This window comes from Pinus tabuliformis, chromosome 2_2 (assembly GCF_031772625.1).
Source record: "Pinus tabuliformis cultivar Carrire ecotype Pingquan chromosome 2_2, CPIR1, whole genome shotgun sequence".
NCBI classification, from domain to species: domain Eukaryota; kingdom Viridiplantae; phylum Streptophyta; class Pinopsida; order Pinales; family Pinaceae; genus Pinus; species Pinus tabuliformis.
In genome coordinates, this window is record NC_142300.1 from 1,074,371,003 (window position 1) to 1,074,515,181 (window position 144,179).

The 144,179-nt window shown below is 39.2% G+C and overlaps 2 pseudogenes; both read right to left on the reverse strand.

The window, feature by feature from the left end:
• Nucleotides 1–26,469: 26,469 nt before the first annotated feature.
• LOC149197115 (ubiquitin carboxyl-terminal hydrolase 6 pseudogene) lies at nucleotides 26,470–47,780 on the reverse strand (annotated as a pseudogene).
• A 1,632-nt stretch (nucleotides 47,781–49,412) lies between these two features.
• LOC149197116 (ubiquitin carboxyl-terminal hydrolase 6 pseudogene) lies at nucleotides 49,413–105,628 on the reverse strand (annotated as a pseudogene).
• Nucleotides 105,629–144,179: the final 38,551 nt, after the last annotated feature.

Below are 144,179 nucleotides of genomic sequence, written 5' to 3' on the forward strand. Positions count from 1 at the left end.
GTTGAATCATTTTGTTATCCTATAAGGTGTCGCCATTTAATGAAGAAATTAATCTTGTGTAGTCATTTTTGGGGCCACAGAGCTATCCAAGAACTAGACAACCAGTCAATCTAACAATTGAGGCTTGACTGAAGATATTTTTTTGTAATTACTATTCAATGCTCCCCTCTCTGGATAAATAGTGGGAAGCAACACTTCACAAAGATTCATAATCCTAAAGAAATAACTACATGTTATTTTCAAGACTATATGAATTTATGATATGCGTCTTTCAGAATATTAAGGAAATGGTGGTGATTCCTCCTTTGAGTACTACAATATGTTACACCCCTATTTAAATTCCATTATGTTCATTTCCCCTCTCTAATTTCAGGTAATCATAGCTGCTAGAAATGTTTCATACTTATAAAAAATTCATTTTTATTGACTTCTTAATTCATGTGCCTGTATGGATCTTTGAGATTATATATTTAAAATTGCGCTCCATGAATCATCACAACCGATCCTCTTTCATCCATTATGTCTACCCGTAACTTAGATAAGTGTAGAATTCTTGATGCTTCAAGCTCTATGTGATGAGTGTAGAAATCTTGACGCTTCAAGCTCTATGTGATGAATTATTCTATCTCCTTATATTCTTTCATTGCTCTATGAAAGCTTATTAAATTGTAGGTCCTTGAACTACTTGGCCTCCACTAGTTTATACATATATTTATGTGAGTTGTATATGTGAAGAAGTACCCAAAATACATGGATTATGTCTTTAGATGAATGAACCAACCCATGTTGTTTAATATATATATATATATATATATATATATATAAAGACATATGTACAAAAATATATGTGATGTCTCCAGCTTCCTGAGAATCATATGAGACACACAAAATCTAGATGTTCCATGAATTGGTCTTGTAAGCAATTCGAGGTTGTCTCTCGAAGCGACAACAATCTCTAATCAAGAAATGATGGAAAGAAAGATTGAAATCTAGAACCCATAAAGGATGCTAAAAACAAGAGTGAAGACATCAAGATGAAGGAGGACATAGAAGATGAAGATAATGATTAAGAATTCAAAGGTCTCAAGGAAAAACTTGTAGCTTTCTTATAAGAAATAAGCAGTTTAAAAAAGGAAAATGAGGAGCTCAAGAAGAAAGCACAAGATGATGACTATGACTTTGACAAGACAAGGAATGAAGTTGATCTTTTCAACCTTCATGTACAAGGAAATTATGAGGAGTTCACCAAGCTTAAGGAGGAATTTCATCAAAACAAAAAAATGCATCACGAAGAAGTCATATCCATGAAAAATCAATTGGATAAAGAAAAGAAGAGGGAAGGCACTTTGTCAAGCCATAATGAACAAGGACATGGGGACTTGGACAAAATTGAAGTGAAAATTGGTCAATGAAAGGAAGATGTCTCCTCCCTTAAATCTCAATTAGAAGAAGCAAAGAAACAAGTACAAGGCACTGAAAAGGTGATGGAAATCTTGATCCTCCTAGAAGGACAAGTCAATGAAGCAGAAAAAGAAAGAAATCCCATGACAGGCCAACCAGAAGAAAAGGATAAAGACATCACCAAATGAAAATCATAAATCACCTCACTTAAGGCCGAATCATGTGAAGCAACCAAGATGAAGGAAGAAATGGAGAACCATGTAGCAAAGAAGGATGAAGAATGCAAGATGATGAAAGAAGAAATTGATCATCTAAAGAAAGAAGTTGATCACGTGAACAATAGTCTAAAGAGCTCGCAAGCCCTAGATGATATCGTAAGTCATAAAATGTCTCCTCTTGATAAATCAGGTCTTGGTTATGTAGGTGAAATCTCAAACATAAATGATGCAAACCCTGATGCTTCAAACAAAAAGGATTTGGAGAAGCGTGGAAGAAATATTGATGCACTTAGTTTGAGTAAAAGAAAGGATAAGTGTCAATATGACATTGGAAGAAACCCTACTCCAAGAATATATGTAGATGGTGTCAAGAATGCAAGAGGTAATATATTTGATCAAAGGATCCCAAGAATGAATGACTTTAGAAGTACACCAAGGTAATCTCCATCCTCCAGGTACCAAAGTATATTTTTTAGTTATTTCAGTTCTTGTTAAATTTTGGGCACATGGCAAAGGATTGTAGGGCATACCACAAGGACAAATATAATGATCCAGATCAACTCCCTAGAAGCAACTTTTCAAGAAGAAGTAATGATTTCTCATTCATGAACAAGATGTAATGCTTCAAATGTTACAACATTGGACATATGGCTCATAATTGTAACTTGATTTGGGTCCCTAAACAAACTAAAAACATGACTACCAAGCAAGGAAAGAAAGTTACACAAGTATGGAGAAGGAAGCAAATTGGATCAGAAAACCTCTTGAACACTCAAGACGTCAATTCATGTTGTTGATCTAATGGGTACATCCTTGGAAGATATCGAATTACAAGTTTTGATGATGAAATTCCGCCAAAAAGGAGACCATACACATTGTTAGGGGCAGCTTGTGATTCTTGACTATTCTTGTAGAAGTTATCCAAGAAGAACTAGATGAAATTATGTAGGTAGGGGGAGTTGGTTGATCATCCACCTCATCCATTTCCATGAAGGCATGCATAGTCTTAGCAGGGGAAAGTCCACAATGACAGAAGGAGTTGCAAAGAGCAATATAACAAGAAGGAGCACCATGAAAAGGGGAGCAATATATCTATCATGGAGAACTATCATTAATGAAGAAAGGAAGAAAATACGATGAAGCAACTTGATTGGGGGAATACTTGGGCACCCCATTTTCCATTGATGTCAAAGGAGGAGAGAATGTTGAAAGGGCGAGAATATTTCCATCAATGAAAAAGGGGGACATTGTTGGTCAAAGTTGTCATTGATGTCAATATGGAATTGATGGAGATGGAAAATATTCTTGTGATGCATGAATTACCCTTTTATGGTGTTGTCCTATCCTCATGCAAACCCTAGAAGAAAACCCTAAGCATCAAGATGATGCATAAATCAAATTCCCTAGCTATATGATAAAACCCTAAAGCCCTAGCTTCATGATGCCCATGAAACCCTAGCTCTAGAGAGCTCTTGATTATTGATCATAAAGCCCTAGTCCTAAATTCATGATGCAAGCCCTAGAACTAATGCTTGTTATATAATATTCTAGCCTAGGCGAAAATACCATAGCATTAACCATATACATTAATGAAACCATAGCATTTGACCTTATGAAATAATGATGGGTGGATGATTGTTGGATGAAAAATAAGATGAATCCTTAGCCTTCTTTATTAACGTTCATGCTGCTCTAGTATTGAAGGCCTAAGTCTATGAAGAAGGAGCCCTAGGCATAAAATACCAAAGGCTGCCCTGAATAAAATAATAATGACAGTTCACAAATTTAATTTTCTTGATGGTGAAATGACCTCATTTAAGGATGGAATTAGCCCGTGATAGTACAGGACATTTTCCTCTTTCCAACAAGCTATTACACACCCTATAACTCTTCTTAGAGTGAGAGAAAATGAATTTTTAAGATAAATAAATATTTTCTATCCTAGCCTACTTGAGCCTACTTGTGCAAGTCTGCCTTACCTCCAAGAGTTGTGTCCTTTCATCAAAGGTTAAAAACTATATAAATATAGGTTCGAACTCTTCATTTGATTATTCAATTTCGGTGAAGAACATAAGAGGAGTTCAGAGAAGAGGCATAAAACCAACAAGGAAGGTGAGGAGAATAACGTTTGGGCTAATTCTGTTGTTGATATTTCAGTGATTTGGTATAGCTTGAAGAGGCTCAGATCTGTGAACAGTCGGACTACAAGATAGTGATCTCCAATGGCTTGGACTCACCTTGGAAGTCTAGAAAATGTTAATAGTCACCTCGGTCACCATTTGAAGAGGCTCGGACTGTGTGAAGGCACAAACTTGTGTACATTAGCTTGGACCTGAGAAGAGGAGTCCTGGACTTGTGAAGCGGAGGCCCAGATTAAGAAACTTGGATTGCTGAACATACATATACCTCGGACCTTTGACCACGCAGCTCAGTGATAGATTAAAATACAGTCACTTGATATCTCGGACAGTAGACAGAAGCTCAGACTTTGAGACAGAGAATAGTCCTTCTTGGAGGCTCAGTTAATAACTTACCTGTGGTCATCTCTTGGAAGCTTGGAATAATAGCCCAGAGCAATGGACAGAACTGTCATTTGGAAACTCAGATATTTTGTGGAGACCTGTGGTAGCTCATTTTAGAGAATTGGACTTGTTACCTGAACTTGGAGAGGGCTCAATTTCACCTGTCGAGAAGAAAACATCAGGGATAGTCAGCTAGGTACTTCACCTCATTTCAGTCTTAAACTCGTACTACATTAGACTTGTGCAAAGGAGCTCGGACCAGTGATAATTATCACCACAACTAGGATACCACAGTGACCTGTGGAATTAGAGACTTTGGAGCAGTATTTGTTAGGCATGTGTAAGGATTTAGTAAGGAGGCTCGAAACTACAGTGACATAAATACTCAAACCCGTGGTTATTCAACTATGAAGACTCAGTTTTGAAGTCTTGGACCAGTGTAGCTTGACATGTTTGAAGAGTAACTTTTAATGTTATTTGTGGAATCTAGCGCATCCATTGAAGACTTTTGGAAGCTGCCTTGGGAAGATTTTTGAACTGTACTTGGAGCAACCTTTGAGGACAGTTTGGACTATATATATCTTGAAGAGGAGCATTACCAAGGCATTATTGAAGATCCCTCGAAGTTTGGAAGGCAGATCCATTGAGTACAGTGGCTGGAAATTCTTTGAAGCAGGGTAGACAACTGGAGCATTGAAAACCATTGTGAAGCACTTGGAGGATTGTTTGGTGTAGACCTTATTGAAGACACCATGATGCAATATTGAAGGCCCTCATGATGTAACCTTGGGGAATTTTTTTGGGTGGCATGGAAAGTAGTGGTGACACCTTATTGAAGGCCCTCATGATGTAACCTTGGGGAAATTTTTTGGGTGGCATGAAAAGTAGTGGTGACACCTTCTTAGAAGACAGTTTTCATTAAAGAGCTGAGTGACTTGATGATCTTTTGAAGGCAATGTGGAAGGTGAAGATATTGTAAGGGTTTGTTATAGAAGATATTGGGAGAAGTGAAGAATGATTAAACATATATTGATGAATTGAAGTTGTGGGTTGGAGCCCTAGAGGATAGGAGTCCTCAAGAAGACCAGGTTGGAACCTGTACCAAAGATAGGGTTGGAACCATAGAGGTTGGTGCCTCAAAGTGACAAGGTTGGAGCTTTGGGAAGATAGGGTTGGAGCCCTAGAGGTTGGAACCTCGTAAAGTTCAATTCAATGCTTGGAAAGGTACAAATTTAAACTTGGTGGATTGAAGATTGGTATTTTCATCTAAAATGAAAGTGTTGTATTTGTTATTGTTTTCAATGCAAAGGGAGTAATGCTGAGGTTCTAAATGATTTGTCATATGTAATTCCTAATCTTATTATTAAAATATGAAGATTCAAAACAGTAACTATTTATTTTTCAAATAATTGTACTGAAGATTTTCTGTGAAAAAAATTCGGTCTGCTATATCAGTCCAGAAGTTGTCATACGTTATGATAATAAATGTAATGCTCTTTTAAAAATTAAACTAATTTGGAAAACCATTAATGGTCACAACTAAGTGGCATGCACTACGCAATTACGGTGAAGCAACCTCTCATTTGATCGATGCAATGGTAAGTTACAAAGTCTTTTCATTCAAAAAAGGTTAAGTCACATTGGTGGATATTAAATAATTTATAAATTTTGTTTTTAAATACCTTATTCGTATAATTACATGTGTACCCGTAAGTGGAGCGAGCACAAATCCAGGCACTGAAAAAAAAGAAGTCAAATCCTACTATAACTAACTCGAATCAGATTCAAGTAAAACTAATCTTATTTAAATGGATATTTAATTTTTGTTTAAGTATATAGTTAAAATTAGTTAATTATTTATTTATATAGATATTTCATTTTTGTTTAAATATATAATTATTTATATAATTTATATTTATTATTTATTTTTAGCGCAAACATATTTATATATCGCACTTACATCACTTTCATATTAAAGCGTAGAATAAGCTGCCTTTGTCGTTCTCATTTGGAAACGAACATCCACGTGTTCTTCCAATGTTCTGTCTCCACTGCCATTTGGAGTGATCTATCATCGACCTATGGTTTTCCTGTCCTTTCTTTCCCCTCGGTCAAGGAGGCGTTCTCTTGGTGGTCTACACAGCGGCCCTTCTGGCACGCCATCTTCCTCCTCACGCTCTGGCATGTTTGGAAATGGCGATGTTGCTGTGTTTTTCAGGATCATCTTTCTCCTCCTGAGATAATCATATCCTCTATTACCGGCTCACTGCCTCCGGATTAGTTTTCATCTCTCTTCGGCCCCTCTCTACTGACGGCCTTCCTCTGCCGGATCGTCTTCCTCTTGCTTCCTTTATCAACGACTTCCGGCTCATGCTTTCATCTCAGTGAATATTGGTTTCTATGAATGTTAATCACAGTTCTCCATTTTGGTCGGCCGATGATCAAGGACATGTATGTGTATATCTGTATCTATGGTTTCTGAACACTTATTTCCCCATTTTGCTATTTTTCTCATTAGATCGACCATGAAGGAATTGATATGTGATCGATGGAACATTCCGATCCATACTACCATGTAATCATCAAAACAGCTTATATGACCTTAATATAACATATATAGATTTTTCTTCTGAAAAAAAAAAGCCGGTAAATGTAATAGATGATTGAAATTAACAATTCAGATTCAAATTTTGGGAACGATGAAATGTAATACTATTTTGGGATTACGATGGTACGTAATACCATGTCATTTATGCGTTGTGTATGCTGCTCCTTTCCGATTTGGGGAACACAGTATCGGACCTGGAACCCTCACATTTTTAATACTCTAGTACGAGCTAGTAGGCGTAGTATCGGTTTAAAAACTTTTCAATTACCCCTGTATCTGTGTAATACAGATTACTGCTATTTAGAATTTAGGTGCACCATTCATGAGGACATATATCTATATGGTATTTTAAGGTTTTTGTTTTTGTCTTTTGTTTTGTTTTTGTTTTTTTTTTTTTTTTTTTGAAAAAGCCTATTTTAACTGAAATTTGACATAGGTTTTTAAATTTTTTTTTTTTTAAAGTTTATTTTAATTAAAATTTGACAGAGATTTAAAAAAAAATTAATTTAGGTTGTTTATTCTATGAAATTAGAGTGCCTTACAAATTTTTCAAAATGTTGAACTTATTTATATATTTAAAAATGTATTTTAAACAACAAAAAAGATCACAATCTTATTTGAACATATTCTTCTGAAAAAGATTATTTCTTCTATCATTTATATTAAAAAATTTTAATATATATATGTTTGTTTTAAATAAAATAACTATTTCACTACAAATATCTTAACAAAATATTTTATCATTATATCTATAAACAATTTTATTATAAATATCAAATAATTATTAAAAACAATTTTTTAATATTAATATTAATACTAATAATATTCCTATAATTTCAATAAATTTTATAAAAAATCATTAATACTATAATTAAAAATAAAAATTATTTTATTATTAATTATAATTTTTAAAATAATTTATTTAACAAAATATACAAATATACTATTTAAAATTATTTTAAACCATTTCAATTATATTTCCAATAATGAAAAACAAATTATAAATTAATTATAATTATAATAAAATTTATATTTATATAATAAAAACTAAAAAGAAAATATCAATAAAAGTATCACATGTAGCGCTACTAAATTGGTAGTGAACCTCTCAAAAAAATAATAATAAGAAGTTAGAGGTGAGGATTCATGAAATCAACTATTCTAAGAGTCAATTACTATCATCGAAAACTATCTTGACAACTATTCGTATGGATGAAACTAATTGTTAGACTAGAGAAATCTTCGTCAACTACTCTTCTACAACCAGCCTAGATTCATCTAACTTTGGATCTATCATGCGCCGAGATGGATCAAATCCCTAGAGATGCAAACCTTCTTTTTGGAGTGTAGAATTTGGGGAAAGGTTTGAACATCAAGGAATTCGATTTTCTCGACGGAGTTAGATGGATCTAGGCTGGTTCTAGCTGAGAGTAACAATGTCATATTTTTAGATTATGATTATTATGTATATGTTTGAGATAAACTTCATACTTTGAAATTTACATTATCCTTTCTTTTGCCTTACATGATCATATAATATTGTTTTTTAATTTAGTCTATGTTGCTTGCCTTGAATGGCTTATACGTGTTGGTTCTATATATATAAAGCACCCTAAAACCTTAATTTAATTTCTATGGGAATATTTTTAGTAGTCGTGAGGATAGAGGGTTTAGATATATTTCAAATTGTGACATTTTCCCTTTTAGATTCAATTAAAAAAATGTTGTAATTAAAATAAAATATTTTACTATGAAATAAGTTATGGTTTTTTGACATGTGTTATTGATAAGCCATGGTATTTGCCCATGGTATTGTAACAAAGTCGATTTACAAGTTAACATCCATGATAAAGTGAGTATCCATGGTTAACAATCTTGTCATATTGTTGTAAAATATTTTGATTGTGAAATAATTTATGTTTTTTGGGCATATGGTATTGATAATCCATGGTATTGTAACAGAGACACTTTTTTACAATTTAATAACAGCTACCATAATGTGTGGGTGAATATCACCATTAAGAATCTTGTAATATTGTTATAAAATATTTTGGACTTGTAGTATTGGTAAGCCATGGTATTGAACGATGGTATTGTAACAATGTCTATTCACAAGTTAATAACAAAATCAAAATATAACAAATTGAATTTTATTATTTTTATTAATTTAACTTTTTATTATTAATTAAGACCATATTTAAATGTTTACACTCATCCCACTATCATTTTAAACTTTTTCTTTTTCTTTTTAATACAAATTCTTATTAAAAATAAATAATTTAACCCAATTGCAATTTATATAATTTATTTTATATTATAAATATTTCTTTTCTTTTTTCCATTATAAATATTTCTTTTCTTTTTGATTTCTAGTTTAGTGTTGGGTTCAAATAAACTATTCACAGATTACAACATCACATTGTAGCACTACATTTTTCCGAAGGAAGATCATCAACATGATCTATGGATTTCATGATCTATGGATTTCATGGGATTCGAACACCATATGGATTTTGCATGGGAAGCACCTTACGAGAGCATCAACCATTAGATGGAGGAAGGGCAAGGTCATTGGGCATGGAGAATTTGGCCATTTGTACATGGGTATGAATTTGGACTCTAGAGAGTTCTTCCTTTTTACTAAAGATGGTTTTTTTCTTATGGGTAAATTTTCTTGACGGTTTATATGATCAAAGCATAAATTTCATCTAGAGTTAAGGGTTTAATGATTATGATAATGCAGATCTTGGCCATTTGTACATGGGTATGAATTTGGACTCTGGAGAGTTCTTCCATTTTACTAAAGATGATTTTTGTTCTTATGGGTAAACAATTTTGAGGGTTTATATGATCAAAGAATAAATTACATCTAGAGTTGAGGCTCTAATGGTTATGATAATGCAGATCTTGATTGCGGCTAATAATTCATCAAAAGACAATGCACAAGTAAGCATTTTTCATGTCCTTATTGTTCAAAGGGTTTAATGATTATGATAAGTCAGATCTTTATTGAGGCCAACAATTCATCAAAAGACAATGTACAAGTAAGCATTTTGCATGTCCTTACTTGTAGAGATCATTTCGCTCCTCCCTAACTTTTCTAGGGTCAGAATGCATGAAATTTTAATTTTTCTTTTCACCTTTTTTGAGTGGTTGATTGTTTGTGTAATGGACTCTACCGTGCCCAAATTAAAAGGGCTCGAGTGATGCAAGATAATTTTGTGGTAGGATGCAAATACTAGACCTTCCTCAAACTTTGTTACATGAAATTAAAATTTCTTGCAATCATGAACATAAAATATTTTCTCTTTCATCCTTTGTTATATACCTAGGGGTGATAACCCTTAAGGTAGGGTAACACCATACATTCACTCCTTAAGGAAGGAGAACACTCCACAAGCCATATGCCTGTTCATACAATAATCCTTCACTATATTCCTTGACTTGGAGTCTCTAGCCTCTATATAGGCCTCATACATACAATACCATGGGTCATTACCATGGTTGCCTCGTACCATCAAACTAATACCATGGGCCCATTACATTATTACTAACTACTTGTGGTCCCTTACATGATATGGGTTAACCACTTTATTTATTACTATGGCCCATCCCATTATTACATTATTACCTTGGGTACCTCCCTTGGTACCCCATATTATCCCCCCTAGGTATATAACATCCTTAGATTTTGATCTCAATTCTTACCTTAAACCATGTTACTATATTTTAAGTAGAATATACTTAGATCCATTAAACCATACAACTCTCCAAATCTTAGGTTAATTTCAGGTAAAACGAAGGAACCTGAATGGATTTTGCAATTTAGATTCAATGTTTACAAACAATGTTTAAAAATGGAAGAACCCAAATGGTTCAATAACTTTTACCTACCCATCAATTTCCAAGACCTTCGCTATTATTCTGAACCTAAATGGAGAGTATAGAAGAAGAAGAGGAGCCTACCCTGACCTACTTGATACTTTTGAAAAGATGGGTATGCCCTTGACTAGAAGAAGAGATTGACCAACGTTGTTGTAGATGTTTTTTTTTGACAATGTTTTCATTGCTACCATGCATAGGTAGACTATATAGGCAGTTGGGGTTATCTTTTATTCATTATAAGAGGTAATTCATGAGTATCTTGATCTAGTTAGTAAGTAGCTTGGTAGTGTTGTTCCTCCTGCTGATAACTATTATGCTGTATTGTATTTTTTTTCGTGATAACTCCTTCTATTAAATCCCTAAGAACACTTTGTCACCCATGGAAATATATACTTATTTAAGGATGAATGAGATGGAGACCAGGTAGTTTGAGAGGACTCTTATTGTTGTAGATGAGAGGATTTTTCTGAGGTGAGAGGAGTTCTGTGACGTGTTTTTAAGGATTCACTAAACCATTTTATGACATCAACCATCTCCATGACATAGTAGTGGATCTCTATTGCACTGAGGCAGTAATGATAAAGTATTCCACTATAAAGAATTAGTATGTCAGGGACAAGGAATGAAAACATGGGATTTATAATTTTATTACGAAAAGGGGATTTTGCGAGGGAGACAAATCAAGGATTTTATGGACCTGAGTAGAGACTGGTTCGACAATCACCTGGAAATATTGAAACATTGTTTTGAAAGGTGATGATGCAATTGGTGAGTTCTATTCTGTTGCCTAGAAAAATATCTATCAATATGGGGGGACAAAAATGATCCATATAGGGAATAATTGCACGAGTAGGATTGTTTCTAAAATTATATCTATAGGCAAGTGAAGGAACTACTACAGAGGATTAGTGCATGTGCAACCAAATTCTCATAATGCAAGGAATCTTTCATAGTGTGATTTGATGCTCATCGGTGACCAGGCAGCTGCAAATACTTATCGTTACATTTAGGTACAATTTGAGTTTCATTTTAAAGTCTCTAATTTCATTTATTGATAGTCCTTCTTGTGTCCTTATCTCTCTTAATTTCATTGTGGTAGGATTGGAATGGGTTAAAAAATCAAGCATATCATTGAGTAAAATAGACACCCACATGTCACTACATGTCATTGTGCATACTCTCTGTTTTTGATACAATTAGAAGTGAGAAATGTGATGTGTGCACAACTCAAAATTCTAGTAGGCATGATGAATCGAGTCTTAGCATGGAAATCAAAACCAAGAATCATAAAAGATCAATAAATTTGTGACACGGATAAAAGATTCTATGCCAACATTGTCTATTTAGTGCAAGATACTACTAATATTTCATAATTTTCGGAGATGGTGGATGTCATGAAGATGCCCTCAAGAAACGTTACTGACTTGAAGATAAGATGGTCAGTGCAACTATTTACCTTGAATAGGCTAAATTTAGGTAGTTAAAAAAAGTTTGAAAATCACTAGAAACACCACCCCTGTTTAGTTTAAATAGTCTAAATTTAGGTAATTAAAAAAAGTTTGAAAATCACTAGAAACACCACCCCCACATCATTTTATTTCCAGTTGTACAAGATAATATTGAATATGCTATTTTTGGTGGACTATTAAGTTATTAATTGAAGATGAAAAAATCTCAGTCTCTTAAATGACTAAAAAAGGATAATTAGAATGTTATATAGAAGTTACATTTCACGTAGTTGTGTATCTACCCTGGTGTAACTATAATATTCCAACTCCATTTTTTTATATATAAGTTACATTTCATGTAGCTAGAGAAGTTACATTTACATGTTTTAGAAAGAAGTTACATTTGAAATAGATATATCTACCGTGACATAACTATAATATTCCAACTCCATTTTCTTGACACTTGTCAACATTTTAAATGTTTGTCTATTTTAGTGTTATTATGTAATTAAATAGTTGATATTGTTTAAGACATCTCCTATTTGAAATATTTTGAATTCTTAAGTGGGATCTTGGGTAGGTTTTTCGTACTTCCATTTATCATGTTTTAAGTAGATGGTGTTTTGTAATTCAACCCAGAAACTTTAGGAGAAACCTTGAATTGCATGCTTGTTCCCTTTATACATCTAATATTTGCAACCTTTTCCACGTGAAGAACCCAATCGCCTATGTTAAACATGAATAAAGTACCCCAAAAATTGGTGAATATCAGTTATTCTATTTCCAGAGGGGGATAGATAGAGAGAAGGCAATGACAACTATCATAAATGGCTTTTGTCATGTTGTATTTAATTAAATCCCACTAGAATTTGCTACTAAAGTAAATCAATTGATGAATTTGAAGCTTGAAGGTAGTGTTGCATAGGTGTTGCAAGGTATCTCTATAACACTATCTATCTACATGATTCTAATTTGATGAGATGGTGTCTCAATAACACTATTGTATATTGATGGGTGCTAGATGTATATAGATTCCTCATTTCCTACAGGCAAATCGTATCATTATATTTCTATAAAATCTCGGAATATGTTCAAAGTTTGTCTCAGATAAGGAAATATGTATGTACTCTTAAATTTGTCTATTTTGTGATAAGATCAAGAGTAAATTTGTCATTGCAAATAATTCAGATCTACTATGTAAGTTTACTTTACTACATGAAATTCTTGATTTGTTAGATCCCAACTAGTTGGGGTTGAATTTATTTTTGTTGTAATGAGATTAAGAATAAAGTTGTCATTTTAATGATTGAAATATACCATGTAAGATGTATTCACTACATGAAATTTTTTATTTGTTAAAGCCCAACTTAATAGGATTATGAAGAGTCCTCTTTCTTGACAATATTTATGAATGCTCTATTCTTTCTCAAAGAATTACATATTACAGAAAGGTGGAAAATAAATGAGATGTAGCGGAACGGTTTTTGTTTTAAAATGTGTGGAGGGAGTATAAAAAATTTTCAATTGCATTCACATATTTTGGAGCTCCCACTAAAGTGCTTCATTTTCCTCCTATCTAATTCCATTTCTACTATCCCAATGCTTCTAGAAGTCCTTCTCCAAAGTTATCTCTAAACTATCTTGGATGGAAATTGATTACTTGATTGGAACCCACGGATTACAATTTGATTAGGAGTAAGGGATGATAAAGCTTCATATTCTTCAATATATTCCGCAAGTTAAAATCATATGGAATGATTACCTTTCTGTTTAATTGATAAGACAATCACTTGAGCATTTGTTAGGATTTTGAGACCTTTTTGAATGCTTATTTATTTATTTATTTTTCTTCTGAAAGTTATGTTATGAATTAAAGAAATTAAATAAACGGTGAAAATGTTGTATTGGAAGGATTTTCTATTTTAGTGCCTAAGAATGCCTTGCTAATGTGAGGGGATTGGTATTTTCTTCACTCAAGATTAGTTGCATTTGACTTCCTAGCATTTCTTTTAATTTCATTTTTGTTGTGTTTATACTGCTATCCTTGAAGTTGGTGATCTACTATGTGTGTAATAGGAAGTTTAACTAATAAGCACTCTCAAAGGTGATATTGATGGATTACTATCTTTAAATGTCCCTACTTCACACTTTAGTATTACATGATCATGCAAAAATATTATTAATCAATATTAAAGGGAAGATGATTAACATGTAGTGTTTCTTGGCTAGTCATATAAATACTGCATTTTGGCCCCAAATAATATATCTGAGACTACTTTTTGGTTGTTACTTGTGGAGCTTCCCTTTGGCTCAGAAAAACATCGAGGATAAATGTCCATTGCATTGGCATTGGACATCATCAAATATGAATTCACCAAAAGCAGTAGAGGACATGGGAGAAATTGGTATAATGAGAGGATAACCGCTAAAGAAACACTGAGGCACCATAATTTCTTGTGTATTTAGTTTCACTCGAAATTAACTAGTAAAAAAAAGTACCTTATTTTTTTCCAAATATTTTCATGATACAGAAATACTAAAAGCACTATTTCAAACTAATTATTCAAACTAATAATTATCTCATAGTCATAATTTATAATTAAATAGTATAATATGATTAATATTATAAGACACAACTATAGGGTCTGACTGTGAGGGGCATTGTGACAATATATGTACACTTCTCATTGTATTAGATAATCATCTCTCAGAGTGTGATATCCATCTAACCAAATGTACTCCTAGAGGCCATTGTGGGATTGAAATTTTTTCTTTCAGTAGAAAAATGGTGATATATTTTCTTAGGCCTTAGTGTTCTTCTTCCCTAAGATTTTGACAATACTCACAACTAGCACCTTCATTCAACCAAGTGACGTACTCATCTTGGAAAGTTGAACCATTTTGTCTCCACAATCCAATATGATGTTGTATCAATCTCATGATCCTAAAAGCATGGGTCATAATAGTGAGGAACTTTTACTGTGGGAAAAATAATATCCAAATTTAAGGAACATGACTCTTTTAGACCAAACAATAAGGATATTTCTTATGCTGATCTTTTTTTCTTCCATTTGTTTTCATAAGTTATCTATTGCCTGATATTTTTAACATGTAACCTGGGATGATTGTGCCTAAGGTTTTGTTGAAGGTTGAGTACTAAGTTCCTAATGTGTTATTTTCTATGGTGACATTTTGTTTTCTTTGTTTATACAGGTCATCTTGCCGCATAGTGGCCACTATCGAATGTTGAGGTATATGTAATATAAATGCCTTATAGTTTAATTTATTTTATATTCAAGTATTCATAGTTTTTCGTGTCTTATACTCTGCATTGTATCTTCTTTCATTTTCAGGAGAGGAACTTAATATTGATGGTAAGAAGTAGTAATTGAAGAAAAAGGAGAACAATAACACCAGAGCGACAAATGAAAAATGAGAGAGAGAAGAGAATATTTCTAGTGATATCCTTAGAGACAATATCTTGCATAATACACACTCATAGAGACTGATTGTCAAGCCTTCAGAGTTGGTGAATTCACTTGCAATGGTTTGGAAACACAGTGATAATGTTTTGAAATGATGAAACAATTTTTCATGTCTAAATTGTAGTCCAACCAATATTAAGTTGGAAGCTCATATTGTAATACTTGATATTTTATATAATAAATTTTATATGGTTGAAATTATTTTTATTTGCACTTAATATTATTTAGCCTTGTAATTAACATATGTGGCTTTCTGTTATCATATTAGATAAGCATGCACATTATATGACAACTTTTATTTAAATTTAGTCTCAAAACCATACTAATTAATTTATGTTGATTAATAATGAACACATAAAATCAATCTAAAACTACTAAAGTAGTAGTTTATATTAATTAATGATAACTACGAATAAAATGAATATATGACTAAATTAGTCATTTATAATGATTGTGAATTAAATTAAATGAAATGAATAGAAATTACAAAATTAGTTGTTTATATAATGAATATGAAAATGCCAAAAAAAGATAAATGACTACACCAAATGATAATTTTTTGATTAAAATGATGACTAAATTTTTCATATATACAACTTTTAGTAGCTAATTTATAGTATCTTATAACATGACTAAAATTTAGTCATATTTCTTTGGTCATTAATTGGTTTCAAATGATGACTAAAATTTGCATATATATGACTATTAGTAGCTAGTTTATAGTAAGAATACCACAACCAACATTTTGGTCATATTTCTTTGGTCATTAATTGGTTTTCTTGAGGATTTATATAGTAATATATTTTATTTTATATTTGGTCATTAATTTCAACAATTAATGACTAAACCAATAAAAAATTAATGATGAAATTAATGACTAAATATACTACTAGATGGTAAAATTGAGGAAACCAATTAATGACTAAGCTAAAAATATTAAAAGTTGGTCGCATTATAAGACATTGTAAATTAGCTAATATTGGTCACTGATTGAAAAATGGTCATTTATATGCAAATTTTAGTTGTTTTTTTAGTAACTAATTATTCATTTTTGTACTACTGCTAGTGGTCATGATGATCAAGAAGTTTTCCAACAAGCAAATTTCTTTTCTTTAGTTGAAGATGAAATGCATCAAAAATTTGAGAGTCAGGTCATATTACATGAAATCCATGACTATTTGCAACCCTGTCAATCTATATGCAGTCAAAGGTATGATCCAAATCATTCGAATTATTTGTCAGGCCATTCTATTTTTGAGATTTTATGTCAAGAAAAAATTCCTCTAGATCAGTTTGTTGAAAATATGTGCATGAAAATTCTGAACAGTGAGGTAACATGTGAAGAAAGTTGTCTACCTAGATAAGAAATTTTTTTGTTGAAAATCATAATGACTTTGTCTTGGTTGAAGTGCATGAAAGTTCGCTTTTAGGTAAACTAGAGATAAATGAAGAGATGGATATACAATTTTTATCTATTCTATTTGAAGACCATCAAATTGACATGGATGAAATGCATAAAGTTGTTTTTGTAGGAACTACTATTGTTCAAACTCAAGATGTCATCCCTTAAGAAAAACTACCAAAGGTTATATCTGATTTGCTTGATAAGAAAAAGAGTAGTTTTGATACACACAATATGAATGTCATGTTTAAAGATGTTCACGGATGCATGGATGGTTTTGTTGATTTCCATAGAAGGGGATACAAACCTATTGTTGTCTTTTTATTTGCTGATGTTCTTGGAATTGAAAACATAGTCAACAAAGGCCATCAGTTATGGATGAATTTAATCATCATGGTGTTACTCATCAAGAAAAGGTGTTTTTCCAAGATTATCAAGATCATTTGGTAAGTATATTTCAGTCATCAATGAAGTTGGAGTTTCTTTCATTTACAAGCTCAAGTGATGGATTTGGTTTTTATTCCGAGTTGTCAATATATGGTCCAATTAAGAACACTCAAGAAGCCATGGTGTTGGATCAACTCTTTCACTCGTTTTACTGGAAATTTCATATTGTTTGAATTAAGCAGGTGAATTTTCAAATGTTAGAGTAGGGTTATTGGTACATAAATAAGCTTGTTGGGCAAGCATTCCCTTCATCTTGAGGAGATAATTTACAGCTGCCAGTTTCAGTCTGTACAACAATTTGATATCATATTGCAGTAGCAATAGTTGGCTTCTAGTTGGTTTACAGTTTAATTTTTAGTTTGGTGACGTGGGTTTGAATGTAGTCTTCAAATTGGGATCAATCCAATGGTCAGGCTATTGGTCAGCTGGCTCTTTGAAACACCACAGGGGCACATCATCCCCATTGGAGCCATTGTTATCCATGATAACTCCTAAACATAATTTTTAGTTTGATTAGTTATTTTGAGATAAGGTTTTCCACCCCTACTCTTTTCATCTATCCACTACTTACCTGAAGGAGGATATTGTGCTTACATTTGGAGATTAAGGGAGGAAGAATAGGTCTGGTTTAAATTGTTTTGGAAAAATTCCCATTTTCTCTAAAAACCTTTTTTTTTCAAAAATCCCATTTCATCCTTTGTTTTTAGACTCTAGCCATTTCCATTTCAATATTTCAACTCTAGCCACATCCCATTTTTAACTCTCGTCACAGTTATTTTTAAAGGGATAGGACCCATCTTTTGTGAAACCATATTTTCTTGTGTCCCTCCTCTACTTACGATTATGATATCACAAATTGCAAAGTCTCTCCTCCACCCATATCGCAAGTTCTCCCCCACTGATTATGATATCGCATAAAGTTCCACCTCCCACTGATTGCCATATCGTAATCAGGGATCGCTCAAGTCACAAATCCCTTATCCACCAATCTCCATTCTGAATTGCAATTGCAATGGAATCAAAAATTTATGCATTATGGTTGTGTGAAATTTCAAGTCTGGCATATTGGAAAATTTCCATAAATCATTGTTAGCACCCCTTCTTCCTTCTTGATGGTGATATGAGAAGTCCTGTTTCCTGATGTGATATTCTTTGTGTCATGCTTTATTAAAGTTTCACCTCCGGACAGTCAGTGAACACTATGGATATGGTAAAAGGTCCCCCTCTTATATTGTGATTGTGATAACAAGAGTCTGAGATCAATGAACTAGATTGAATTGCCCTGAAACAATGACCTAGATCAACGAAAATTAAAATATGCATTTCGATTCCACTCAGCGGGACAACGAGGGTTTTTTCGACATATATTCAGTAGTATGATCATCAAAAATAATGAAGAGAAAAGAGAATAGGGAGACAAAGGGGACACGAGATACAAAGGACAACTAGATACGTTCAACACATTTTACTCAGAAACAACACAACAGTATTTGAAAGGGCTAAATGTTCTAAGTTTCCACAAATACAGTGCCGTACTACAATTTTATTTTCCTAAATAATTGAAACTATTAGATAGATTCTATTTAGGCGACTCCCATTTGTATTCAAGATTTTCTAAAATAGAAAAATCCCTATGAAAATTTTGTTAGTAAGAAGAAAAGCAGGAGCAGGTCTCTAGAACAATGAATCGAAATTGGCCCAGGTGGTAGATTTTGTAAAGGAGATCTCACTCTATATATGGGTGATTTCTTGACTTTGAGAGGGAGGTCGATGATGTGAGAACATCACTTTTGTGTACTTTCAATTAATAAAAATACAGTTTGCAGTAATATTATGTTTTAACCTGAGATTCATTTTTGGTTTCAATTCCATCCTATCATGCTTCTATGTTGTTATCAGTTTTCATAGCTTATTTGATTACTTGGAATTCAATGTTATATTGCTCCAACTTCCTTCAATTTGTTGTGATTACTATAAATGTCCATATTCACATTAGTAAACCAAAAAATGCCTCAACTTCCATAAAACAATGTTGTTTGTAATTAATTTTCTTTAATTGACTCCATGCCCAATGGTGGTTATCCTCACACTCTTTCACCTGCAAAAATCACATAGAAAACTAGAGTTAGCCATCTGTATTTTTGAGCTTATCATATCAAAAATTTTAAATATATTGAGAGAGCCCTCTCATATTGGAAGGGCTAACTTCCAATCAAAAGTTGGTTTGAAATAGTTACACTAGGTTTAAGGTTGACACAAGCCAGCCCTTTCCAGTGCAGTGATAACAAATCAACAAAGGTTGCAACAATCCTCCTTGTCTATATTTATCTGATATTTACCACTGACAAATGATGCACGTATGTACATAATCCTCCACACCTTCCCTCATCTTCTCCCAAAAGTACTCTCTCTTTAATAATGCTAAAGAACAATGCTACCCTGGGTGGCCAACCCATGGAGAATTGTGGCACTCCTTTAGGAGGTTACTCCTAAGTCAAGATGACTTCGAAATGTAGAGTCGTTTCCCATAGAAAAAGGATCCATATCATAGAAAACAGTTCCTAGTTTTCCCTTCCTTCACATGCTTCAAAATGCTTTTAGCTTGAATATATGTCTCCATATTGGCACATAGTCTAGTTTGCATCTCAATGGTCATATGACTCGACTTCTACTTCATTCATCATGGTCTTCCTGCTCCTTAAGCATGACTACTTGTCCCTTCCTACTAAGGGAATCTATAACTATATTGAGTCTACCAGGATTGTACTCAATAGTCATGTCAAACTTTGCCAAGAAGTCCTTCCAACGAGCTTGCTTCTCTGACAATTTTGGTTGGTATGCAAAATAACTCACTGCAATATTATCCTTATTGACAATGAAGGGTTTCCCAGTCAAATAGTGACTCCATACCTGTAAAAAATGGATGATTGCAACCATTTCCTTCTCATGAACCAGATATCGTCGCTCTTTATCATGAAACCTTCGACTCTCATATGGCACTGGATGTCCATCCTACATGAGAACACCCTCAATAAAAAATCAGAAGCATCTGTGTACTACTCAAATTGTCTCTCAAATTCAGGTAGCTTCAATATCGGTGTTGTAACCATCCTCCTCTTCAATTCATCAAATTTTGCACGAAATTTCTCTGTCCAATTCCATTACTTATCCTTCTTCAAAGGATCTGTCAGTGGTGTAATTACCTTGGAATAACCCTCTAAAAAATTTCATTGGTAGTTTGTCATTCCCAAGAAGACTCTCATATAATGGAAATTCTTTAGTTGGACCAATACTCTATCGCCAGCACCCTACTAAGCTCCATTTGTATGTGACATTAACCCACCATGTGTCCAAGGAAAAATATCTTAGTTTGAGCAAAAAAACACTTCGACTTCTTCGAGAACAATTGATTCATACTAAGTGCCTCAAATACCGAATCCAAGTGATTTCTATGATCATCCATGTTATCACTGAACACCACGATGTCCTCCAATTATACCGCTATGAATGAATCCAAATATGGACTCAAAAAATCATTCATCAAAGTGAAAAATGTGGCAAGAGTGTCGCACAACCCGAACGACATGACAAGGAACTCAAAATACCCATACCTCGTCACTATCACAGTCTTCTTCTCATTGCCTTCTGCTATCTACTCCTGATAATACCCATGCCTCATATCAATATTCGAAAACACTCAGGATTTCACAAGCTTATCAAAGGAATTTGCAACAAGTGGTAATGGATACCTATTCTTATCATCTGCTTCCTTAATGCATGATAATCACAACACATTCATAACCCATTTGTGTCCTTGTTTTTCTAAAATATAATTAGAGCACCATATGGGGACCTTGAAGGTCGTATGAAGCCTACATCATCCAATTCCTTTAGTTGATGCTTCAACTCCTCCAATTCCAGTGCTAACAAACTACAAGGAGCTTTTGTTTGTGTTATTTTTTAGGCAAATTAATTACCTAACATTTAATTGTTAATCTGGGGGTTTCCTCAAACTTGCGAAGCATGCGTGCACTGCATATGCTATAAATTAACTTTCAATTTAGATCAATCTAACTATGAAACCAAATAACGAAAAACCAATTTCACCTATTCTAATTCAACAATCAATTCAAAATCAATTATAGTACAATGCGCGGAATTGAAATCTTAATTGACCACACTTTTAGGAATTGAAATCTTAATCTATCACACTTGCAGGAATTGAAAAGCACACCACTCTTTTAGAAATGAAATTGCATGAAATGAGATCTACTCTAAGGGATCATGTGTGCATTATCAAATCATGATCCTATGAAATGAATATTCAAAACCACATGAAATGAAATGAAAGAAAAAAAAATCATTCTTAACCTCTCACATAGGAAAAGATATGAAAGAAAATTAAAAAAAATCACTCTTAACCTCTCACACAGGAAAATATATGAAAGAAATAAATTTTAATTTATGAAAGAAATAAATCTTAATCTATGAAAAACAATAAGTATCACACTTTATAGGTGGCCAATCCAAAAGCATGAGAGATGGCAAGTTGAGAGGCTTCAAGTGCAAGAATTACCAATCAAGGTGAACATCACTCATGAGCATGGTGCTAAATCTAAATTCCATCCAAAACATGAGTAGTTTCACTTTCCACCTTAGTATCTCCACCTTTACACATGGCTTTGAAAGGGAGAGGCTCTCCTATTTATACAAAAACCTAAGAAGCTACCTCATTAATGGATGCCCACTATTCTCTCCTTAGATCTCCAGAAAATCTCATAGAGTTACAATTCAAATAGGTAATGATGAGACACACAATCTCATAGAGTTAGAACTCAAATAGGTAATGATGAGACACATATCCTCTTTGACCTTTATCCAAATCTCCTTCCATATCTTGAAGGGAATTCTAAGTTTTAACCATAAATTCAGTTAAAATACTAGAAATCATTATCTTTTGGAAAACACAAATGGAACCCATATAATTATGAAAATGGAGGCTAATGAAAGGTTGTGTGGTCATGGAGTTGTGAAATGTGTTTGAAATGGTGGTGATAAAGGTGAAAGTGGATGATATATTAAATACATTTTGGAGGCTCTACAGTTGTTTCCGCAACTCTAGCTCAATGTTATGGTCTAGTGCATGTCTTGGTGGTAGTAATCTCAGCAACTCATTAGGCATCATATCTACATACTTAGCCAATACATTGGAAATCATGGCTAGAATAGGCATCCCAACTCCATCATCATCCTTAAGGCAACTCATTAGGCATCATATCTACATACTTAGCCAATACATTGGAAATCATGGCTAGAATAGGCATCCCAACTCCATCATCGTCCTTAACCTCCCTGATAATTGTCGCATATGTCTCAACATCCAAATCACACATCACCCTACTCATACTTAGTGAAGACACATGTTGCACCCTCACCTCCCTACACTGCTGGTGAGTAGGAAAAGTCTACACTTGTGTGTCTCCAATCAACATAATATCATCACAACATGACACAACAATTGCCCTGTCTCCCTTTAGAAAATCCTGCCCCAGTATCATGTCAAAGTCTGCCAATCTGCAATTTGAACTGACACATCACTTACCAATCCCAACACTTTATCCCTTGAGTTTGTTGCCTTGAATTCCACTTCCTTGGGAGTAAGCTACAACCAAAATTCCTTCGCTAACCCTTCCATCATAAAATTTTTAGTGGCACTTATGTCCACCAAATATTGGATGGTTCTCCCATGAATCTCCAACTCAAGAAACCCCAAACTGCACAACCAACACTTCTTTTCGTTCTTCTTCTGGAGTATGCCTACCAACTGCCTATTGTTATGTGCAGAAAACATAACATTACAGTGAAAAAATACCAATAAAGATACCAGCAACAATATTTCATCAAATTAAACTTTCATTATTATTTTTGAAATTTTCACAATATGTTACAGTGTGGAGGTTGCCCCTACCAGGGCGTAAGACTCTACCTGAACCCTTAACCTCTTGCTACAGTCCACCCAAATTACAATGTGTTATCACTTCCGGAAGGATGGGCACATACCCATCTACCTATCTACCTCGTGGTGCCTCTGTACCACTCGAACTGTAAACACTTCTCATCGTGCAACTAACACAGGACCCGCAACCCTCTCATTGTGACCCGCCTGTGCTAGTTGTGTGTTATTGACGGTGGTTGGTGTCTTGTTCCTCCAAGGAACTCCCACAATGTACTTATATGCATCCTCCACTTATGTTCATGAATCATCGCATCTCTTGGGGCGTCAGCCCCTCCAAGAAAACCTGCCCACCAATGTTACAAGCCTGTTCATTATGTGCACTAGTCAGCCTGTCGCACTACTTCATCCCATCCACCATATGAGTTGGCCCATGGAAACACTTTTTATCATCTGCACTCAACACGATGGCTACGATCCAAAGGTGTGCCATTGAACTCATTCATTCGACCCACTCTCGGGTGTGGGCGCCCTGCCTGGGTGTGAACCACTGGTCGTGCGCTCCCTCGTCACATTTAACTGAAAGTCATATATCGCCTATAAGTAGTATTTGCCTTTGCGTGTTGCTTTTAACCAAGCATCCATCAGGCGTGCTCTCCATCCACATGCCTTTAAATGAACACGAGTCAGGCGGGCACTCGCCACTACGTTTGCACGTACATCACACGTGCACCCATACCTGCAACTTGCCTAAGTGTCATTTGCACCTTGTTGGGTGCCTAACTCGCCCAATGGAGGTGATGCTGACTCGAAGTCGTGACACCTCGGGTCACAATTTTTCAGGCCATAAAGTAAGCCTGAATTCAAACTAAGACAACTTGACAAACATAATAAAATTATCCAAGATAAAATGTTATCCCAATTTAAACTCTATTATGAATGTCATACCAATTTAAACTATAACTCTCTCGAGTAAAAACATATGATGATAGAAGACATTAAATATGGGTGACAACTACGGAAGATGATCTTTCCAACTCACTTAAATGTGTAAATAAGTTTTATCTTTCACTTCATTACACACGCTATAAAGATTTTTCTCCGAACATGTCTAATTTTTCGGTCTTTACGAAAAAGACATGTGGATGTCCATTATTTTTATAAATTAAAATTTTACATTTGTATTTTTTAAATAAATGATTCAGATTAATTTATAGATGGGAAAAATTTTGGGCCTGGAGTATGGAATGATGGAACATAATACCATTGCGGGATTGCGAGGGAATGTAAAACCATGTCATGCTTGTGTTGTGTATGATCCTCCTTTTCTATTAGTTTTATTAAGTAATGAAGCGAGTGAATCCATAGCAAAAGAAGATATATTGCCTCAGCGTACATTTTTAGGAAACTCAGTGTTGGATGTAGAACCCTCACACTTTTAATCCTCTAGTACGTGCCAATAGGGGTAGTATCAACATTTGGCGGAAAGAGGGATGCAACATCAATGTGAGCATGATCAAACATATAGTTTTTCGAAATGGCTCCTTCCATCACACATGTTACATTAAAATAAGAAGGATATAATTGTTTTAGTGATACTAGTGTTATTTTCTTAAGATAACAATTTTCTGTACAATCTTAGTGTAGGGATAGGAGACTCATAAAATAATAGAGTATTGTTTTTCGTTTGAGTAATTTTGATTTGGACAAAAGGTCAAGCCAAGTATTGTTTTTTGTTGGAGTAAGTTCGATTTATACAAAAGGTCAGACCCAGGAAGAAGAGAAGTGAAAAGTGATAAAACACAAAAATGGGAAATGTCAGCTAACAATGCATGAAAATGTGAATGGAAAATATAAATGGAAACGTGTGACTCTTATAAGGAAAATGGTGACGATGATGTTTAGTGAAAAATGCTTGAATAGCTTGTGATGTTGGAGAGGAAAAATGATGGCATTTATGAATGAAAAAAATGGGTTTAATTGGTCCATGTTTCTTGAAATTGGTCGTAGAAAACCAAGAATGCATAGTTGGGTTCCTTCAATTCTCCAGTTGTCTTGGAACCTGAAAACAAACACGACACTAACATTGCAATAAAACGTAAGTGTGTTCAAATAGAAGTGATCAATTTCTTTTTGATACATAGGCTAGTAAAATAGGTTCATAGCGTGTCTTTGCTTCAAATTATCATGGTTAGTCCAATTTCACAATTGCGATAATAAATCCAGTTTCTAAAAGGATGATATGCACAACTTCCTTAGTCATAGCATTTCGCAAAGATAAAGAAATATTATTTGTGAATTCTTAATGATTCCTGCAAAACAATCCTCAATAAAAAAATTCACTAATCGATCCTGCAGATAAAGGCCCTTACAGTTCTTCTTCTTTCCTGCATCATGCTTGAATACATAACATTAGACAAAACCAATAATGAATTTTTGAGCATGATTTTGAATTTAAAAAAACTCAATCATAACGAAATTTGATTTGTAATTAAGTTTAGTTAAGGTGAGCTATTGCACTTTTATTCAATTGTTTTTGTCTCATGTTTTATGAATTTTTTTTTTTGTTTCTTGCTTCGACAAATGTGTAAGTGAACTATCACAACAACTTTTTCTCAATTTTCTCCAGTCATTAAATGAATTTCACATCAATTTTTATGACAAATTTCCATAGAAATTTTATTAAAAAATAATAAAACATACAATCTAAAAATTAATGAAATATTTACAAAACTAAAAACTAAAATAGATATAAGGAAAAACATAACAAGAAAAAATTATGTACAAACTAAAATATATATACAAACAAACCTAACAAAACGTATAACATAAATGTAAAAATGTTATAAAAAACACTTCATTAAAAAACACGTAACAAATCATAAAAAAACGTTAAAACATAAAATATAACAATCTAAAATAACACAACATAAAAAAATAAAACATAACAAAGAACAACGTAATAAAAAAAGGCAATTTTCCATGTATAAAATGTTTCCATATGTTAAAAAAAAAGTCAAACGTGTAGAAAAACATTGAAGAGTTTTGAAAATGAAAAGTGGTTTTGACTACGCAATGTTTAAAGAATGGAGAGGTGTTGCTAGAGTGGTTCCTTCAAACATAGCCCATCAGAACATAAATCTAGAACATCCAACTCTAAAGGATAATTTACAGCCTTCTGGTTTGATTCTCTTTATCGAAAAGAATTGTACAAACTGTATGGTTAAATAATTTGACAAGGTGTTAATGTGTGATTTCTTTAAATACATTGCACTGCGGCCTAATGAAGGAGACACCTTCTTCAGTTCAGAATTCAGACCATGTTTCATTCCTTCATGCAAATGGTTGACCTCATGAGAAATGTGACATTTTAACGAGTACACCAACTCTGTCTCCAAAATTTTCCTTGCCACTTTCATTACATCAAATCTTTCTTGTAAGCTCGATCCCAAATAAAGACTTCATAGATTCACTTAAATCTGGGGACTTGAGAGATTGCGACATTGTATAAATAAGTTGGGTCCAACATTCATCTGCATCCTGTTGCATAAATTGACCATTATGTTGCTAGGAAAACTGAGTATACTTCTTTCTCATCATCATCCAAAATTGCACAGAAGCGACAACTCGAGTGCTTCTATCCAACTCACCAAGTAAATCCCTAGTAACCACAGTTAAAAAATGAGATGAAGGATCTAAATCACTGCTCCTCCCAGAATATGTGTACTTCTATAATGCTAGCTTCAAATCTAGAACCGAATGTAAACATTGTACGGTTGAATTCATATAGCATGTATTGCCCAAATTGAATAAACCAACTGTGTGGTCCATAGATGCAGCTTGTTCTTCTTTAAAAAAACGTTTTTATGCCCATGACTGCGTTGGTTACATGATTGTGCAGTCGCTTCATTTGACATTCTAGCACATTTACAATCCCCATATGCAACAAACTTCTTCTTGCAAAATGAATGCACTCGAAAAGAAAATTGTATTCGAGCTGTGATAACAAGAATGAAATCCCCGCTTTCTCTCTTGGTGCACCTCGATCACCCGGCTAAATGATCCCATGCCTAATCTAAAATGCCACTTACTTACAAATCAAATGTGGTTATAACTAATCTTAATAGATGACCCCAACACTGCTCTACCATCATCAAAACGACAAACTAAATGCTGGAATTTTTGGGGTGGATTTAACTAGGGAATAGTGACTGTAAATGCATGAGGATTTGTAGGCAGTTGAAACTGCCACAAATCACAACAAACAGATTTATTTTTAGTTGAGATATTTTTACCATCAATGTCGGGATTCGAATTTGTGGCAAAAAAACCTTCACGTTCAAGCCTTTGAGTGTTATCTTGGTGGATCGACGTTTTGTAGATCAATTAAACTAGACCTGATCCTTTCATGGCTGCAATTGAAGTAGTTTTCTATCTGTGCATTAAATTTCAAAACCATTTTTTAACTTAATGTACAAAATAAGGCTCCAAAGAACCCGTAACATATCTCAAATGGTTACAAATTTTAGAAAATTACTCGACGGTAATACAACTGACCCCTTTCTAAAGAAAACCCATTTTTTAGTGTTTCGAAATTCACTTCCAATTGGTCATAAAACACGTTTTAAAATTACAAGTCAAAAAACTATTACGAATTTGGCCTCTCTTCTAGTCAAAAAAGCAGTTTCTTATAGAACAATTGCTAGATCTAGAGATTTGGAGATCTAAGGCAAGAAAAGACTATGTAAATAAATAAATAAATGAACCATATCTCAGAGCTTGGCCACAACAAGGTTCTTTGACATTGGCCCAACACCAACATGGGTATTTCGTGTTGTTCTAGTTTGTTCCATTGATTGTTCTGCAGGAAAGGTTCTTTACAGTATTGCTTGGATAGTCGCAATAAATATTCCCATTAGCTAAGCCTATATTGGGCTTCCACGAGGTAGATATTCCAGAACATGGAGGAGAGGGTGAAATAGATTTCATGATAAAATTGGCGGTTTCAAAGGAGTTGCCACTACAATTTCAGGTAAATCCATAGTTGAAGAATTCAGAGGGAGCAGTTCATTATTGGACAGAGTAGGAATATAGATCATTTAAGTGCAAAAAATCTCGAGCACAATCTACTCAAATTCTTTCCCAAAAATATGGATCTTATAACCGAGTGAATTCCGTTAATCATTAGATGATGGCAGCGCAACATGAATCGTTAGTGTGCCAGATCAATGAGAATTGTTGAGTGTACGAAAGGATTATTGTTGTAATAAGATAGTGAGAGAAATCTTTTGATTGCTCAACAAATCCTTCATTTAAATAATATTTCATGAGGTAAAGAATTGTGATGTTATGCTGATTTCTCTACCCATTTTTCGAAGATAAATGCAGCAAATCAAATCAAATTCAAAGCAAGATTGTTTTTTATATGATGAATTTTGAATTTCTATTCTAAGATAATGCATTTCATTTTTTTTTACAGGTCGCACGAGAACCTAAATTATCAATTTTTTGGAAAAAAGAATTGATATTTTTATTTAAAAATTTACATTTCCCTTATTCAAAAACATATTTTTTTTAATATTTTATTTTTTAAATGAAAATCTAACATGATTTTTTTATTATTGGAAATGAAAACATGATTTTTTTTTAATTAAACTTTTCTTTGTCAAATTACTAAAATGCAAGAAAATAAATATAATCTATAAATTCTAAATAAAAATGCAATCAAGCTTGATTTTATTTCCTTAGTTTATCCAACTTGAAAGAATTTATTTATTTATTTATTTTTCAGTATATGAATGTTTCCAATGGAACCATTTACGGATTTGACTTTCTAGAATGTTCACATCCAAATTTCCAAAATGTACCTCATTGTGCATGAGGACATGAAAAATCGTTTTAGCCTTTAGATTTGTCACAAAGATCTCTTGAAGAAAGGATGAATGTCATGGCACAGCCGTGTTTCGGTACCATTCCTCAATGTAGTCCTTGTGCTCCAAAGAATGTTTAATTTGCACTCTAGATCCTTTGTCCATAAATGGTTAGTATCATATTTTTTTTTTAATTTTTCTTTTTTTTTTATTATTATTTTTATTATATTTTTTGTATAAAGATGATATGCAACTAAATGATTTATTCATATACATGCTTTAATCATTCATCTAGGAAATAAAAAACTAAAAAACGAACTCTAGACTCAAAGCTAGTTCCTTTGCACACTTCCTCAGAAATGCCACCAAAATGTTGAGGCAAATTGATTACCTATAATTTAATTGTCAACCCGGGGGTTTCATAAAACTTGCCAAGTGTTCGTGCATTGTATATGCTAGAAATTAACTTCCAATTTAGGTCAACCTAACTATCAAACCAAATAATGACAAACCAAATTCACCTATTCTAATTCAACAATCAATTCAAAAGAAATTATAGTAGAGTGCACAGAATTGAAAACTTAATCTACCACACTTGGAGGAATTGAAATCTTAAAATACCACACTTGAATGAATTGAAAATCACACCACTCTTTCAGAAATGAAATTGCATGAAATGAGATCTACTCAAAGGGATCATGCATGCATTATCAAATTAGGATCCTATGAAATGAATAATCAAAACCACATGAAATGAAATGAAAGCAAAAAACAATCATTCTTAACCTCTCACACAGGTAAAATATGAAAGAAAATAAAAACAATCACTCTTAACCTCTCACGCATGAAAAATATGAAGGCAATAAATCTTGATCTATGAAAGCAATAAATCTTAATCTATGAAAAACAATAAATCTCACACATTATAGGTGGCCAGTCCAAAAGCATGAGAGATGGAAAGTTGAGAGGCTCTCAGTGCATGCATTACCAATCAAGGTGAGCATCACTCATGAGCATGGTGCTAAATCTAAATTCCATTCAAAACATGAGTAATCTTAACCTTCAACTTGAGTATCTCCAACTTTACAGATGCCTTTCAAAAGAGGAGGCTCTCCTATTTACACAAAAACATAGGAAGCTACGTCATTAATGGATGTCCACTATTCTCTCCTTAGATCGCTAGAAAATCTCATAGAGTTACAATTCAAATAGGTAATGACGAGACACACAATCTCATAGAGTTAAAACTCAAATAGGTAATGGTGAGACACATATCCTCTTTGACCTTTATCCAAATCTCCTTCCATATCTTGAAGGGAATTAGAATTTGAGCAGTGGAGGCCACATAAGGCTTCCAAATGACCTACACATGTCATGAAAATCATGCCACTTTTAAGTATTAGCAAGTATACGTCATTTTTCTAAGTTTTAACCATAAATTCACTTAATATACTAGAAATCATTAACTTTTGGAAAACACAAATGGAACCCATATAATCATGAAAATTAAGGCTAATGAAACATTATATGGTCATGGAGTTGCGATGTGTGAGTGAAATGGTGGCGATAAAGGTGAAAGTGGATGATATTTTGAATACATTTTGGATGCTCTACATACATCCCAACAGATGTTATTGCATGTCTGCCTGCAATCTACTGCATTGCTTAATCATGATTTTCTTTTGAATGAGCTTGGCTTATATCAATTGTCCTTAAACTTTGCATTTTACAATCTCATTTCTTTTTGAAAAGTATTCCTTGTCATACATTGAATTGCAACACTTTTGGTTGGTTCTTGTGGCACAACCAAATTTTAATTGGTATTGGTTCTTGTGTTTCAATACCTTGTTTCTTTTTGTTGTAGCAAGATTCATTGAACATATTTAAGAATGCATCTTTGAATCAGCCATATAATATGCTCATCATTTAGTCTTATTTTCAAATCACATTACTTTTGAACCATAATGCAATAATAATCATTAGGAAAAGTATGTTAGGATGAAATGAAGTGAAATGGAATGAAGTGATATGAAGAGTGATCATAAATGGATGTCCCTTGCCCCCCCAACTAAATGTGTTGACGGTTTTTTTTTTAAATAAGAAAGGAAATATGGTGAAGTATTTTCCAAAAATTATAATGTCAATATTTAAGGAATTCTATGATTAAAAGCTAGAAAAGAACATACTGTAGAATTTTCACTTGTAGATCAACTGATATATGCAATGTCCTAAAGCATAATACTATATCTACTTCTACCATAAACTTTGCGAAAGCTTAAACATATATGAGCATCATCAAACAAGAACATATATAACTAAGAATGAGAAATAATCAACCATAACACAGAAGATATAACATTGGGGAAAGAAACTGCCTAAAACCCCAACTCTGAATTATCATACAAGTGGAAATCTTGTTCAAGTGACAAAAAGAATCAGCTCAAAAGTTATCTTTCTCTCTTTGCAATCAAACAATACAGCTCACAGACTGAATAGACATAGAATATATCTTCCTCAAGCCCTCCAAGCCTCCTATTTCCTTGCGCAGTTTTGATTGAGGTCCAATGATGTCACATGTGTGAATTGGTCTCATCACACTCACTGTAGCCTCTGATCCAACTCCGAAATCCTCAAGGAATAATATTCCTTCTGCATGCAAGGAATATTCACAATGAAATATTCTTGCAACTGATAGTACAGTGTCCTTCCATCTGATTTCCATTGGGTCTCTGACTGAACTGACATGCATGAGCTATCCATGAGTGAATACTTAGTTATCTAAAATACAGTAGTTACATGAATGTAAGAATTAACTAACTGAACTCTCATTAATTTAATAAGTTGTTAAACTAATCTAACTGGACTTGACTTAGTTAACTAAGTCAACTGATTACAACTCATAATTACAACTCACTCTTGTTATAGACATTTTTGTGCCTTACAGCATGAAGCATGAAATGTCCATAATCTAAGGGATCCAAAGTCCCTAAACATGTTGTTCCTACCCCTAGAGGAACAAGGCCAGCAAACCACAGAACTTAATAAAAGTTCTCCACCTGAAAACACTAAAAAACAAGGCAATTCTGGATCATGTCAACTGCTCCACTGAGCATCTGCGCTGAATGTCAACTGCTCCACTGTCTACCTGCGTTGAATGTCAACTGTAAAGAAGGCTACCTGTGCTGGGCGAGTTTGGACATGTGGCACAGTCATTCCTCAAGGTGTCAATGCCCAGGAAGCTTCCAAAATGACACTTGGATCAGGGAATTCGACTGGGGATGAGTAAGAGGTTCTAGATCTCCAAGTGGAAGCAAGAACCTCCAAGTGGACTTAAGAACTGAAGTGGGAGAGGACACTAGTCAGCTTCATGCCAGCCTGAAGCTGACTCATACTTTCTCCAAAACTCATATATATAGATCTCTCTCATGAGGTCTAGGGAGGCTGGAATCTTGTGAATGTAAAGAATTGCTGTTGGTTTGAGTTTAGAACTATTGGGTGATTTGCTTTGAAGGAGGTGAAGAGGAGATTTCTTTCTGCTGGGAAGGTGATGCTGGATTGGGCCTCTTATGGTTGTATCACTTCCTGAACCTTACTTCTTCCATTAATAAAGCATTTGAGGTTCTTCTATATGCATGTGTCTCAATGGTGTATTGTTATACTTTGTGTATTTGATTTATTCTAATCCTTGAATCAATTATGAATGTATGCTTCTTGTAGTTTCCCTCTCTTGCCATTTTGCAACATCTTGGTGTAGCTGGGCCAGTGAAAGAGCAAGGAGCTGGGGGCAAGCAGCGAGGAGAGAAGATTGGATCAAACATTAGCGAAAGACATCGGTTAGTGGATCTCTTTCTCCCCTCTTTTACATCTCATAAAGAAGTAATCTCAGATAGCTTTGCTTTGATTGTTGCTAAGGAACTATCACCCTTAGAGTGGGATAGGGTCATTCCGTATTGGATACTTCTCCCAACAACAAATTGGCGACTCCGCTGGGGAACGTATCTGGTTGGTTGTTTGTGTTTTTGCTATTCATTTCCTAAACACAGGGAGTACCGAATCGAACTGCATTTGGATCTTTCAAATGCAAAGTAGAGGGCATCTACTCTAACTCAGTTTCTGGGCATGTTTATGATTTGAAGAGCTGATCCACAAGGACTCTGAACAGCTCTTAGTGATAGCTTTTCATCCTCCTTTTCATCCTTTAGTGTGCACTTGATTGGTAGCTTTGATTTGGCCAAAAACTGTGGATTTTTGAGCAATCTGTAACCCGGAAACCAAGAGAAATGAGAGTTTCTCTCTTCATTGCAGGCACTGTGAAGTCAGTCTGCATTTCATCGCAGGTCCCGAAGGGGCTACCTGCGCTGAACCAGTGTGGCCTTGTGCAACTGGGGTTCTCTGCTTTTTGTTGCCCTGTTTTCATCCCTGTTTTTGCAGCCTGTTATCAGTCAATGTACCTATCTGAAACCACTTTTCTTTGCCACTATTCCACCTCGGTTGTATAAAGAAACTGTATTTGTTCTTTGTGTATTTCTTACGTCATTTACAGTTTCCCATAACGAAAGTGAACTAGTCTTGCTGTGGCCTCTTAGATCTAGACCTGTGATAAGTGTCATTCTGATCTGAAGAGTTAGTTTGTTTGTTGTTCATAGCTGATTGAGCTTTTGCTTTAGTCATATGGTTTGAATTTATGTATTTCTAGTGTTGAAACAAGTAAATCTTAAGGTGTCTTTTGATTTTTGGACAAAAGCTTGTTTGCTTTCACTTGAAATTGAATTCAAAGTTATACAACAGCTTTCTTTTTGTAGTACACCAACATTAAGAAAGAGAAAAGAAATACCTGCATTGTGCATGTGCATTTTGACAGTTTGCATGTTGATTTAGGAAAAAGTGCATTAGTGTGTGCTCTATGATCTGTGTGAAAAGATGATGTCTTTCTTTTCCCTCAGTAGTTAGGATTTTCAAAGTTGAAAAGATTGGAAAAGCTTGCTTCTCATCTTAGACTGCATTTAGGAATTTGTATCATACATCTCGTGGTGAACCTTGAAAGGCAAACTTTAAAAAGATCAACTTAAAATATATTGAATGAACCTAACAACGCTTTGAAACATAACGCAAAAACATAGAGGTCTAAGCTAGAGACGTGTTCCGACGTCGTTAAACGTAGTGACTGTCGATCTCGAAGAAGGTGGGTGATTCCTCCTGAGGGTCGGTGGCACTAATACGGACTTGTGCTCCCACGTACCGTCGCGTATATCTTGGGAGACCCCTATAGGCATATATCTTTTATCCTTAGGAAGCCGTGTCGGCCGCCCTACTGATCGCAATGCAGTGAACACAGCATTCACGAAGATCGACCACCTGTACCGTAAAACGTATTCTGTGGTTTTGCGAAAAGTTTGGCACACCCTCTGCCTAGATGTCCAGAGTAGTTTCTTTTGGCCTTTTTCAAACTCTATAACTGAAAAAGTCCATCCGAGCATTTGTCACTTTGGGCTCGTTAAAACATCGAAGGAGACTAGAGTCATCTTTAGCTTTTTCTTGACTCTTTAAAACTGAAAAAGCAAGTTGTGTCTAAAAGCATCTAATAAAATTCATTCAATTCAGAAACACCAATTTCCCCTTTTAATATTTTGGTTGATCGAGTAATCTGCAATCGTGGAAGAAAGTCAATTGAAACCCCGTCATTCGCGGAGGTTTACGAGTCAACCGTCTTTGTCTCCGGAATCGAAAATAGTACGGACAAAGCGAACTCGTTTAACCGGTTCAAAATCTCCTATAAAAGTTAGGACAAGTGTTCCAACTACATCTGAGGTTCCGGTTACTCCAAACATTTCTGGAAACCCTGCCTCTATAGAAGAAGTTCAACAGCCACAGAAGGACAGTAATACTGATCCTAGTCTGGGGGCAAATACTTGTATAACTGAACCAGTTCCATCCGTAACCGGTCCAGAGAGTTTTGTTCCTCAAACAACTGTCGCTGTCGAAACAACCACTTCTTCGGCACCAGAAATATTTTACGGACTTGACGGTCTTCCTCTTCCACCGGGTTTGATTGCGATAGAGGAAATTGCAGAGGATCCGCAAGCAAGTACTCCAACCCATTTTGGAGTCGGGGTCACTCTATTTCCTTCATTAGAAGTTAATCCACCACAAGTGGAGGTTCCTGTAGAATCGCTAGGCAATCTATTGGATAGACTTAAAATGTCTGAACAACCGTCATCATCTAGGACTGTGTAAAACGACACAGCGATAGCAGAAGCCCCTGCCGTCACTCCGACAATGTTTGCCGGCATACCATCTATCCCAAATAGCTCACAACAGCTAGAAGGAGTCCACCAAGGGACTATTTCGACAGTGTGGTCTGTTCCAGTTTGTTCATCCGGAGTAATATCCGACAACTCTTATGTTGAGACTCGCCAGCTTGATCCATTTGGAGGTCAATCTGGGAAATCCAGTCCCCAAGGACAATCAATCCCCTTGAGTTCCGGATTGCTACCGTATGGGGGGCAGTATGCCCTTTCATTACCCCCTCCGGGAGGGTACCCATACGGAAGTTCACAACAGTATTCGGGTTATACTGGAATTGCATCAAGTAGTTGGGTACCTATGCTACCTCAACAACCAAGAATTGTATATTCTATGCAACAGTGTGTACCTATGACGAACATCCCAACCACACCGGCTATTGTAACAGTGTCACAAGTTCAAGCGATGCCTGTTGCATGTCAACCTCAGATTTCTCAGGTTGTAGTGCAACAGCCCCTAGAACATGGGTCACAACCACAATCGCCAACTGGTGGGGTGACACAGGTCCAAACGAGTACAATTACCCCACACCTTGGTCTGACGGTTAGCATAGCACAACAGAACATGGCTTCACAACCATGGCTAGTGCAATACCAACAACCACAATTCCAGCAGGTGTACCAAGGTTCTGAGCAGCAGATCTTTGCGAACAGTGGACAACCATATATCCAAAATGGTCAAAACCAACCACTTTACAGTGGTCAAGTCCACCAACCGTATCAGTCATACCAACATCAATTACATTATGCTGGTATGCAAAGGCCCACTGCTCAAGCGATTCCATCGTACCCTGGTTATGCTTCGCCTAACCTGAATCAACAGTTACCATTCGTGGCGACTTTAGAGTTACCCGATTTACACCGGTTAACCAACGATCCGATTGCTTATGCCCCTTGGTGGCCAGCGATTCCTCATAAACTTCCATCTGACATTCCTAAATTCAATGGAAATCCAGGTGAAGACCCATCGAATCATGTGATGACTTTTCATCTGTGGTGTTCGTCGAACACCCTAAACGACGATTCGATAAGGCTTCGCCTTTTCAGAGGACATTGACAGGTCCAACGGCTAAATGGTATATTGAATTACCTAGAGCCTTGTTCGACAATTTTAGTTCCCTAGCCACGACTTTCTTAACCCATTTTCAATTACCGATAAGGTATGAAACGGGAACAGAAATATTAACCAACTTCAAACAGAAAACTGCCACCCATATATCTGATCATATACATGAGTGGTGTCGTCGTCGTAGGATGGTGAAAACATACATTCCCGATCAGCTGTTAGCTGAATGGTTTATAAAGTCGTTACTTCCTGCTATAACGGAAGATGTGGCCAAGGGGGGAGTCGTAACAGAGGAGCAAGTTATCGCTCGTGCACAGTATTTGGACTTAGTTTATACTCAGTCCGGCACGCTCTACGACAAAATACCCGACGCCCCTAGACCAGAATTCTCAATTCCTCCTCCTCCTAAATCGAATAGTGACTCTCATGCCGGTGATGGCGTGATTGGCACGGCAAACGCGAAATCGATAAAGGCTTCATCAAAGAAAGCCCATAAGAATTCGGATCAAAATGGAAAAGAAGAAATTCTTGCTTCGGAAGTAAATACCGTATCAGCAGATAAGGGCAAAGAAACCAATCAACCAGGAAGCAAGAAGAAGCAAAACAAAGGGAAGAAGAAGAAACAGGGCGAGTCATCTCCTGGAAAAACTCCTTCAAACCCTCCTGGGAAAGGGAAACAAAATTATCCATGTCAAATATGTGATGATGAGGATCATTACAAAAAGAATTGCCCATTCAAAGCTGAGTTGAAGAGGTTCTTTAAAAGTTCCCAAACCTCAGCTGTGTTGACTGATCCATTTCCCAACCCAGGTCAAAATATGGTTGATAGTGGAAATGCTTCCCCGTCGCAAGTACTTATGTTGTCGGTTTCAAAACAACAGAATGATGCTTTGATTTTGACAAGAAACAAATATTACGGGAATCCTCAGCTATCGAACGACAAAGGTAAAGATCAACCAAGTAGTTCGACAACAACTTCAACCGAAGTCGTCCCACCCATAATTCCTGAATTAACAATCAAACTGCCAAAGGGTGTAGTACACAAGTCGACATTTAATCCATGCGCCAGAGCGGCGCAGCATTATAACATAGTGGAAGATTTGGCACAATCGCCATCCGCTATGTCGACTCTTGAGGTACTACAAAATTGCCCAACCTAAAGGCAGGCATTGTTATCAGCAATTGGTGGGGTTGATCCTAAGGATTCCAATCTTGTATCCTTTGATCACAAAGGATACGATCCTTAGTTACCAGCTCAACTAGCTTTCCTTATTCAAGTGAAAGCCCTCAACAAAACTGTTCACAGAACAATTATTGATGAGGGAGCATCAACATGTATTATGTTGATGAGTTGCTGGAAAGCATTAGGATCTCCAACCTTGTCGCTATCTTCGACGACGTTAAAAGCTTTCGACGGAAGGACTTATACCCTGTATGGTATCCTTAATAACTTGAAGGTTGAACTGGGAGGAAAAACAGTAGAAATTGATGTTGAAGTCATCGATGGAAATCTTGACTACAACATCCTACTGGGTAGACCATGGATTTATGCCATGGCAGCTGTTGTGTCGACTTATTTTAGGAAGATCGCATTCCTGTTTGAAGGAGGGATTACGGTCGTCGACCAACAGAACTTCCTCCCTAATGGTTCACAAGTTACAGGAAGCATTCCCATGATCCATGAGATCAACCATTCACTTCAAGATATCGGAGTAGGATTATTGAAAGACCCCACATTGATGGGAACTTTCGCGCTACCACCTCCTATTTACATAGGAAATATACCGTTTGTAGCAACCTGCAACATGATATCTTCCACGAAGGTTGCAAAAGACAATGTCAACATGGATCATGCAGTTGTTCTGCCCCCAAGCCCTTTAGAAATATTGTAGCAATCAATGTTTCAAGCATGGGAGGCGAACCCAAATCAACGCTCGTCAAGCGTTTGGGTAGATAGGTCTAGAGAATATGGTACCTCATTAGATCCTTGGTCGAAAATACATGGGACTGACGAAGGAATCTTACAATCAATGTTGATTGAGGGGGCACCATGGAATGATCACCACCATCGTTCCCTTCTTCCGGAATATGAAGAAGATACTCAAAGTGACCTTTATCACCCTTCAGTTTTTGAATTCCTAACAAATCCTGTAAATACGGTGGATTCCGAGCGAAACCTATCCAATATTGAAGAGACTATAGCCATAAATATCTCGACTAAAACAAATGTTGTAGAGAATATTTATGTCGGCAAAGGTTGTTCCCCTTCAGAACTGGAAATATATAATGCTCTTTTTCGCGAATTTAGAGATGTCTTTGCTTGGTCATATGATGAAATGCCAGGCATTGACTCGAGTATCGTTGAACATGAAATTAAAATGTATCCTGATGTAAAACCAGTAAGACAACGGCTTCGGCAGGTGCACCCCAAGAAAGCCGCCGCCATTAAGGCAGAAGTTGAAAAACTTCTCCATGCTGGATTCATCTACCCGGTTCCTCTAACCGATTGGGTATCGAATATTGTCCCTGTTATGAAAAAACAAGGGACGATTAGAGTGTGTGTCGATTATAGGGATGTAAACCAAGCTTGCCCAAAGGACAACTATCCTACACCCTTCATCGACCATATAATTGATGAATGCGCCGGATGTGAAATCTTTTCATTTATGGATGGATTTTCCGGGTATAATCAAATAAATATCCCCCCACCGGACCAGTCAAAGACTGCATTTATTTGTCCGTGGGGCACATTCGCTTATCGAAAATTACCCTTTGGTTTAAAGAACGCAGGGGAGACATTTCAGAGGGCAATGAATTATGCCTTCCATGACATCAAGAACATTGTTCAACCTTATCTCGATGACCTTCCGGCTCATTTGCGAAAGCGGACTGATCATCCGCAGCATTTAAGAGCGATATTTCTACGTTGCCGACACTACAGGATAAGACTCAATCCGCACAAATGTGTGTTTTGCGTCGGTTCTGGTCGTTTACTTGGCTTTGTAGTCTCTAAGGATGGGATTCGTCTCGACCCCTGCAAGGTTCAGGCAATCATTAATTTCCCTCCACCATCAAATTTGCTTCAGATTCAGAAACTCCAAGGGAAAGCGAACTTTCTGAGGAGGTTCATTCCAAATTACGCAGAACTTGCTAAGGGTTATACTTGTCTTTTGAAAAAGGATGTACCTTTCGTCTGGGACCAGGTGGCGCAAGCTTCCTTTGATGCTCTGAAAGATTGTCTAGTAAAAGCATCATTAATGTACGCCCCAGACTATCAAAGAGATTTTAACCTGTATCTGGCTGCAGCGGATACGACCATTGCGATGGTTTTAGTTCAAGAAGTCGATGGAATTGAACATCCTATCTATTATTTAAGTAAAAACTTAAACGATACAGAAAGTAAATGTTCTTATGTTGAAAAACTAGCGCTTGCAGCTGTTCAAGCGATTCAAAGGTTTCGACATTATGTCCTCTTTCGGAAAACTACCATTTTGTCAGATTGCAACCCAATGACTTATATACTGTCGCGACAGTTGCTGGGGGGAAAATATTCAAAATGGATAGCGATCCTTCAAGAGTTTGATCTGGAATTTGTAAAATCCAAATCAAAGAAAGCTCTAGTTTTCGCAGAATTATTGTGCGATCTCCCATCGTCGTTCAACGATGAAACATCAGAAGAGTCAATCATGGACGAAAGTTTGTTTCTGATATCTACAAGCGATGAGTGGTATGGAGATATCATAGTTTATCTCCAAACCCAAAAATTCAGGCCAAACACCTCTCACTCCGAACGAAAATGTATACGATATCAAGCAAAAGACTACATGATCGTCGGTGATACACTTTACCGTCGTGGTATCGATACAGTTCTGAGGAGGTGCCTTACCCATGAGGAGGCCGAAAAAGCCCTGAATGAGTGTCATTCAGGCGCGTGTGGGGGGCATCAATTTGGATATGCAACATCACAAAAAATCTTACGAGCAGGATACTTCTGGCCAACCATGTTCAAAGATTGCATAATCGCAGTCAGAAGTTGCCATGCTTGTCAAATTTTTGATAGCAAAACCAGAAGACCACCCGCACCTTTACAGCCGATAGTTGCTGTTGGGCCTTTCGCCAAATGGGGCATCGATTTCATGCAATGTAACCCCACCTCAACCGGGGGGCATGGGTATATTATAGTTGCTGTTGACTATTTTACCAAATGGGCCGAGGTGATGCCTACATTGGATAACACTGGTGAAACAGCTGCCCTTTTCTTTTTCAATCATGTAGTCGCCAGGTTCGGCATACCACAAGCTATAGTTACAGACCATGGATCGCATTTCCACAATCACATGATGGTCAAATTAGCTGCCAAGCTAGGGCTATCTCACGACAGCTCTACCCCGTATTATCCGCAAGCCAACGGATAAGTTGAAGCAATCAACAAGGTCCTGAAGCGTATGTTGCAAAGGATGATCGGGGTTCATAAAAGAAGGTGGCACCTAATCCTGTACTCAGCCTTGTGGGCTTACCAAACGTCGGTAAAGAATGCAACCGGGTTCACACCTTTTCAACTGGTGTATGGCCTGGAAGCAGTCTTGCCAATCCAGTGCGAAATTTCGTCGCTTAAACTCGCAATTGATCTCCTCCCCGGAACTTGTGAAGAAGAGGCTCGTTTCTTGGAATTAATCCAATTGGATGAAACCTGTCGTGATGCCGCTTTGGCTAACGAAGCCTATAAGAAACGAGTCAAGGCTCAGTTCGACAAAAATGTCAAACCCCGTATCTTCTCAGAAGGTGATTTGGTCTTGCTTTATGACCAAGAATCCGATAAATTGGGAGCAGGTAAATTCAAATCCTTATGGATGGGCCCCTATATTGTTAAAAGGGTGTTAGCAAAAGGAGCCTACGAGTTAATGGATAATGACGGAATTCCACTGGCGCAGCCCCGTAACGGGCTGTACCTCGAGCGTTACTATGCTTAATAGTAACCTGCGTGCTTTTGTTGTATTTTGTTTTCGCTAAAGTATTTGTTCTGGTCGAGTGATCCACCTTTTTCATTTGTTGCAGATGTCGAACCTTCTGGAGACATGTGTTGGATATGCCGACGGAGCGAGTCGTAGTTCGCGGAACCTTTCCTCCGCAGCCTGGGCCATTTTTGATCCAAGTGGCGAGTTAGTAAGTTTCAGAGGTGTATGTATTGGGCAATCAACGAATAACATCGCTGAGTATAGCGCGTTGATAGAACTACTCTCTGATGCCATCACACGTGGCATATGCCGACTAATTGTCAGGCTAGACTCACAGCTCGTAATACTACAACTCAATGGTATATATTCCATTCGCAATCCAGCTATTTATCGCATGTTCCTAAGGGTTAAGATTTTGGAAAGACAATTTGATTCAATTCAATATCAACATATTTCCAGGAACTTAAACACATTAACCGACTCATTAGCAAATTATGTGTTAGATAGACATTTGCGACATTTATAAAAGAGACACATCATCAATGATTGTACACATGGATCATATAACTCAACCAGAATAAAACTCGAAAATCAAAATATATATAAGTTGTTTATAGTTCATACATAATGTTCTGTAACCAAGACAAAATCGGTCATATGACCCAAAAACTCAAAAGTGCTAGGGGGCACCCTAGCCTAGTGGTGCTCATGATAGCACGTCACGGCCTGTGCAATCATGCGCAAGAGACGAGTCCATCGTCTAGGCACACCAGTAGTATGTCGCTGTAGCTGTAAAGGTAACTCATCAATCCTCACATCGGGAATGCCAAGAGTAAGGCTCTCAACCTGCTCCTGCACAGCTGTAAGGGTCTCAGCATCGTCAAGGTCGCGGAGAATAACTCTCCCAGCAGGCTCCACTGCCGGGGCAGCAACTGGCGGTCTCAGACGAACTGCTGGACGGACAGGACCAACATCTGCATGCATCCAAGAGTATAATTAAAAGTCTTGATAGAATAAAGCACATAAACATTATGAATAAAAACAGTAAAAAGTGATATGGTCAAAGAGTTTACCAATAGCGCCCCACTGTTCGCCATCTGGTAGCACCAAATCCGGATCACCTCGGAAATCCATACCCACATGTGGATACTCAGAAAAGACCATCTCCTGGTGCTCGAACCACCTGAAGAAGGCATCAGTAAAAGTAATCTAAGGTTGACCAGCATGCCTAGACATGTGATCGACCCACCTCTGCATGCGTGGCTCGGTCGGAGAAGGCAAGTCGAGTATAATATACTGAGGCTGCATCAGTGGGATTTTCTCCAAGGCGAAGGCAGTCAGAATAGAACCAAATCCAAAGTTCTTCAGCTTCCCGTCCTTCACCTTGGTCAATTGACTTTTCATCTGAACAAGTACTACATCACACCAGTTGAATACTTTCGGTTGGAGACACTCCAAGGCATGCTGCACATAAGATCTGTTGGCAACATGTAGGGCTGCGCTACCGGCCATCCTACCAATGGTATACAGAATGGACCTGAGAGACCTATCAGTAATCTCACGGATAACAACCTTGCCGTCTCTGCTCGGCTGGGAACCTTCCCTACAATACTAGCGGACATAATCTCTCACAGAATCAGTCCCCCGGGCTGAACCTGATAAAGAAATGGGGGCACCTCGCCTTGACAATCCAGTCAAGAAGTAAATGTCCTCTATGGTCAAGGGGATGGATTTTCCCCTAATCTGGAATACTTGGTTAATGGGATCCCAAGCATCAAGCATATACTGCAGCAAAGTGATCTGTGCTCTCATGCTAGAGATACAGAAAAACTTCAGCAGGCCACAGTTCCGCAGCGCGTTCACCGTGATAGGGTCATGGAGGGCAATCATGTCCTCCTCTTCATGTTCTCGTTCTCGCCATGTAAGGGACATTTTGTTCAAAGATCTCTGCAAAACAAACAAGAGAAGGAGTAAGTTCCTGATTTTGATGAGAAACTGGCGAAAATTCATCTAAAAACTCAGTTTTCTGAGCCCAACGCAGGCAGAGAGTGTCCCACCTGCGTTGAAGGTCAGGCTGCCTTAAGGCAGCTTGACATTCAACGCAGGTTTCGAATGGGAAACCTGCGCTGAAGTTAGGGCGCCCTGGCAAAACCCCTGAGGCTCAGAAAAGCTGGGAAATAGGCACAAAACTGAAAAAGGAAACCATGAAAAGAAAGAGCTAGGGTTTAGCTCCTACCTGGTCCAGACGGCGCTGAAAATCGTTCGCAGAATCTCCCGGAATCAGCTGGTGAAAATCAAGGGGGAAGAGGCACCTCCAGAGCTCCAACAAACCAAATGCAAATGAAATGGTAAAATGAGAGGTAAAATACTTTTTAATAGCTTTTTACGTAATTCAAAGCAAAATATTAGGGTTTTCATCTCATGATTATGTATTTCTAACAAAGTTTGTTGCAGCAATTGAGAATGCAGTACTATCCTTGAAGAGAGAAAAGCTATTTATGGTAAAAATCAAAATTTGACTATATAATCGAGCAGTTTTAGCATAAAGTTCATGCTCGTTAAAAAATAAACGCAAGATCTAAGCAGTTTTAACGCGGTCTTCATGCTCGTTAAAAAATAAATATAAGTAGTGAGCAATGTTTCCTCCAGAGTTTAAGCTCATTTTTAACTAAAAAATGAACCTATCCCAGTAAATAACCGCTGTGATCGTAAATTTATCAGCCATAAAAAGCTTTGGTCGTGTTTGCACCTACCACCTCCACTTTCCATTTGGCCAATCGTTCACCTCCATATGATTGTTTACCTATTTTGAGGAACAGCTGCGAAGAGTGATTTCACCTAGCCATCCTTGTGACACTGCCGTGATTGGAAAATTCCAACCTGTACCTGGAATCAGTTGCTATCCTTGTTTATCACTCGTTCCTCAAAAGACGAGTCTTCTTTAAGCTCTTTTCAACTGACTCGTAAAATATGAAAAGATTGCCAAGTTTTGGCCTTCCAGCTCGTTAAAGGACCGGAAGAGATATCCCTCCTCTGGATTTTAATCTTTTTGGACCTGAGGGATTATTGCACAAAAAGGTCGAGCGCTTGTTTTATTCGGCTCGTTAAAGTTATCGAAAACTCATCCCTTTTGTATTGTTTTACACTTTTCGAACTTAAGGGATTAGATGACGAAAAAGGAATTTTGGAGTTAACTTTATGTACCTTTTCAGACTCTCTAAAAATGAAAAGGGCCGAGTTTTCCTTGTCGTTAGACTCGTTAAAATGATTAAATAGCGACAAACTTGTCTTTAGACGAGAACGAGTTTCGCTATCGCTAGGCTCGTTAAAACATAGCAATGGGCTTGCCCGAAGGGCAGGTTATAGAACAAGCATATGTTATCCTCCTCAAGCTTGACAAAAATAAAGAGGTACTAGTCAGAAATGACTGGGGAAAAATTGGGAGAACCTCAAAGCTTTAATGGTAGCAAGTCGCTCTTGAACATGACACTTTTCCTCCGTACCACATCGGGTTGGGTTGTTTCATTCACCGGTCTCATCACCATGGTCTCGCCAAACCATCCACATTTGGGGTAATGCTACCGATCCATCGCATCAGTGTCGTTATATGTTCAAGAGATGTTGTTCAGAAAGAGTCAACCGTGTCCCATCCACTGCCATACATTATCCTTCATCCATTCATGACCGCCACCCTGAATCATATGTCATAGATTGTTTTCACCTCCTTTAAAATCATTAGCTCTGTTCCGTGTCACTGATGTGGGATTCATTAAGGCCCTCCTTTGACGGATCGGTCCTTGTCGACATCAGCTCATTATCCAAGGAGTTGATCTAGGAACAACCCTTTCATTACTTTGAAGCTTGCATGCCTCAATGGCAAGTTTCTCACTTTCGGCGACATGTATACATCAATGACCTTCGAACAGAAGATTTCGCGTGGTGTTCGACGCCAAGTCCTTTATTCACACCACGTGAATTGTACTGCAGTACCTTGAGGGTCATTATCATTATCGGTGATTCCTCTCGCGCTTGTTAACGGTTTACATCATTGACCGGTAATCAAGCGATGTCTTTCCATGTTCGACTTCAGCGCAATTCTCACATGGATCGACTTGTACTTAGAGTGAAGATCGAACGAGTTTGAAGACCCCGGATCTAGTTTCATCCATCCGAGCTGCGATATATATTCAGGAAACATAAAGACATTTGACATGTACATCATTGCAGCAGATGGTCATCCTACTCAAAGGATGATAATTTTCACCAAAATTACCAGTCTACCATCAGACGATCGTCTGTTCTATGTACAAAAAATGAATTTATAAAGCTGAGCATGGGAATGCCCGCCTCAGCTAGATCATGAAAGCAGAATGAATCATAATGTATTGTATTGTATTTTATTACAGGTCACCTCTCAGCGATTGAATGAACTTCGGATCCTCCTGATAAAGCATTTCACCCGATAAACGACCTCATACTTTAGGGGGCAAATGTTATAGACATTTTTGTGCCTTACAGCATGAAGCATGAAATGTCCATAATCTAAGGGATCCAAAGTCCCTAAACATGTTGTTCCTACCCCTAGAGGAACAAGGCCAGCAAACCACAGCACTTAATAAAAGTTCTCCACCTGAAAACACTCAAAAACAAGGCAATTCTGGATCATGTCAACTGCTCCACTGAGCATCTGCGCTGAATGTCAACTTCTCCACTGTCTACTTGCGTTGAATGTCAACTGCAAAGAAGGCTACTTGCGCTGGGCGAGTTTGGACATGTGGCACAGTCATTCCTCAAGGTGTCAATGCCCAGGAAGCTTCCAAAATGACACTTGGATCAGGGAATTCGACTGGGGATGAGTAAGAGGTTCTAGATCTCCAAGTGGAAGCAAGAACCTCTAGGTGGACTTAAGAACTGAAGTGGGAGAAGACACTAGTCAGCTTCATGCCAGCCTGAAGCTGACTCATCCTTTCTCCAAAACTCCTATATATAGATCTCTCTCATGAGGTCTAGGGAGGCTGGAATCTTGTGAATGTAAAGAATTGCTGTTGGTTTGAGTTTAGAACTATTGGGTGATTTGCTTTGAAGGAGGTGAAGAGGAGATTTCTTTCTGCTGGGAAGGTGATGCTGGATTGGGCCTCTTATGGTTGTATCACTTCCTAAACCTTACTTCTTCCATTAATAAAGCATTTGAGGTTCTTCTATATGCATGTGTCTCAATGGTGTATTGTTATACTTTGTGTATTTGATTTATTCTAATCCTTGAATCAATTATGAATGTATGCTTCTTGTAGTTTCCCTCTCTTGCCATTTTGCAGCATCTTGGTGTAGCTGGGCCAGTGAAAGAGCAAGGAGCTGGGGCAAGCAGCGAGGAGAGAAGATTGGATCAAACATTAGCGAAAGACATCGGTTAGTGGATCTCTTTCTCCCCTCTTTTACATCTCATAAAGAAGTAATCTCAGATAGCTTTGATTTGATTGTTGCTAAGGAACTATCACCCTCAGAGTGGGATAGGGTCATTCCGTATTGGATACTTTTCCCAACAACAACTCTTAACTGATGGATAAATCTCTCAATCAAAGGAGAAACTATTGCATGTCCTCACATAGACTTCATGTTCATAATTTCTTAACTAATTAACTCAAGATGAATTTATTAATCAATTTACAAACAACTGTTAATATCAAATTTGAATTTTACTTCCTATGTTTAGTCCAGGGATTGACTAAAATAAGAAGGGATCCCGAAATGCTATTTTTAGAAAAGGTATTTTTAGCACTTTCACTTTTCACCCATTGTTGATAAGATCCACAATGGCTGAACTACTATTTACAACAGGGCTATTTATAGCAATTCTATTTTTAGCATTTCTTGTTGCACTTTTCAACACATACCTTTACTTACCTAGGAAGTGGACAAACTATGCATATGTAGAGAAGTTGTAGTTGTTGCTGGATCAATGGAATAGAATGTAGAATTCCATCTACTTCTTGGTTTCATAAATGGTGGATGAGGTGGTGAAAGTGGATTCTTTATTTCTACTACTAAATACACTATAGTTGCTACAAAATGCTGAAATTTTATAGTCTTCACCTTCTACAAAACCTGATGGTACAATTCTAGTCATGTGAATACCTATGTTGCTATCGAGCATGAAGAGAAGTCATTCAATTATCGGCCATTAATGAATGTTGTTAACCAATGGGAGGCAAACTCGCCATTAATGTTAACAAGTGCCAAGGTACCTAAGTACATCTTGCAAAGTGCGAATATATGAGATGATGTTGAGTCACTTGCAAGATCCAACAATCAAGGGACATTGATGTATTCCAATGATTTTCAGTGAGAGAACTTGTCATTGATGCATATAAGTGTTAAGATACTAATAAGGACTCTATCCTTGAACCTAGATAATGTGTTGTTGTCGATAGGCCAAGACTTGTTAGAAGGGAGGCATTAATGAATCCCCTATCATCTAATGCGAGTATGGAATAATGATTTTGGAAGGACTATGCATGGAAAATTTGCATCAAGCAGGATTTATTTAATTGAAAGGAAAATGACAAGAGGGTAAACAAGTGAACGGAAACCAATAGAACAAATCAACATGTAAGTGAGCTAAATGTATCTATTAATGGGTTAATGAAGGAAAATTATGGAAAATGTTAATGGAAAATATAAATAGAAACATGTGACTCTTGCAAGGAAAATGGTGACGACGATGTTTAGCGAAAAATGCTTGAATAGATTGTGAGTTTGGAGAGGAAAAATAATGGCATTTACTAATGACAGAAATGGATTCAATTGGTTCATGTTTCTTGAAATTGGTCATAGAAAACAAATCATGCATAATTGGCATCCTTCAATTCTCTGATTGTCCTGGAACCTGAAAACAAACATGGCACTAACATTGCATTAAAATGTAAGTGTGTTCCAAGAGATTTGTTCAATTTATTTTTGATACATCCATTAGTAAAACAGGTTCATGACGCATCTTTGCCTCAAATTATGTTGGTTAGTCAAATTTCAAAATTGCAATAATAAATCCAATGTCTAAAAGGATGATATGCACAATTTCCTCAGTGATAACATTTCACAAAGATAAAGAAATATTATTTGTGAATGCTTAATCATTCCTGCAAAACAATCCTCAATAAAAATTGATCAGTCGATCATGCAGATAAAGCACCCTTACAGTTCTTCTTCTTTCCTGCATCATGCTTGAAGACATAACATTAGATAAAACCAATAACAAATTTTTTAGCACGATTTCGACAATGTAAAAACTCAATATTAATGAAATTTGATTTGTAATTAAGTTTAGTTAAGGTGAGCTATTGCTCTTTTATTCAACTGTTTTTGTCTCGTGTTTTACGATTTTTTTCTTGCTTCTATAGGTGTGTAAGTGAACAACCATCACAACAATTTTTTCTCAATTTTCTTGAGTCATTAAATGAATTTCACATCAATTTTTATGACAATTTTCCATATCAATTTTCTTAAAAAATAATAAAACATAAAATCTAAAAATTAATGAAATTTTTACAAAACTGAAAAAAGTAAAATAGATGTACATAAAAGAAAAACACAAGAAAAAAATATGTACAAACTAAAATATATATGCAAACAAACATAACAAAAATCATAACAAAACCTATAACATAAATGTACAAATGTTATAAAAAACACTTCATTAGAAAAAACGTAACAAATAATAACAAAACATTAAAACATAACATTTAACATGCTAAAAAGACACAACGTAAAAAAAAAAAAAAAACATAACAAAAAACAACATAATAAGAAAAATGAAATTTGCAATGTATAAAACATTTCCATATGTGAAAAAAATGTCAAACATGTAGAAAAACGTTGAACTGTTTTGAAAATGAAACGTGGTTTTGACTACGCAATGTTTGAAGAATGGAGAAGCATTGTTGGAATGGTTCCTTCAACTTCTTACATAGCCCGTCAGAACATAAATGTAGAACATCCGAATCTAAAGGATAATTTATTGCCTTCTGGTTTGATTCTCTTTTCCAAAAGAATCGTACAAACTGTATGGCTAAATAATTTGGCAAGGTGTTAATGCATGATTCCTTCAAATACACTGCACTGCGGCCTAATGCCAGAGACATTTTCTCTAGTTCATACTTCAAACCATGATTCAGTCCTTCATGCAAATGGTTGACCTCATGAGAAATGTGACATTTTAATGAGTACACCAACTTTGTCTTCAAAATTTTCCTCGCCACTTTCAGCAAATTGAATCTTTCTTGTAAGCTCGATCCCAAATAAATACTTCATAGATTCACTCAAATCTAGGGACTTGAGAGATTGTGATAGTGTGTAGATAAGTTGGGTTCAACATTCTTCTACATCCTCTTACATAAATAGACCATTATCTTGCTAGGAAAATTGAGGATACTTCTTTCTCAGCATCATCCAAAATTGCGTAGGAGTGATAGCTTGAGTGCTTCTATCTAGCTGACCAAATAAATCCCTAGTAGCCATATTTAAAAATTGAGTTGAAGGATCTAAATCACTGCTCCTTATAGAATATGTTTATTTCTGTAATGCTTACTTCAACTCTTGAACGAAATGTAAACATTGTATAGTTGAATTCATATAGCATGTATTTCTGAAATTGAATAAACTAGTTGTGTGACCCATAGATGCAACTTGTTCTTCTTTAAAAAAACTTTTTTATGCCCATGACTATGTTCGTTACATGATTAGGAAGCCACTTCATCTGACATTCCACATTTAGAATCCCCATATGCAACAAACTGCTTCCTACGAAATGAATGCAATAAAAAAGCAAACTATATTCGAGTTGTGATGAAGAGAATGAAATCCCTACTTTCTCTCTCCGCACACCTCGATCACCAACTAACTGATACCACACCTAATCTAAAATGCCACTAAAACTTACCGATAAAATGTGGGTATAATGAATCTTAATAGATGACCCCAACACTGCCCTACCATCATCAAAACTCCAAACTAAATGTCGAAATTGCTGGGGTGGATTTAACTAAGAAACACTAAGTGTAAATGCAGAGGATTTGTAGGTAGTTGAAACTACAACAAATCACAACAACCAGTTTTGTTTTAGCTGAGATTCTTTTAATGTCATTACCAGGATTCAATTTTTTGGCCAAAACAAACTTCACGCTCAAGCCTCTGAGTGTTATCTTGGTGGATCCACCTACTGTAGATCAAGTAAATCGATCTAATCCTTTCATGGCCACAACTAAAGTAGTTATCTATCTATGCATTAAAATGAAAAACCATTTTTTACGCAATATGTAAAATAAGGCTTCAAAGAAACAATAAAATATCTCAAATGGTTACGAATTTGTGAAAATTTCTTTTCAGTAATATGACTGACCCTATTCTCAAGGAAACCCATGTTTTAGTGTTTTGAAATTCACTTCCAATTGGTCATAAAATGCGTTTTAAAATGACTGGTCAAAAATGTTATGTATCTGGCCTCTGTTATGGTGACAAAATCAATTTCTTGTAGAACGACTACTAGATCTATAGATTTGGAGATCTAAAGGAAGAAAAGACTTTGTAAATAAATAAATAAATAAATGAACCATAACATAGAGCTCGGCCACAACAAGGTTCTTGGACATTGGCCCAGCGCTAGCATGGGCATTTCGTGTTGTTCTAGTTTGTTCCATTGATTGTTCTGCATGAAAGGTTCTTTGTAGTATTGCTTAGACAGTCGCAATAAATATTCCCATTAATTAAGCCTTTGTTGGGCTTCCCCAAGCTAGATATTCCAGAATATGGAGGAGAGGGTGAAATAGATTTCATGATAAAATTGGCGGTTTCAAAGGAGTTTCCACTACAATTTTAGTTAAATCCATAGTTGAAGAACTCAGAGGGAGCATATCATTATTGGATAGAGTAGGAAGAGAAATCATTTAAGTGCAACAAATCTCCAGTGCAATCTGCTCAAATCCTTTCCCAAAAATATGGATCTTATAACCAAGTGAGTTCTGTTAGTCATCAGATGATGGCAACGCGACGTGAATTGTTAGTGCACCAAATCAATGAGAACCATTGACTGTATGAAAGGATTGCTGTTGTAATCATATCATGAGAGAAAGCTTTTGATTGCTTAACAAATCGTTCATTTAAACAACATTTCAAGGGCTAAATAATTGTGATGTTATGCTGATTGCTTATAGTGCCACCCATTTTTCAAAGATAAATATAGCAAATCACATGAAATTCAAAGCAAGATTTTTTCTTATATGATGAATTTTGAATTTCTATTCTAAGCTAATGCATTTAAATTTTTTTTACAGGTTACATGAGAACCTAAATTTTCATTTTTTTGGAAAAACGAATTGATATTTTTATTTAAAATTTTACATTTCCCTTATTCAAAAACATTTTTTTTTAATTTTTTTTTTAATGATAATCTAACGTGATTTTTTTATTATTGAAAATCAAAATATGATTTATTTTTACTTTTATTTTTATTACAAACATTTTTGTCAAATTATTAAAATGTAGGAAAATAAATACAATCTAAAAATTCTAAATTGTAAACAAAAATTCAATCAAGCTTGCTTTTATTTCCCTATTTTGTGCTACTTGAAAGAAGATATATATATATATGATCGTTTCCAATGCAGCCATTTACGGATTAGACTTTCTAGAATGTTCATATCCAAATTTGCAAAATGTACTTGACTGCACATGAGGACATGAAAAATCGTTTTAACCTTTAGATTTGCCGCAAAGCTCTCTTGAAGAACGGATGAATGTTGTAGCACAATCGTGTTTCGATACCATTCCTCCATATAGTACTTGTGATCCAAAGAATGTTTAATCTGCATTCTAGATCCTTTGTCCATAAATGGTTAATATCAGGAATATATATATATATATATATATATATATATATATATATATATTTATAAAAATGATAGTCAGCTAAATGATTTATGCATCTATATGCTTTAATCATGCATCTAGGAAAAAAAACTGAAAAATGAACTGTAGAATGAAAGCTAGTTCCTATGCACACTTCCCCGGTAAAGGCACCAAAATTATGAGGCAAATTGATTACCTATAATTTAATTGTCAACTCGAGGTTTTCGTAAAACTTGCGAAGCGTGCGTGCACTGTATATGCTAGAAATTAACTTCCAATTTAGATCAATCTAACTATGAAACCAAATAAGGACAAACCAAATTCACCTATTCTAAGTCAACAATCAATTCAAAAGAAATTATAGTACAATACACATAATTTAAATATTAATCTACCACACTTGGAGAATTGAAAAGCACACCACTCTTTCAGAAATGAAATTGCATGAAATGAGATCTACTCTACGGGATCATGTGTGCATTATCAAATCAGGATCTTGTGAAATGAATAATGAAAACCACATAAAATGAAATGAAAGCAAAAACAATCATTCTTAACCTCTCACATAGGATAAGATATGAAAGAAAATAAAAACAATCACTCTTAACCTCTCACACAGGAAAAGATATGGAAGCAATAAATCTTTATCTATGAAAGCAATAAATCTTAATTTATGAAAAACAATAAATCTCACACATTATATTAGGTCGATCCAAAAGCATGAGAGATGGCAAGTTGAGAGGTTCCCAGTGCAAGCATTAACAATCAAGGTGAACATCACTCATGAGCATGGTGCTAAATCTAAATTCCATTCAAAACATGAGTAATCTTATCTTTCCACTTGAGTATCTCCACACTACAAGAAAAAAGGTCATTGGTGAGGGTCATGCGTGTGACAGACCTTTAAGGTCTGTCACCAATGTCACATATGGTGACAGTCATTAAAAAAGCGTTGTTGTAAGTGTATATAGTGATGGTCCTTTAAGGTTTGTCACAAAAGCCATTTTCAATGACACTTTTGGTGAGGGTCATTAAAGGCACATCACTAATTCTCTCTTTGGTGACACTTCCAGTGACGATCTTTTATTGATCGTCACCAACGATATTTTTGGTTACTTTTGGTGACGCTCAATAAATGTTCGTCATCATTGATCATTCCAATCAGTTTTTGATGATGATTCATGTCTGTGATGGACCTTCAAGGTTCATCACCAATGTCGCATATTCTTATGGTATTTAAAAAATCATTGTTGTAAGTGTATATAGTGATGGTCCTTTAAGGTTTGTCACCAAAGTCATTTTCAATGACACTTTTGGTGATGGTCGTTAAAGGCCCATCACTAATTCTCTCTTTGGTGACACTTTTGGTGAGGGTTGTTAAAGGCCCATCACTAATTCTCTCTTTGGTGACACTTCTAATGATGATATTTTATTGACCCTCACCAATGCTCTTTTTGGTTACTTTCGGTGACGGTCAAATTTTGTTCATCATCATTGATCATTCCAATGAGTTTTTGATGACGTTATGTACCTGTTACTATATTTTTTGTCAAAACATAATGATTTAAGACCATTGTTATGGAGTCTTTTTCATTATGTGTCCAAGGTCATAGAGGGTATAATATTTAGTAAATTTTTTAAGAAATAATTAGTCTGTATCATTTCCCTCAAGTCATAAGAATATAGTTTTCCTATGAGTCAACAAATGATTTATCTCTATTAAGTTTATTATCTAGCAAATTTCCTTTAAATAAAGTTCCACTAGTGTGTGTACGAACTATATTATCTAATACATAATCTAGCTCTATCAACTATTAATGAGAGAGACCTAGCTCTCCTCAACAGTCATAACACATGTTAACATTCTTTGGAATAATACACTAACATTCCTTGGCACCTCGCATGTTTTCTAACATCTTTGTACCTAGAACATATTTGTACCTACAACATCTTGCCATGAGTATGATGTCCAAGCACATGTTGGCATGCCCTAGCATAGCATAACTCTCCCCTATCATGTGTTGGCATGCCCTAGAACACCTTGACATAATATGGCATTGAAAAACATTATCACTTGGCACATATTGGCACTTGGCATGTATTGGAACATATTATTAGTGTGCCTAGCATCCCCCTTTCGAAAAAGATAAAGTCTCAACTTATTAACCCTCTTATGTGTTAATTTCCTTTCATTTTATCTTTGTTATTCCATTTCTTGCCTTGAAACTCCTTGATGCATATTGGCATACTCTGGCACCCTGCACATCCTAGCATGTATTAGCACTCGGCATGCCTTGGCACACCTTAGAACTACCTAGCACACTCTAGCACTTCTTGAAATTCCCTGATTTTCCTTGTCATGCCTTACCTGTGCTTAGCATACCTTGTCACTCCCTCCTTGGCATGACAACTAGCACTTATTCCCAATCCCCGACACATCCTCATATTCATTCACTTCCATGCATTTTGACCTAGTTCTCCCTTGTGTTGTCCTAGTACTCCCTAACACTAATAAGCATGCATTGTCACTCTCTAGCACACCTCATCACTCTTCGATATGTTGTGCCACTTCATAGCATGCATTACACTCCCTGACACACATTGGCACTTAGCACGTGTTGGAACTTGGCAAGTCTTAGCATGTTTAGCATGTGTTGAGATGACTTAGTATGCTTTGACATGGTTTAATATTAAAGCTATTTGAGATCAATTATTGGAAACTAGATGACAAGAAATGGAGGAAGATTTGGCACTTAGAATGCATTGACACTTGGCACTTGGCACATATTGGCACCTAGTGTTGGTGTGCTTGTTGGAGTCACGATTGCCGTTACACCAAAACCCGCAGTTATTAGTAAACAGACACATCGCTAGATTTAAGCACATGCCATGAAACACACGGGAGTGTTGGATCAACACTACCATTAATGGGGAGCACAACAATCCCCCCCCTCAACAGAAGCCAGGTGTGTTTTGAACTCGAGACCTTTGGCTCTGATACCACTTGTTAGAAAATTATACATTACAGAGCAATGGAACACATAGAATATTGCATAAATATAAACACAGAAAATGCATAAAACTAGAGAGACACAGATATAAATGGTTCACCCAGTTTGGGCGACGTCCAGCCTAAAAAACCAGTCCTTCCTTTCTATTATCTAGCAAACTATCCCCGCTATGGACTTGGATCTGCCTTTCCTTGATTTACTGCGATATCTGGAGCTCTTTCCTCTTTCCATTTTTCTTCCCCTAGACTCTGCACTTAAAACATTACCCGATGTCTCACCGGAGCTTTTCCATCGCATTTCCTCGCTAAGGATAGCACCGACAAACTTTAAAGTACTAGATCCAGAAACAAAGTTACTAATGGCCATTACTAAACCATTCCAGCTTTCTGGCAATGAACACAAGAATAACAGAGCCCTAACTTCATCATCAAGGTTTACCCCTACAGAACTTAACTGACTTGTAACAATATTAAAATCATTTAAATGGTATGCAACAGATCCACCTTCCGACATCTTCATATTAAATAGCCATTTCATAAGAAATACCTTGTTTGAGGCCAAGGGTTTTTCATATAGTTTCGCCAACGCCTTAATCAAACCATGTCATTGTTTCCTTCGAAATGTTGAAGGCGACCGATGCTGCTAGGCACAACCGTATTATTCCGGGTGCCTTTCTATCGAGAAGGTTCCATTCTTCATCTGTCATACCCATCAACATCTTTGTTTTTCCACCCAATGGTAGGTACAAATCTTTCTGATACAGATAATGTTTCATCTGCATCTTCCACAATGAGATGTTTTGGCCATTAAATTTCTTGACCCTAAACTTACCATCTTCTGCCATTGCTCCCACTCGAATGAGGAACCCTTCTTTCCTGCGAGTTTATCAACCAAATAGACCTACAACTCTGATATCGCTTATTGGAGTCACAATTATCGTTACACCAAAATCCACAGGTATTAGTAAACAGACACATCGCTAGATTTAAGCACATGCCACAAAACACACAAGAGCGTTGGATCAACACCTCCATTAACGGGGACCGCAACTGTGCCTAGCATACCCCTCATGTAAAAGGTAAATTGTTGACTTATTAACCCTATTATGTGCTCATTTCCTTGTAGTTTAACTTGTTCCTCCATTTTGTTGCCTTAACAGCCCTTGGCATGCATTGTCACACCCTTGTACATCTTGGAATCCCTTAGAACTTGGCACATATTATCTTGTTTGACATGTCTTCATACCATCTAGGACATGTTAGCATGTTGTAGTGTTAGCACCTAAATCTGCCTTAGCCTGAAGAAGGAAAAAATTAGGGTAACCACAAACCACGCTCAGTCTAGTAGCTAGCCCTACTAGAGTAGGAGAGGGATCTCTCGGAGTCACGCTCACCGAATGGATAGGAAAAATGGTCTGAGATGACTTACAATGCGATATTTACCTTAGGCTAGTAAGTGAAAAGTGACTGAGTTTCTGGGATGTATATGGGATTGGCGCTCAACAAAGAACAGAGAATCGAAAATGAAGGCACAGATTATTCCGTGAGGCAAGGTAGGTGGCAAGCGCAACAATTTTGGCTTAAGGTAACGCGGAATGGAAAGATTGCTGAAGAGAGTGAAAAGGGCATGATCGCATGAATCCTTTTCAATAGAAGAATAACACTGCACATGAAATTTTCCCACAGGCAGAGAAATATAAATTGAATTCTACCTAATCTCACTTAGAAAATTTCATTGAAATGAAGCATGAAATGAAATATGAAACATAACAAGATACATATGGAACATAAGAACACATTTTCTACACTCATGACCATAAGAATCTCATCAAACAGAGTAGCTTCTTTTCATTAATCCTCTGTCAAAAATACACAGTGCAGAAATAGAGTTTCTTTCCCACAGTCTCCCAGAAGTTACAAGCCAGCCAACCCTTTAAAAGTTTTCATACAATATATAGAATGTGTAAGGAAGAGACAGAACGCCCAAGGGTTGGGGAGTTACTCGAATCATTGCAAAATGGAGATGGAGAGCCAACCATCAGCTACAGGTGCAACACTACAAACATGACATTTGGCTGGGGTGACCCTTTGCATTCTTTTGCCACTTGGATAGATGCCCACCTGGAGAGAAAAATCTTTAAAATTCGCCTTTGGTGCCAAAAAACCAAAGAGTAGATGATCGGGCCCACTTGGAGAAGTCACGACCCGAAATTTCGCGAAACGAGAGCAATTTGGTAGTTTTTTCCTTTGTGCACTGCGCCAAATTCTCTGTGCGTTGCGCCACTTTAGAGCTTGTTTTGGGGCACTTTCAGGTGTCAAAAATGTGCCCAAGTGGGCTTGTTAGAAAGCTTGTCCTGTCTACTTTAAAACCCCATTGGAATTTTGAAATTTGGTGCTCATTTTCCGATCCAAATATTCATTCTCCCAAGACTGCTTTCTGTGTGCCCAAAAAGTGGTAGAGAGGCTATTTTTGGGTGTTTTTTGACCTTTAGGAGACCCAAAACTTGTCAAAATTTCTTGCTCGGACACCAATAGTAGTATTTTTCGATGCTGAATCCAAATATGCAAGCCATTCCTTGATTAGAGCCCTATAATTTTAGCATTGCGCCAGTGGCGCGACGCACAGGGAGAAATTTCCTTGTTTTTGTCCAAAAAATCAAAATTTGACCAAAACTTCCCCAAATTTGCTGAAATTTTGGCTAGAGGTTCCTTATGGGGTGCCATGCTGAGCCAAGGAAGCCTCAGCCAAGATTCTAATTCTATCTTTCTCCTTTTCCTGTTTTTCCCTTTTTGATGCCTTTTTTAGGTTTGCCTTCAAATTCCTTATTCGTGCCTTGCAAACCTTGTTCCGTGCCCAATAGTGGTTTTTCATGTTCCTGAGCATTTCCCTGTCCTTGTGTGCTTTCGTCAACAAATTATCTAAGTGGATGTGGATCCTCATTTAGGCTTCTTTGGGTAGCCTGCTAGTCTTCACGGATGTTTTGCAGCTCCATGATCTCATGCTAGTCCTCAGGCTGCTTGTTTCTCTGTTCCAAATACTTGATGATCCATTTGGCCCTCTCCACATCTGCATCATAATCCTGAATGAGGATGAAATCGGCCTCCTGTTCACCTGATGGCCCCTCATCATGCATAGGTTTCTTGTCCTTGTCCTGTATTGCTATGAGGGGAGCATCAGTGTTATAGACAATTTTGTGCCTTGCAGCATCAGGCATGAATTGTCAATAATCCAAGGGATCCAAAGTCCCTAAACATGATGTTCCTACCCCTAGAGGAACAAGATCAACAAACCAACAACTCTCAGATCAGTTCTCCACCTGAAAACACTAAAAAACAAGCAATCCTGAAATCAAAGCAGGTGCTCCATTAGGCTTCTGCGCTGAAACTCAACTCCTCCATGGTGTACCTGCGTTGCAAAGCAGGTAGAACAAAGACCACCTGCGCTGAGCGAGATGGGACAAGTGGCACACTGAGTCATTGCTCTGGAATCTTCCAAAAATGATACTTGGATCAGGGATTTCGCCTTGTGTTGAGTCAGAGGCTCTGTTTCTCCAAGTGGAAGCAAGGTTCTCCAAGTGGACTCAAGAACTGAAGATCAACTGACGAGAGAGAGGACACAAGGCAGCTACACATCAGTTGCAAGCTGACTCATCCTTTCTCAATTCATCTATATATTGAGCTCTCTCCTATGAGCTCGGGGGGCTGGAATTTTGTGCAAAGTAATGATATGCTGTTGGTTTCACTATAGAACTATTGGGTGATTGCTTGAAGGAGGTGAAGAGGAGAAATTGTTTCTGCTAGGAGGTGTTGCTGGATTGGGGCCTTCAATGGTTGTAACACTCTCAAAACTTTACTTCTTCCATTAATAAAAGCTATTGAGGTTCTTCTATATGCACTTGTTTCAATGATGTATTGTGATAATTGTATATTTGATTTATGCTAATCCTTGAATCAGTTATGATTGCATGCTTCTTGTAGTTTCCTTCTTTGTTATTTTGCAGGATCTCATTGTAGCTGGGCCAGCAAAAGAGCAAAGAGCTAGGAGCAAGCAGCAAAGAGAAGAGATTGGAGCAAATATTAAGCGCAAGGCAACGGTTAGTGCATTTCTTCATTCTCTCTTGCTTTCATAAAGAAGTAAACCTTAAGTAGTTTTATTTACAGTTGTTGCTGAGGTACTATCACCCTTAGAGTGGGATAGGGTCATCCGAATCGGATACTTTTCCCTACAACAAACTGGCGACTCCGCTGGGGATCGTATCTGTTTGATTGTTTGTAGTATTTTGCTATTCATTTCCTGAACAAAAGAGTACCAAATTGAAAAGCTTTTGACTATATCAAAAGCGAAGTAGAGGGCAGCTACTCTAGCTCATTTCTGAGCATGTTCATGATTTGAAGAGCTGATCTACAAGGATCCTTGTAAGCTCTTAGTGATAGCTTTTCATCTTCCTTGTCATCCCTTAGTGTGTGCTTGACTGATAGCTTCTGATTTGAGCAAAAACTGTGAATTTTTGAGAAAATTGTGACCCGGAAACTGAGAAAACGCAACTTTCGTTTTCCAAAGCAAGTAGTACACAGGCTACCTGCTTTGCAACGTAGGTCCCGAAGGGGCTACCTGCGCTGAGAGCCAGACTGGCTGTGCAGCACCTGCGTTGGCCCAATTTTGCCTTGTGCATTTGGGGTTTCCTCCCTTTTTCTTGCCTGTTTTCACTATAGATTTTGCAGCCAGTTACCAGTCTTGTACCTGTTCTGAAACCAACCTTACTTGCCATCATTCTGCCTCTGTTATATAATGAAATTGTACTTGTTCTTTTGTATTTCTTACATCATTTACAATTTCCCATAACGAAAGTGAACTAGTCTTGCTTTGGCCTCTTAGATCTGAACCTGTGTTAGGCATTTTGCTGGTCTAAAGAGTTAGCTTGTTTGCTGTCCATAGCTGATTAGTATTTTTACTTTCGTCATTATGGTTTGATTTCATGCATTTCCAGTGTTTAAACGAGTAAATCTTAAGGTGTCTTTTGATTTTGGACTAGCTTGTTTACTTTCACTTGAAATCGAAATCAAAGTTATATAACAACTTTCTTTTTGTAATACATCAACATTAAGAAAGGGAAAAGAAAATACATGCATTGTGCATTTTGCATTTGACTGTTTGCATACTGATTTAGGAAAAATTGCATTAGTGTGTGCTCTATGATCTGTGTGAAAAGATTTGTCTTTCTTTTCCCTCAGTAGTTAAGATTTTCAAAGTTGAAAGATTGAAAAGTTTGCTTCTCATCTTAGACTGCATTTAGGAATTTGTTACATACATCTCGTGGTGATCCTTAAAGGCAAACTGCTAAACAAGATCAACATTAAAATAAATTCAATTTACATAAAAACGCTTTGTAACATAACGCAAACACATATAGGTCTAGGTAGAGACGTGTTTCGACGTCGTTAAACATAGTGACTGTCGATCTCTACGAAGGTGGGTGATTCCTCCTGAGAGTCGGTGGCACTAATACGGACTTGTGCTCCCATGTACCGTCGCGTATATATTGGGAGACCCCTATAGGAACAAAGCCTTTATCCATAGGAAGCTGTGTCGGCCGCCCTACTGATCGCGATGCAGTGAACACAGCATTCACGAAGATCGACCACCCGTACCGTAAAACGTATTCTGTGGTTTCGCGAAAAGTTTGGCACACCCTCTGCCTAGAACTCCAGAGAAGTTTCTTTTGGCCTTTTTCAAACTCTAAAACTGAAAAAGTCCATCCGAGCATTTGTCACTTCGGGCTCGTTAAAACATCGAAGGAGACTAGAGTCATCTTTAGCTTTTTCTCGACTCTTAAAACATGAAAAAGCAAAGTTGTGTCTAAAGCGTCGTTAATAAAATTTATTTTAATCGGAACATAATCACCTGTTATTCCCACGTTGATCTTTCAGTTGAAAAGTATGGAGCCCACCAACCAAGGAAGTCACCTTGGTGGAAGTCCCAATCCCTTCTCCTCTTGGGGAGATGTTGGTGCGCCTCATATGGCCACATTGTCACTTCCAGGATTGACAATTGGCCTACCTGTATGGCTCTTTTCAACTAATGTAGTTCAGATCACCACTAATCCTGAGCAGTCGAATCAACAGTCAGACCAGTCTAGAGCTACCCACCAGCCTTCCACTTCTTACAATTCTTCCTCTGATCCTTCATCTTCGCAAGGTAGAGCCGGCAAAAGTCAGCCTCCCATGGAGAAGAAGGAGAAGAAGAAGAAAGAAAAGAAGCAGAAGGAGCCTAAGGCGAAGGCGACTGGGGGCAAGCAAAAGACATCTGACAAAAATCCACACACTGCACCGACCGGGCCTAAATCGCCATGTGTCATTTGCAAAGGGACCCACTTCCACCGTGACTGTCCTTGTATTCCCCGGATACTAAGGGACTGGTCCCCCAGGTTGCACAATCCGGTAGCATCAACCTCTGATAGACATGTTGATTGCATTCCGTCAACTAGCGAGAATGAAGGACAAAGAGGGAGACCAAGATCACCCTGCAGACTGTGTGAAGGCGATCACGCCATCCACCGTTGTCCATTCTTAGATGAGGCGAAGAGATTTTTGGAAGATCGTCTGGTTTCACCGTTACGACTTCCTCCTGGATACCAAAAACTCGTGCCAAGTCCCTCGATAGTTGAAAATCCAGCTGGCCCGATCAAGTGGTCAGCTGAAGTGTCGGTCATTGAGAATGAACCTACTGAATCCAGACCAGACGAAAGTCTAAAGGTCGAAACGGTAGTTGACCGGGTTCTTCCTTCAGAGGTTTCATCCTCAAATGACACCGTCGTTGAAGATTCATCTTCAAATGACACCCTCACTGAAGAGAACAAGGATGACACCATCCAGATTCTTTTCATCAACACAGACTCTGATGAGCATCAGGGCAACGTGCCCACTCCTTTATCGCAGGAAGGAACATTGTCAGGGTCGTACCCGGCCGTGTATTCGGTCCCACCACCAAGCAACCTGGTTGTCTCCTTTGATTGGAATCAACTAGGCAGACCCCGGTTACCAGCCAGTATCCCATTCAGAATCATCGTCCAAATCTACAGAATGGTGATGGCTGGAACTATCATTGATGAAGGGGCATCTGTGAGTATCCTTTCCTCTATTGCTTGGAAAGCACTGGGTTCCCCGGCGCTTTTACCTGAGATGAGAAATCTATCAGGTTTTGATAAAGGAACCAGTCGCCCGTTAGGGATTCTCCCCAATGTTCCCGTTACATAGAAGGGGAAGACAGTTCATATGAATGTCATGGTCGTCCAGGGACCCTTGGTGTATAACTTACTCCTTGGATGAGACTATATATATTGCATGGAGGCGATAGTGTCCTCACTCTTCAGAGTTATGTGTTTTCCGCACGAAGGAAGAATGGTCAAGCTCGTAGACCAACTTTCATTTCCAGGATCACGCATCACAAATAGTCAAATACCATCCCTTAACGGTTTATTCACTCAAGGAATGCCTCCACCCCCGGTTCTACTTCCCGATGAATGCGAGTGATTCGGAAGAAAGAACTGGGACCCAAGGGGCATGCACCCTGGCTTGCCTTGGGCAGAGAAAACCTTGGGTATAAAGTTAATTTCCGCAGAAGAATATGACTAGTCCGTACCCCGTCCGGCATGGAAGAGAGGGTTGTTCTAGGATAAAGTTCTTTTGTCAAAGTTATGTGAGTGAGATAATCAGCTTCTCGCTCCCCTTGTCTAGGTAAGTAGGATGCTGAGGGAGGAGATCCATTTGTGGCGGCAAGTAGCCACCATCTTTGAAGGCAAGCCTCACCCATTAAAACATATGTTTTGAAGGATAAGTAGGGGCAGCCTCCAAAGAAAGAGATGAAATTGCTGCAACAAGTGGTCACCATCTTTAGTAACCTAGTAATAGACATCGCCGGAAAAAGAGAGTTTAGTTTGCGGCAGCGAACAAAACCATTTTTCGGATAATAAGTAAGAGGCAAACCTCCCTCCATAACGCCAATGTTTTATCTGTTGCGATCTTGCAAAAATCAAAAAGTGAACTGATGGGAAGACAAGTACCGTCGGCACCGAAAAATAACGAGAAGACAAGTATCGTTAAAAATATAGCAAGACGACAAGTAGAAAAACAGAGGTGGGACAGAGGAGGGGTAGCCTTGAAATTATACTTTATACCTGGGGGCATGCGAACCTTTTGGAGTGCAAGCATGGGACGACTATTTATTTTTTAAAATTTTTAGGTCCTCCCTTTAAACCTGTAGGTCTAACCCGTTAAACTCGTAGGATTAGCCGTTTCCAGCTTGCATAAAGAAAGGATGTGGGGCAAAAGTTAAAACTTGCCAAATTGGAGTAACTAGTGAGGTATAGCTCCTTAAATATGACTACCTCACCTGAGGCGTTCCTTGTATTAAGACTGGTATAATCGAGCAGTTTTAGCAGTTCATGCTCGTTAAAAAATAAACGCAAGATCCGAGCAGTTTTAGCACATAGTTCATGCTCGTTAAAAAATAAACATAAGTTGTGAGCAATCTTCCCCTAGAGTTCAAGCTCACCCAGAAAAAATGAACCGGTAAATAACCTTGGTAAATGTAACCTTTGACAGCCATATTAAAGCCCTTGGTCGTGTTCTTGCAGTCTCACCTCCATCCGTTCATTTGGCCAATCGTTCATCTCCATATGTTTGTTTACCCATTTTGAGGAACAGCTGCGAAGAGTGATTTCACTTAGCCATCCTTGTGACACTGCCGTGATTGGAAAATTCCAACCTGTACCTGGAATCTGCTGCTATCCCTGTTTATCACTCGTTCCTCAAAAGACGAGTCTTCTTTGAGCTCTTTTCTCCTGACTCGTAAAATATGAAAAGTTTGCCGAGTTTTGGCCTTCCAGCTCGTTAAATGACCGGAAGAGCTATCCCTCATCTAGATTTTAATCTTTTTGGACCCGAGGGATTATTGCACAAAAAGATCGAGTGCTTGTTTTGTTTGGCTCGTTAAAGCAATCGAAAATTCATCCCTTCTGTATTGTTTTATACTTTTTCGGACTTAAGGGATTAGATGACGAAAAAGGAATTCTGGAGTTGACTTTATGTACCTTTTCAGACTCTCTAAAAATGAAAAGGACCGAGTTATCCTTGTCGTTAGACTCGTTAAATTCATTAAATAGCGACAAACTTGTCTTTAGACGAGAACGAGTTTCCCTATCGCTAGGCTCGTTAAAACATAGCGATAGGCTTTCCCGAAGGGCAGGTTATAGAACAAGCATATGTTATCCTCCTCAAGCTTGATAAAAATAAAGACGTACTGGTCAGCAATGACTGGGGAAAAATTGGGAGAACCTCACAGCTTTAATGGTAGCAAGTCGCTCTTGAACATGACACTTTGTCCTCCGTATCACATCGGGTTGGGTTATTTCATTCACCGGTCTCATCACCATGGTCCTCGCCACACCATCCACATTTGGGGTAATGCTACCAATCCATCACATTAGTGTCATTATATGTTCAAGAGATGTTGTTCTGCAAAGAGTCAACCATGTCCCATCCACTGCCATACATTGTCCTTCATCCATTTCATGACCGCCACCCTGAGTCATACATCACAGTTTGTTTTCACCTCATCACAATCACTAGCTCCGTTCCGTGTCACTGATGTGGGATTCATTAAGGCCCTCCTTTGACGGATCGCTCCTTGTCGACATCAGCTCATTATCCAAGGAGTTGATCTAGGAACAACCCCTTCAGTACTTTGAAGCTTGCATGCCTCAATGGCAAGTTTCTCACTTCCGGCGACAGGTATACATCAATGACCTTCGACCAAAAGATTTTGCATGGTGGTCGACGCCAAGTCCTTTATTCCCACCATGTGAATTGTACTGCCGTACCTTGAGGGTCATCATCCTTATCGGTGATTCCTCTCGCGCTTGTTAACGGTTTACATCATTGACCGGTAATCAAGCGATGTCTTTCCATGTTCGACTTCAAGAAATTCTCACATGGATCGACTTGTACATCGAGTTAAGATCGGAAGAGATTGAAGACCCCGGATCTAGTTTCATCCTTCCGGGTTGCGATATATATTCAGGATATAAAGACATTTGATATGTACATCATTGCAGCAGATGATCATCCTTCTCAAAGGATGATAATTTCAACAGAGAATTATCAGTCTATCATCACACGATCGTCTGTGCTATGTACCAAAATGAATTTATAAAGCTGAGCATGGGAACGCCCGCCTTAGCTAGATCATGAAAAAGTATGAAAAATAATGTATTGTATTGTATCTTATTACAGGACACTTCTCAGCAGATTGAATGAACTTCGGATCCTCCTAATAAAGCATTTCACCCGATAAACGACCTCATACTTTTGGGGGCATCTGTTATAGACAATTTTGTGCCTTGCAGCATCAGGCATGAATTGTCAATAATCCAAGGGATCCAAAGTCCCTAAACATGATGTTCCTACCCCTAGAGGAACAAGATCAGCAAACCAACAGCTCTCAGATCAGTTCTCCACCTGAAAACACTCAAAAACAAGAAATCCTGAAATCAAAGCAGGTGCTCCACTAGGCTTCTGCGCTGAAACTCAACTCCTCCATGGTGTACCTGCGTTGCAAAGCAGGTAGAACAAAGACCACCTGCGTTGAGCGAGATGGGACAAGTGGCACACTGAGTCATTGCTCTGGAATCTTCTAAAAATGACACTTGGATCAGGGATTTCGCCTTGTGATGAGTCAGAGGCTCTGTTTCTCCAAGTGGAAGCAAGGTTCTCCAAGTGGACTCAAGAACTGAAGATCAACTGAAGAGAGAGAGGACACAAGGCAGCTACACATCAGTTGCAAGCTGACTCATCCTTTCTCAATTCATCTATATATTGAGCTCTCTCCTATGAGCTCAGGGGGCTGGAATTTTGTGCAAAGTAATGATATGCTGTTGGTTTCACTATAGAACTATTGGGTGATTGCTTGAAGGAGGTGAAGAGGAGAAATTCTTTCTGCTGGGAGGTGTTGCTGGATTGGGGCCTTCAATGGTTGTAACACTCTCAGAACTTTACTTCTTCCATTAATAAAAGCTATTGAGGTTCTTCTATATGCACTTGTTTCAATGATGTATTGTGATAATTGTATATTTGATTTATGCTAATCCTTGAATCAGTTATGATTGCATGCTTCTTGTAGTTTCCTTCTTTGTTATTTTGCAGGATCTCATTGTAGCTGGGTCAGCAAAAGAGCAAAGAGCTAGGAGCAAGCAGCGAAGAGAAGAGATTGGAGCAAATATTAAGCGCAAGGCAACGGTTAGTGCATTTCTTCATTCTCTCTTGCTTTCATAAAGAAGTAAACCTTAAGTATTTTTATTTACAGTTGTTGCTGAGGTACTATCACCCTTAGAGTGGGATAGCGTCATCCGAATCGGATACTTTTCCCTACAACAATCAGCAAGCAAATCCAACTTAACCTTCTCTTTTTTCCAGATTAGGGTTTCCTGGAGTATTTTCTTCAACTGCTTGATTTTTACTTTTGAGAGCTGATTCCTTGTGTATCAATGAGTAGCCATGCATCTTTGAAATTTGTTATCTCTTTTGGCCTTCTTAAGAAGATTGTTTAAATGGAAATTTACTTTGTAAAGCCAAAAATCCGTATTTTCATTGATTTCTCCTGTGGGCCTATTCTCTTGAAGCTGTGTCACTGTGGGTCTCCTCCTCATATTCTGATGAAACCTCGGATGCCATGACTGTTGTTTTAAAAGTTGAATTTGGGCTGCCCTTTGATTTAAATGAAGCTAGAAGTTGCTTTGATAATCTGCCACTAAGGGGACAATTTAAAAGGGAGCATTAGGATGGGGATAATATAATGGGAATAGGGGTTTATAGGAGAATTTTGTTTAGGGATATATAGGGGTTTTTGGGGTATTTTGATAGGGTAGGGTTTGGGTTTTTAGCAATGCAGGGTTTTAGGGTTTGTAAGGTAGGGTTTGTGTTTATTGAGCAATAGGAGGAGGGGAAAGGGAGTATGATCTTGGTAATGTTAGGGTAATGATTATGGTGACAATGGCATAGGGGAATAAGGAGCAGGGGTGGGGTAGGAAGAATAACCTTGGCAGCAACAACACTATAGCAAAAACCCTAGAATAACAGTCTTTCTTTGATGTCTTCTTGTGTTTGCTTTATGAAACTTTTTGCATTCAATCATAGGTAATAAACCATCATATCTCTATCAAATTTGATGCACAAGTGAGTTTATGGATCCTACCTTGCAATTTGATGGGCTTCACAAGAAATTTGAGGAAATTTGGCACCATTTCAGGCCCTTTTTTACCTGTGCGCCGCGCTCTCTGTGTGCGTCATGCCAGTGTAAATTTTACACTGTAAAAACTCTCCCAGTGCGCCGCGCTCCCTCTGTGTGTCATGCTCTTTTCCAGGTGAATTTTGGAGGCCTTTTTTGTGTAAAAATTCCGCGTAAGATAGGTCGTTGGAAATTTCTTTGAGTCTACTTTCCAACCAAACCGGAAATTTTCAATTTGGAGTTCATTTTCCCTATCAAAAATCAATTCTCCCAAGACTGGTCAAAATGTGCCCAGTGAGGCTTCCTCAAGGAAGAGTGTTGTTACAGTCAACTTTTGAATGCCTTCCTCAACTCTAAATTGAGCCCATGATAGCTCATTGGAAAGATATGTGTGTCTAGTTATCATTTTAGTCATCAAGAAAGTAATTTGGCTAACTGAACTAGGAGAAAATTGGATTTCCCAAGGTCACGTCAGAGGTGCATCAATTCTCCCAAGACAATTGTATTTTTGACATTTCTTTGAAACCATGACACCTGTGTAAAAAGTGGAGGTTTTTCTTCCTTGGCCTGTTGTGGACAAAAATCTCTCTCAGTTTTCATAAATTCATCTTTTATTGCTCAAAAACATCATTTGAGTGAAACCTACCCCGATGTGTGGAACAAGGGATTTGTAGAAATGAAGCAAAATGAAGGGGATAGGGAGCTTCTAAATTCTTCAGGAAATTTTGGGAAGTAGGGAGGTATGTTAAGAAGTAGGGGAAAGTGGAATCTCTGAAATTGAGTGAGGGGAAGGGGTCCAAAAAGGAAAAACACCGGTCCAACCTAGAAAATTGCCAAGTTGTAGCAAGAAACTAGGGTTTGTGCGAAAATGAGGAATTTGGGGGATCTCAGTGATGGGAAGTGTTTGATAAGGTACTTTAAGGATAGAGGAAGGTGTATGAACATCTGGATACAAGTTTTGCCGATGATTTTGCTATCCAAGAGAAATATCCTTCAAAACCCTAGGAGAGGGAAATGACATTACCTAGGCGCAACTGAAGCATGAAAAAGGTGTAAAATGACCCAGTGGGACTTGACATGATAATGAAAACTCTCTGAATGATGGTACACTCAGCTGAACTGTGACATGGACTGAAATTTGGAAAACTTTGACAAGGGTAAAATCAAACCTTAGACCCAATGCCTAGTGACCAAATTTTGCTTGAAGACTCACTGAAATGACAAAATTTGACCTTGACACATTAAAATCACTTTTTAAGAGAATTTTTGATCACTGGAGGAAGGCTATAAAGACTGACACTAACATTGGATCCAATAGGGATGGCAGCTCCTTGGAGGTGCCAAGAACTGCAGATATTTGGGTGAGCAGACAGTGCCTTCGTCCATTGGGCTATGAAGTCCATTATTCTGAAAAACCAACATGACTCAATTTATTGACTGAAACTTGACTCAAACTAACTAAATTGTAAATCTGAAATGACTGAAAAACTGACTCGACAAACTGTATTTAAAAACACTAAGACCTGAACTTAAAACTTAAAGCTGGGTGGCAGTACCTGGCCACCCGTGTTACTTACAAGACAATATATCCTCAAAGTATATCAAAATGCCAATGCAACCAATCAAGAAGATGGCTTCTTGATTGATTCTTCCTATCAAATCTTCTGGTCAACAATACAAACTGATCACTGGGCATCCAAAAACATAGTTGACCATGATCTCCTTCATCACCGAACACTGCAATAAACACTTTCACAGCTGACTGCAACAGATCTGCCATTGGATCCTGAAAAACATGAAGTCTTTCCTCCTACTGAAAGAAAAAGGTGTCCTTTTCACCTGCTTCTTATCTTTCTTCAAAATGTACTTCAGTTAAAATCTGCTCCTGGTCCCCAAAAAATTCTGAACAAATAGATGAGCAGATATCCTCTTGGAAAAACTTTTCAACACATGAAAAATATGAAGAAGAATATGAAGGGAAATCTTGAATGTTTTGATCTTTTGTGGTGTGAATGTACTGTAGGTCTTCTTGTTATTCATGAGTTGACTAGATGACCTCCTCATGAAGATCTAGTTCTGGTGAGATGAGAGCATTTATATCTATAACTCTGTTTTCTTCATGTTAGATGATCTCAACAGCAGAGTTCTTCTTTATGAGATTCAGAACAAGGTATTCTTGGTCATCATGATATGAATCTAGATCTGAAATAGCTATCTTGACATTATCACATTCTGAAGTTAGGACTCAACTTACTTGCATGCCGTCTTTTACTATTGACAGATCTGAACCGACACTTTTTCTTTCATCACCTTCAGCCATATGGAGCTCTTCAACTTGCTGATTTTGATCCTGTTGCAAAGTTTCCTCTAAGGGTTCTGTAGACTGCTGAAACGGATTTTCATAAAATGCTTCCATGATTTCTTCATCCATAAAATTATCATCCTCATAGTATTTTTCAAGGCTCTCAATAAAACCATAAGCATTCTTGCAACAATCCTGAACTAAATTTAATGATGGATAACATTCTTTACACTTCTCAAAGAATATTGAATGAAAATCCTTTAGACAATAAATGGAAGCAGGTGGCAGACTTTCATACCAAGATCGGGCTTCGTCTTCCAGAGTAGCCATAAACATTTTCACCAAACAGTCCTCAGGAAAATTGATCTTTAATCTATGCACATGAATGTGAAATTTCACCAGATGAAGAGCAGCGTCATTACCTTCCACATTTCTGAACACATGCAAATTCTTTGACCAATATACCTTGGGCATTTTATTTGGAAAACCTGGGATGTGATCTCGGCTCATGGGAGCATATCTTCTTGCAACCCGATCCATCTTAAGAAATCTCAAAGTTACTGATCCCTCTACAGTGGAGTCACCATGAAGGATTGATTGCATGGATTCTTCAGTGAATGGAGTCGTCAAGTGAATGATTTCCGCCGTCTTCTTATGTCTGATCGTTGTTCACCATCAACAATCAGCTCTAAACTTGAGATATGTACTGGGGTAAAACAATATACAAGTAATCCATTTCATCCCCAGTGGAGTCGCCACTATGTTAGCACCTAAATCTTCCTTAGCCTGAAGAAGGCAAAGATTAGGGTAACCACAAACCATGCTCAGTCTGGTAGCTAGCCCTACCAGAGCAGGAGAGGGCTCTCTCCATGTCACGCTCAACGAATGGATAGGCAAAATGGTCTGAGATGACTTACAATGCGATATTTACCTTAGGCTAGTAAGTGAAAAGGGATTTTGGAAAAGATTTTATGAAGTGACCGAGCTTCTGGGATGTATATGGGACTAGCGCTCAGCAAAGAACAAAGAATCGAAAATGAAGGCACAGATTATTCCATGGGGCAAGGTAGGCGGCAAGCGCAACAATTTTGGCTTAAGGTAATGCAGAGTGGAAAGATTTCTGAAGAGAGTGAAAAGGGCATGATCGCATGAATCCTTTTCAACAGAAGAATAACACTGCACATGAAATTTTCCCACAGGCAGAGCAATATAAATTGAATTCTACCTAATCTCACTTAGAAAATTTCACTAAAATGAAGCATGAAATGAAATATGAAACATAAAAAGATACATATGGAACATAAGAACACATTTGCTACACTCACGACCACAAGAATCCCATGAAACAGAGTCGCTGCCTTTCATTAATCCTCTGTCAAAAATACATAATGTAGAAACAAAGTTTCTTTCCCACAGTCTCCCAGAAGTTACAAGCCAACCAACCCTTTGCAAGTAGTTTTCATACAATATATAGAATGTGTAAGGAAGAGATAGAATGCCCAAGGGTTGGGGAGTTACTCGAATCATTGCAAAATGGAGATGGAGAGCCAACCATCAGCTACAGGTGCAGCGCTACAAACATGACATTTGGCTAGGGTGACCCTTTGCATTCTTTTTCCACTTGGATAGATGCCCACCTGGAGAGAAAACTATTTAAAAGATGCCTTTGGTGCCAAAAAACTGAAGAGTAGATGACCGGGCCCACTTGGAGAAGTCGTGACCTGAAATTTCGTGAAACTGGAGCAATTTGGCAGTTTTTTCCTTTGTGCGCCGCGCCAAATTCTATGTGCGTCATGCCAATTTAGAACCTGTTTTGGGGCACTTGAAGGTCTCCAAAATATACCCAAGTGGGCTTTTTAGAAATCGTGTCCTGTCTACTTTCTAACCCCACTGGAATTTCTCAATTTCGTGCTCATTTTCCCCTCCAAATCTTCATTCTCCCAAGACTGCTTTCTGTGTGTCAAAAAAGTGGCACAGAGGCCATTTTTGGGTGTTTTGTGACCTTTAGGAGACCCAAAACTTGTCAAAATTTCCTGCTCGGACACCAGTAGTAGTATTTTTCGATTCTAAATCCAAATATGCAAGCCATTCCTTGATTAGAGCCCTATAATTTTAGCATCGCACCAATGGCGCGACGCATAGGGAGAAATTTCCTGTTTTTTGTCCAAAAAATCAAAATTTGACCAAAACTTCCCCAAATTTGCTGAAATTTGGGCTAGAGGTTCCTTATGAGGTGCCATGCTGAGCCAAGTAAGGCTCAGCCAAGATTCTAATTCTATCTTTCTCCTTTGCCCGTTTTTCCCTTTTTGATGCCTTCCTCAGGTTTGCCTTCAAATTCCTTATTCGTGCCTTGCAAACCTTGTTCTGTGCCCAATAGTGGTTTTTCATGTTCCTGAGCATGTCCTTGTCCTTGTGTGCTTCCATCAACAACTTCTATAAGTGGATGTGGATCCTCTTAAGCCAAATCTCTCAATCAGCATGTATCTGCTGCTGAATAGGTGTCTTCTCATTTAGGCTTCTTTGGGCAGCCTGCTGGTCTTCACAGATGTTTTGCAGCTCCATGATCTCATGCTAGTCCTCAGGCTACTTGTTTCTCTGCTCCAAATACTTGATGATCCATTTGGCCCTCTCCACGTCTACATCGTCATCCTGGATGAGGATGAAATCGGCCTCCTGTTCACCTGATGGCCCCGCATCATGCATAGGTTTCTTATCCTTGTCCTGTATTGCTATGAGGGAGCATCAACAAGCAAATCCAACTTAACCTTCTCTTTTTTCCTGATTAGGGTTTCCTGGAGTATTTTATTCAACTGCTTGATTTTTACTTTTGAGATCTGATTCCTTGTGTAGCAATGAGTAGCCATGTGTCTTTGAAATTTGTTATCTCTTTTGGCATTCTTAAGAAGATTGTTTAAATGGAAATTTACTTTGTCAAGCCAAAACTCCCTATTTTCATTGATTTCTCCTGTGGGCCTATTCTCCTAAATTTGTGTCACTGTGGGTCTCCTCCTCATATTCTGATGAAACCTCAGATGCCATGACTGTTGTTTTAAAAGTTGAATTTGGGCTGCCCTTTGATTTAAATGAAGCTAGAAGTTGCTTTGACAATCTGCCACCAAGGGGACAATTTAATAGGGAGCATTAGGATGGGGATAATATAATGGGAATAGGGGTTTATAGGAGAATTTTGTTTAGGGATATACAGGGGTTTTGGGGGTATTTTGATAGGGTAGGGTTTGGGTTTTTAGCAAGGCATGGTTTTAGGGTTTGTAAGGTAGGGTTTGTGTTTATTGAGTAATAGGAGGAGGGGAAAGGGAGTATGATCTTGGTAATGTTAGGGTAATGATTATGGGGACAATGGCATAGGGGAATAAGGAGCAGGGTAGGGTAGGAAGAATAACCTTGGCAACAACAACACTGTAGCAAAAACCCTAGCAGAACAATCTTTCTTTGATGTCTTCTTGTGTTTGCTTTATGAAACTTTTTGCATTCAATCACAGGAAATAAACCATCATATCTCTATCAAATTTGATGCACAAGTGAGTTTATGGAGCCTAACTTGCAATTTTATGGGCTTCACAAGAAATTTGAGGTAATTTGGCACAATTTTAGGCCCTTTTTTCCCTGTGCGCCGCGCTCTCTGTGTGCGTCGTGCCAGTGTAAATTTTACAGTGAAAAATCTCTCCCAGTGCGCCGCGCTCCCTCTGTGCGTCATGCTCTTTTCCAGGTGACTTTTGGAGGCCTTCCTTGTGTCCAAATTGGGCACAAAATAGATCATTGGAAAGGTATTTGAGTCTAATTTCAAACCCAACCAGAATTTTTCAATTTTGAGTTCGTTTGCTCTATCAAAAATCAAATCTCCCAAGACTGGTCAAAATGTTCCCAGTGAGGCTGCCTCAAGGCAGAGTGCTGTTATAGTCAACTTTTGGATGCATTCCTCAACTCCAAATTGAACTCATGATAGCTCATTGGAAACCTAGTTTTTTCTAGTTATCATTTGATGCATCAAGAAAGTCATTTGGGTATCTGACCTAGGAGAAAATTTGATTTTCCCAAGGTCACTTCAGAGGTGCATCAATTCTCCTGAGGCAATTGTATTTTTGAAATTTCTTTGAAACGATGACACTTGTGTAAATATTGAAGGAGGGTTTTCATCCTTGGCCTGTTGTGGACAAAAACCTCTCTCAATTTTCATAAATTCATCTTTGATTGCTCAGAAACATCATTTGACTGAAACCTACCCCGACGTGTGGAACAAGGGATTTGTCGAAATGAAGCGAAATGATGGGGATAGGGAGCTTCTAAATTCTTCAAGAAATTTTGGGAAGTATGGAGGGATGTTAGGAAGTAGGGGAAAGTGGAATATCGGAAATTGAGTGACGGGAAGGGGTCAAAAAAGGCAAAACATAGGTCCAACCTAGAAAATTGCCAAGTTGTAGCAAGAAACTAGGGTTTGTGCGAAAATGAGGAATTTGGGGGATCTCAGTGATGGGAAGTGTTTGATAAGGTACTTTAAGGATAGGGGAAGGTGTATGAACATCCGAATACAAGTTTTGCCGATGATTTGGCTGTCCAAGGGAAATTGCCTTCAAAACCCTAGGAGAGGGAAATGACCTTACCTAGGCGCAACTAAAGCATGAACAAGGTGTAAAATGACATAGTGGGACTTGACATGATAATGAAAACTCTCTGAATGATGGTACACTCAGCTGAACTGTGACATGGACCGACATTTGGACAACTTTCACAAGGGTAAAATCAAACCCTAGACCCAATGCCTAGTGACCAAATTTTGCTTGAAGACTCACTGAAATGACAAAATTTGACCTTGACACATTAAAATCACTTTGTAAGAGCATGTTTGATCACTGGAGGAAAGCTATAAAGACTGACACTAACATGTAGCATTCCCTAACGCACCTTGGTAGTCATGACCTCACAACTAACATTACATTTTTCCATGACTTAGGAACCTAACGTTCAGTAGAACACCTTGGCACTCCCTAGTTGTCATGTCCTCTGTTATCCTTGACAATGTCCCAGGCTGATGAGGAGATCGACGGAGGTAACCATAGACCAGGATTTTAGTTTGGTAGCTAGCCCTACCAAACCAGAGAGGGCTCTCTCTATGAAATCACAACCAAGAGATGACTGGAATGTAAAGGATTTTAGGCTAGATAGCTAGGCTCAGGTGGGTTTTGGAAAATTTAGGCTCATCATGTTTGCTTGATGACCCCACCTCCATGGGTTGTACTAACATGGTTTGGTGTTGGCTTGGTGAACTAGTTATATGCATTTTCAAGGCTGCCTCAATGAAGGTGTCCCATGTCATGTTGTTCTCTTTCAACTAATGGAGTACTATAACCTTTATCAGGATATGGTGAAAGAGTCTGGGATAATGCACTTTTCCTTTCAATTGTACCTTTTTAGACATTTTTGTTAGGCTACTATACAAGTAGCTAGACAAATTTAGAGACTTGGACGTTGTAAAGTGCATGAGTAGTATTATGTGGTATTGATATAGCCTAGAAAATTTTCCCTCACATGTGAAGAACTTCATGACAGCCTTCATAAATGGTGGATGTCTCTCCAACAAGTATCTCAATGAGAAAACATGTGAGTGAGCTCCTTTGTATTGTGATTTCAAGTAGGGTTTGTACTCTTCTAGGTCTAGGTTCATGCCTTTGAACCAGTTTTCACCATGGTTTGGTATGCTTGTAGATTGAGAGATGGCATCCACTGAAAACATGAAATGAATCCTTGCAATGGTGATCTTGTCTTCCTTCAAGGTGAGGGAAAATATACCCATGAGATTCTCATGGTAACCTACCTCCTGCACTCTTTGACAAAACCCTAAACAATTGACATCTTCAAATCATTTCATGAAAAATGGGGAGGAGGTTATTTCATTGCAATTAGAGGGCTCAAACCTCAGTGTCTTTCCCCCCTTAGTATCTTTAGACCAAAAGAATTGATGCTATTATAGCTAGGTGCCTTTGGGCTAGGCCTAAATCAACAAATAAGATACTTTTGGTCTATTTATAAGTTTTGGTGAGACATGAGAAGGATTGAGGGTGGGGTATAAAGGACACATAATGTTTTAGTAAGGCTTTAATTGTACTCAATAAATTACAGAAAACTTTCCAAGACAAAGGTTTTTGGTAATACGTTATTAAAGAGAAATATATAAAAAATAGACAGCTTACAGAATGGGTTAAAGAGGCGGCTCGAAAGAAGAAGTGGCATCTTATATATGAAGAAGCATGATGAGAAAGAAATATTCGCTACTATGAAATCTGAGATGGGAGGTTGGAAGGGGGAATAGGATAGAAATAGGAATATATGATATCAAAGGATTGGAGGGAATACATACTCTTTCTATTCACATCCTCAAGCATTTACATAAGAAAAGGCTTTACTTTATGAACTAAATCTCTTGTGATTGAGGATATTCTTCTGTTACAGGTTATTGGCTTAATTCATTTGAACTTGGATTTCTAGAGGATATATCTATGGAATGGGCATGTTTCACAACACAATTAAGTCTAATAGGTTTAAAACTCACTGAGAAGAAAGAAAAGCTAAAATGGGAAGGTGTTATGTATAATGAGTAGATCTCGGTTAAGGAGATTTATAAACATATTTCTCATGGAGGTGGCTTGAATGATAATGCTTTTTAGTTTCATAGGAGGTGGAGATAGGATATACCTCTCAAATTAAAATGTTTTATGTGATTGGTGGTCCACAATAATATTTTAACTTGGGATAATATCCATAAAAGGGGCTTTCAGGATCTTGGAAGATGCTCTTTATGCAAAGAAGTTTTAGAATACGTGGAACATCTATTTCTAACATGTCCTTTTGCGATCTCGGTATGGAGTGGGGTTCTTCAAACACTTAAAATACATTTAATATAGAACATGGTTACCATTTAGAGATGCCTCACTCAATGGTTTCAAAGTTTTAAGACATATTGTTCCTTTCCTTTCTATATTTTGTGTGGCATATAGAGAAGCAAGAATGAGAAGATTTTTTAAAAAACAAAACCAGATACTAGAGATGCCTATTTAAAGATATTTTCACATTGTATGGAGATATGGCTAATGAAGGAGGAACAACCTAGAAGACATTTTCAACTCATGGAGCTATGGTCATACTTTATTTTTTTATTATTTATTATTTATTATTTTTTATGGGGCATCCACCAATAGGGTTTGTGGATGTGGGTTTATGGATCATTTCTCATGTCTTGGCATGCCAGCTAACATTTGTTGACACTCCCCAGAACACCCTCATATTCATTCACTTCCATGTATTTTGACCTAGTGCTCCCTTGTGTTTCCCTAGTACTCCCTAACACTCCTTAGCATGCATTAGCACTCTCTGGTGCACCTTAGCACTCTTTGACATGCCCCGCCACTTCATAACATGTGTATCACTCCCTAACACACATTGGCACTTGACATATTTTGGCGCTTGGAAAGTCTTATCATGTTTATTTTTCATTTAGATTCCTTGGTATGATTTGGCATGGTTTAATATTAAAGTTATTTGATATCAATTATTGGAAAGTAGATGAGAAGTAACAGAGGAGTATTTGGCACTTAGAATGCACTAACACTTGGCACTTGGCACATATTGGTACCAAGTGTTTGTGTGCCTAGCATGACCCTCTTGGAAAAGATAAATTTATGACTTATTAACCCTCTTATGTGTTCATTTCCTTGTAGTTTAACTTGTTTCTCCTTTTTTTGCCTTGACAATCCCTATCATGTATTGTGACACACTTGCACATCTTGGTGTGCCTTAGAACTTGGCACATCTTAGCATATTTGACATGCCTTCGCACTATCTAGCACATGTTAGCATTCCTTAGCACGCCTTGGTACTCACACCCGTAGAACTAGCCTTACATTTTTCATGACTTGGGAACCCAATCAAGTCCTTAACTATTGTAGTTCATGTGACATCGGCTTCCTTCAACCACAATAACTTGACGAATTTCACCCATTACAAGTAGATTGTGCCTTGTTCATCTAAGAACTTTCTATAATTAATCTTAGGCCACTCATGTCCAAGCTCAACTTGTCCCAATTAAGAACTTACCTAGACAAGGATCACATCTAGCCATGGCCATAAAGCAACTAACCAACATAGCTTACATAGACAATATTTCACATGTAGATCTAGTTCATATAAATAATAGAGAATTAACTAAGAGTTTGAAATAACCACAAGATGCACAAGACACACATGATATAATCTGACACAAGTCAAGTGCCCCAAAAATTATAAACAACAATGTACAATATGTAATTGTCTAAAATACTTTAAAACATGAGCATTTGGCCAAAATGTGCCACATATCATATAAAAATAATAGATAAAGGAAAAATAGTTTTGTACCTAGAACAAAGTCTCCCTTTCTCTAAAACTGCTCTGTATATCCCCTTATCACAATCGTAGTCTTGCATCTTGAAAATCCTATTATGAAATTCTCTTATCACACCTCATCCTTGGCACACTTGAATTCAATGACACTCCCTGGCACACACACTAATGTTTTCATTTCCATGCATTTTGACTTAGTTCTCCCTTTTGATGCCTTGACACTCCCTAATACTTCTCAAAATGTATTGATATTTTCCGACATGTGTTAGTGCACCTTTTCATTCCTTGTCATGCCTTAACTCTCTCTAGCTATCATTCCCTCAACTACCCTTACTTAATTTTCTACTTGGGAACCCAACTAAGTCCTCACTTGACTACAAGAGCTTGAACAAATTATGATTACTACAACTAGACTATGTTGTTGAATTGTGAATCTAGGGAGGTACTCCACAAGCCTAGTGAGTTGGGTTTGTGTGAGTTTGGTCACAAAAGGCTTTGTGGGAAAAGAACCCAAGCAAAGGGTTTTTGGACCCAAGATGGGGTTTAAAATCTAAAATAAAATTAAAAAGGAAAATTAATATTTCATAAGGTCTATGTGGATAAAACTCGTAAGTTCTAGAGGGTTCCTAAGAGGCCTAGCTAGGAAAATATATTTAAGGAGGCATTAGTATGAAGGTTGGAACATCAAGTGAGAAGGAGCTCATTTGATCAAGGAATCCAGGAGAGATGTAGTCCTAAAGTAGGCCGAGTTAGAGGGTTGAGTAAGGGTTATTAAAGGGAGGCCATGATCATCCATGAAGAGCAAGATCATCATCTAAGGGTTCACGAGAATGTAACATACCTTAATGGTTTCGAGCTAGGAAGTAGGATGGCATACTGTTGGTTCTCTTATGGTAGATCAAGCTCAAGAGAGGTGGCTCATGAGAATTTGGGCATGTGATTTCAGTGGTGTTTTTGTGTGAAGGCCACATCAAATTCTAAAATAGCAGAGAGGGCTGAGACCCTATATTATGGTGGTCAGTAGGTTGCAAGGTCTATGATAAAGACCAACACAAATGGAGGAGGGCCTACACTAGAATCGAGGGCTAGAACATAAGTAGCCACAGGTTTAATATTGACTGAGGTAGTCGTAGTTTGAGGGTTATAGATATTTGAATATCAGGGTAATATTTCATAAAAGAAATGCCAAGAATCTATGGATCCACATGAGCTAGGTAGAGTCTCTTATGGAGGAAAGAGTTGTTGTTTTTGCTATGGGTGGATATGCTTTGTTCTAAAGTAATTAGAATATAAGTATAATGCCCTAGTTAGGGTGGTTTCCTAGCATGTTCATTCCATAAGGTATGCCCTTAAGACTGTGACAAATCTGCGTAGAAGAAGAGGGGTCGTGACCCTTAGAGGGAAAATTTTGATGAGTTGAGTTCAGTAAACTAGTGCTACCTAGCATACCATGTGAATCCCTAAATAACAAACCTAGAACTAGCTGACACTCGTCACACACTATTTTTCATTCATTTCCATGAATTTTGATGTAGTTCTCCCTTGTGTTTCCTTGGCACTCCCCAACACTCAGCACACATTGACACATCTTGGCACTTGGCACACTTTGTTATGCTTCCCTAACACTATAGCATGCCTTGGAACTATCTAGAATATCTTGTCACTCCCTCCTTGGCACACCTGGAACTCATTAACACTTAATTTCCATCAATTTGAAACTAGTTCTCCCTTGTGTTTCCTTGACACCTAGCACTAACATTCCCTAGCATGTGTTCACCCCAAACCCTAGAACTTGGCACATATTTGCAGGCCTTAGAACTTGGCATGTATTGGCATGCATAACATGCCTTGGAACTGTCTAGCATGTGTTAGTACTTCCTAACATTCCCTAGCACACCTTGGCACTCCATAGTTGTCATGACCTCATAGATAACCTTACCTTTTTGCGGCTTGGTAACCCAACCAAGGCTTTGGAAAAAAAATGTTGTTCCTAGCCCAAAGTCTCCCTTTGTTTGAATTTTTTTTTTCTAGCCCCTTATCGCAACCAAAGGCTATTTTTTTGCAAATCCTATTATGAACTTCTCCTTGCACACTTCGTCCTTGGGACACCTAGAATATGCTGGCACTCCTTGGCATACACTCTTATTCATTTATTTCCATGCATTTTAACCTAGTTCCCCCTTGTGATACCCTCATTGAAAAGTGTAACTAGGTTTGGTCTTCATAATGATGTGTAATTGCGATTTTATGTAATTGACGTAAAGTAGAAAATAATATTATTTTTGTAATGCTTGAATCATGGGTTTCAAGATCAAGGAATTTTATTTTTAGTTAAAGTTCCCATTGTGAGCTATTAGGTTTGGTCATCAAGCCATAAAATTCATAGAGTCAATGTCAAATATTGAAGACCCATTTTGGGCATGTAATCCATTGTAAAAGAAATTTTATTAGCCCTCCAAAACCTTATCACAAACTCTTCTTCATGTCAGACTAAGGATTCTTCCAGAATGTCAATTTGGCTTACATATATCACAAGTCGGCTTATTTTGATGGATGAAAAACTATATATAGTGAAAATCAACCTCAATTTGTGGACAAGCAAATCCAATTAAGTAAGTCTGCAATAAGAAGTGCGAAGATAACTAGAGAAGAGAAGGAAATGAAGAGTGAAAATTTTGGTGTTGTTTATGGGTTTGATTTAGGGCTAATACCTCCACACGTGCGAAGGAAGGAAGAACAATCTATTGTGGAAAAGGTCGAAGGTCTTGCTGTTGTCCAAGAAGTCGAATCAAGGAAGAAGATAAGCAAGGTTATAAGTTGAATTATAATAAGAGGTCATACCATCCAAGAGAAGAAGATCAAGGTTCAAAAGGTTGGTCAACCACACATGCTATGGTTTCTACAAGAAAGCCAAGAACTATAGATCTGATCCAAGGAAACAAAATTTGAAGGATAGTCAAGTTATTGAAGGAAGAAGATTAATCATCATTCACTCAAGTAAAAATAAGGAAGTTGAATCAAGAAGGCTTAGGATTTGTTCTTGGAGAGGTCATTGAGTCAACGGTCTAGGTCATGGTCTTGTTATTCGTCAATTGAAGTCTCTATAAGAAGAATAATTTGTTTGGGTTTTCCTCTCATGTTGGAGAGGTTTGGCCCTAGCTGATCAACTATTCTCTTTGTCTTTGGTCTCCTAATTTTTTATGCATTGGTAGTTGTTTAATGAGGAAGAACACTATAATAGACTAAGCAAAGAGAAGATCCTCATCTTAAGAAGTAAAAAGCATTCACAAGCAATTAGCATAAGAAGAGAAATCACCTAATTATTGTGCCCTAGATTTCTCAATAGCCCTGCCACTCCCTAACACTCCTCAGTATGCATTGACGCTATCTTGCATGCAATAGCATGCCTTTTCATTCCTTGGCATGCCCTAACACTCCTTAGGTATCATGCCCTCGCAACTACCCTTATGTTTTTTGGGACTTGGGAACCCAACCGAGTCCTCCCTCGACTACAACATCTTGTCCAAGTTACGATTACCACAACTAGATTATGACGTGTTCACCTAAGAACTGATTATAACTCATATTAGGCTACTCATGTCCAATCTCAACTTATGCCACTTAACAAGTTACTAGTTAGGAAGTCAAGGCTCATGTCCAAGCGTGGCCATAAAACAACTAAGAAACATAGTTTACATCTTGACATGGAATAACACCTTGCACATCTAACGATCCCTTGGCACCATGTGGAACGTGTTAACACCCATTGCATTTCTTGGTATTCTTTGGCACTCCCTAGCACACCCTACCACTCCCTGACATGACCTGGCACTCTAGCATGCCTTGGCACTACCTAGCATATAACCTTGTCACTCCCTCCTTAGCACACCTAAAACTCACTAACACTCCTTATTACACACTCTTATTCATTCATTTCGATGCATTTTTACCTAGTGCTCCCTTGTGTTTCCCTAGCACTCACTAATACTCCTTATCAAGCATTAACACACCTTGACACTTGCCACATCGTGGCTTGTTTCCCTAACACTCTAACATGCCTTGGCACTGCCTAGCATACATTGTCACTCCATCCTTAGCACACATGGACATCGTTGACACTCCCTATTACACACTCATATTCATTCATTTCCATGCATTTGAAACTAGTTCTCACTTGTGTTTCCCTGACACTTAGCCCTAACACTCCCTAGCATGCATTGGCACCACACCTTGGCACCTAACACATCTTAGCATGCCTTATCACTTGTATTTTTCTCTCCATTTCTCTTATTTATGAAGGAAATGTAGTTGATAGGGGGACTACCAATAGTTGTGATAAGGGGATTATGGGCCCCCTTATCACAACTCATTAGACCTACTACATTTAAGCCCTTAGTCACGGTGGCTCAAGGGTGTAGTTGTAGGGACAATGGGGCCACGTTTTGGGTTCATAATGTTAGGATGAGTTTAATGATATGACTAAAAGGCTGGGAGGAGTATTTTGTGGTGTATTTAATGGGAATAGGGGACATAAGGGTAGCATGGATGGGAAGAAGTGGGATGTCCAAACATGGTTTATTAAGATCTATAATCCTAGCATTAGTGAATGATAAGGGGGCTTAGGACCTAATGTCACAGGGGCTAGGGGGCCTAGAGGGAAGAAAACAAGATAAATTTAAAGGGGAACCCTCGACAGTGGTGATAAGGGGATTAGGGGGCCTAGAGGGAAGGCACCAAGAGAAATTGAAAGGGGAACCCTCGATAGTGGTGACAAGGGGATTAGGGGCCCCATTATCACAACCCATAAGACATTAACCCATAACCATGAAACTCCCTATCCCATAAACCCCCAAGCCATAATCCCTTAACCACTACACTCATACCCATCAACCCCTTGGCTCTTTAAACCTTAAGCCATTAACTGCTAACCTAGAATCCATGAGCCCCTAAGCAATAACCACTTATTGTCTTAACCCATGACCCTTAAATCTTAACCACTAACCCATAAACAGCTTAAAACCTAACCCCTTAACCCAAAACACCTAAATCCCCTAACTCTTAAGCCCTTTGACCCCAATCCTGTGGTCCCAAAGCCATTGGCTCTTAACTCTTAACACTTGAAGCCCTTAAGCACTTAGTATCCAAGGCCAAAAACAATGCCTCAACAAACAAACTAACCTCTTAGGAGAATCCTTCACCTCTAACTAAGAATATTGGGACCATATGATTTTTAAGAACTAGGTATTGGTCTCAAGGGTGTGTGTTTGTGTGTAATTCCTTTATTACCATGTATACCTAATGTCGAACAACTAGATAATCTGCAAAACCTCAATCATAATTGCTCACAATATCTACACTTCATGTTGACATGGAGCCTGTAGTGTTCTCCCACATGATGAGTTGGCAATGAATAGATCACTCATAATGACTCAACCTCTTCAGCCCTAATGCACAAGGAGTTAACCCTTCATACAAATATTTTGTTTGATAAAAAATTACAATTGTGTCAATGTAGAATACTACACATAAGAGAAAATACAATGATATTATCCACATCAATGCTTGAAATAGCCTCACATTTGCCATGAGTGGTGAGCCACGAGTGAATAGGGCACTATTAAAGTTACATCATGCTTAAATTCCTTTTACATAATGAGATTATTCTCCATTAGGGTTGATGCATCATCACAAGGGAGACTGGCACATTTTTTGGGGGGAGGGATTAATGTTATAACACAATTCAAGTGACATACACCTCCAATGTAAATGACATCATTATATGTTTGGGTCAAGTCGTTAAATAGGTTATTTATAGACAAAAAATTAAGTGTACTTAGACTTCATCTTTTCATGGCCTTGACTCTAAGATGGGTTTTTACTAGGAAAACTTCATGCAAATGAAATTTATGATTGCAAAAATTTAGAGATAAGCTAGACCATTCCACAATCCTTATAATGATGATATATTTCAAGCATCAAAGCATGTTAAATAGTGTTACTAGGAGCAGAAATTCCATCACAAAGCGTAAATGTAATAGAAGAAATAGTGAGAAACCAATATAACCATGAGTGCGATACTATGGAGGAAATACAAATGTGCCAGCAGTGCTTAGAAAACACAATGCTCAATAGTATTACAACAAATATGGCAATAGCATTTAGAGCATTCTAGAGATATTTCTTATGCATCAATGAAAGCCAAAAGATAGCAGTATTAGAACATTTATTATTAAGATGTTTGAGTGCCAATTACCATGGTTTTATCCCATTTGTGTATCAAGTGTAAAGTGCACAAAACCAAACTCAAATTGTCAGTGTCTAAAACAACACCAGAGTGTTATCAAATAAGGTGAAAATGTAACAGCTAGTGCATTATCTAGATCATGAACTTAGGCATTTGCAATTCTCAGAGATGTCATGAAAATACCACAGTTAACATATATATCATCCAGATGTCATTCAAGTTAATGTTCACAGATGATCCAAGCTTATGTTAAACTACTGTCCACAAAATTCTAGCCAAGCATAGATCTAAAGCTGTCATGTGAATCAAATATCCAAAGTGCTGGCACAAATTCAGACTTTACACATCAGACAATACAATGTTTTCTTAGTTATGATTGTGTTATGTCCAGAACATCTATATTTATAGTCATGTATTAAATATGACTCATTCAGATCAGGAAATAGATCATTAATTCTACAATTTTACCAAAGTTAGACCCTCGGGACAGAGTTATAACCAAATGTAATGTGCCACCACGATATCATAGTGTTCAAAGAGTCATCTAATTATTTCATTAAAGGAAATATTTAAGTTGTATTCAGTGCAGAAATTCTGCCCAAAAACTGTTCAGTCAAGACATATACAAAATCACTAACCTTTGCAGACAATCATACCTTCATTAACAATGCTAATAAATCTAAAGAATAAGGTATTATTTGAGGACATTAATTTATTTTAGAGCATAGATATCATCAAAGATGGTGCAATGTATTCACATGCAGAATTCCAATAGTGAACACAATGCCAAATTTTAAATCTGAGTATTAAATGAGACATTGGGCATGATGTCACATCAACTTATCTTTAGATGACTTCAACAACATAAAGAGACCAAATAACAGTGAGAAGAGTAGTTCTTTGTATGCCACTTTCAGATCATGTTCATTATTTCCACTAGCAGATCTTAAAAGAATTAGGATTATCACCAAGCCATCATCAATCATAATCATCTTCCAGGAATTCCTTTATCAACAAACATCAAATTGTCTGGTCATACTGTCAGGGATTTTATGGCTCCCTCTAAAGCCTTGTTTCATGAGCTTCTTATGTGAAAAACTTCTCACAGGGCACCATGATATTGTCCCTAAAATGTTTCATTATCTTCCTTTTCTAGATGATTGTCACCAATGAATTAAGTTATCCCTTCCATGATGAGGAGTGATCTTCCATATTTAGGCATTCATATTCATCAGACATTCTTTAGGCTCAACGCATTAAAGAGCCCAAGGACCTAATCATGATCCTCAAAATTTCGTTTGCTCATTTTTTTTGCTGAGGCATAGGATCTGGTATGCATTTTCTACAATCCACCTCTGATTTCATGCTTATAAGGGTTGTTACAAGAAACTACTCCAAAGTGCCATGCATAGATATCCAAGGGTATCTAAGGGCGTCAATCATAAGGTGCGTGTAGACTTTCAATACTCCAGCTATTAGATGTAGATATAAATGGCTGCTTCCATATATCATTACTGCTCTTGTAATTACTGCTACAATTCACTACAATAGATGCTACCACCATGACCATAGTTGATGCCTTTCCACTCCTCCTGCACACTCTTAGTGGAGCCTCTAGACAGAAAACCATTCATTTAAGACAATGATAATATCATGCTAGCTAATGCTATGGTGAATGATCTTTTGAGGTTCCTCACCACACGTATATATTGAATAGGTTCACAGGAGGATTTATCATTAGGAATTTTTCACAAGATGTATAGTGGCAGATCTGAGCAATTGCTGAGGGGTAATAGTGATGAAACCTTGAAGCTTGTTGTTGTATGACAATAAAGATATTGCATAGAGAGAATGATTGAAAACACAGCTACTATGAAAATGATAAGATCTTAATTCTGATTCTTTTTTTCTTCTTCAACTTAAATAGATCGAGTGAAAGCAACACATGACTGTAGATATAACCAGTCATTCAAGGTAGAATATCAAAGCACTAAACATGCCACTGTAGAAAGATCAAACATTAGGTGAGAATCAAGAGATTTAATGAAGTTTGCAAATTTCATTCCTTTAATGCAAATGACTGAAGGACTCAGAGGGATTATTGACATTGACATGATTTAAAATATTCTCTAGAAGAAGGGACCAGGGCACATCTCTTTCATGATTCTATTTCAAAGTACTGGATCATATCTAGGCAGAGGTATCTTGGATTACTTATGACATATATGTGTTTGATATACACATGAATAGTGTTGCCAAATCAAATTTTGTCATGATTAGTCATGCTTAAGCATGATCTAAATATCGAAGTGCCCAATTGTCATTGAATTTTCGGCTACATCTTTGTTCTCAGAATGAATCCTCCACATGCAGCTCCAGGACTTGATTCTATGGGAAAATAACTCAGCCTGTTTGGGCTATTGAACCAGCCCCTCGGTAGATCAACAGAGAAATACAAATGGCACCATACTAGCCATGATCATGAATTATTCACAACTTTGATTTTGAACAAGGTATTATTGTCAATAATTTGCCCAAAATGTCACAATTGCCTTGAACTGGAGGAGTGTCATTTCAATACTTCTTCTTATGTCGTATGTTTGTATAAATGATGATTCCAATATTGATCTACACGCAAGTATGTTTCCACACCAAATTAGCATAGGTATTCAACCCTCTGACTAGGGCTTCCTATTTTCATTAGAGGATTGATATTTATTTAGCTTTAACCTGCTGTTAGCTACCTATATCAATAGGTTTCATATTTCATGATTGGCAAAGGAAGTTCCAAATATGCTCTGCTTTGCTGACACAAAGATCCCATATTTCCTACAAGTTAGAGACAAGGTGTGTATATAGCTTTATGGTGACTAAGTTTGATGGATGGTCCAAAACCCTAATCTAGATCATGCCATGTTTCAATTCTCTGTTGTAGAATAGAGAAAGAAGTTTGTCCAAACTGTTTAATCTTGGCAGACCAGTAGCTTAGGTAGAGAATTAAGGTTCCCAACTGCTTAATTGGGGACCTTGGAAGCAATAAGGGTAATTCTAGATAGAAAAACAAAAGAAAAAGCCAAGAGAAAAGAAAAGGCAAATAAGGGTCTGCAAGTCTAAGTGCACCCTCCAAGAAGAAACAAAAAATGCACACCAAATAGATGGGTAGGCAGATGGGGTTGCAGAAATGTCATTCCTTACAATTGAATGTGTGCTAACCTATTCACAAAGGAAAATCAATGGATTGAGGAGGTCTTCTTCTCCATCATGTTGCAGCAAAGCAAAAGAGCATGTCTAACTTCACATTTTCCCCTTTCACATTCAGTACTAACATCCCTTCATCAGTTGAGATTCAGGGAAGAATTTGAGGTTTTATGGCGGTTCTTATTCCTTTAAAAGCCACATTCCTTGTCTAAAAATCTTTTTATTTTGATCTACTCCCTAAGCTAAGTTATCTGCACATAAACTTAGTGATTTCACTCCTCATTCACCTTTTCCATCCATATTAACCCCTTACTTCTATTATCTAAATCCCCTATGTTACCTTTTCCCTACTATTATAACACCATGGTGTATAAATCCCTAGCTTTGTATAAATATCCTCCCTTTTTAGCACTATAGCTAAATAAGTTTGTCTAAAGGGAGACATTAGTCCACCAGGGACTATGGTGAACCCTGTCATGGGATTGCTCTAACCTCTGGTTGGAATGATAACCTCCCCCTAAGCCCTCACCTCACCTCTACTCAAGAATTCCACAAAAACCCCTTCCCTCTGCTTAAAACCCACTTTTTAACCCTTCTTCCCCCCTCAGATTAACCCTTGCCCCGAAAAACCCACAAAAAACCCTTAAACCTAAAGATCTCCACCCAAAATATTAATTTGAATATTTTAATATGCCGACGGGACCCCCCCAACATGCACGATCCGTCGGGAGGCCCGCCAGCCGTCCATCATCTGCCGCCCCCAATCTAACGGTGGGCGGGTATTTTCAGATTTGGATCTGCCGACCTTTAGCGTCCGGGGAACAGTGGTTTTCTGCCCCGTACATGGGACGCGTGGCAGGCGGCGGGGTTGTTCGGAGCCCCCCTCCCCGATACCACCTTTGCCAAAAGGTGGTGCGTGGAAACCGCTTACCACCATCCCTGTTACCACCTCCCCCTTATGTCATCCATGCATCATCATGACGTAGCACCATCTCCCGCCCCCGCGCTGCGTGGCCCTCCACGTAGCCCTGCCACCTTATCCGCCCGCCACCGTGTCTGGCCACGCTGGCCTACACCTCAGCAGCCACGTCACCCTCCGTACCCGGGCCCGCCATGATGTCATGCTGACGTCATCGGCGGAAAGGCGCCAAATACTCATTTTTTCTGAATTCGTCGTTAAAAGTCACGGTTTAGGCCGTTTTATGTCATTTTCGAGTGAAAAAGACATAGTCGTTGCCGCTGGTTCACTGCCAAATCACCTCCGGACCTCCAAATTCAAACTTGCGACCGTGCCAACTCATCAACTCAGCTACATTCAGCCTTCACAGTTCGGCCCGCAGGCTTTCTAAGCGATTTTATACAGGTATTCACCATAATTCTCCCATTTCGCCCATGCATACCATTTCTCTGCAAATTCACCATTATAACACCTGTCAAGTTCCACAATTAAGCATTGTCTGCTACTTAAATGAGAGCTAAAGAAACCTGCATTGCCCCAGCACTATAATTTGACATTGAAACAGTCAATTCGCGGACCAAAATTGTAAATTTGTCCTCCAGGTGCCCAACATTATTCCCTTTTGCCGGGTGTAGACCAGCTGCAGCTTCTTACCAGAGTAAATCTCACATACCCTCTACAATTTACCCCTAGCAATTCACAATCCCTGTGAATTTACCAAAAACTGCAGAAACAAGCCTGCCTTTTCCACTGAGAAAAACATTTCAAACATTGTCTACAGTGAGTCTATCACTTAAGCTCTGAGGAACCTTGCAATCCATTTCACTCACCTTTTTCAAAATAAGATTATACAATGGCTGCCCCTGCACCCTCAGCCCTCAGTGTAGCTCCATTAAATCCACCAAATAAAGACCTGGAAGCCTTGCCCTTTGCTGACAAGGACTACCTCATTGAAGACTTTGTGGGTAACAGGGACTTTCTGCAGACCTTCAGGCAATTGAGAGAGGACTACCTGAATGGTCATGATACATATGGGATATGGGAGTCAAACCTGTGTTTGTAGTATTTTTCTATTCATTTCCTGAACAAAAGAGTACCAAATCGAAAAGCTTTTGACTATATCAAAAGCGAAGTAGAGGGCAGCTACTCTAGCTCATTTCTGAGCATGTTCATGATTTGAAAAGCTGATCTACAATGATCCTTGTAAGCTCTTAGTGATAGCTTTTCATCTTCCTTGTCATCCCTTAGTGTGTGCTTGACTGATAGCTTCTGATTTGAGCAAAAACTGTGAATTTTTGAGAAAATTGTGACCCGGAAACTGAGAAAACGTAACTTTCGTTTTCCAAAGCAGGTAGTACACAGGCTACCTGCTCTGCAACGCAGGTCCCGAAGGGGCTACCTGCGCTGAGAGCCAGACTGGCTGTGCAGCACCTGCGTTGGCCCAATTTTGCCTTGTGCATTTGGGGTTTCCTCCCTTTTTCTTGCCTGTTTTCACTATAGATTTTGCAGCCAGTTACCAGTCTTGTACCTGTTCTGAAACCAACCTTACTTGCCATCATTCCGCCTCTGTTATATAACGAAATTGTACTTGTTCTTTATTATTTCTTACATCATTTACAATTTCCCATAACGAAAGTGAACTAGTCTTGCTTTGGCCTCTTAGATCTGAACCTGTGTTAGGCATTTTGCTGGTCTAAAGAGTTAGCTTGTTTGCTGTCCATAGCTGATTAGTCTTTTTACTTTCGTCATTATGGTTTGATTTCATGTATTTCCAGTGATTAAACAAGTAAATCTTAAGGTGTCTTTTGATTTTGGACAAACTTGTTTGTTTTCGCTTTAAATCGAAATCAAAGTTAAATAACAACTTTCTTTTTGTAATACATCAACATTAAGAAAGGGAAAAGAAAATACATGCATTGTGCATTTTGCATTTGAAAAAGTTTGCATGATGATTTAGGAGAAAGTGCATTAGTTTGTGCTGTATGAACTGTGTGAAAAGATATGCCTTTCTTCTCCCTCAGTAGTTAAGATTTTCATCAGTCAAAAAGATTTGAAAAAGCTTGCTTCTCATCTTAGGCTGCATTTAGGAATTTTTCATATACATCTCATGGTGAACCTTGAAAGGCAAACTTTAAAAAGATCAACTTAAAATATACTGAATGAACCTAACAACGCATTGAAACATAATGCAAACACATAGAGGTCTAAGCTACAGACGTGTTCCGGCGTCGTTAAACGTAGTGACTGTCGATCTCTACGAAGGTGGGTGATTCCTCCTGAGGGACGATAGCACTAATACGGACTTGTGCTCCCACGTACCGTCGCGTATATATTGGGAGACCCCTATAGGCATTTATCCTTTATCCTTAGGAAGCCGTGTCGGCCGCCCTACTGATCGCGATGCAGTGAACACAGCATTCACGAAGATCGACCACGCGTACCGTAAAACGTATTCTGTGGTTTCGCGAAAGGTTTGGCACACCCTCTGCCTAGATCTCCAGAGCAGTTTCTTTTGGCCCTTTTCAAACTCTATAACTGAAAAGGTCCAACCGAGCATTTGTCACTTCGGGCTCGTTAATACATCGAAGGAGACTAGAGTCATCTTTAGCTTTTTCGCGACTTTTAAAACATGAAAAAGCAAAGTTATGTCTAAAGGCGTCTAATAAAATTCATTCAAATCAGAAACACAAATTTTCCCCTTTATATTTTAGTTGATCGAGTAATCCGCAATCGTGGAAGAAAGTCAATTGAATATCCGTCGTTCGCGGAGGCTTGCGAGTCAACCGTCTTTGTCTCCAGAGTCGAAAACAGTCCGGGCAAAGCGAGCTCGTCGAACCAGTTCAAAATCTCCTTTAAAAGTTAGAACAAGTGTTCCAACAACATCTGAGATTCTGGTTACTCCAAACATTTCCGGAAACCCTGCCTCTATAGAAGAAGTTCAACCGCCACAGAAGGACAGTAATACTGATCCTAGTCTGGGGGCAAATACTTGTATAACTAAACCAGTTCCATCTGTAACTGGTCCAGAGAGTTTTGTTCCTCAAACATCTGTCGCTGTCGATACAACCCCTTCTTCGGCACCAGAAATCTTTTACGGACCTGACGGTCTTCCTCTTCCACCTGGTCTGATTGCGATAGAGGAAATTATAGAGGAACCGCAAGTATCCACTCCAACTCATTTTGGAGTAGGGGTCACTCTATTTCCTGCTACAACAGAAGTTTGTCCATCACCAGTGGAAGTCCCTGTAGAATCACTAGGCAATCAATTGGATAGACTCAAAATGTCTGAACAACCGTCGACATCTAGGACTGTGTCAAATGACACGGCGACGGCAGAATTACCTGCTGCAAATCCAACAATGTTCGCCGGCATACCATCTGTCCCAACTAGCTCTCAATCGCTAGAAGGAGTCCACCAAGGGACTATCTCGGTAGTATGGTCTGTTCTTGTTTGTTCCGGAGTAATGTCTGGTAACTCTTATGGTGAAACTCATCAAATTGACCCTTTTGGGAATCAATTTAGGCCATCCAGTCCTCCAGGACAATCAATTGCCTTGAGTTCTGGATTACCACCGTATGGGGGGCAGTATGCCCTTTCATTACCCCCTCCGGGAGGGTACCCATACGGGAGTTCTCAACCTTATTCAAGTTATGGTGGAATTGCAACGAGTAGTTGGGTACCTATGCTATCCCAGCCACCAAGAGTTGTATATTCTATGCAACAGTGTGTACCTGTAACGAACATCCCAACTACACCGGCTATCGTAACCGTGTCGCAAGTTCAACCGATGCCTGTTGTATGTCAACCTCAGATTTCTCAGGTTCTCATGCAACAGCCCCTTGACCCTGCAACCCAACCACAATCGCCTACTGGTGGTGCGACATAAGTACAATCGGGTACAATTACCCCACATCTTGGTCCAATGGTTAGTGTAGCGCAACAACCCATGGTATCGCAACCGTGGATAGTGCAATACCAACAGCCACAATTCCAACAAGTGTACCAAGGTTCTGAACAACAAATCTTTGCGAATACTGGACAACCATATATCCAAAATGGCCAAAATCAACCACTTTATAGTGGTCAAGTCCATCAACCGTATCAATCATACCAACATCAACTCCATTATGCTGGTATGCAAAGACCGACTGTTCAGGCAATTCCATCGTACCCTGGTTACGCTTCCCCTAACTTGAATCAACAGTTACCATTCGTGGCGACTTTAGAGTTGCCTGATTTACATCGGTTAACCAATGATCCAATTGCTTACGCCCCATGGTGGCCAGTGATCCCGCACAAACTTCCATCCGACATTCCTAAATTCAATGGAAATCCAGGTGAAGACCCGTCGAATCATGTGATGACATTTCATCTATGGTGTTCGTCGAACACTTTAAATGATGATTCGATAAGGCTTCGCCTCTTTTAGAGGACATTGACAAGTCCAGCGGCGAAATGGTATATAGAATTGACAAGAGCTTCGTTCGACAATTTTAGCTCCCTTGCCACGACATTCTTAACCCACTTTCAATTACCAATAAGGTATGAAACGGGAACAGAGATATTGACCAACTTCAAGCAGACAACCGCCACTCATATATCAGATCATATACATGAGTGGCGACGTCGACGAAGAATGGTTAAAACATACGTTCCTGATCAGCTTTTAGCTGAGTGGTTTATAAAGTCGTTACTTCCGGCCATAACGAAAGATGTGGCAAAGGGGGGAGTCGTAACAGAAGAGCAGGTTATTGCTGGTGCGCAATATTTGGACTTAGTATATACTCAGTCCGGCACGCTCTATGACAAAATACCAGACGCCCCTAGACCAGAGTTTTCAATCCCTCCTCCTCCTAAATCAAATAGTGACTCTCATGCCGGCGATGGCGTGATTGGCACGGCAAACACAAATCCAAAAAGGGCCAATCAAAAGAAGGCTCGTAAGGATTCGAATCAAAATGCGCATGAAGAAATTCTTGCTTCGGAAGTAAATGCCATATCGACAGATAAAGACAAAGGAACCAATCAACCAGGAAGCAAGAAGAAGCAAAACAAAGGGAAGAAGAATAAACAAGGTGAGTCATCCCCTAAGAAAAATTCTTCGAACCCTCCTGGGAATAGGAAACCAAATCCATGTCAAATATGCGATGACAAAGATCATAACACTAAGAATTGCCCATTCAAAGCTGAGCTAAAGAGGTTCTTTAAGAGTCCGCATACCTCAGCTGTGTCAAGTGATCCATTTCCTAACCCAGGTCAAAATCTGGTTGATAGTGGAAACGCTTCCCCGTCTCAAGTACTTATGTTGTCGATTTCAAAACAACAAAATGATGCTTTGATTTCGACAAGGAACAGAGATTACGGGAATCCACAGGTGTCGAACGATAAAGGTAAAGATCAACCTAGCAGTTCGACAACAACTTCGGCAGAAGTTGTACCCCCCATTATGCATGAATTAACGATAAAACCGCCAAAGGGAGTAGTACACAAGTCGACATTTAATCCTCGTGCCAGAGCGGCACAGCATTATAACATATTGGAAGATTTGGCGCAATCGCCATCTGCTATGTCGACTCTTGAGGTACTACAACATTGCCCATCCCAAAGGCAGGCATTTTTATCAGCAATTGGTGGGGTGGATCCTAAAGATTCCAATCTGGTATCCTTTGATCACAAAGGGTATGATCCTCAGTTACCAGCTCAACTAGCTTTCCTCGTCCAAGTGAAAGCCCTCAACAAAACAGTTCATCGAACGATTATTGATGAGGGAGCATCGACATGTATTATGTCGATGAGTTGCTGGAAAACTTTAGGATCTCCAACCTTGTCGCGATCATCGACAACATTAAAAGCATTCGACGGAAGGATATATACCCCTTACGGTATCCTTAGTAACCTGAAAGTTGAACTAGGGGGCAAAACAGTAGAAATAGATGTTGAAGTCATCGATGGCAATCTTGACTATAACATCCTACTAGGAAGGCCATGGATTTATGCCATGCAAGCTGTTGTGTCGACTTATTTTAGGAAGATCACATTCCCCTTTGAAGGAGGGATTACGGTCGTCGATCAACAAAACTTCCTCCCTAATGGTTCACAAGTTACAGGAAGCGTTCCTATGATCCATGGCAGTGACCGATCGATTCAGGATATTGGAGTAGGTCTGTTGAAAGATCCCACCATGATGGGAACTTTCGCGCTACCACTTCCTATTTGCATAGGAAATGTACTGTTTGTAGCAACATGCAATATGGTATCCACCTTGAAAGTCACAGAAGGCACAGCCGCTATGGATCATGCAATGGTTTTGCCACCAAGCCCCATTGAAATATTGTAGCAATCAATGTTTCAAGCTTGGGAGGTGAACCCAAATCAACGCTCGTCGAGTGTTTGGGTAGATAGGTCTAGAGAATATGGTACCTCATTAGATCCTTGGTCGAAAGTGCATGGGACTGACGAAGGAATCTTACAATCAATGTTGATTGAGGGGGCACCATGGAATGATCACCACCATCGTTCCCTTCTTCCGGAATATGAAGAAGATTCTCGACACGACCTATACCACCCTTCAGTATTTGAATTCCTAACAAATACTGTAAATACGGTGGATTTCGAGCGAAACCTATCCAATATTGAAGAGACTATAGCCATAAATATCTCGACAAAACCTGATGTTGTAGAGAATATTCATGTCGGCAAAAGTTGTTCCCCTTCAGAACTGGAAATATATGACGCTCTCTTTCGCGAATTTAGAGATGTCTTTGCTTGGTCGTATGATGAAATGTCAGGCATCGACTCGAGTATCATTGAACATGAAATTAAAATGTATCCTGATGTCAAACCAGTAAGACAACGGCTTCGACAGGTTCATCCTAAGAAAGCCGCTGCCATTAAGGCAGAGGTTGAGAAACTTCTCCATGCTGGATTCATCTACCCGGTTCCTCTAACCGATTGGGTATCGAATATTGTCCCTGTTATGAAAAAACAAGGGACGATAAGAGTGTGCGTCGATTATAGGGATGTAAACCAAGCTTGTCCGAAGGACAACTACCCTACGCCCTTCATCGACCAGATAATTGATGAATGCGCGGGATGTGAAATCTTTTCCTTTATGGATGGATTTTCCGGGTATAATCAAATAAATATCCGCCCACAGGACCAGTCAAAGACTGCATTTATTTGTCCGTGGGGCACATTCGCTTATCAGAAATTACCCTTTGGTTTTAAGAACGCAGGGGCGACGTTTCAGAGGGCAATGAATTATGCCTTCCATGACATCAAGAACATCATTCAACCATATCTCGATGACCTTCCGGCTCATTCGCGAAAGCGGACTGATCATCCGCAGCATTTGAGAGCAATATTTCTACGTTGCCGACACTACAAGATAAGACTCAATCCACACAAATGTGTGTTTTGTGTCGATTCTGGTCGTTTACTTGGCTTTGTAGTCTCTAAAGATGGGATTCGTCTCGACCCCTGTAAGGTTCAGGCAATCATCAATTTGCCTCCACCTTCGAATTTTCTTCAAATTCAGAAACTGCAAGGGAAATCAAACTTTCTGAGAAGGTTCATTCCAAATTACGCAAAACTTGCTAAAGGTTATACACGTCTTTTGAAAAAATATGTACCCTTCGACTGGGACCAGGTTGCGCAAGCTTCCTTTGACGCTTTGAAAGAGTCTCTAGTAAAAGCATCATTAATGTATGCCCCAGATTATCTTAGGGATTTTAACCTATATCTAGCTGCAGCAGATACAACCATTGCGATGGTTTTAGTTCAAGAAGTCGATGGAGTTGAACATCCTGTATATTATTTAAGTAAAAACTTAAATGATACAGAAAGTAGATATTCTTACGTTGAAAAGCTAGCGCTTGCTGCTGTTCAAGCGGTACAGAGATTTCGACATTATATCCTCTTTAGGAAAACTACCATTCTGTCACATTGCAACCCCATGACTTATATACTGTCGCGACAGTTGCTGGGGGGCAAGTATTCCAAATGGATAGCGATCCTTCAAGAGTTTGATCTGGAATTTGTGAAATCCAAGTCAAAGAAAGCTCTGGTATTCGCAGAATTATTATGCCATCTCCCATCGTCGTCCAACGACGAAACTTCCAGGGAATCAATCGTGGACGAGACTTTATTTCTGAAATCTGCAAGTGATGAATGGTATGGAGATATAATTATCTATCTCCAAACCCAAAAGTTTCGGCCAGACACCTCACACTCCGAACAGAAACGTATACGATACCAAGCAAAAGACTACGTGATCGTCGGTGATACCCTTTACCGTCGTGGTATCGATACAGTTCTGAGGAGGTGTCTCACCCATGAAGAGGCTGAAAAAGCCCTGAATGAGTGTCATTCAGGCGCGTGTGGAGGGCATCAATCCGGTTTCGCTACAGCCCAAAAGATATTAAGAGCAGGATACTTCTAGCCAACCATGTTTAAAGATTGCATAATCGCAGTTCGAAGTTGTCATTCCTGCCAAATCTTTGATAGCAAAACCAGAAGACCACCGGCACCGGTGCAACCAATAGTTGCGGTTGGGCCTTTCGCCAAATGGGGCATCGATTTCATGCAATGTAACCCCACCTCGACCGGGGGGCATGGGTATATTATAGTCGCAGTTGACTATTTTACCAAATGGGCCGAGGCGATGCCTACATTGGACAATACTGGTGAAACAGCTGCCCTATTCTTTTTCAATCATGTAGTCGCCAGGTTCGGCGTACCCCAGGCTATAGTTACAGATCATGGATCGCATTTCCGCAATCACATGATGGTCGAATTAGCTGCCAAACTAGGGCTATCCCACGACAGCTCTACTCCGTATTATCCACAAGCCAACGGACAAGTTGAAGCAATCAACAAGGTCCTGAAGCGTATGTTGCAGAGGATGATCGGAGTTCATAAAAGAAGATGGCACCTAATCCTGTATGTAGCCTTGTGGGCCTACCGAACTTCGGTAAGAAACGCAACCGGATTCACACCTTTCCAATTGGTGTACGGTCTAGAAGCAGTCTTACCGATCCAGTATGAAATTTCGTCGCTTAAACTCGCAACTGATCTCCTCCCTGGAACTTCGGAAGAAGAGGCTCGTTTCTTGGAATTAATCCACTTGGATGAAACCCGTCGTGATGCCGCTTTGGCTAACGAAGCCCATAAGAAACGAGTCAAGGCTCAGTTCGACAAAAATGTCAAACCCCGTGTCTTCTCAGAAGGTGATTTGGTCTTGCTTTATGACCAAGAATCCGATAAATTAGGAGTAGGTAAATTCAATTCCTTATGGATGGGCCCCTATATTGTTAAAAGAGTGTTAGCAAAAGGAGCCTACGAGTTAATAGATTACGACGGAATTCCACTGGCGCAGACCCGGAACGGGCTGTACCTCAAGCGTTACTATGCTTAATAGTAACCTGCATGCTTTTGTTGTATTTTGTTTTCGCCAAAGTTCTTGTTCTGGTTGAGTGATTCCCCTTTTTCATTCGTTGCAGATGTCAAACCTTATGGAGACATGTGTCGGATATGCCGACGGAGCGAGTCGTAGTTTACGGAACCTATCCTCCGCAGCCTGGGCCATTTTTGATCCAAGCGGCGAGTTAGTAAGTTTCAGAGGTGTATGTATTGGGCAATCAACGAATAACATCGCTGAGTATAGCGCGTTGATAGAACTACTCTCTGATGCCATCACACGTGGCATATGCCGACTAATTGTCAGGCTAGACTCACAGCTCGTAATACGACAACTTAATGGTATATATTTTGTTCGCAATCCAGCTATTTATCGCATGTTCCTAAGAGTAAAAATCTTGGAAAGACGATTTGATTCAATTCAATATCAACATATTTCAAGAAATTTAAACACATTAACTGACTCATTAGCAAACTATGTGTTAGATAGATATTTGCAACATTTATAAAAAGGACACATCATAAAAGAGTGTACATATGAATCATCCAAATCAACCAGAATGAAACTCGAAAATCAAAATATATATATATAAGCTGTTTGTAAATTTCATACATAATGTTCTGTAACCAAGACAAAAATTGGTCATGTGACCTAAAAAACTCAAAAATGCTAGGGGGCACCCTAGCCTAGTGATGCTCCTGATAGTAGGCCACAGTCTGTGCTATCATGCGCAGAAGACGGGTCCATCGTCTAGGTACACCGATAGTATGCTGCTGCATCGGTAAAGGTAACTCGTCAATCTGTACATCCGGAAGACCACGGGTAAGGTTCTCGACCTGCCCCTGCACAGCTGTAAGGGTCTCAGTATCGCCAAGATCACGAATAATAGCTCTCCTAGCAGGCTCCTCTGCCGAAGCAGCAACAGGTGGTCTCAGACGAACTGCCGGACGAACAGGACCGACATCTGCAAGCACACATGAGTTCAATTAAAGTCTTGATAGAATAAAGCACAAGAACATTATAAATGAAAAAAATGAACAGTAATATGGTTGAAATTCTTACCAGTAGCATCCCACTGAGCACCGTCTGGCAGTACCATATCCGGATCACCCCGGAAATCCATACCGACATATGGGTACTCGGAAAAAGCCATCTCCTGGCGATCAAACCACCTGAAGAAAGCAACATTGAAAGAAATCTGGGATTGACTAGCATGTCTAGACATGTGACCGACCCATCGCTGCATACGTGGCTCGGTAGGAGAAGGCACTCCGAGATCAATATACTGAGGTTGCATCAGAGGGATCTTCTCCAAGGCGAAGGCAGTCAGAATCGAACCAAAACCAAAGTTCTTCAGCTTCCCGTGCTTCACCTTGTTCAATTGATTTTTCATCTGAGTAAGCACCGCATCACTCCAATTGAAGATCTTCGGTTGGAGACATTCCAAGGCGTGCTGCATATGAGACCTGTTGGCAACATGTAAAGATGCGCTACCGGCCATCCTACCAAGAGTATACAGAATGGACCTGAGAGGCCTGCTAGTAACATCATGGATAACCACCTTGCCGTCTCTGCTCGGATGGGACCCCTCCCTGCAGTACTGGCGGACATAATCTCTCACGGAATCATTCCCCCGAACTGTACCTGATAAAGAAATGGGGGCACCCCGCCTTGACAAGCCAGTCAAGAAATAAATATCTGTCACGGTCAATGGAATAGGTTTTTTCCTGATCTGGAATACTTGGTTAACAGGATCCCAAGCATCAAGCATATACTGCAGTAGAGAAATCTGTGCTCTCATGCTAGAGATACGGAAAAACTTCAGCAAACCACAATCTCGTAATGCGCCCACCGTAACAGGATCATGAAGGGCAATCATATCTTCTTCTTCATGTTCTCGTTCTCGCCATGTTAGGGCCATCTTGATCAAGAATCCCTGCAAAACAAACAAGAGAATGAGTCAGCTCCTCAAATTGATGAAAAACTGGCGAAAATTTCATCAAAATCTGTGAAAAATTGTTGTTTTTATGCCCCAACGCAGGTGCCCAGTGTACTACCTGCGTTGGGGGACAAGCTGCCTTCAAACAGCTTGAATCCCAACGCAGTTTTCGAATGGGGAACCTGCGCTGATCAGAGGGCGCCCTGGCAAAACCCCAGAGGCTCAATAGAACAGAAAAACAGGCATAAAACAGGAAAATGAAAACATGAAAATGAAGAGCTAAGGTTTAGCTCCTACCTGGTCCAAACAGCGCCGAAAATCGTCCGCAGAATCTCCCGGAATCAGCTGGTGAAAATCAAGGGGAAAGAGGCTCCTCCAAAGCTCCAACAAGCAAAATGCAAATGAAATGGTAAAGTGAGAGGTAAAAACCCTTTTTATTTGCTTTTTTACGTAGTTCAAGGTAAATATTAATGTGTTAATCTCATTTTCAAGTAAATATTACTCATTTCTAACTAGTTTGTTGCAGCAATTTGAAAATGCAGTGCTATCAGTGAAAAAGAGAAGCTAGTTATGGTAAAAAATCAAAAGTAAACCATATAATCGAGCAGTTTTAGCAATGTTCATGCTCGTTAAAAAATAAACGCAAGAATCGAGCAGTTTTAGCACACAGTTCATGCTCGTTAAAAAATAAATGCAAGATCCGAGCAGTTTTAGCACATAGTTCATGCTCGTTAAAAAATAAACATAAGTTGTGAGCAATCTTCCCCTAGAGTTCAAGCTCACCCAGAAAAAATGAACCGGTAAATAACCTTGGTAAATGTAACCTTTGACAGCCATATTAAAGCCCTTGGTCGTGTTCTTGCAGTCTCACCTCCATCCGTTCATTTGGCCAATCGTTCATCTCCATATGTTTGTTTACCCATTTTGAGGAACAACTGCGAAGAGTGATTTCACTTAGCCATCCTTGTGACACTGCCGTGATTGGAAAATTCCAACCTGTACCTGGAATCTTCTGCTATCCCTGTTTATCACTCGTTCCTCAAAAGACGAGTCTTCTTTGAGCTCTTTTCCCCTGACTCGTAAAATATGAAAAGTTTGCCGAGTTTTGGCCTTCCAGCTCGTTAAACGATCGGAAGAGCTATCCCTCCTCTAGATTTTAATCTTTTTGGACCTGAGGGATTATTGCACAAAAAGATCGAGCGCTTGTTTTGTTCTGCTCGTTAAAGCAATCGAAAATTCATCCCTTCTGTATTGTTTTATACTTTTTTGGACTTAAGGGATTAGATGACGAAAAAGGAATTCTGGAGTTGACTTTATGTACCTTTTCAGACTCTCTAAAAATGAAAAGGACCGAGTTATCCTTGTCGTTAGACTCGTTAAATTCATTAAATAGCGACAAACTTGTCTTTAGACGAGAACGAGTTTCCCTATCGCTAGGCTCGTTGAAACATAGCGATGGGCTTGCCCGAAGGGTAGGTTATAGAACAAGCATATGTTATCCTCCTCAAGCTTGATAAAAATAAAGAGGTACTGGTCAGCAATGACTGGGGAAAAATTGGGAGAACCTCACAGCTTTAATGGTAGCAAGTCACTCTTGAACATGACACTTTGTCCTCCATATCACATCGGGTTGGGTTGTTTCATTCACCGGTCTCATTACCATGGCCCTCGCCACACCATCCACATTTGGGGTAATGCTACCAATCCGTCACATCAGTGTCGTTATATGTTCAAGAGATGTTGTTCTGCAAAGAGTCAACCATGTCCCATCCCCTGCCATACATTGTCCTTCATCCATTTCATGACCGCCACCCTGAATCATACATCACGGTTTGTTTTCACCTCATCACAATCACTAGCTCCGTTCCGTGTCACTGATGTGGGATTCATTAAGGCCCTCCTTTGATGGATCGCTCCTTGTCGACATCAGCTCACTATCCAAGGAGTTGATCTAGGAACAACCCCTTCAGTACTTTGAAGCTTGCATGCCTCAATGGCAAGTTTCTCACTTCCGGCGATAGGTATACATCAATGACCTTCGACCAGAAGATTTTGCATGGTGGTCGATGCCAAGTCCTTTATTCCCACCATGTGAATTGTACTGCCGTACCTTGAGGGTCATCATCCTTATCGGTGATTCCTCTCGCGCTTGTTAACGGTTTACATCATTGACCGGTAATCAAGCGATGTCTTTCCATGTTCGACTTCAAGAAATTCTCACATGGATCGACTTGTACATCGAGTGAAGATCGGAAGAGATTGAAGACCCCGGATCTAGTTTCATCCATCCGGGATGCGATATATATTCAGGATATAAAGACATTTGATATGTACATCATTGCAGCAGATGATCATCCTTCTCAAAGGATGATAATTTCAGCAGAGAATTATCAGTCTATCATCAGACGATCGTCTGTGCTATGTACCAAAATGAATTTATAAAGCTGAGCATGGGAATGCCCGCCTCAGCTAGATCATGAAAAAGTATGAAAAATAATGTATTGTATTGTATCTTATTACAGGACACTTCTCAGCAGATTGAATGAACTTCGGATCCTCCTAATAAAGCATTTCACCCGATAAACGACCTCATACTTTAGGGGGCATCTGTTATAGACAATTTTGTGCCTTGCAGCATCAGGCATGAATTGTCAATAATCCAAGGGATCCAAAGTCCCTAAACATGATGTTCCTACCCCTAGAGGAACAAGATCAGCAAACCAACAGCTCCCAGATCAGTTCTCCACCTGAAAACACTCAAAAACAAGCAATCCTGAAATCAAAGCAGGTGCTCCACTAGGCTTCTGCGCTGAAACTCAACTCCTCCATGGTGTACCTGCGTTGCAAAGCAGGTAGAACAAAGACCACCTACGCTGAGCGAGATGGGACAAGTGGCACACTGAGTCATTGCTCTGGAATCTTCCAAAAATGACACTTGGATCAGGGATTTCACCTTGTGATGAGTCAGAGGCTCTGTTTCTCCAAGTGGAAGCAAGGTTCTCCAAGTGGACTCAAGAACTGAAGATCAACTGAAGAGAGAGAGGACACAAGGCAGCTACACATCAGTTGCAAGCTGACTCATCCTTTCTCAATTCATCTATATATTGAGCTCTCTCCTATGAGCTCAGGAGGCTGGAATTTTGTGCAAAGTAATGATATGTTGTTGGTTTCACTATAGAACTATTGGGTGATTGCTTGAAGGAGGTGAAGAGGAGAAATTCTTTCTGCTCTTCACCTCTTCACCTCCTTCAAGCAATCACCCAATAGTTCTATAGTGAAACCAACAGCATATCATTACTTTGCACAAAATTCCAGCCTCCTGAGCTCATAGGAGAGAGCTCAATATATAGATGAATTGAGAAAGGATGAGTCAGCTTGCAACTGATGTGTAGCTGCCTTGTGTCCTCTCTCTCTTCAGTTGATCTTCAGTTCTTGAGTCCACTTGGAGAACCTTGCTTCCACTTGGAGAAACAGAGCCTCTGACTCATCACAAGGCGAAATCCCTGATCCAAGTGTCATTTTTGGAAGATTCCAGAGCAATGACTCAGTGTGCCACTTGTCCCATCTCGCTCAGCGCAGGTGGTCTTTGTTCTACCTGCTTTGCAACGCAGGTACACCATGGAGGAGTTGATTTTCAGCGCATTAGCCTAGTGGAGCACCTGCTTTGATTTCAGGATTGCTTGTTTTTGAGTGTTTTCAGGTGGAGAACTGATCTGAGAGCTGTTGGTTTGTTGATCTTGTTCCTCTAGGGGTAGGAAAATCATGTTTAGGGACTTTGGATCCCTTGGATTATTGACAATTCATGCCTGATGCTACAAGGCACAAAATTGTCTATAACAACCTGCCATACTATTGTCTCCCCTCTGTCAATGTCTTTCCTGAGATCATTCGCCTATGTGCAGAAAACTATGATGTGCAGCAAAGAGCTATTAAGTCTCCATATGGGAGCATCCTCTTTCACATCAATCCTAAAACCATCAATAAGATGCTCCACTTTGATCAAACTGAGCTGCTGTTCCCATTTTCCATGAATTATCTGCTGGACAATGGTGCCAAGATGACCAGTGAAGAGATCCAAAGAATCACCAAGACATTTATGAGGCTTGAGTGCCAGCCCACAGGGCCACCTCCCTACCTGGATGTATTTTTCACTGATGTAGGCAGGCTTTTGCTGGACATGATTGCCTATGTGTTGGGGTATAGAACCAGTGAGCATGTGGATGCAACAATGCTGGTATTGTTAGCTGCTTACAGCCCAGGCCAGCCCCTTGCCCGCAAGTACAACTTTGCTAAGTTCATAGCTAACAAGATTCATGATCAGTTGAGCAAAGTGGACAGAAAGGGTGTCTTCAAGTACTCGACCTATATCTATCACCTTTTCATGTACTATCGGTCTGAGGCTTTTCCATGCTACATCAAAAAGCTGGATTACAGAGGGGAAAGAAGATCGGTTATCTTCTGGACCTCTGTCTATCACAAAGTCTCAAATTCACCCTATTCCTATTGTGAATTTGTTGACCAATTTGTATACCCAGTCTCTTGCCTATTGATGAGGTCCCCTCCTCCCAGAATATCAACTGAGATACATAAATCTTTGTAGCTTTCCAAAGAATACAAAATAGGTGATTGGTACCTATATGAGAATCATACAGTCATCAGAGTCTATGGCTGTGAGCTCTGTCCATACAGGCTCCCAAAATATGTGCCTATGAGGTTATTTGCCTTGGAGTATTATAGGCAGTTGATTCAGTCCGACCTCACCCACTTCCACAGCTCCAAAAAGAAGGCCCACCTCAAGTTCAAACACCAGTTGGGCCCCTTCATCATGAATAAGAAAGAAGGATGGGAAGATGTCGACCTAATCCTCAAAGATAAATACAAGCTGTCATATAGTTTTCGGTGGGTCCCTTATGATCCTCAAGGCTTCATTACTGCTAGAAGAACCAAGTACAGGCTTCTAGGTTATAGGCATTGTCAATACCCACACATTGAAAGATATGCCAACCAGCAAGAATGGCAGTAGGGTACTCTAGTTGAAAAGCTAACTGAAGAAGAGACAATGCTAAAGAATGTAAAGGAGCTTGAAAAAACTATTGACCTAGACTCTGTGCAGCAGGTACCTTTCAAACGGCCTTATTCAGTAGGAGAAGGGACCTCGGCCTCAAGTAATCCACCAGTCGTACAGGCACCTTCCACAGCAGCACCAGCTACAGAGAAAGGCAAAGGGATAATGGGTGCAGAAGAAGAAACAGTGAAAGAAAAGCCTGCCCCTTCAAATGAGCAGCAGCAAGAGCCCCAACAAGGGCAGCAAACATAACAGCAACAGGAGCAGACTGCCCCTCCACAAACGGAGCTACCGGCAGCTCCAACAATGCAGACTGCCCCTCCACAAACAGAGCTACCGGCAGCTCCAACAATGCAAACTCCATGTCCACAAACTAAGCCATTGACTACTCCAATTTTGCAAACCCCAGCACATGAGGAGAGGGGTACGAAAAGAGCCAGAGAAGAGTCCACTCCTACTAGTGGATCCTCCCAGCAACCCCAGACCAAGAGGCCAAGAGCTGATTCCCCGGAGGTAGAAGAGATCACTGAAGAATTCCTTGACAGTTCAAGGAAAAACAGGGAGGGCAGCCAGCACACAGGGACAAGCTCCTTTCAGCAGGAGCAAGGATTGCAACTTGGTTTGGAGGTGTCTTCCTCCTCCCAGCAGAGCAAGAAGCCCAAGAGCACTAAGGCTTCTTTCAAACAAATAAAGGCTCAAAATGATCTGCTAAGGGCAGAGGTCTACAAATAATTTATAGATGCAACACCAGCCCAGCAAGAAAGGCTAATGTCTGTGTATGACATTAAAGAGGAAAAAATGATCCTCAGTCACTCTAAGCCTACAGTGCCGCAGCCTAGGTCAGCTGCAGATTTTTTGAAGACAAGGGTGGAGGTCATGGCCAAAGACATCCATCCCATGGACCAGATTGAACTCCACAAGCAAGCTGGAGAGATGGTTTATGCAACCTTGGTGGAGAGGGCAACCATGGCCCATGAGCTAAAGGAGTCCCTGAAAAATACCAACACATAGTTAGATTTTGAGAGAATGTCCTCCCTGGACAAAGATAATAGAATAAAGTCACTTGAGGACATCATTATTGATCTAGGACATGATCCTAGTGATCCAAAGGGTGTAAAGGCCCTTCTGAAGAAGAAATAAAATGACCTAAATGCACTAAAGAAGAGGTTAAAGCTACTGCCCACAGAGCACCCTCAAACAACAGAGCTACAAAGGGAAAAACAGGTTGATGACCAACGGGACCTCATAATGCAGCTAAACCATAGGGTCCTGGATTTGGAGAAAGAGCTGGAAGGAACATTACAAGATAAACAGGGAGAATCCACATCCCAAGCTCCTCCAACTACTTCAACAATAGCAAAGACTACAGGGGCAGTAGTGGCCCCCACAACAGAAGCAACAGGAACAACAACAACTCCAGATGCCAGCACAAGTGTAGAAGAATTGACTAAGGCCATCAAGGAAATGGAGCTCCAAGCAAATGAGATAAAGAAGGCCAAGGAAAAATTGGCAGAACTGGATGCCAAGTATGATAAATCAAAGGTGACTGTGGCAGAGCAAAGCAGAGAAATAAAGGCCCTAAAAGAAAAGATAAAGGCCTTAGAGAAGGAGCTGAATCTAGAGACTGCCATGGCCGACATAAAAAGGATTCTATCGGCCAAAATTGGCCAATCCATCAGTCAACAATGGAGGTCAATCAAAACAATACATGAGCAGATGGACTTAATGGGCCAAGCACAAGCAGAAACTCCATAAGGCCAAAACATTACTGGGAGACAGACCTGAACAGGCCAACAGAATGATAGACTTCCTGAACAGGCAAGAAAAGGAGGTCTTGACAGCCATAGGCATTGCCAACAGAACATATGCTGTCCTCACTGCCAAGAAGGTACTAACTCTCAGGAATTATGTACAAACAGTGGAGAGGAAGTGCTATGAGATACAGGGTGATGTGGAAGAATATAAACTCAAGATGGCAGTGCTGCAAGCAAAGGGCCTGCCCAGCCTCAGAAGCGGTGCAGGAAGATTGATCTCCCGAGATCAATTTGCCAACAGAATGGCAACTTTCATTGAAAATCAGATCACTGCATCCGGTAGTGCATCTGAGCAAACAGGGCCTCCTACAGGACAGAGCTTATATGACAAACTTGAAGGCCTGTTCTTTATTGAAAATGAGGTAAATCATCTTTTTGAAACTCCTCCTAACTTTTATAGATATACAGAAGCCGATGAGACCTTGATAAAGATTCGGAGACATCAAATGCCTAAGGAGGATTGGTGGCAAGCAATGCTTCAGATTTTGCCATGGTAGCCTCAGTTGTTCGGCCACTGCCAGCTCCAGGTCACTACAAAACAAACAGCATGACAAAGTCAGCATTAAAGGCAGCTGAAAGGTGACTCAGCACATGGACAATGACAGCTAGCCTAAGGGATAAGACAATACGCAAATTTTGACAGCGTATCCTCAGCCGACTCCAACAGCCGCCAAACCAACTGCTTCTGACTATTTTTGACAGCTAAGGCACTAAAGAGTTATTTCAGCATTAACTCTCTCAGCTACAATGCTCCAGGAGTTGGCATAACATAAATGAGCCATTAACTCATTCTCTGATATTTTTCTTATGTAAATTTTGTATATATACCACCCTTGGCAAGGCATTAGGGGTTGGTGATTTTGACTCTAAGGCAAATCTATTGTATACTCTCAGTTTATCTAATACAAAGGGATGGACCAGCTCAGTGATTTCCTGAAATATTTGATGTCTAGATGATGCTATGAGTGCTGATGCAGAATTCCTGTGCTGCCTGATGAAATAACAAGTTTTCCTCAATCTCTGTTCTTGTCTTCTTATGTTTATTAAATGATACTCATGTTACACTAAACTAGTAGTAAAGAAAAAGAATAGTGCAGGATTTGTTTTATTACACCTTACGCTCAATTTTGACTGCTATAAATGTCTGTCTTCAGAATTAACCATGGACATGAATTCTTAATTGGTCACGTTTCTATTAATTCTATATGTATGAATGTTATCTAGAAATTCTCCATTGCTTCCAGAATAATATTCTCACTGTTTTTCTTTAGCAGTTTATTGTAAGATTCTTAATTGCCTTGCGTAAACCGGATACACCACATTCAATCACCATTTCAAAAAATTGTTTCTCAGACACTAATCTGGCTCTGCAGCATCACCCCATTACCACACAGCACATCAAACAAACTAAAGGACCACTGACTCCATGCCCAATGCACTAAGACATGCTAGTGAGCACCCATATATATTGACTGGAATCATCACCAAACACATTCCAAAAACAAAACCTTGAACATCATAGCTAGCCTAAAATACTATCAGAACAGAGACAAATCATAAAGAGAGAGCCCTTTCTGATTACAGTTTGGCTAGAAACTGTAACCCAAAGATTGGTTAGTGGTTACCCCGGCCGTATTCCCTTGGGAGTCATAGGGAACAACCTGTGTGTCAACATAATTGGCGACTCCGCTGGGGAAATCTTATTTCTCAACTATTGTCTGTCTCTAGACAATGGTTCTAAAAATTTGAGCAGTCCCTTGAAACAGTTCTAAAAATATCCTAAAATATCAAAAAACAAGTTCAGAAGCTGGCTCCTAAAAGGAAAACTAGACATACTAGGTCAAACCCTGACCCCAATCCACCAGCTATTTTTTAAAATCCTAATACAATCCCCAAGATCATTAGGAAGCCACGGGAACAGGAGACCCTTGCTGACTCAAGTCCTGAGACAGCTCATCCAAACCCTGTTCCAACTCCAATCAAGGTCCTATTTAGGTCTACCCCTGTCTCCCCCAGTTCACCATCTACATCTCAAAGCCCTCCTTTCACACCTTCATCCACTGCACATATTCCCTTGACCAACACTCTAGTTTCTACCGGTCCCATCAACCCTGTAGTACCCATCGTCCCTGTTATCCCGTTTATCCCTGTCAATCCCATAAACCCTGCAAATATGGCCAATAGGTATGCACCCTTGCAGTTACCTGCTAATGCTGCAGCTCTACCCCAAGACTACCAATCTAAGATCTCATATTTTGACTCCACTGGCCCCTTCACAGCTATTCAGCATGCCAAAAGGATGCAAGATCATTTTGAGACCTATGAAATAGATGATGACAGTGTGAGAATGAGGATGTTTGTTCAAAGTCTGACTGGGGATGTAAGAACCTGGTTTAGATCCCTGAATGAAAATTCCATCACAACTCCTGATGAGCTTTATCAAGCCTTTACTAACAAATGGAAGAAAAAGAGAGATCCTCTGCACATACTTGGTGAATATGACACTATCAAACGAGGTCCTCAAGAGACCGTTCTAGAGTATTGTGCAAGATTCAACAATATATATAACGCAATCCCACAAAATTTAAGACCTGCTCCTGATTTGGCCTTATACAAATTTCCTGATGGTTTTGACCCTGATATGGCCTATCAGTTGAAGGAGAGAGCTCCTGAAACCCTTGCAGATGCCCAAAAGGTTGCTGTCACAGTGGAAGCTAACCTGATTGCCAAAAGAAACAGAGCAAGGTTGGAAAAGAGAACCACCTTCAAAGAAGAACCCTCAGCCTTTGATAAAAAACTGGATTCAATACTCACTGGTATGAAGAGATTGGGTGATAGAGTGGAATCAGTTGAGAGAAAGTCATCATGGGAAGCACCACAAAGCAACCCTCCTAGGAATCCAAATTTTAGGATAACTGAAAATCCAAACGTTGGCAAGGCCAGTTCTGACCCAGACATAAGACCCCCTTTCCAAGAGAATTATGCTGAGACTTCCACATCAAATGAACCCAATGAAGATCCCCACATTAATTTAATGGGTTTGGATGGTGAAAGTCAAGTCTTTTTAACACAAGAAGATCATGAGAATGATGAAATCAAGTTGTTCCAAACCAAATCAGGTGAGTCATTTGACTTTAAACAAGGCTATGACATAGCTGTTTATGAAGTCCATAAACAATACAAGTTGAGGAGTAGAACTGTAAATGTAACGCAACCTGAAAAGATAAAGGATAGCCAGCAGCCCAAAAGAGCCATAATCACAGAGCCAAATGACACAACAGAATCACTTGCAAAGGAAGTAACCATTGAAGAAGTCACTGAACCATTTTCTTCAAAACAGTAGCCCATGGCTACATCATCCTTGCACCCTAACCCAAGTGTCACTCCTCAAGAGATGAGCAAGAACGACAAGCCTCAAGATCAAGATAAGAATCAAGAAAAAGAGTTAGTGAACAAGGAAAAAACTGTCATCCACAACCAAAAGACCCAATCTGAAAAACCCTTTGACCTGGAAACTGAAATTGGTAAATTGAAGGTAGCTATTCCTCTTTCAGAACTAGCCAAGCATAACATTTATAAACAACAAATCAAGAAGTCCCTTCAACTTACTGACAACAAAGATGATGTCAATGTGTTGGATGATACCCCAGAATTGCTGTTCGGTCCAGAAGTTGATGGAAAAACAATAGTCACAGGGATCTTACCTTTTTATGTTAGTTTACATGTTCATGATAAGATACTACACAATGCAATGTTTGATTCAGGTGCCTCTCACAACTTGATGCCCAAATCAGTCATGGAAAGATTGAATATAGACATTACAAGACCATATAAGGACCTATTCTCATTTGACTCCAGCCAAGTCAAGTGTCTAGGCTTGATAAAAGACTTATGTGTGTCCCTTGTTTAGTACCCAAATAAAACAATTCTCATGGATGTGGTGGTTGTTGATATCCCACCTAAATATGGGATGCTGTTATCAAGGTCATGGGGCTCTAAACTCCAAGGTTCCCTACAACTAGACATGTCATATGCAACCATCTCTGTCTTTGGGCAACCAAAAAGACTATACAGAGAAACACTTATGAAATACATGGTCAGCAGTGAAGAAAAACCTCAAAATTTTTCCATATATGCTGTTCATTCTGATATAGACTCATATATTCTTTTCAATGACAATACAGGTCTTACAAATAATGAGGTTGAAACCAAAACACTTGAGCAAGACCAGGATATTAATGAACAAGCTGCTGCTCTAGAAATCAAGCTAATTCAAGTGATCAGACTGTCCTAGAAGACAAACCAGGTGAAAAACCAGAGCTTCAACTCACTATCCCAGATCACAGAGAAATTATTAAATCACCCCTAGAAAAAGAGAACCTATGGTTTCTAGAATTTGATGGGTCAGTCAACAAGTTAGGGGTGGGAGCAGGGGTTTGGATACATAATAAACAACACAGTCATGCAGAGGGCCGAGCCTATAGGTTAAACTTCAGATGCACCAACAATATGGCAGAATATGAAGCTCTCTTGTTAGGCCTTAAGCTAGTAAAATCCTTACAAGCCATAAAGGTTTCAATTATGGGAGATTCAGACTTGATCATCCAACAAGTAAAGGGAAATTTTGTTACTAATGATAAAAGACTGAGATCTTATAGTTCTGCTGCTGCTGAACTACTACAGTCCTTCACTGAATTCCACATTACCAAAATTCCTAGAAACCATAATCTGCATGCCCATAGCTTGGCCACATTTGCAAGTACCTACAAGCTACCTTTTGAGCCTCACCACTGTTTTACAACTGAGATAAAACACAGACCATCTGTCCCAAACAATGTCAAGGATTGGCAAGTGTTTGATGATGATACACAAATAAACAACTTCTTGACTTTACAGCAAGAATTTTCAGGACTAAACATTGACACTGAAAGAGCAAGTCAATCAAAAATACAGAGTAAACAGAATAACAAAGCAATATCACCCAAAACAGCTAACCAAATGCTACATCCTACAATTTTCAACAAAGACAACATACAAGAAATCCAACAAATTAGTTGTGAGGAGACAGCCGAAGATGAAGCTGAAGTGATACAATTGAAGGACAATTTTCTTCCAACAGGCTTAGCTCCTTTAGAAGACATTTTCGACTCCAATGATGTTCCCAACAAACCAAAAATGCAGCCCCTCAACACTGCCATAGAAGAATGTAACATTGGGACTGTTGAACAACCCAAAATAATAAAATTGTCTGCTTCCTTACCTCCTGACCAAAAGCCTAAATACATTGACCTTTTTAAAGAGTTCCAGGATGTCTTTGCATGGAGTTATGAGGATTTAAAATCCTATGACACCTCTGTAATTCAACACACTATCCCTCTCAAGCCAGATCAAAAACCCTTTAAACAAAAATTGAGGAGAATCAATCATATGCTTCTCCCAGCAATGGAACAAGAGGTACAAAAAATGTTTAAGGCAGGCATCATAGCACCAATCAGATTCTCTGATTGGATTTCAAACTTAGTCCCTACAAGAAAGAAAACCGGTGAAATAAGGCTATGTGTTGACCTAAGGAACTTAAATCAAGTATCCTTGAAAGATAATTACCCCTTACCCAAGATGGATCACATCTTGCAGAGAGTAGTAGGGGCCTCAAGAATTTCTCTACTTGATGGATTCTCAGGTTTCAACCAGATCTTAGTTCATCCTGATGATCAGGACAAAACAACATTTACAACCCCATGGGGAACCTTCAAATATGTTAAAATGCCTTTTGGGTTGAAGAATGCAGGGGCTACATTCCAAAGAGCAATGGATATTGCTTTTGCCAAAGAGATTCATGACTTTCTTGTCATTTATTTGGATGACCTCACACCTTTCTCCAAATCTGACCAAGAACATTTGAAACATCTAAGGCAGATATTCATAACTTGTAGGAAATATGGGATTTCCTTAAATCCTAAGAAATCCCTGTTTGGTTTGGAGGAAGGTAAACTGTTAGGCCACATCATTTCTAAAGAAGGCATTAGGATTGATCCAGACAGAATCCAGGCCATCTTACAAATGCCTCATCCAAGAAATGTAAAGGAATTACAAGCCTTTTTGGGTAAAATCAACTTCCTGAGGAGATTTATCCCAAATCTAGCCGAATTGAGCAGGTTACTAAATAACATGTTAAAAAAGGATTCAAAGGTAAAATGGACGATAGAAGCAAGTCAAGCCTTTGAAGGAATAAAATTGGCCCTCACCCAAACTCCAGTCCTAACAAATCCACAATTTGATAGGGAATTTATCATATTTTCCTTTGCTTCCCAACACACAATTGCTGCTGTCTTATTACAGAAAGATGACCAAGGAAATGAGAAACCCATTGCTTTCTTTAGTAAAGCTCTTAGAGATGCACCCCTGAAATACCAGATTATGGAAAAGCAAGCATATGCCTTGGTCAAAGCTATTAAAGACTTTAGGATCTACATCCTATACTCCCATGTTATAGCCTATGTACCAAGCCCAATTGTGAAAGACATACTTACTCAAGAGAACTTAGAGGGAAGAAGAGGAAAATGGATTGCAAATATTTTAGAATTTGACATTGAAATAAAACCTACAAAACTGATAAAAGGACAAGGTCTGGCTAAATTAATGTCTGAAACAAATTTCCAAGCCTTGGACATCAACCAACTGGACAGTGAACCGGAGCTGGCGACTCCAAAGATCAATGTAGCCTTTGAACAATCCCCCTGGTACTCTGATATCTGTTATGTGTTACAAAACCTGTGTGCTCCCCCAGGATTGTCCAGAACTAAGTGTAGGTTCCTAAAAATGAAAGCTTCTAAATTTTGTGTTATAAATGGCAATTTTCTTTGGAAAAACCATGAAGGTATACTGTTAAACTGCTTGATTGAGAATGAGACTAACAATGTCACCAAAGAATTTCATGCAGGTGACTGTGGTGGACACTTGTATTGGAAGTCCACTGTGGATAAAATACTGAGGGCTGGTTACTATTGGCCCACTGTTTTCTCTGATGTCAAGAAATTCACCACCTCATGTCATAAATGTCAAGTGTTTGAGGGAAAGAGAAAGTTACTGCCACTTCCTTTGAGGCCTATTGCAACAGAGAGACCTTTTCAACAATGGGGCTTGGATTTCATTGGGGAAATTCATCCCTCATCTTCAGGCCAACATAGATGGATTCAAACAGCTACAGACTACTTTACTAAATGGATTGAAGCTGTTCCATGCAAACAAGCTAATGATTCCACTATCATTCAGTGCCTTGAGACCAATATTCTTTCTAGATTTGGTTGTCCTGATAAGATAATAACAGACAATGCTGCTGCTTTCAGATCTAAGAAAATGGTGAATTTCTGCCACAAATTTCACATTACCTTGGGCCATTCTACTGCATACTATACCCAAGGAAATGGCCTTGTTGAATCATCAAATAAAAGTCTGGTAAACATCATAAAGAAAGTGTTAGAAGAAAATAAAAAGAATTGGCATAAGAAACTTGTGAATGCTTTATGGGCAGATAGACTAACAACCAAGAGATCAATTGGGGTCAGCCCATATGAGTTAGTCTATGGATTAGAAGCTAAATTCCCTTCATCACTAGGGATTCCTGTCATGAAACTTCTTCAAGAAAGTCAAGCTGAACCAAATGACATGCAAAGAAGGATCAATCAAATAATATGTTTGCAGCAAACTAGAGATCAAGTTTACAGCAGGGTTCAAATTTTACAAGAAAAATTAAAGAAAGCTTTTGACAGAAGGACTAAGGCAGAAGATTTCAATATTGGAGACAAAGTCCTCAAGTGGGATTCAAGAAGAGAGGATAAGGGAAAACATGGAAAATTTGACTCCCTTTGGAGAGGGCCTTTTGTCATACAAGCAATACAGGGAAATAACACTTACTTTTTGGAAAATTTGGATGGCACTGACTTAGGTGAAGGTCCTGTGAATGGCAGGATGCTGAAGCACTATTTTGACTACCATCCATGAGTGCAGCCTAATTTTCCTTTGTACATAATCAGCTGTATATATTTTCTTTCAGCAGATAAATAGTTCAGTTTGAGAAGTCACTATAAATAAACAGAAAGGGGGCTTTACATGCCAGAAAGTCCACAGAGGTAATAGCTTCTAGTTTTGAAATACAAAGAGAGAATTTTCAAATTTTGGCAAGAATAGATCAAGGGCCAAGGCATTCTGACCTGCTGTTCTTGGTCTTTCAAGAAGAAAAACCATCCCCAAGTGGAGCCACTATTAGCTACCTATATCAATAGGTTTCATATTTCATGATTGGCAAAGAAAGTTCCAAATATGCTCTGCTTTGCTGACACAAAGATCCCATATTTCCTACAAGTTAGAGACAAGGTGTGTATATAGCTTTATGGTGACTAAGTTTGATGGATGGTCCAAAAGCCTAATCTGGATCATGCCATGTTTCAATTCTCTGTTGTAGAATAGAGAAAGAAGTCTGTCCAAACTGTTTAATCTTGGCAGACCAGTAGCTTAGGTGGAGAATTAAGGTTCCCAACTGCTTAATCTGGGACCTTGGAAGCAATAAGGGTAATTCTAGATAGAAAAACAAAAGAAAAAGCCAAGAGAAAAGAAAAGTCAAATAAGGGTCTGCAAGTCTAAGTGCACCCTCCAAGAAGAAACAAAAAATGCACACCAAATAGATGGGTAGGCAGATGGGGTTGCAGAAATGTCATTCCTTACAATTGAATGTGTGCTAACCTATTCACAAAGGAAAATCAATGGATTGAGGAGGTCTTCTTCTCCATCATGTTGCAGCAAAGCAAAGGAGCATGTCTAAATTCACATTTTCCCCTTTCACATTCAGTACTAACATCCCTTCATTAGTTGAGATTCAGGGAAGAATTTGAGGTTTTATGGTGGTTCTTATTCCTTTAAAAGCCACATTCCTTGTCTAAAAATCTTTTTATTTTGATCTACTCCCTAAGCTAAGTTATCTGCACATAAACTTAGTGATTTCACTCCTCATTCACCTTTTCCATCCATATTAACCCCTTACTTCTATTATCTAAATCCCCTATCTTACCTTTTCCCTACTATTATAACACCATGGTGTATAAGTCCCTAGCTTTGTATAAATATCCTCCCTTTTAGCACTATAGCTAAATAAGTTTGTCTAAAGGGAGACATTAGTCCACCAGGGACTATGGTCAACCCTGTCATGGGATTGCTCTAACCTCTGGTTGGAGTGATAACCTCCCACTAAGCCCTCACCTCACCTCTGCTCAAGAATTCCACAAAAACCCCTTCCCTCTGCCTAAAACCCACTTTTTAACCCTTCTTCCCCCCTCAGATTAACCCTTGCCCCGAAAAACCCACAAAAAACCCTTAAACCTAAAGATCTGCGCCCAAAATATTAATTTGAATATTTTAATATGCCTGCGGGACCCCCCCAACATGCACGATCCGTCGGGAGGCCCGCCAGCCGTCCATCATCTGCTGCCCCCGATCCAACAGTGGGCGGGTATTTTCAGATTTGGATATGCCGACCTTTAGCATCCAGGGAATGGTGGTTTTCCGCCTGGTACATGGGACGCGTGGCAGGCGGCGGGGTTGTTCGGAGCCCCCCTCCCCGATACCGCCTTTTCCCAAAGGTGGTGCGGGGAAACCGCTTACCACCATCCCCGTTACCACCTCCCCGTTATGTCATCCATGCGTCATCATGATGTAGCACCATCTCCCGCCCCCGCGCCGCGTGGCCCTCCACGTAGCCCTGCCACCTTATCCGCCCACCACCGTGTCCGGCCACGCTGGCCTACACCTCAGCAGCCACGTCACCCTCCATACCTGGGCGCGCCATGACATCATGCTGACGTCATCGGCGGAAAGGCGCAAAATACTCATTTTTTCCGAATTCGTCGTTAAAAGTCACGGTTTGGGCCGTTTTATGTCATTTTCGAGTGAAAAAGACATAGCCGTTGTCGCTGGTTCACTGCCAAATCGCCTCCGGACCTCCAAATTCAAACTTGCGACCGTGCCAACTCATCAACTCAGCTACATTCAGCCTTCACAGTTCGGCCCGCAGGCTTTCTAAGCGATTTTATACAGGTATTTACCATAATTCTCCCATTTCGCCCATGCATACCATTTCTCTGCAAATTCACCATTATAACACCTGTCAAGTTCCACAATTAAGCATTGTCTGCTACTTAAATGAGAGCTAAAGAAACCTACATTTCCCCAACACTATAATTCGACATTGAAACAGTCAATTCGCGGACCAAAATTGTAAATTTGTCCTCCAGGTGCCCAGCATTGTTCCCTTTTGCCGGGTGTAGACCAGCTGCAGCTTCTTACCAGAGTAAATCTCACATACCCTCTGCAATTTACCCCTAGCAATTCACAATCCCTGTGAATTTACCAAAAACTACAGAAACAAGCCTGCCTTTTCCACTGAGAAAAACATTTCAAACATTGTCTACAGTGAGTCTATCACTTAAGCTCTGAGGAACCTTGCAATCCATTGCACTCACCTTGTTCAAAATCAGATTATACAATGGCTGCCCCTGCACCCTCAACCCTCAGTGTAGCTCCATTAAATCCACCAAATAAAGACCTGGAAGCCTTGCCCTTTGCTGACAAGGACTACCTCATTGAAGACTTTGTGGGTAACAGGGAATTTCTGCAGACCTTCAGGCAATTGAGAGAGGACTACCTGAATGGTCATGATACATATGGGATATGGGAGTCAAACCTGCCATACTATTGTCTCCCCTTTCTCAATGTCTTTCCTAAGATCATTTGCCTATGTGCAGAAAACTATCATGTGCAGCAAAGAGCTATTAAGTCTCCATCTGGGAGCATCCTCTTTCACATCAATCCTAAAACCAGCAATAAGATGCTCCACTTTGATCAAACTGAGCTGATGTTCCCATTTTCCATGAATTATCTATTGGAAAATGGTGCCAAGATGACCAGTGAAGAGATCCAAAGAATCACCAAGACATTTATGAGGCCTGAGTGCCAGCCCACAGGGCCACCTCCCTACCTAGATGTCCTTTTCACTGATGTAGGCAGGCTTTTGCTGGACATGATTGCCTATGTGTTGGGGTACAGAACCAGTGAGCATGTGGATGCAACAATGCTAGTATTGTTAGCTGCTTACAGCCCAGGCCAGCCCCCTGCCCACAAGTACAACTTTGCTAAGTTCATAGCTAACAAGATTCATGATCAGTTGAGCAAAGTGGACAGACAGGGTGTCTTCAAGTACTCGGCCTATGTCTATCACCTTTTCATGTACTATCAGTCTGAGGCTTTTCCAGGCTACATCAAAAAGCTGGATTACAGAGGGGAAAGAAGATCGGTTATCTTCTGGACCTCTGTCTATCACAAAGTCTCAAATTCACCCTATTCCTATTGTGAATTTGTTGACCAATTTGTATACCCAGTCTCTTGCCTATTGATGAGGTCGCCTCCTCCCAGAATATCAACTGAGATACAGAAAGCTCTGCAGCTTTCCAAAAAATACAAAATAGGTGATTGGTACCTATATGAGAATCATACAGTCATCAGAGTCTATGGCTGTGAGCTCTGTCCATATAGGCTCCCAAAATATGTGCCTATGAGGTTATTTTCCTTGGAGTATTACAGGCAGTTGATTCAGTCCGACCTCACCCACTTCCACAGCTCCAAAAAGAAGGCCCACCTCAAGTTCAAACACCAGTTGGGCCCCTTCATCATGAATAAGAAAGAAGGATGGGAAGATGCTGACCTAATCCTCAAAGATAAATACAAGCTGTCATATAGTTTTCGGTGGGTCCCTTATGACCCTCAAGGCTTCATTACTGCTAGAAGAACCAAGTACAGGCTTCTAGGTTATAGGCATTGTCAATACCCACACATTGAAAGATATGCCAACCAACAAGAATGGCAGCAGGGTACTCTAGTTGAAAAGCTAACTGAAGAAGAGACAATGCTAAAGAATGTAAAGGAGCTTGAAAAAACTATTGACCTAGACTCTGTGCAGCAGGTACCTTTCAAACGGCCTTATTCAGCAGGAGAAGGGACCTCGGCCTCAAGGACTGCACCAGTCGTACAGGCACCTTCCACAGCAGCACCAGCTACAGACAAAGGCAAAGGGATAATGGGTGCAGAAGAAGAAACAGTGAAAGAAAAGCCTGCCCCTTCAAATGAGCAGCAGCAAGAGCCCCAACAAGGGCAGCAAACAGAACAGCAACAGGAGCAGACTGCCCCTCCACAAACGGAGCTACCGGCAGCTCCAACAATGCAAACTCCACCTCCACAAACTGAGCCATTGACTACTCCAATTTTGCAGACCCCAGCACATGAGGAGAGGGGTACGAAAAGAGCCAGAGAAGAGTCCACTCCTGCTAGTGGATCCTCCCAGCAACCCCAGACCAAGAGGCCAAGAGCTGATTCCCCGGAGGTAGAAGACATCACTGAAGAATTCCTTGACAGTTCAAGGAAAAACAGGGAGGGAAGCCAACACACAGGGACAAGCTCCGTTCAGCAGGAGCAAGGATTGCAACTTGGTTTGGAGGTGTCTTCCTCCTCCCAGCAGAGCAAGAAGCCCAAGAGCACTAAGGCTTCTTTCAAACAAATAAAGGCTCAGAATGATCTGCTAAGGGTAGAGGTCTACAAACAATTTATAGATGCAACACCAGCCCAACAAGAAAGGCTAATGTCTATGTATGACATTAAAGAGGAAAAAATGATCCTCAGTCACTTTAAGCCTACAGTGCCGCAGCCTAGGTCAGCTGTAGATTTTGTGAAGACAAGGGTGGATGTCATGGCCAAAGACATCCATCCCATGGACCAGATTGAACTCCACAAGCAAGCTGGAGAGATGGTTTATGCAACCTTGGCGGAGAGGGAAACCATGGCCCATGAGCTAAAGGAGTCCCTGAAAAATACCAACACACAGTTAGATTTTGAGAGAATGTCCTCCCTGGCCAAAGACAATAGAATAAAGTCACTTGAGGACATCATTATTTATCTAGGACATGATCCTAGTGATCCAAAGGGTGTAAAAGCCCTTCTGAAGAAGAAAGAAGATGACCTAAATGCATTAAAGAAGAGGTTAAACCTGCTGCCCACAGAGCACCCTCAAACAGCAGAGCTACAAAAGGAAAAATAGGTTGATGACCAACTGGACCTCATAATGCAGCTAAACCAGAGGGTCCTGGATTTGGAGAAAGAGCTGGAAGGAGCATTACAAGATAAGTAGGGAGAATCCACATCCCAATCTCCTCCAACTACTTCAACAACAGCAACAACTACAGGGGTAGCAGTGCCCCCCACAACAGAAGCAGCAGGAACAACAACAGCTCTAGATGCCAGCACAAGTGTAAAAGAATTGACTAAGGCCATCAAGGAAATGGAGCTCCAGGCAAATGATATAAAGAAGGCCAAGGAAAAATTGGCAGAACTGGATGCCAAGTATGATAAATCAAAGGTGACTGTGGCAGAGCAAAGCAGAGAAATAAAGGCCCTAAAAGAAAAGATAAAGGCCTTAGAGAAGGAGCTGAATCTAGAGACTGCCATGGCCGACATAAAAAGGATTCTATGGGCCAAAATTGGCCAATCCATTAGTCAACAATGGAGGTCAATCAAAACAATACATGAGCAGATGGACTTAATGGGCCAAGCACAAGCAGAACTCCATAAGGCCAAAACATTACTGGGAGACAGACCTGAACAGGCCAACAGAATGATAGACTTCCTGAACAGGCAAGAAAAGGAGGAACTGGCAGCCATAGGCATTGCCAACAGAACAGAGGCTGTCCTCATTGCCAAGAAGGTACTAACTCTCAGGAATTATGTACAAACAGTGGAGAGGGAGTGCTATGAGATACAGGGTGATGTGGAAGAATATAAACTCAAGATGGCAGTGCTGCAAGCAAAGGGCCTGCCCAGCCTCCTAAGCGGTGCAGGAAGATTGATCTCCCGAGATCAATTTGCCAACAGAATGGAAACTTTCATTGAAAATCAGATCACTACATCTGGCAGTGCATCTGAGCAAACAGGGCCTCCTACAGGACAGAGCTTATATGACAAACTTGAAGGCATGTTCTTTATTGAAAATGAGGTAAATCATCTTTTTGAAACTCCTCCTAACTTTTATAGATATACAGAAGCCGATGAGACCTTGATAAAGATTCGGAGACATCAAATGCCTAAGGAGGATTGGTGGCAAGCAATGCTTCAGATTTTGCCACGGTAGCCTCAGTTGTTCAGCCAATGCCAGCTCTAGGTCACTACAAAACAAACAACATGACAAAGTCAGCATTAAAGGCAGCTGAAAGGTGACTCAACACATGGACAATGACAGCTAGCCTAAGGGATAAGACAATACGCAAATTTTGACAGCGTATCCTCAGCCGACTCCAACAGCCGCCAAACCAATTGCTTCTGACTATTTTTGACAGCTAAGGCACTAAAGAGTTATTTCAGCATTAACTCTCTCAACGACAATGCTCCAGGAGTTGCCATAACATAAATGAGCCATTAACTCATTCTCTGATATTTTTCTTATGTAAATTTTGTATATATACCCCCCTTGGCAAGGCATTAGGGGTTGGTGATTTTGACTCTAGGGCAAATCTATTGTATACTCTCAGTTTATCTAATACAAAGGGCTGGACCAGCTCAGTGATTTCCTGAAATATTTGATGTCTGGATGATGCTATGAGTGCTGATGCAGAATTCCTGTGCTGCCTGATGAAATAACAAGTTTTCCTCAATCTCTGTTCTTGTCTTCTTATATTTAGTAAATCATACTCATGTTACACTAAACTAGCAGTAAAGAAAAAGAATAGTGCAGGATTTGTTTTATTACACCTTACGCTCAATTTTTACTGCTGTAAATGTCTGTCTTCAGAATTAACCATGGACATGAATTCTTAATTGCTCACGTTTCTATTAATTCTATATGTATGAATGTTATCTAGAAATTCTCCATTGCTTCCAGAATAATATTCTCACTGTTTTTCTTTAGCAGTTTATTGTAAGATTCTTAATTGCCTTGCGTAAACCGGATACACCACATTCAATCACCATTTCAAAAAATTGTTTCTCAGACACTAATCTGGCTCTGCAGCATCACCCCATTACCACACAGCACATCAAACAAACTAAAGGACCACTGACTCCATGCCCAATGCACTAAGACATGCTAGTGAGCACCCATATATATTGACTGGAATCATCACCAAACACATTCCAAAAGCAAAACCTTGAACATCATAGCTAGCCTAAAATACTATCAGAACATAGACAAATCATAAAGAGAGAGCCCTCTCTGATTACAGTTTGGCTAGAAACTGTAACCCAAAGATTGGTTAGTGGTTACCCCGGCCGTATTCCCTTGGGAGTCATAGGGAACAACCTGGGCGTTAACACCTGCGAGAGAAAATATTGTTGGCAATGGTTGCAAGTAACTTTTATTAGAAATGGATACAATCCTTTGTGGACATAGCTGTGAGTTACTTCACTTGAGGAGATGGAGTATACTCATTGCAACCTTAGGTCTGTTTCGTGGAAAGCCAAACAACGCTCGCCTGAATTGATGTGATCTCCTTCATTTTAGTGGATGTGATATAACTTTGATTGAAGTAGTGCAACATACAATCCTAGAATGGGTGCAAGCAACCTTTACTCTTGTAGTTGTGATTGATGTGATCCAATATCAATCCAATCGCTGCCTTAAGTTAAAACTAAGTCTATATATAATCAAAGCCTCCCATACTCTGGCACCCAATTCAATGGTGTATATGTCTTAAGTGATGCATTTATAACTTCCTGCAAATCAATTCACTCACAATATATCTCTTTCAAAACCATCAAAATATGTTTTCATCACTAATAATGAAAACTCATTCTTGTTGCATGTTGTCTTTGGAAGACACATTGAAATGATCTCGACACAAGGTTTGCTGAATAATATAATAGAAGCGGACAGGATCTGGAACATGTAGTTTCTTTAAGGTGAAGATTTGAACGCCATTCATTCCCTCAATTCTTTCATACCAGTTGCCTCAGTCAGCCACATTCACAGAGCCTTGTAAACTCAGACCACAAAGATAATGTCTTAAAGTGTGTTTCTGCTTGAGATCTGTAATATTATATATATATATATATATATATATATATATATAGAGAGAGAGAGAGAGAGAGAGAGAGAGAGAGAGAGAGAGAGAGAGAGGGAGGAATGCTTGACATTGACATGATTTAAAATATTCTTCAGAAGAAGGGACTAGGGCACATCTCTATCTTGCTTCTATTTCAAATTACTGGATCATATCTAGGCAGAGGTATCTTGGATTACTGATGACATATATGTGTTTTCTATACACATGAATAGTGCTGCCAAATTAATGTTTGTCATTATCAGTCATGCTTAAGCATGGTCTAAATATCCAAGTGCCCAATTGTCATTGAATTTTCAGTTGCATCTTTGTTTTCGGAATGAATCCTCCACAGGCAGCTCTAGGACTTGATTCCTTGGGAAACTCACTCAACCTGTTTGGGCTATTGAATCAACCCCTCGGTAGATCAATAGAGAGATATAAATGGCACCATACTACCCATGGTCATGACTTGTTCACAACTCTGATTGTGAATAAGGTATTATCATCAATAATTTGCCCAAAATGACACAAGTAGTTACAATCTTTAGGATTGTCACATGTTGGAGGCCACTTCCAACTTTATTATAGTTCAGGATGCAACATATCTCTAAAGATGTTGAATTGTGGTACGTAATGGAGAAGGAGATTTTACTTTCAACAGATACCAAGGAGTTGGTTGAGAATGATTAGAAATTGGTCAAACTGGAATGAATAGTTTTTTATTTGGTGAAGAATCATCTAACCCCTTTTATTGTAGAGAAAAATATTGATAGGGAAATGCATATTACCTTGATTACATTGTATTGGAGTGAGAAGATGTCTAGGGGAATGGTATTAAGGAAGAAACTATCCATTACTTGCATGAGAAACTCTACTACAATAGTTATTTATCTGATAAAGATCAAGAGTTGAGAGATCAATGAGCTACACTTAATGACAAGGTAGAAGAGAATGGACTAATTTGGATTAGTTTGAATGGCTTTGGTCCATCTTCGAACCATTTTGTACAGTTTGTATGTGCTTTTGAGAAGCTACCCTCAAATCGAAAGTTTGTGGGATTCATTTATCGAGGAGGAAACGAGATTGGTTATGGTTTTAGCCAGTGATGAGGATGTATCAGAGCTAGCCCTCATTGGGAGGGTGAGGAAAGGAGGAAATAAAATAGGATTTGTGAAGGGTTAGAAGAAGAAGGAATATTCAATCTCTTCTAACCAACAGAAGAATAATTTGAGCCATATCAATTGCAAGAAGCATGGCCAATATGCTTCTCAGTATCTTGATACGTAAGGGAAGGGTAAGCAACAATAACAGTAAAATAGTTTTCAAGAATTGTAGAAGCTTCAAGTATGGATGGCCACTATGCTTCTTAGTATTCTAAGAAGAAAAGGAAGGGTAAGCAACCACATCAATAAAAACAGTTTCCAGGAATTCCAAAAGCTTCAGGTTCATACAAGTTCATTGACAGGTGTGATACAACCTTTGCCATGGTGTCATGCCTTTCCACCAACATTGTTTCAAGTGTTTGTGGTATGTTGAGAAGTGGAGCCTCAAGACATGATAGTAAACAAAATAGATTTTTTCAATTATCCAAATGAGTATACCTCACCACTTCTAGTCAATGTTATCTTCCTTTAGGACAAAGTAAATAGAGCACTCCACATGAGGTACATGATGCTATCTGCCTTTAGGAAAATGTAAATAGAGCACTGCACACCAGAGCTAGGTATATTTAAATTTTACAACACTTGCACACACAATTAACTTGCATGATTTGGAAATTACCTCTTAAATGATCCTTAATAACCTGCAAGTTATTTCTTAGAAGAATATATTTGGATGTGAGTAGAATTCATCTTACATATACATTTAGTGAAGGAAATGTGATTCTCCTTCCCAGATCTTGCACAAATTATTAAATTAATATCATTTAAACAAGAAAATTCTAAAGGTGGCCAAGGTGCCACCTGAACTTGTAACATAAGATTACCTATTCTATAGGTGCAATTCAAGAAGCATCATAAGATCAACATCAACAAAATCATGATAAAAAAGATGTCATGTTTAGCTTTCCCCTAAATCTTGTGAGAAAACAAACAACTACAACTACCCAACAATCGCTATATTCAAACTTAGCCAGAAGATGATCTGTATAGGATGGAGACACCAACATGCAAGAGCCTCCTGTATTCCAAATATGCATAGTCATGCCATCACAACTGATAAGTAATGCTATGTCAAGACTCAAGCCTTACACCATCTCCTGCTAAATCCTTCCAAGGAGAGCTCCTTTGCAACATGATTTCTACATCACTATTTCCTATTGTAGTCGACCATTCCTTAAAATCATGTTGCAATTCCTAATCTAGATTCTATATACATCCAACTGACACCTCTACCATCCATTGTAATAATTGAAATGTTGGAATTATGCTCTATCATACATCTTTGTACTACACACCATATCTAACTTGTATATGACAATGCACGCTCAACTACGTGAGGAGTATAAGAGTATGTGAGGGATTTCTTCAATTCTTCAAGTTGTATATATATATATATATATATATATATATATATATATATATATATATATATATAGAGAGAGAGAGAGAGAGAGAGAGAGAGAGAGAGAGAGAGAGAGAGAGAGAGAGAGAGAGAGAGATAGATATATATATCTATATATATATGTATGTATTTCTTAATCCTCAGAATATTTTATAAAGCTTCTATTATAAACAGAAATGGTATCTAACCACGAGAATTCAATTTAATATCCCATAGAGAAATGATGATTTCTTAGCTTTGTTCATATTTGAAGAAATTTCTTTTAATTGAATATTAAGTTGAAAAAGGAGTCTATTGAAATTTGAGCAAATTGTGTATTCCCACTACTGACATTTGTCTTGGCATTCCCAAGCTAAGAAACAAAACACCATCAATTTATAGCTAGAGAGTAGTGAGCAAAGGTGTTGCACTCATAAATGTATTGAATATAGAAGCAAAGGGGAAATCAGCTAAGACTTTTCATATGAATTCAGGGAACTTTGATGCATGCGATAGCATTGCTACCCTCTACTAAGGCTTACTACTAGAGATCTTTAGGTAGCATCTAAGGTCACTTGATGATGGAAATACTAAACAAAGGTACAAGGAGGTACAATAACATTCTGATATTTATGAAGCAAGGATGATAAGATTGTGGTGTTTTCATTCTATTTTGGAATTATGTGTTTTTTCTTAACAAAGTAGAGATGAATTACAAGTGTGACCTATCATCGAAGTGATAATACTGTTGGGGAAACTAGCTCTGGATTAGTATACTCCCAAATAGATAACACTTGGAGCAACAAGGGGACTTTTATTATTTATATGTGCATGATCAATGTGACCCCAAGATAATTCATTTTGATGTCAAAGCAACAAACATTTTACTGCATGAACATTTTGAAGCCATCATGGGAGACTTTGGATTGGAAAAGATTTTAGACCAAAGGTGTTATAGACATTTTTGTGCCTTACAGCATTGAGCATGAAATGTCCATAATCCAAGGGATCCAAAGTCCCTAAAAGAGTTGTTCCTGCCCCTAAAGGAACAAGGTCAACCAATGACAGCTTCTCCCAGAAGTTCTCCACCAAAAACCACTCAGAACTAGTCAAATCAGGATCAATTCAGATGCTCTACAAGCTGCTTGCATTGCAATGCACCCCAGTATACTAGCTAGGTGCATTGCAACGCACCTAAATGCACTACCAGGGTGCGCTGAGCGAGAAATGCCAAATGGCAGTGTCATTCCGCGAGGTGTACAGACACTGGAAGCTTCCAGAATCTTCCTCAATGACACTTGCCTCAATGAATTCGACCAGTGATGAGTAAGAGGCTCTCAGCCTCCAAGTGGAAGCAAGAACTGACAGAGAGAAGCCACAAGTCAAAACATAAGCTGACTCATCCTCTCTGCTTACATCTATATATGGATCCCTCATCCAAGAGATCCGGAGGCTGGAATTTTGTACTTTGCAGAGAATTGCTGTTGGTTTGAGATTGAGATTAGTGCATTGGGTGATTTATGCTTTGTTGGAGGCGAGGAAGGGATTCCTTTGCTGGGAGGTAGATGCTGGATCGGGACTCACTTGGTTGTATCTCCTCTTGGACTTTCTTATCATATCAATAAAACTATTTGAGTTTCTCCTATATGCTTGTATATCAATGATGCTTTGTTATATTTGCATGTTTAGTTTAAATATGATCCTAAACTAGTTATGAATGTAAATATATGTCTTTTGTGTAGTTTCTCTCTTCCATGATCTTGCAGGAACTTGGCAAAGCTGGACCAGTGAGGGAGCAGGCAGCGGGAGGCGAACAAAGAGGAGAACGAGTGGATCAACAAACTAGCGAAAGACACAGGTTAGTTACATCCTTCTTCTCCATTTACATTTCATAAAGAAGAATACGAAAATAGTTTTCCTTGTTTGTTGCTAAGGCACTATCACACCTTAGAGTGGGATAGGGGCATTCTGAATGGATAATTTTCCCAACAACAAATTGGCGACTCCGCTGGGGATCGTATCTAGTTAGTTTGTTTGTGTTTCTTGTATTGTTTGTTTCATAAACACAAAAGTAGCAAACGAACTGCACTTGCCATTATCAAGTGCAAAGTAGCTGCTACTTCAATCCTTTCACTAGGATTTATTTATGATCTGAACAGCTGATCCACAAATTCTCTAACAGCCCTTTGTGATAGCTCTTAGTCCTCCTTTAAATCATCCCTCTAATTGTACCTAATTGATAGCTTTTATCCGGCCAAAAACCATAGATCAAACTGCAAACTGTGACCCAGAACCCAGAGAAAATTCTCGTTTCTGCTTCAGCGTAGGCTCTGTGAAGAGGTTCTGAATTTCAATGTAGGTCCCGAGAGGGCTACCTGCGCTGCAATTCAGTTTCTCTGTGCAAGGGGTGCGCTGATCAACCTTTGCCTTGTGCAGCTGTTGTTCTCTGCTTCTTTTGCTCAGTTTTATCTCTGTTTTTTGCAGCCTGTTATCAGTGTCTGTACCTATCTGAAAACCCCTTTTCTTTGCCTCAATTCCACCTCAGTTGTATAAAATAAACTGTATTTTTGTTTTTGTGTATTTGTTACATCATTTGCAGTTTCCCATTACAAAGGTAAACTAGTCATACTGTCGCCCTTAGATCTGGACCTGTCGTAAGTGTCGTTTTGATCCTAGGAGTAAGTTTGTTTACTGTTGACAGTTGATTACACTTTTACTTTTGTCTTTTGGTTTGAATTCATGAATTTCTAGTGTCGAAACAAGTGTTTACTTCAAAATCATAAAGTGTCGTAATCGTCTTTTTGTTTTCAAAAAGAAGCTTGTTTGTGTTTTCCACTTGAAATCGAATTCAAATTTGTACAACAACTTTCTTTTTAGGCATCAATATTAAGAAAGTGAAAACAAATACATGCATATGTGCATTTGCATTTTGTCAGTTTGTATGGATTGATTTAGGAAAAGTGCATTTACAGTGTGCTCTATGCTCTTTGAGAAAAGATTGTGTCTTTCTTTTCCCCTTGTAGCTAGGATTTTCATTGTTAAAAAGAGATAAAAGCTTGCTTATCATCTTTAGACTGCATTTAGGAATTGTATATACATCTCGTGGTGATCCAAAAAGGCAAACTTCTAAGAAAGATCAACCTAAAATAAATTGAATGAACTTAACAACGCTTTGTAACTTAACGCACAACATAGAGGTCTAGGCTAGAGACGTGTTCCGGCGTCGTAAAACCTGGTCACTAGTTGCCTCACTGATGGTTGGGTGATTCCTCTTGAGAGACGACAAGTGCCAGTACGGATTGTGCTCCCACGTACCGTCGAGTATATATTGGGAGACCCCTATAGGCATAAAACCTTTATCCATAGGAAGCTGTGTGCCGCCCTACTGATCGCAATGCACTGAACACAGCATTTGGGAAGATTGACCGCGCGTACCTTAAAAAGTATTCTGTGGTTTTGCGAAAAGTTTGGCACACCCTCTACCTAGAACTCCAGAGCAGTCCCTTTCATTCCTTTTCAGAATCCTTAATGGAAAAGTTCCATCTGAGCACTTGTCACTTCAGGCTCATTAAAAATCGAAGGAGACTAGAGTCATCTTTTGCTTTTTCTCGACTCTTTAAAATTGAAAAAGCAAGTTGTGTCAAAAGCGTCTAAAATTCATTTAATTCAGAAACATATTTCCCGTTTTGTATTTTAGTTGATCAAGTAATCTGCAATCGTGGAAGAAAGTCAACTGAAACCTCGTCGTTCGCGGAGGCTTACGAGTCAACCGTCTTTGTCTCCTGAATCGAAAACAGTACGGACAAAGCGAACTCGTTTAACCGGTTTGAAATCTCCTATTAAAGTTAGAACAAGTGTTCCAACAACATCCGAGATTCCGGTTACTCCAAACATTTTTGGAGACCCTGCCTCTACAGAAGAAGTTCAACAGCCACAGAGGGACAATGATACTGATCCTAGTCTGAGAGCAAACACTTGTATTACTAAGCCAGTTCCATTTGCAACCGGTTTGGAGAGTCTTGCTCCTCAAACATCTGTCGCTGTCGATTCAACCCCTTCTTCGGCACCAGAAATATTTTACGGACCTGACGGTCTTCCCCTTCCACCTGGTTTAATTGCGATAGAGGAAATTGTAGAAGATCCGCAAGCAAGTACTCCAACACATTTTGGAGTCGGGGTCACTCTATTTCCTTCGACATTAGAAGTTAGTCTACCATCAGTGGAAGTTCATGTAGAATCGCTAGGTAATCTTTTGGATAGACTCAAAATGTCTGAACAACTGTCAACATCTAGGACTATGTCGAATGACACAGTGATAGCAGAACTCCCTGTCGTCACTCCGACAATGTTTGCCGGCGTACCATCTGTCCCGACTAGCTCACAACCGCTAGAAGGAGTCCATCCAAGGGCTATTTCGACAGTATGGTCCATTCCCGTTTGTTCCTCCGGAATAATATCTGGCAACTCTTATGTTGAGACTCGACAAATTGATCCATTTGGAGGTCAATTTGGGCAATCCAGCCCCCAAGGGCAGACAATCCCCTTGAGTTCCGGGTTACCACTGTATGGGGGGCAGTATGCCCTTTCATTACCCCCTCCGGGAGGATATCCATACGGGAGTTCACAACAGTATTCAGGTTATACTGGAGTTACATCAAGTGGTTGGGTACCTATACTACCCCAACAACCAAGAGTTGTGTATTCTATGCAACAATGTGTACCTATGTCGAACATCCTGACAACACTAGCTATTGTAACAGTGTCACAAGTTCAAACGATGCCTGTTGTATGTCAACCTCAGATTTCTCAGGTTGTAATGCAACAGCCCCTTGACCCTGTGACTCAACCACAATCACCAACTGGTGGGACGACACAGGTCCAAACGGGTATAATTACCCCACACCTTGGTCCAACGGTTAGTATAGCACAACAGAACATGGCTTCACAACCGTGGCTGGTGCAATACCAACAACCACAATTCCAACAAGTGTACCAAGGTTCTGAGCAATAGATCTTTGCAAACAGTGGACAACCGTACATTCAAAACGGTCAAAATCAACCACTTTACAGTGGTCATGTCCACGAACCGTATCAGTCGTACCAACATCAACTACATTATGCTGGTATGCAAAGGCCAACTTCTCAGGCAATTCCATCGTATCCTGGGTATGCTTCACCTAACCTGAATCAACAGTTACCATTCGTGGAAACTTTAGAGTTACCCGATTTACACTGGTTAACAAAACGATCCAATTGCTTACGCCCCTTGGTGGCCAGCGATTCCTCATAAGCTTCCATCAGATATTCCTAAATTTAATGGAAATCCAGGTGAAGACCCATCGAATCACATGATGACATTTCATCTATGGTGTTCATCAAACACCTTAAACGATGATTCAATAAGGCTTCGCCTTTTTCAAAGGACGTTAACGGGTCCAGCGGCAAAATGGTATATTGAATTGCCTAGAGCTTCGTTCGACAATTTCAGTACCTTAGCCACGACTTTTTTAACCCATTTTCAATTACCGATAAGGTATGAAACGGGAACGGAAATCTTAACCAACTTCAAACAGAAAACGGCCACTCACATATCTGATCATATACATGAGTGGCGACGTCGTCGTAGGATGGTAAAAACGTACGTTTCCGATCAGCTATTTGCTGAATGGTTTATCAAGTCGTTACTTCCTGCTATAACGGAAGATGTGGCAAAGGGGGGAGTCATAATGAAAGAGCAAGTTATCGCTCGTGCGCAATATCGGGACTTGGTCTATACTCAGTCTGGCACGCTCTACGACAAAATACCTGACGCCCCTAGACTGAAATTATCGATTCCTCCTCCTCCTAAATCAAACAATGACTCTCATGCCAGCGATGGCGTGATTGGCACGACAAATGTGAAATCGACAAAGGCTGTGTCCAAGAAAGCCCGTAAGATTTCAGATCAAAATGAAAAAGACGAAATTCTTGCTTCGGAAGTAAATGCCGTATTAGCAGATAAGGGCAAAGAAACCAACCAGGAAGCAAGAAGAAACAAAGCAAAGGGAAGAAGAAGAAACAGGGTGAGTCATCTCCTGAAAAAACTTCTTCAGACCCTCCTGGAAATAGGAAACCCCCCTTTGGGTGTCAGATACGTGATGAGAATCACTGGACGAGAGAATGTCCATACAAAGCTGAGCTTAAAAGATTCTTTAAGAGTTCGCAAACCTCAGCTGTGTTAACTGACCCATTTCCAAATCCAGGAAAAAATCTGGTTGAAAGTGGAAATGCTTCCCCGTCGCAAGTGCTAATGTTGTCGATTTCAAAGCAGCAAAATGATGCTTTGATTTCGACAAGGAAAAAATATTACGGGAATCCGCAGCTGTCAAACGACAAGGATAAAGATCAACCAAGTAGTTCGACAACAACTTCGAAAGAAGTTGTACCACCCATCATTCCTGAATTAACAATAAAACTGCCAAAGGGAGTAGTACACAAGTCGACATTTAATCCCCGCGCTAGAGCGGCGCAGCATTATAACATAGTGGAAGATTTTCCCAATCGCCATCCGCTATGTCGACTCTTGAAGTGCTACAAAATTGCCCATCCCAAAGGCAGGATTTGTTATCAGCCATTGGTGGGGTTGACCCAAGGGATTCCAATCTTGTATCCTTTGACCACAAAGGATACGATCCTCAGTTACCAGCTCAACTAGCTTTCCTTATTCAAGTGAAAGCCCTCAACAAAACTGTTCATCCAACAATTATTGATGAGGGGGAATCTACATGTATTATGTCGATGAGTTGCTGGAAAACTTTAGGATCTCCAACCTTGTCGCGATCTTTGACGACATTAAAAGCATTCGACGGAAGGACATATACCCCATATGGTATCCTAAATAACTTGAAGGTTGAACTAGGGGGAAAAACAGTAGAAATAGATGTTGAAGTCATCGATGGAAATCTTGATTACAACATTCTACTAGGAAGACCGTCGATATATGCCATGGCAGCTGTTGTGTCGACCTATTTCAGAAAGATTGCATCCCCCTTCCAAGGGGGGATTACGATTGTCGACCAACAAAACTTCCTCCCCAATGGTTCACAAGTTACAGGAAGCATTCCCATGATCCATGGAAGCCCCCATGCGCTTCAGAATATCGGAGTAGGCCTACTAAAAGATCCTATACTAATGGGAACTTTTTCTCTTCCACCTCCAATCAACTTGGCAGAAGTAGCGTCGATAGGAACCTGCAATATGATATCTTCCACAAAGATCTCAGAAAACGCTATCAACATGGATCATGCAATGGTTTTGCCCCCAAGCCCAATAGAAATATTGTAGCAATCAATGTTTCTAGCATGGGAGGCGAACCCAAATCAACGCTCATCAAGTGTTTGGGTAGATAGGTCTAGGGAATATGGTACCCCTTCAGATCCTTGGTCGCAAGTGCATGGAACCGACGAAGGAATTGTACAATCAATGTTGATTGAAGGGACACCATGGAATGATTGCCACCATCGTTCCCTTCTTCGGGATTATGAAAAAGATACTCAAGATGACCTTTATCATCCTTCAGTTTTTGAATTCCTATCAAATACTGTAAATACGGTGGATTCCGAGCGAAACTTATCCAATATTGAAGAGACTTTAGCCATAAATATCTCGACTAAAATGAATGTTGTAGAGAATATTTATGTCGGCAAAGGTTGTTCTCCTTCAGAACTGGAAATATATAACGCTCTTTTTCGCGAGTTCAGAGATCTCTTTGCTTGGTCATATGATGAAATTCCAGGCATTGACTCGAGTACCGTTGAACATGAAATTAAGATGTATCCAGATGTCAAACCGGTACGACAATGGATCAGGCAGGTGCACCCCAAGAAAGCCGCTGCCATTAAGGCAGAAGTTGAAAAACTTCTCCATGCTGGTTTCATCCACCCGGTTCCTCTAACCGATTGGGTATCAAATATTGTCCCTGTTATGAAGAAACAAGGGACAATTAGAGTGTGTGTTGATTATAGGGATGTAAATCAAGCTTGTCCGAAAGACAACTACCCTACACCCTTCATCGACCAGATAATTGATGAATGCGTCGGATGCGAAATCTTTTCATTCATGGATGGATTTTCCGGGTATAATCAATTAAATATCCGCCCAGTGGACCAGTCAAAGACTGCATTCATTTGTCTATGGGGCACATTCGCATATCGAAAATTACCCTTTGGTTTAAAGAACGCAGGGGCGACCTTTCAGAGGGAAATGAATTATGCCTTCCATGACATCAAGAACATCGTTCAACCATACCTCGACGACCTTCCGACTCATTCGCGAAAGCGGATTGATCATCCGCAACATTTAAGAGCGATATTTCTACGTTTCCGACACTACAAGATACGACTCAATCCGCACAAATGTGTATTTTGCATCAGTTCTAGTCGTTTACTTGGCTTTATAGTCTCCAAGGATGGGATTCGTCTCGACCCCTACAAGGTCCAGGAAATCATCAATTTGCCTCCACCTTCAAATTTGCTTCAAATTCAGAAACTCCAAGGGAAAGCAAACTTTCTGAGGAGGTTCATTCCAAATTACGTCGAACTTGCTAAGGGTTATACACGTCTTTTGAAAAATGAGGTACCCTTCGTCTGGGATCAGGTTGCGCAAGCTTCCTTTGATGCTTTAAAAGATTCCTTAATAAAAGCATCATTAATGTACACCCCTGATTATCAAAGAGACTTTAACCTGTATCTGGCTACAGCAGATACAACCATCGCAATGGTTTTAGTTCAAGAAGTCGATGGAATTGAACACCCTATATATTATTTAAGTAAGAACTTAAATGATACAAAAAGCAAATATTCTTATGTTGAAAAACTAGCGCTTGCAGTTGTTCAAGCGATACAAAGATTTCGACACTATGTCCTCTTTCGGAAAACTACCATTCTGTCAGATTGCAACCCCATGACTTATATATTGTCGCGACAGTTGCTGGGGGGCAAATATTCAAAATGGATAGCAATCCTTCAAGAGTTTGATCTGGAATTTGTAAAATCCAAATCAAAGAAAGCTCTAGTTTTCGCAGAATTATTGTGCGATCTCCCATCGTCGTCCAACGATGAAACATCCGAAGAATCAATCGTGGATGAGAATTTGTTTCTGATATCTACAAGCAATGAGTGGTATGGAGATATAATAATTTATCTCCAAACCCAAAAGTTTAGGCCTAACACCTCTCACTCTGAACAGAAACGTATACGATACCAAGCGAAAGACTACATGATCGTCGGTGATACGCTTTACCGTCGTGGTATCGATACAGTTCTGAGAAGGTGCCTCACCCATGAGGAGGCCAAAAAAGCCCTGAATGAGTGTCATTCAAGCGCGTGTGGGGGGCATCAATCTGGATATGCTACATCACAAAAAATCTTACGAGTAGGATACTTCTGGCCAACCATGTTCAAAGATTTCATAACCGTAGTCAGAAGTTGCCATGCTTGTCAAATTTTTGATAGCAAAACCAGAAGACCTCCCGCACCTTTACAGCCGATAGTTGTTGTTGGGCCTTTCGCCAAATGGGGCATCGATTTCATGACATGTAACCCCACCTCGACCGGGGGGCATGGATATATTATAGTCGTCGTTGACTATTTTACCAAATGGGCCGAGGCGATGCCTACATTAGATAACACTGGTGAAACAGCTGCCCTTTTCTTTTTCAATCATGTAGTCGCCAGATTCGGCGTACCACAGGCTATAGTTACAGATCATGGATCGCATTTTCACAATCACATGATGCTCGAATTAGCTGCCAAACAAGGATTGTCTCACGACAGCTCTACTCTGTATTATCCGCAAGCCAACGGACAAGTTGAAGCAATCAACAAAGTCCTGAAGCGTATGTTGCAAAGGATGATCGGAGTTCACAAAAGAAGGTGGCACCTAATCCTGTACTCAGCTTTGTGGGCTTACCGAACATCGGTAAGGAATGCGACCGGGTTCACACCCTTCCAACTGGTATATGGCCTAGAAGCAGTCTTACCAGTCTAGTGTGAAATCTCGTCTCCTAAACTCGCAATCGATCTCCTCCCCGGAACTTCAGAAGAAGAGGCCCATTTCTTGGAATTAATCCAATTGGATGAAACCCGTCGTGATGCCGCTTTGGCTAACGAAGCCCATAAGGAACGAGTTAAGGTGCAGTTCGACAAAAATGTCAAACCCCGTGTCTTCTCAGAAGGTGACTTGGTCTTGCTTTACGACCAAGAATCTGATAAATTGGGAGCAGGTAAATTTAATTCTTTATGGATGGGCCCCTATATTGTTAAATGAGTGTTAGCAAAAGGAGCCTATGAGTTAATGGATTATGACAGAATTCCACTGGCGCAACCTCGCAATGGGTTGTACCTCAAGCGTTACTATGCTTAAATAGTAACCAATATGCTTTTGTTGTATTTTTTTTTCGCTAAAGTGGTCGTTTTGGTCGAGTAATCCACCTTTTTACATTTATTGCAGATGTCAAACCTTTTGGAGACATGTGTGGGATATGCCGATGGAGCGAGTCGTAGTTCGCGGAACCTTTCCTCCGCAGCCTGGGCCATTTTTTATCCAAGCGACGAGTTAGTAAGTTTCAGAGGTGTATGTATTGGTCAATCAATGAATAACATCGCTAAGTATAGCGCATTGATAGAACTGCTCTCTGATGCCATCACCCATGGTATACACCGACTAATCGTCAGGCTAGACTCACAACTCGTAATACTACAACTCAATGGTATATATTCCGTCTGAAACCCAACCATTTATCACATGTTCCTAAGGGTTAAGATTTTGGAAAGACAATTTGATTTGATTCAATACCAACATATTTCCAGAAACTTAAACACATTAACCGACTCATTAGCAAACTATGTGTTAGATAGACATTTGCGACATTTATAAAAAGAAACACAATCATCAATGTTTTACATGTGGATCATATAACTCAACCAGAATAAAACCCCGAAAATCAAAATAAATATATAAGCTGTTTATGGTTTACATATAATGTTCTGTAACCAAGACAAAATCGGTCACATGACCCAAAAACTCAAAATGCTAGGGGGAACCCTAGTCTAATGATGCTCGTGATAGCAAGTCAGAGCCTGTGCCATCATGCGTAAGAGACGAGTCCATCGTCTAGGCACACCAGTAGTATGCCGCTGCAACTGTAAAGGTAACTCGTCGATCCTCACATCTGGAATGCGATAGTAAGGCTCTCAACCTGCTCTTGCACAGTTGTGAGGGTCTCGGCCACATCAAGGTCACGAAGAATAACCCTCTCGGCAGCCTCTCCTGCTGGGGTAGCGGCTGGCATTCTCAGGCGAACTACTGGACGAACATGACCAACATCTGCATGTACACATGAGTTTGATTAAAGTCTGGATAGAATAAAGCACAAGGACATTATAAATAAAAACAGTAAACAATGATATGGTCGAAAAGTTTACCAATAGCGCCCCACTGCTCGCCATCCGACAGTACTAAATCCGGATCACCCCGGAAGTCCATGCCAGCATATGGATACTCGGAATAGACCATCTCCTGACGATCAAACCACCTGAAGAAGGTATCAGAAAAAGAAATCTGAGATTGACCAGCGTGCCTAGACATATGGTCAACCCATCTCTGCATGCGTGGTTCAGTAGGAGAAGGTAAGTCAAGAGCAATGTATTGCGGCTGCATCAGTGGTATCTTCTCCAAGGCAAATGCGGTCAAAATAGAACCGAACCAAAAGTTCTTCAGCCTCCCATCCTTTACCTTGGTCAACTGACTCTTCATCACAAGAAGTACTACATCACACCAGTTGAATATTTTTGGTTGGAGGCACTCCAAGGCATGTTGCATATAGGATCTGTTGGCTACATGAAGAGACGCACTACCGGCCATCCTACCAAAAGTATACAGGATAGACCTAAGGGACCTGTCAGTAACATCACGGATGATGATCTTGCCGTCTTTACTCGGCTGAGATCCTTCCCTGCAATACTAGCAGACATAATCTCTCACAGAGTCACTCCCTCGGGCTGAACTTGACAAAGAGATGGGGGCACCCCGCCTCAACAAGCCAGTCAAGAAGTAAATGTCTACTGCGGTCAAGGGGATAGATTTTCCCCTAATCTGGAAAACTTGATTGATAGGATCCCAAGCATCGAGAAAATACTGCAGTAGGTTGATCTGCTGTCTCATGCTAGAGATGTGGAAGAACTTCAGCAGACCAGAGTTCCGCAGCGTGTTCACCGTAACCGGATCATGTAGGGCAATCATGTCCTCTTTCATGTTCTCGTTCTCGCCATGTAAGGGTCATTTTGCTCCAAGATCTCTGAAAAACAAACATGAGAGGAGTTAGATCCTGATTTTGATGAGAAATAGGCAAACATTTTCATCAAAAATTGTGCAACAAAATCCTTTTCTGCACCCAGCGCACCTGCTCAGTGTTCCACCTGCGTTGAAGGTCAAACTGCCTTCATACTGCTTGACATTCAGCACAGTTTTCGAGTACCCAAGGTGCGTTGATGGCATAATGACCCCATCAAATCCCAGGGGCTCAGAAAAGCAGGGAATGAAGCACATAATGCAGAAAGGAAACCATGAAATGAAAGAGCTCAGGTTTAGCTCCTACCTAGTCCAGACGGCGCCGAGAATCATCCACAGAATCTCCTGAAATCAGCTGATGAAAATCAAGGGGGAAGAGGCACCTCCAAAGCTCCAACAAACCAAGTTCAAATGAAATGGTAAAATGAGAGGTAAAAGCACTTTTTAATTGCTTTTTACGTAGTTCAAAGTGAAATATTAGCGTTTTAATCTAATTTTCAAGCAAATTTTATTCATTTCTAACTAGTTTGATGCAGCAATTGAAAGTACAGTACTATCTTTGAAAAGGCAAAGCTATTTATGGTAAAAAATCAAAACTAGACCATGTTATCGAGTAGTTTTAGCACATAGTTCATGCTCGTTAAAAAATAAACATAAGATTGACCAGTTTTAGCACATAGTTCATGCTCGTTAAAAAATAAACAAAAGATCGAGCAAGTGTTTCAATCCGCGTTTAAGCTCGTTAAAAAATGAACTATCCTCCGGTAAATAACCACCGTGAATGTAACATTATCAGCCATCAAAGCCTTGGTCGTGTTTGCACCGTCACCTCCACTTTTCCATTGGCCGATCATTCACCTCCATTTGATTGTTTACCCATTTTGAGGAACAGTTGCGAAGAGTGATTTCACTAGCCATCCTTGTGACACTTCCGTGATTGGAAAATTCCAACCCTTACCTGGAATCAGCTGCTACCCATTTTATCACTCGTTCCTCAAAAGACGAGTCTCCTTAAAGCTCTTTTCATCTGACTCGTAAAATATGAAAAGATTGCCGAGTTTTGGCCTTCCAGCTCGTTAAAGCGACCGGAACTACTATCCCTCCTCTACATTTTAATCTTTTTGGACCTGAGGGATTATTGCACAAAAAGATCGAGCACCTGTTTTGTTCGGCTCGTTAAAACTATCGAAAACTCATCCCTTCTGTATTCTTTTATACTTTTTCTGACCTAAGGGATTAGATGACGAAAAAGGACTTCTGGAGTTATCTTTACGTACCTTTTCAGACTCTCTAAAAATGAAAAGGACCGAGTTATCTTTGTCGTTAGACTCGTTAAAAAGGTTAATAGCAACAAACTTGTCTTTAGACGAGAACGAGTTTCACTATCACTAGGCTCGTTAAAACATAGCGATGGGTTTGCCCGAAGGGAAAATTATAGAACAAGCATATGTTATCCTCCTCAATCTTGACAAAAATAAAGAGGTACTGGTTAGCAATGACTGGGGAAATTTGGGAAGAAACTCAAAGAACTTTTATTGGTAGCAAGTCGCTCTTGAACATGACACTTCCACTCCGTGCATGAGTCGGGTTGGGTTGTTTCATTCACCGATCACATCACCATGGTCTCGCCATACCATCCACCTTTGGGGTAAATGCTACCAATCCATCACACAAGTGTCACCGATATGTTCAAGAGAAGTCATCCAGAGAAGCCAACCGTGTCCCATCCACTACCATACATTATACTTCATTCTTTCATGACTGCCACCCTGAACCATATATCATCAGATCGTTTTCACCTCCATCAAAATCATTTGCTCCGTTCCGTGTCACTGATGTGGGATACATTAAGGCCCTCCTTTGACGGATTGCTTCTTGTCGACATCAGCTCATTATCCAAGAAGTTGATCTAGGAACACCCCCTTCAGTACTTTGAAGCTTGCATGCCTCAATGGAAAGTTTCTCACTTCCGGCGACAGGTATACATCAATGACCTTCGATTGAAAGATTTTGCGTGGTGTTCGACGCCAAGTCCTTTATTCACACCACGTGAATTGTACTGCAGTACCTTGAGGTTAATGATGTTCCTTAACCATCGCTTGATTACAAGTTAATTATTACTTGTAATCATTAACTTGTGCAAGCAGGTTCCTCAATGACACGATGGAACAAATGGCCTCCAATCCATGAAACGCGAGTGCTTTTCTGAACAATCTGCTTGCGTTCCTGAGGGGTTAAGTGTTTTGGTAACTTATCGACTGCGAGGTAATTGGCGACATCGACATACCAGGGTGTTCGAACAGCAACAACAAAAAGGTGCTCGTCAGGGAATTGATCGTCTACTGCTGCTGTTTCGACTGCTTTCGGCATCCGTGAGAGGAAATCAGCTACAGGGTTGTCCTTGCCAGGTCGATCCTTAATTGTGATGTCGAACTCCTGCAATAAGATCAACCACCTGGTTATTCTAGCATTCGTAACAGGTTTATTTGCCAAATATTTGATAGCAGAATGATCTGTATATAACACAACAGGATAGCCTGTAATATAATGTCTAAATTTGTTAACAGCATGTATTACAGCCAGGAATTCCTTTTCAGTAACAGTATAATTAAGTTCGGCAGAGGATAAATTTTTGCTGATATAGTAAATAGCATATGGCTTCTTATCCTCTTCTTGTCCCAGGACTGCACCGATTGCTGTGTCCGAGGCATCAATTGAGATTTGAAATGGCAAATTACAGTTGGGTCCTCGAAGGACTGGAGCTGTTGATAACAGGTTCTTCAATTCCTTAAAAGCCCGGTCGCATTTTTCTGTCCACAAGAAATCAACATTGCCAGTTAAAGCATATAGAGGTGCAACAATACGTGAGTAATGTTCTATAAATCGTCTGTAATACCCAGAAAATCCAAGGAAACTGCATACCTCTGTTTGAGTAGTGGGAGTAGGGATGAGAAAAAGAATCTGAATTTTAGCCGGGTCTACCTGGATGCCAGCTGCTGAGATGTAGTGCCCTAGAATGAGCCCTTCTGTCATCATCATGTAACACTTTTCGTGGCTCAGGCAAAGTCTGGTAGCGATACAACGTTGTAGGACTTTTTCCAGGGTATCCAGAGCTGGGTCAAAATCATCTCCATACGGTGTAAAGTCATCCATATACACCTCAAGTCCATCGTTTATCAGTTCTGGGAAGATACTGAGAACAGCCCTTTGGAATGTAGCAGGGGCATTGCATAGGCCGAAAGGTAGTACTCGATAGGCGAACGTTCCCCAAGGGCAAGTAAAGGTAGTTTTATCCTGATCTTCAGGGGCGATTTGGATTTGGTTATATCCGCTGAAGCCATCCAGGAAAGAGAAAAATTTCTTCCCTGCTAAAGTGTCCAGTACTTGATCTATAAATGGGAGGGGAAAGTGATCCTTCTGTGTGGCCTTATTTAACTCCCTGTAATCCACGCAAATCCTCCATTTCCCGTTTTTCTTGGGTACCACCACTAAGGGAGAGACCCACTTACTATCGGAGATGGGGTAAATAAAATTAACATCTAAAAGTTTCTGAAGTTCTGCTTTTACTATTTCTTTTAGATGGGGGTTGAGTCTTCTTTGTGGCTGGCGAACAGGTCTTGCATCCTTCTCTATATAGATGTGGTGGGTGCATAATTGAGGATCAATCCCCTTCACGTCAGGGTAATCCCATGCAAATGCTCCCTTATATTTTTGTAACAGACTAACAAGCTTCATTTCTTGATCTGGCGTCAGGTTGACGTTAATATTTAGAGTCTTACCAGGTTCGATTTCCACTACTTTACTATTGGAAACAACAGTTACTGGTATTTTTTGGTCATGTGGATCTTTTAACGGGTCTTCTTCTAGCTCACTATCAAATGCTGCCTCTATCATAAAACACTGTGTGTGAGAGCTAGATTCGGTTTGACTGATGAAGTTATTGATAGCATCATCTTCTATCTGATCTTTAAAATCTAAAGCCTTCTGTACAGTTAATGGGGCTCTGATATTGTTAGTAAGGTATGACACAGGATACTGATTGGTTTTGATCATTGGCAGGCTTGGCTGTGCTGGAGGATATAGAACGAGATTTTTAACATCTGGTCCTTTAGTTATAGTCATGTTTCCCTGCCGGCAACCAATGTAGGCATCGGCAGTAGCAAGCCAAGGTCTTCCTAATATTAGTGGATGTCCATCTAGTTGGGTTTTTGGATTAATTACCAGGAAATCGGTTGGATACTCCCAGGAATCTACGGAAACCATGACATCATATAGAGTACCTTCGGGTCGAACTACAGATCGATCTGCCAATTCTAACAAAGTAGAAGTAGGTTCTACTGATGTGATGCCAAGCTTTTGGCAAGTGGAAGTTGTCAAAATATTGATTGCAGCTCCCAAGTCGACTAAAGCATTAGGCATGGTTTGACCATAGATTTGGACAGTTACAATTGGGTTCCCGAGATCTTCGTATTTGATAGGTGTCTCTTTTCCTGATAACAGGTCGGATAAAGTTCCAACTACTTGGACTCTAGGGTTATTAGTTATATTCCTCCTTGATTTTTTTATGCACAGTTCTTTTATAGTCTTTACGTATATAGGAATATCTTGAATGGCCTTGAGGAATGGAATTTTTATATACAGATTTTGTAACTCTCCCAGAATGTCAAAGTCTGGATGTTGCACTGGTCGTGGTATTACTAATCATTCCGGGAAAGGAGGAGAGGATGTATTTGTTTGTTGAGGGGTCTGTTCCTTATTTACATCCTTTTGTTGTAGCGATTGTTCTATTGGTAATTGATCTTCAATGTGACCTATTTTGTCTCCCTCTGTTTCTATGATACGTCCAGATTGTAACTGAAGGTCATTACACTCCCTTAAGTCAAGTCCAATTTCTGATGTGTCTATGATTTGGATGGATTGGACTGGTCTATTATTAGGATTAGGGTTGGGCTGGGCTGGGAGTTGTGGCCTTAAATTAGACTGGGGGTTTTGTTGTAAGGCTGGCAGAGTTGGTTGAGGGAGTGGAATAGTTCCTGTTGACTGATATGTCGATCTTGGCCAATTGGTCTGCCAGGGTGAACCTTGTGATGTGGGGAATCCATTGCGGAGGGTATGAATGGTTCTGCCAATATGGTGGGGTGTAAGGAAAATTTGGCCATCCGAATTGGTTTGTCTAATTCATCCATGGATTTGAAGAAGGAAATGGCTGTGATGACCAATTCGGGACTGGGGGTGTAGGTTGATTTTGCCACATACCATATTGCTGAGCATTGTATTGTGGAGGTTGAAAAGAAGAAGCTGGATCTGAAAACATACCTGATTGCCTCGGTTGCCATTGGCAACGTTGGTTAACAAAGTATGCTGGTTCTGATTCTTCTTCTGCTTCTTTGTATACAGCCTTCAATCCAAGAAGTGAGGGGCAGCTTTCAGTAAGGTGGTCTTTCGTACAGATAGCACAGGCTTGAACTGTATCTAGCAGACATTCTTTGTGGCTGTGTTTTTTTCTGCTTCGGGGGCAAAAAATGGCCAGATTTTGCTCTGCCTCCATTTGCTTTTGTTTAGCCTGCACAATGTCAAGCTGAGTAGTTAATGTCCCTAGGATATCAGTTTTAAAATTTTCTAGTAAATTCCCAAGTTCTACCCGTGTTACCCCTTCTGTTGATATTTTGTTATCTCTAACAAACCTATCATATTCTGTTGGTTTTATCCTTGTGCTACCCCTTGAACTCCTAATACATAAATTAATTATATCGGCAAAATTCTCTTGGTAAATATCTCCTTTTCCAATGATATTCAACGTTTCGATCCACTGTTCTTTCATACCTCTAATTAATGCAGTTTTCAACACATTGTTGGGCAGAGGTAATGATGCATAAGGGGATCTCTGTAAGTTATACTGGAAGCGTTCTACATATTCCTCTAGAGTTTCATTTGGTCTGGCCGTCGTTTGGAAGATTTCATCGTTCAGTTCCCTTGACCTACAGTAATCCTGATATTTCTTGAGAAAGGACTCTTTCATTTGCTCCCAATTGTTTATGACTCCACCGCCTAGACCCATAAACCATCTCAGAGCTTCTCCCTTCAAGGTAGAGGGAAAAAACTT